The 142636-nt window shown below is 34.5% G+C and overlaps 15 protein-coding genes and 1 pseudogene across 15 annotated transcripts; 10 read left to right on the forward strand and 6 right to left on the reverse strand.

Moving 5' to 3' along the window:
- Positions 1 to 15082: 15082 nt before the first annotated feature.
- On the forward strand, positions 15083 to 15481 carry LOC21407057 (nuclear transcription factor Y subunit C-3). Its single transcript, XM_010090835.1, has one exon. It carries the CDS (start codon positions 15083 to 15085, stop codon positions 15479 to 15481), a length of 399 nt encoding a protein of 132 aa, XP_010089137.1.
- Positions 15482 to 25013: 9532 nt separating this feature from the next.
- On the forward strand, positions 25014 to 28773 carry LOC112094533 (remorin-like). Its single transcript, XM_024175639.1, has 5 exons — positions 25014 to 25610; positions 26943 to 26987; positions 27266 to 27353; positions 27560 to 27641; positions 28396 to 28773. Exons 1-5 carry the CDS (start codon positions 25373 to 25375, stop codon positions 28594 to 28596), a joined length of 654 nt encoding a protein of 217 aa, XP_024031407.1. The 5' UTR covers positions 25014 to 25372; the 3' UTR covers positions 28597 to 28773.
- A 1223-nt stretch (positions 28774 to 29996) lies between these two features.
- Positions 29997 to 32198, forward strand: LOC21407059 (LIM domain-containing protein WLIM2b). The gene is made up of 5 exons (XM_024175752.1): positions 29997 to 30213; positions 30511 to 30607; positions 30738 to 30763; positions 30881 to 30970; positions 31672 to 32198. Exons 1-5 carry the CDS (start codon positions 30079 to 30081, stop codon positions 31936 to 31938), a joined length of 615 nt encoding a protein of 204 aa, XP_024031520.1. The 5' UTR covers positions 29997 to 30078; the 3' UTR covers positions 31939 to 32198.
- Positions 32199 to 36098: 3900 nt separating this feature from the next.
- On the forward strand, positions 36099 to 41460 carry LOC21407060. Its single transcript, XM_024175718.1, has 14 exons — positions 36099 to 36622; positions 37542 to 38253; positions 38341 to 38473; positions 38564 to 38657; positions 38746 to 38844; positions 38962 to 39261; positions 39372 to 39479; positions 39580 to 39651; positions 39810 to 39896; positions 40019 to 40090; positions 40183 to 40272; positions 40443 to 40550; positions 41066 to 41134; positions 41313 to 41460. Exons 1-14 carry the CDS (start codon positions 36332 to 36334, stop codon positions 41385 to 41387), a joined length of 2310 nt encoding a protein of 769 aa, XP_024031486.1. The 5' UTR covers positions 36099 to 36331; the 3' UTR covers positions 41388 to 41460.
- Positions 41461 to 42877: 1417 nt separating this feature from the next.
- On the forward strand, positions 42878 to 47203 carry LOC112094552 (tetraspanin-10). The gene is made up of 11 exons (XM_024175744.1): positions 42878 to 43225; positions 44095 to 44207; positions 44320 to 44374; positions 44462 to 44517; positions 45258 to 45305; positions 45573 to 45621; positions 45725 to 45808; positions 45911 to 45978; positions 46202 to 46327; positions 46426 to 46501; positions 46707 to 47203. Exons 1-11 carry the CDS (start codon positions 43172 to 43174, stop codon positions 46770 to 46772), a joined length of 795 nt encoding a protein of 264 aa, XP_024031512.1. The 5' UTR covers positions 42878 to 43171; the 3' UTR covers positions 46773 to 47203.
- An 18821-nt stretch (positions 47204 to 66024) lies between these two features.
- On the forward strand, positions 66025 to 70685 carry LOC21407061 (probable DEAD-box ATP-dependent RNA helicase 48). The gene is made up of 10 exons (XM_010090839.2): positions 66025 to 67069; positions 67161 to 67267; positions 67653 to 67708; positions 67796 to 68020; positions 68115 to 68321; positions 68425 to 68511; positions 68697 to 68792; positions 68864 to 69079; positions 69324 to 69506; positions 70029 to 70685. Exons 1-10 carry the CDS (start codon positions 66120 to 66122, stop codon positions 70257 to 70259), a joined length of 2358 nt encoding a protein of 785 aa, XP_010089141.1. The 5' UTR covers positions 66025 to 66119; the 3' UTR covers positions 70260 to 70685.
- Positions 70686 to 76858: 6173 nt separating this feature from the next.
- Positions 76859 to 78193, forward strand: LOC21407062 (F-box/LRR-repeat protein At3g48880). The gene is made up of 2 exons (XM_024175952.1): positions 76859 to 77142; positions 77722 to 78193. Exons 1-2 carry the CDS (start codon positions 76859 to 76861, stop codon positions 78191 to 78193), a joined length of 756 nt encoding a protein of 251 aa, XP_024031720.1.
- A 6528-nt stretch (positions 78194 to 84721) lies between these two features.
- LOC21407063 (F-box/LRR-repeat protein At3g48880) lies at positions 84722 to 85882 on the forward strand. Its single transcript, XM_024175963.1, has 3 exons — positions 84722 to 84962; positions 85079 to 85227; positions 85397 to 85882. The coding sequence occupies exons 1-3, from the start codon at positions 84722 to 84724 to the stop codon at positions 85880 to 85882; spliced, it is 876 nt and encodes a 291-aa protein (XP_024031731.1).
- Positions 85883 to 89837: 3955 nt separating this feature from the next.
- On the forward strand, positions 89838 to 90413 carry LOC21407064 (F-box/LRR-repeat protein At3g48880). Its single transcript, XM_010090842.2, has 2 exons — positions 89838 to 90199; positions 90296 to 90413. The coding sequence occupies exons 1-2, from the start codon at positions 89838 to 89840 to the stop codon at positions 90411 to 90413; spliced, it is 480 nt and encodes a 159-aa protein (XP_010089144.2).
- Positions 90414 to 90432: 19 nt separating this feature from the next.
- Positions 90433 to 90837, forward strand: LOC21407065 (F-box/LRR-repeat protein At3g48880). Its single transcript, XM_010090843.1, has one exon. It carries the CDS (start codon positions 90433 to 90435, stop codon positions 90835 to 90837), a length of 405 nt encoding a protein of 134 aa, XP_010089145.1.
- A 6997-nt stretch (positions 90838 to 97834) lies between these two features.
- Positions 97835 to 101089, reverse strand: LOC21407067. Its single transcript, XM_010090845.2, has 10 exons — positions 100932 to 101089; positions 100674 to 100785; positions 99980 to 100107; positions 99468 to 99607; positions 99269 to 99337; positions 98876 to 99011; positions 98710 to 98772; positions 98564 to 98607; positions 98022 to 98123; positions 97835 to 97942 (listed from the first exon to the last, which is right to left on the reverse strand). The coding sequence occupies exons 1-9, from the start codon at positions 101014 to 101016 to the stop codon at positions 98037 to 98039; spliced, it is 864 nt and encodes a 287-aa protein (XP_010089147.1). The 5' UTR covers positions 101017 to 101089; the 3' UTR covers positions 97835 to 97942; positions 98022 to 98036.
- Positions 101090 to 121656: 20567 nt separating this feature from the next.
- LOC21407070 (elicitor-responsive protein 3) lies at positions 121657 to 123641 on the reverse strand. Its single transcript, XM_010090848.2, has 5 exons — positions 123216 to 123641; positions 122691 to 122756; positions 122427 to 122550; positions 122012 to 122126; positions 121657 to 121902 (listed from the first exon to the last, which is right to left on the reverse strand). Exons 1-5 carry the CDS (start codon positions 123280 to 123282, stop codon positions 121828 to 121830), a joined length of 447 nt encoding a protein of 148 aa, XP_010089150.1. The 5' UTR covers positions 123283 to 123641; the 3' UTR covers positions 121657 to 121827.
- A 3732-nt stretch (positions 123642 to 127373) lies between these two features.
- LOC112094475 (thaumatin-like protein 1) lies at positions 127374 to 128449 on the reverse strand. Its single transcript, XM_024175413.1, has one exon. It carries the CDS (start codon positions 128361 to 128363, stop codon positions 127623 to 127625), a length of 741 nt encoding a protein of 246 aa, XP_024031181.1. The 5' UTR covers positions 128364 to 128449; the 3' UTR covers positions 127374 to 127622.
- Positions 128450 to 132401: 3952 nt separating this feature from the next.
- LOC112094477 (thaumatin-like protein 1) lies at positions 132402 to 133489 on the reverse strand. Its single transcript, XM_024175421.1, has one exon. The coding sequence runs from the start codon at positions 133418 to 133420 to the stop codon at positions 132695 to 132697; it is 726 nt and encodes a 241-aa protein (XP_024031189.1). The 5' UTR covers positions 133421 to 133489; the 3' UTR covers positions 132402 to 132694.
- A 1854-nt stretch (positions 133490 to 135343) lies between these two features.
- On the reverse strand, positions 135344 to 136323 carry LOC112094603 (annotated as a pseudogene).
- A 3298-nt stretch (positions 136324 to 139621) lies between these two features.
- On the reverse strand, positions 139622 to 140610 carry LOC112094480 (thaumatin-like protein). Its single transcript, XM_024175440.1, is given in 1 exon segment — positions 139622 to 140610. A coding segment is annotated over 1 exon segment (681 nt). The 5' UTR covers positions 140457 to 140610; the 3' UTR covers positions 139622 to 139775.
- Between the last annotated feature and the right edge of the window lie 2026 nt (positions 140611 to 142636).

A 142636-nucleotide genomic window follows, 5' to 3' on the forward strand; every position in this document is an offset into this window, starting at 1 on the left:
CAAATGGTACACTTTTTAATCCTCAGAGATTTATAATTGAAAAAAAGAACTATATACATGGAAATACTATTTATATTCAATACCTTAACCAAGCTAAGCAAAAGCAAGTTAGCTACAAAACATGAAAACCCAAATGAAGAAAACAACTACTTATAACTAAATTGTGTATGTTTGGAAGTGAAAATATATTGCTTTGCAGCACAACAATCCAAAAATTAAGAAACCAATGGTGGTGTTGGGATTTGGAGTTGTGGTATGTGGTGCGTATTGTAACAATTATTAATCGTTTAAGTTGTGGAGTCCGACATTATATGAAAAAAAGTTATATGTTGTGCATATTGTTGTACCTAAAATGAATTGAAACAAAAACTTATTGATGACCGATATGTACAAGGAATCTTATTAATCTTATAAATAATATATCAAAGTTGGCGCCTGAGAAGCTCTATATCAAAATCCTAATCACTGCTTGCCACTTTCATGGTAGACCATTTAGTTGGAGACGATTTCTTATAAGGAAGTTTGTGTGATGCCATGCTCACAAGAAAAAATGAACTATTAATATGTTTCTGTTTTCAGTGTCAAATCCATCAAAAATGGTTTGTTCTATTTTTTTTTATTATTATTTATGTGATTTTTATCAGATTCAATGGTTAGAATTGTATGAATGATACTACTATAGAATAACTCAAAATCTTTTTTTTTTTTTTAAATAGAATCCTTAGATAAGTGTAGCTAGAAGACCCCACAATGGAACTATTGGTTCTAGGGAGGGATTAATCTATTGTTCAACCTATAGCCAATTATAAATCAGTTTTGACCTGAAAAAATATTGTTATTATAAAAGTCCTAATTAATTTATTAAATAAAGTAAAGTCGGTACACATTGGGGACCGAAATATGCAGGATCTTTGGTAGAAGCCGTAGTGTACCAAACAAGTAATTCCAAAGACACTTTGGTGAAAGGAAATTGTCACTGCAAAGAGCATAAGGGCGAGCGGTACCGTTCGTTTGGCATTTTGCACAGTCAAATAAATATTTTACAAATCTGTTATTTTTGTTGAAACGCAATATTCAATGGAATATATATGGGGAGAGATTAGAATCTTATAGTTATAGATCTTGAAAGAACATTTGGGCCCATTTAGTCCGTAGAAAGTTAGGAACAAAATTTAAATTTTTATAAAAAAAAATAATGTAATAAAAAAGTTTAAATTATTATTAAATTTATAAAACAAACTTTAATTAAATACTAATTATCATCATTATTAGGAACACAATCACTACATTTTATAGGATGTACTTAATACATCAGAATTGTCACATAACAGTTTTATTATATTATCGGATAACATTTTTGTTATGCTATAAACACAATGATATAATATATAGGAAAATAGTAGAAAATATGCCAATATGAAAAGCTTAAGAAAGTATATAGGCCAATTTTTAGTTATAAAAATTAATAGGTCATAATTTGTTAAGTTATGGTTCATAATCAGATAAGTTATAGACAAACTTGTCAAGTTATGGTTCATAGCCAGACAAGTTATGGACAAAAATCGTGAATTATGGACAATAACTTGTCAAGTTATGGTTCATAACCATACAAGTTATGGACGAAAACAGTAATTTAGCCTATTTATTAACTTATGTAAACTATTAACCTGTTAATTTTAATTCATCTTTTGGCATATTTCCTTCTTTCTCCCTAATATATATCACCAGAAGGCTGACATGGGGAAGAATTATTCATCTTCATATGAATGAAAAACAGTACCCCAATCAATCACGTGCATGCTACTAAAGCAATTAATGCCACTTTGTTTATTCACGGTGAAATATATATATACACTTTCCTTTTACTATATAGTACTTTTTGTTAGTAGTTTTAACGGATTATTCTCATGTCCTTTACTAGCAAGGGAGAATCAGATTCATATAACAAAGAATATATATATATATATATATATATATATAATATCAGAACCATATATGTGAAATATGTAAGATACAACTGCCGTTTGGTAATCATTTGCAAGAAAAAAAAGACTGCCGTTTGGTATTGTAGCTTAGCAAAGAAATTAGAAACTTGCTCTATTACGCTACATATAAATTGTAAAAGAAATACAATAACCAGTTGAGAGAATTGCAGAAAGCTTCATTCCTAAGGTATATAAATTTATTTTTTAAGCTTGTCAATATCCATTCACATTCTTCCAAAACGCCAACTAATTATATATACGTTCGCTTATATAAAAGAAAAAAAAAATAGTATAATGTCGTATTGATGTTGGAACAGCTACATATGTAATAATATTCAATTTGAAGGCATTGGTTAACTATTTATAATAGTTTATTGAACATATATTACTTTAAATGTATGTGCGTACTTACTACCTATATACATGGAAATACTATTTATATTCAATATCTTAATTAAGCTAAGCAAAAGCAAGTTAGCTACAAAACATGAAAACCCAAATGAAGAAAACAACTACTTATAACTAAATTGTGTATGTTTGGAAGTGAAAATATATTGCTTTGAAGCACAACAATCCAAAAAATAAGAAACGAATGGTGGTGTTGGGATTTGGAGTTGTGGTATGTGGTGCGTATTGTAACAATTATCAATCGTTTAAGCTGTGAAATCAGGACGTTTGGTTGGAGAATTCAAATTATGATTTGAATCATAGTTCATGATTCGTTATAGTATTTTCTCTGACAAAAAATACACGTAAATCAAAAATGATTTTAATCACGTGATTCTAATTCATGAACCAAACGTCTCCAAATAAAAAAATTTATATGTGATGGCTCATAAATAAAGACGTCATCTTTACATAATATAAGGCTTTTTCGGTAAAAATTTAAGAGTAAAACCGTACTAACTTAGGTTCAAAATGAAAATATCAAATGTCGGCTGTTACATATATAATTATATATGGAATAAGAGATATACAAAATTGAGGTAGTCGCTTTCAGCAGTGTGGCTTCTTTACTTGGCTTTAAAGATGGCTCATGTGTAGGGCGTGAGGTGAGCTTATTTTATAACTATGGTGAAACACATATACATACATGCATACATATAAATACAGTCCACGTGAGTGAGTCTAATGCGTGAATCTTCAAACACTACCAGACATCACCATACAAACCCATTTGGTACACGTATATTTCACAATTAGTGACACTATCAAACTAGCGTATAGACATTTTTTTTTTCTTTTTTGATAAATTTTCCTTCCTTGAACTTCAACGACCATTCTAACTGCCCTTGCATTGGGGCCACATCCAGCACTACCAAGTATAGGAACTTGTAGGGACATAAAGACCCCACATTTTAGGGGACGTTTGTTTCCTATATTCGTCTCTGATTCTGAATCATGATTCATGATTTTTTACAGTGTTTTCTCTCACAAAAAATACACGTAAAACAAAAATTGTTCTAAATAAATACATAAACTAAACGTCCTCTTAATTTGTGGACATGATCATTTTATAAGTTTTTATTTTACTTTTTCTTCACTGAAAACAAGAGACATTATTCGTATCATACCACCTCATCAATTCATAGAACGGAAATAATATGACCTAATTTCATATAAAAGCTAGGTCTAGTTTTCGCTCATACATTTTATTTTCACTCTATTTAAGCAAAAAACTACATTAAGTTAATTACACAAAATTGAGTAGAAATTAACAAAACTCAATTCATTTTTTAAGTATTATTCATTGATACAGTACCATGAAATAAGTAGTAATTAAATCGGTAAGAACTTTATTTTCACTTTTTTCTTTTCCATTCACTTACTCTTTTAAGTGGGGAAAAGATTTATAAGTTGTTATGTACAACGCACTGAATATAGTTGAAAAAAAGGTTTGGACCCCCCGAGGAGATGGTGCATTTTGACAAACGCACTTGATGGCATAGATTGGTGTGGCAAAATTCATGTGTCACATAAATCAAACTCACAAAACCCCATTGCAGTGGGTGAGAACAGGCTAGCCAGGGGTCCATGACGATATCATAATGCAAAAAGCTTTCAATGCAAAGGGCCATTGTGCCACTTTTTTTTTTCTTTTTTCTTTTTCTTTCTTTCTTTTTTTTTTGTTTGATGAATATTGTGTTGTGTCCTTCTTATCTCTACACTGTGTAAATGTCCCATTTATTATTGTTAACTTATGAAATTTCTATACTTTAATTGTTTCTCACTCTTTTATGATGTCCAAAAATTCATGTTCCAATGTCCCAGCAAGGGAAGAGAGAGAGAGCATATTCCAATGCACTTAAGTTCTGTAACATTTTCATTAATGTGTACAATGTAGTAATAATATTAAAAACCATACCCACCACGCTAGCTGTTTGTGTTCCTATAAATAGAAATATGTGGGGATTCTCTTGCACGAATTGCTCTTAAAAGGACTTTATGGGCAAAATATCCGAATGAAGAAAGTAGTGATAGTTAGAGAAACTAATAGATAGATGTACAAACGGTGAATGAGTGAAATTATATAGCCATCAGAAAGTACTTGACATATCATTTATGCACCTCACATGTGTGCAGACTCTGTAATAAGATGTACGAAGATTTAAATAAGGGTAATTCTAATCATAATTCTAAAATTAATATAATGATTTATGATTTTAGATTCAAATCATAATTCAAAATCAGGGGTTTAAATCACCTTGAATCAAGATGATGGTGGTTTTAGAATCATGAGTGATTCTGGTTTAAAACATCACATCAGAGTCTGAATCGTCCAAATCAAACACTTATTCTGAATCATGATTCAGAATCACTGTAAACAAATGTTGATTCTGAACCAGGATCCAAAATCATAATTCTGGATCCATCTATCAAACAAATCCTTAGTAGTAATTTGATACTCTTATAAAGGTCTTAAAATTCCAACAACAAATTTCAGGAAATTTCCAAAAAAAAAAACTATGGAGTATGGAGTAAGCCAAAGTGATGAATTGAGTCACTTTTCGTTTTATTGATAGATCTTGAGATTTTTATAAAGAACAAAAGGGATGGAGGGTGTGATGACACCAATAATCACTTTTTATTTAGGAGAAAAAAAAAACTAATATCAGTCTTACACTTGAAATTGAATAGAGAAAAACGAAAATTTAAAAAAAAAAAAAAAAAAAGTTGAAAATGTTAGTGGGTAAGGGGGATGAGGTTGGAGGAAGGCAATTCCATGTACAATCATCATCATAGAAGTAAAAAGTGAGAACCATAAAAGATGTTGAAGCTGATGATGGTGTTATTTACAAAGGGGATATGGTTATCATGTAGTGGCTAAATATGGTCCCCTTCCAACTTTTTACACATTCCCCAATTTATTCATGAGAATTGAGAGGGACCCTTAATCCACTTGGTTCATGGTCATGATCCCAAAATTTTTGCAGTTTTATTTACCAAATAATGTTATTTCATTGGTTATGATAATAATTCATTTGTTCACAAATCCTAAGTTTTGTGTTTAAACACGACAAAATTATTGCATTGTGTCTCTTTTGGGGGAGTTATTATTGAGCTATCATAGGTCTTAAGGATCAAGCATGAGAATAAGGAGTACTATTAATACAACCTTTTAGCTTCTCTAATATCCTACTATTATGTAGTACTAGCTGAAAAAATTACAATCAGTATATATAGAATAAGTGTACTGAAAATTCAAAAAAAATAATAATAATAAATGTACTGAAGGGTGCTTCACTATGAACAAGTATAGAACATACACATTAAATTAGTTTAGATAAGTGGAGTTAGAACATTTTATCAGTTATAAATAAATTTTTTTTTATTAATTGATATATGACTTTAAATTTTAATTATTGAGTGGTAGTACAGTTAAATATTTTTATTATAAAGTGATGGGAATAAAATTGAAGTTTTAAAAACTAGTTTAAACATAAACACTATATAATAAAATATGGGTCTAATTTAAATCGCAACTCAAACTTTTTGTTACAGTGTTTTTTCTCACAAAAATTCAAATTCAATTTTTTTTTTTTACAGTATTTTCTCTCACATAAAAAAACATTTGAGTTGTGAAAAAAAAAAACACACACACACACCTTAAGTTACTTCGCTTTGTCACCGACTATTTAAACAGGATTACATACAAGTTTAAGATAAGTCGAGAGAAAATTAGAAGCATATTAATCTAATTTGTGTAGAATTCAACATCTAACCAGTCAAGTAATTTTTCCCTAATTTAACAACTCTAGTCAATTAGTATAGATCTGGTCATTAGATATGTAGGTCTCGAGTGTACTGTTACACCTTATTTTTTTCGTGTTTCCATCTTTTTATTAAGACATAAAGTCTAATGACGATGGACCATACACCAAGATATTGAAGTTAATTAATTGGGAGGAATAATATTTAGGTAAACCTAATTCAACAACCTGATGCATTGGACGTAGAGCTTGTGTTAAATGACCTCAAACCTCATTCATTATTAATTAACACATATGTAATAATAGCTTATTTAATAATCATAGGCTCATAATTATAATACTAAGGGTTTTTTTTTTTTTTTGTGTCTCTGAAATACATAACCTAGGAAATTAAGCCATTACATAGTTTGCTTAAGTTCAGCAAACTAATTTATGGTCATTACTTCACTAGTATACTTATGTTTTGATGTAACGTTGTCTAACCCAATGATCATTAACACTAGTTACACCCATATGAGTCTAATTAATTTATTCATAAATAAACATAATGTTGACCGATTAAGATATAAGTAGAATTAAAACCTAAATCCCAAGAGCATACTTCCAACATGTGTTATGTTAAATATAAATTTCTGGACTAGGCATGATTTGTTACAAAACACGAGCAATGTTGAGCACCATCTCTGGTGATCATTTTGTATTTTTAACCCGTGATTAATATAGATTTTTAAGACGTTTATACAATTTTACGTGAAAGGTTTTGACTCTCTATAGAAAGTACTCATTTGATAATATTTAACATTCTTCATGAAAGAAACCATTTAAGAAAAAATAAATATATAATAATTTCGTCTTCTCCCCTTACAATAATTAATTAATTCAATTTTTTTTTTCGTTAAAAAGCTTTGATCTGTTGAAGTAGCTATCCTATCTTGTTGCTTTTAGGGGTCACATGAAGCTTCTTAAGATTTTCACTTTATGTCTTTATTTCTCCTCTCATGTGACAAACAACAGATATAAAGTCATTATCTATGGTGTCATATCTTGTTAGCTAGCTTGTTGAATTAAAAAGATCATGACAAAGAGGCACAACTTAATCTTTTTCTCTTTTTATTTTACTTTTAGCCTTATTAGATACCATGATTTTCGGTTCCTTTCTTTCTCTTTTGTTATAGAAAAGACTTGGTTGATTCGCACCACATAAAAAGCATACATTACACACACACACACACATATATATACATATATATTTGTAGAGAATGTGAGATGAATAATGAGCTTCTCTGCACACATGAGAGGCAATAGAAAGTGCTCACGTGAAGATGGTCTAAAATTCTAAATATCCCATCATATCTTCTCCACATACAAGAGCACATCATTAAAAGGGTTCGAAGAAAAACTTTCCAAGAAGGGTTTTCATTGTATTCCATGATTTTGCTCTGGCCCCATTTTGTTTCCTTTGAAGCCGAAAAAGAAAGTATAAGCTCAGAAGAAGAGATGCAAAACATAAGCTTCTTCAGCTGGAAAAGGCCATATATATCACATATACACATAAATACATGTTAAAAGAAAAACACACATCTACATTCACGTAGTAGAAAAAATAAATTAAAATACAAAATAACAAAAAAATAAAAAAAAACATATAAGACAAAGATTTACTTGGTTCAGGAGAAGAAGAAAAAATTCACTAACAGTTTTAGAATTACGCACTCAACAAACTTTCTCACTTTCTTTCTCTACCAAAAACCTCTTACACCATTTGCTCATTTCTCTCCTCACTTTTCTACTTTTCTCTCTTTCTCTCAAAAAGAGACACTCTCTCTCTGCACTTTTCTCCGAGGACACGTAAAATTTTACACAAAACACTTAATTATAAACTCCTGACCCTTACCCAAAAAATAGAAAACGGTAACTTACCCAAAAAAACACAAAATATTAACTTTCCCAAACCAATTTGAGTCATTTACCTAACTATCTCTACCTTGACTCAAATTCTCTCAACTCACACATTTGGGTATCCAATCTTGACAACCATCATTTCACCGATGATGCAAACTTCAACAAGAATAAACATGTGTCAAGTTCAAACTTTCATCAAACTTGACACGAGGAACCTGTTGGGAATAGTGTCCTAGAAGCATGAGATGTAATAGGATATTTATTATTTATTTAATAAAATAGTTTATTCATTATTTTATGTGCATATATTTATGAATATTTTATGAATATCAATAAAAATTCCATGATTATTTATGTAACCTTAAACATTGTATATAAGTGTTATATACGAGAGGATAATGTTTAAGGATAATAATCAAAAAGCAATGTTCATAATGAATTTAATTAAAGTTTGGAATCTTTAATTAAAACATTATTAATACATGTCATTCCCATTTAGAATGGAACGGTGTTATCCACACTGTTAATATGGTGAGATATTGAATGAGTGTATTTCGCATAATGAGATTATGTGGAATAAGGACACAGACACAATATGAATTTCTAATAATTCCGTTAAGTATAGAAATTCTAATTGAGTCTACCGATGGTCATATATAGGATGATCTTAATCCTGAGTTCTTAACAGACTCCTATTTATGGATTTGTGCCTTTTGATTTACTCGGTACGGATTCTGATATCCTGAATCCTATTCCTTGTATTTTGGAGACATGATGAAGTAGGTAGCCGGGAATGTTATTACACGAGATGGAATCCATTCCTTCTTAACAAAGAAGTAGATAAATAATTCTCTTGAGGGTTGATTCGGTACTTGGACCAGTAGGAGCTCCGATTCAAGGATAAAGAAGTAATTAGAGAGGTTAACGGATTTTACCTTGCTCTAATTATGAATTATTTATGGAGGATTGATCTATATGCAATGACTATATCAAATGGACACTTCACAGTTTAGAAGTAATTTATATCTATAATTTCGAGAATGCAATTCTAAGTTTATAGTGGAGTAACTATTCGAATTAATAGAATTAATTAATTAATTAAAGTGTTTAATTGATTATTAATTTTATTGGAGCTCGGGATTATAGGTCCATTAGTCCCCACGTCGTCCTAGTAATTCTGCCAGACACAGAGGGCAAAATGGGAATTTTAGAATTACGGAATTCTAAAATTAAATACTCGAAAAAAATAATTAATTGAGAATTAATTATTATGTAAATAATGTGATTATTTAAATTTGAATTTGAACACATCTAGATTTATCCATTTAAACTTATTTGATAAGTTGTTCAATTTAGAATTCAAATTAATTTAAGTTTGACTTAAATTGGAATTTGAATTTGAGTCAAAATTGGACTACAGGATAAATGATGATTTTCTCTTCCTTCCCTATCTGATATTGGCGCCACACAGGAATGAGAATCCCCTTAGAATGGCCGGCCATATAGGATAGAGGAAAAGAGGAGATTTGGTTTAAAATTAAAATAGGAGATAATTAACAAGCTTTATCTTAGAGATAGAGATTGGATTCCTTCTAGAAGTTTGACTTCTACTCTATAAATATTATTTTTGAGACAATTTTCAGAATGGTTTTTTACCCTGATTTTAGAGGTAGCCGAAATTTCTCTATATAAATTTTGGAAACAATTTTTCAGCCCTAAGAGTTAAGGCTGGCCGAAATTCTCAAGAGAGAGAGGAAGGAAAAAAAATTTTCTCCAAAAATTCCACATCGTGCATGCGTTGGTGTTTGTGGAAATTCGAGTGTTTATTGTAACCCGTTTTGTCTCATGTGTGCCCACACACACGTCTTCGTGGATTCTAGGAATTGACGTGGAAGACATTAGTTTTCTAAACACAAAGATTGGAGCAAGGACTGTTCGTGGTCAAAGAACTCAAGTTATCATCCGAGTCGGCTTCCAGTTATTTTTCCTGATTGAGTTCTTGATATATATAAGTTAATGAGATTAATTTATTCGTGCATAAATTAATATAATCTATAGAGTATCTCAAAAGTTTTATGAAAATTTTTGTTATACACGATCCGCCTCTTCCCCCCCTCACCACGCTTCCGCAGCCGGATTCGATTCGGCAACCAACAGAACCGACTTCTTCTTTTTCTTTAAAGCATCTTCATTGCCATAAGTTTTCACCATCTTATTTTATCACCTTCAACTGTCATCAACATCTTGTTGCACTCTTTTACTCCTGCAACTTCTTTAACAACAGATGAAGACTCTTCATGGCTTGGCTCCACCTTCATAGCTCCACCTACAACCGTAACCTCTCTTAACTTGCATAAAACCACCATTCGCATAGTACTCACAACCCAAAGTGTCTAAAGTCCCCAAAGAAATTGTACTTCTCCTTAGTTGAGAAACATGCCTAACATTTGTCAATGTCCTTACAACTCCATCAAATATCTTCACTTTCACAGTACCTATTCCAACAACTTTAACACTAGAATTATTAGCCATCAACAAAGTACCGGCATCACGGGGCTTATAAGAATCAAATCACTCTTTATGTGGACACATATGAAATGAACATCTAGAATCTAAAATCCAAGAGTCATAATTATATTCATCAGCAATAACAAAATACACATCATCTTCACTGTCATACATGTCGCCAACAACATTTGCAGAATCTAAAGTCTCTTGAGTTTCTTGCTTTCTCTTTTCTTCAACGTGTTTTGTCAGTTCTTCACAATTTCTCCTAATATACCCCATCTTATGATAGTAATAGCACTCAATATCCTTCTTTGGACAGGATTGGGAATGATCATCTCTCTTATCATAACATCTTCCATGTGACTTGCTCCTACCCCTATTCGAATTTGACTGTGTCACTAATACTTGTTCAATATGAGACGTAACGCTAAACTTTTTCATATTTACAGTCTCTAACAGACCAGTCAACGCTGTCTTTCCAACTAACAATGTAGTCACTAAAGTCTCATATGATTTGAGTGCGGGTGGCCAACAAAATTACTGCTTTATCTTACTCATCAATTTTGACCTTTACACTTAATAATTGAGTTATGCACTTATTAAAATTATTCATATGGTCCCTAACATCACTTTCCTCATCCATCTTCAACTCATACAATTGCTTCTTCAAATATAGTCTATTTGTTAGGGATTTCAGCATATAAACTTTTTCTAATTTTTTTCATAACTTATAAGGAGATGTTTTATTTATAACACTATATTTCAATTTACAAGCTAAACTTAAACGAATTGTGCTTACCACTCTCGCTTCTAATTCTTCTCAATCTTCATCTTTCATATGTTCTGGCTTCTTTCCTTCCAGCGCTTTCAGTATTCCTACTGAATTAGAACATCTTCACCGTACTCTGTCATATGTTGAAATTACTCTTCATGTCAAAACCCTCAATCTGCTCAAACTTTATCCCGGACATCATCTTGATGTTTTTTAATCTTCACCACTACTCTGATATCAGTTGTTGAGAAAAAAATACACCCCTACACTCACGTAGCAGAAAAAATAAACTGAAACAAAAAATAACAAAAAAACATATCAGACAAAGATTTACTTGGTTCAAGAGAGAGAAAAAATTCACTAACAGCTTCAGAATTACACACTCAATAAATTTTCTCAATTTTCTCACTTTCTCTCTCTACCCAAAACTCCTTACACCCTTTGTCTATCTCTCTTATCACTTTTCTCTCTTTCTCTCAAAAGGAGTCACTATTTCTCTGTACTTTTTTATGAGCACACATAAAACTTTGCACAAAACACTTATTTATAAACTCTTATGACCCTCGCCCAAAAAATAGAAAACGGTAACTTACCTAAAAAATACAAAATATTAACTTTCTTAAACCAATTTGAGTTACTTACCTAACAATTCATACATATATACATATATAATATTATATAACTATGAAAAAAGGAACCATCACGTGCTAGTGAGTAGTAGTGAGTCTAGTGACAGCCAAATGTGTATAGGTGGCACGTGATGCAAACTAGTAAAGGAATTGGCTAGCTCATTTTGATCTCTCTCTTTAGAGCAGTCTTTGACTAGGTCATGAATGATTAATATATATGCTTAATTTAGGACAAGCATATATCTCTACATATAGAAATGTTTTGGTTTGTAAGAAGACGGAGGAAAAGGAAAAACCAAAAGAATAGAATAGAATATAAAATCTTGAGATCTAAATCAATGAAAGCAACAAGTGCATATGGGGGAGGGATAATATGTCTAGGAGGTGACAGTTCAATCCTTGTGATTGTCAAAAGGAACCAGAAACAAAACAAAAAACAAAACAAAACAAAAAACAAAACAAAACACATAAATAATTTCCAATTAACAAAATAAACAAAATTTTGAATGAAAGCGCTTCCCTAGATTTTATGTTACGTGCTCTGTTTATATTTAGTATTTCAATTTTTGCCCATTAAATAAACTCACATGACATGCATTGAGAATTGAAGGTGGTATTCAAAGATTTGAATACTTCACTATACTTGATTAAATTTAGGAATTAGTTTTGTTTTAAAATTAAAACTTTAGGACAAAAAATTTAAGGATAAAAAAAGAGTCAGGTATGTTTAAAAATAGTCTCTAGAAATGCCACAAGAACGAAGCACATTAAGAATTTTGCCCCTCCAATAAGGACTTAGATTTTTGCCACTTCAGAGGACTGGTAAAAGATAAAGATCCTGTTCATTTCGCTGATTCGAGTTTAGAATTTCAGTTTTCCTATAGTAAAAAGCTCTCACAAACAGTTACATCTAACTTTTTTACTACAGTAAAAAACTCTCACATAAAGTCACATCTCAACTCGAATTAAAAACTCAAATTAATGAACTAAACGATATTTTGTTGATATTTTCCGATCAATCGCTAGGGAGTAATATATTATATTGTTAGTGGTACTTTACCGGATTGTCATATGTGGCCAAGTGTATATGTAAACGTTCCAACACACACAACGCATCTATCCTCGTATGTCTAAAGTTTTATCTCTTATTCTTAATTAATATTTTTTATTACTAATATAATTATTTAACTAAAAAAATATTTATCAAGAATAAACAGAAAAATCCACACTCATACGCTATTTATCTCCTCTCCCTTACCAACTTGGATGAGTTTTCTTTCTTTTTGGGCCAGTGTACATCGTTGGGATGAGTTAACAACTTTGTCTGGGCCTAAAGATAGACATCTCACATAAACAGTCAGAACACATTGCCCAGAAACTTTACACAAATGATGTTTATGGGAATATTTTAATATATAGGATATAGGTGATATTTCAAAATTTCAAAAGATTAGGCTGACAAATATGCCCCTCTGCCAACTCTACTTTTCTTTTTTTTTTCCTTATAAAATTTAGTCAATTATAATAATTTAATCAGTTTTCTTATGCCTCGTTTACTTCGCGGATTCGAGTTTTCAATTCGAGTTGAGATGTAATATTTTTTGAGAGTTTTTTACTGTAGCAGAAAAAGTTAGATGTGACATTTTCTGAGAGCTTTTTACTGTAAAAATTTAAAACTGAAAACTCGAATCGGTGAAATGAATGAGGCCTTCAACGTTCCCCCATCATTTTCTTTGTTTTTTCTTCGACATATTATCATTATCATAATTTTTTTGTTACTTGTAGAAGGTATATATATCGTGTTATCATTATTATCATTTTCTTTGTTACAATCCTATAACTGTATGTAATTAATTATAATCTGAAGATTGAGATATCAGAACATAATACATGTTTGCTTTCGAATAATTTTACTGGTATTTCATACATAATTTTATGGATAAGCTAGATCCCTATCTCAAAAAGTTCCAATAAGATGTAGAAACAATCGTAGTATTATTGTTTTTATAATTTTTTTGTTTTTTACCTTTCCTTTTTGGCGGAGGTCTAAGAGAATTATGTATATGCAATAGAGGTTAGAGCATCAGTTCAAATAAATAATATGGTTAGACCAAATCTCAACGTAACAATATTATTCTTTTTCTAAATACCAAGTCAAATATTAAACTTAATTCTAACACCAATTTGAATAAATATAATACAGTCAAACTATAAGTTGGTCATCATTTTATTTGATTGGGTATATTTGGCAGCCATACCACAAATTAAACATATGTTTATATATATATATATATATATATATGTATCTATCTAAAATTAACCCACCTAGCTTTACGATATAGATGCAACCGTCTAACATGAATATTGTCTATTGAACAAAACTTTTTCTATGTTAATTTAGGCTAAGATATAAGCCAATAGTTGAATAAATACAAGACCGTGGTTTAAATAATTTTATTTGGTTGAATATTTGCATTCCCATACCCTTACTAATTATACATGTGATCGTTAATTTGTCTCCAACGATCATTCTCCATGCACAATAATTGTCAAAATCACTATTACATTTAAAGATGATATCATCTGAAAAGGCACCAGATGATCATTTGCGAGGCAGTTAAGTAGAAAGATACAATATATATATATATATATATATATATGTTACACTAATCAATACCCTTGACTATTTTTTGTTCTCATTATTTGCCAATGTGTATAGAGCTTAATTCTTTACTCTCCTTTATCATTTCAAACCCTAATTTTAAAACCCATCTTAATTCTTAACTCTCTTTTGCTTTCTTTTTTTATTTTTCATAGTCAAATACCTCACAAATTCAACACCATGCATGTAATACATGGAAATTTAGTCATACAAGAAAACAGATTAATATTAACAACTAATAACTGGATTTAGCCGGCTTAAGCAGGCTTGGCCGGCCCTACTATAGCCACTAAAGTCTTATTATAAATACAAGAACAATTTTTCATAACATTACATGTTATAACACAAATATATATAACATTAACAACTGATCAAAAGACTACTTTAGAGAGAGATATTCAAAGTTAATTAATATGAGGCAAGCAGGGATTTATTCAGGTATAAGGTTTGGAGGGGGGAGTGGGGCCCACTCGTTGCCGTTGGCGAGGATCAAGAAGATCATGAAGCGATCATCATCATCTGGGGAGGAAGTGAAGATGATATCTGGGGATGCCCCCGTAGTGTTGGCCAAGGCCTGTGAGCTCTTCATTAATGAACTCACCCGAAAATCTTGGACAATGACCTTGCAAGGCAAGAGGAGGATTGTCCACAAAAACGACGTCGCTTCGGCTGTCGTCTCCACTGATTTGTTTGATTTCTTGGAGGGTTTGGTCTCTGATTGTTGTGATCACTGCGTCCCTGCAGGGGATGATGATCATCAGATTATTATTAATAATGCTCCGGTGGAAGGGGAAACTGTTTTGGAATCTTAGATCATTCTCTCTCTATTTGATCTCTCTCTCTCTCTCTCTCTATATATATATATATATATATATATAGATACACATATATGTATGGCAGTATATGTTAAATCTGCATTACATATAAGAAATTTTAATAAAATAAAGTGAGGAGCTTAGTGTGGAATCGGAGTTTTAAAAGGTGCCATAATTGAGATGTCTTAATTCGTTTTGGTACCGTTTGCGCCTTCTCATTATTTGTTCAAAAAAAAATGACTTATATATCGTTCACGCATGTAGATATAAAGATGCGCGCATGCTGTATTGTGTTAAAGTATTTGATTATGATTTGTTAGTTACTTTTGCATTAATTCATGCATTTTTTTTTAATTTAAAAGTGTCAATTAATTGAGTCAGCAAAGTGTGAGTCAACTCCCACTTAAAAAATGGAAAGAAAAAAAAAAGGAAAGAAAGAAAAAGCTCTGTTTTGCTTTATCGTTAATTAGAACTCATCAAAGTTTTTTGAGGTTTAAATGAGTAATTTGAAGTGAAAACTTTACCATCTATGAATATGAAGGTCTAGGTGAAAGTGTGATTCTCGAGATAATTAACCTTTGAATGATCATGTATGGGGTCCAAATAAAAACTTTCAAGCAAATTATGGGTCCATTTAGTTTACTGATTCAAGTTTTTAATTCAAGTTGAGATGTGACTTTACGTGAGAGTTTGTTACTGTGACAAAAAATTAGATGTGAGTGCTTCTGATAGTTTTTTACTGTAATAAAATTTGAATTCTAAACTCAAATCGGTAAAATAAATCGGGCCTATATCTTAACTTAAATCTTGATCTCATATGATGAATGGATATCCTATCATACTTAGAGATGGAAGATGATGTTGTTCTAATATCTACTGATTTCTTGATTCAATTCAACTAGCACGGTTCTTTGGAATGTGGCCCGAAGCTTGCTGGCTGCTAGTCCAGGCCCAATATTTAATAAGAACAAAACAAACTTGAGTAATCTTTATAAATACTTTTAAATGTATATGGGTTGAAATTTTTATTCTTTACTCTTAATTCATAACTTTTTTAATTAAATAATTATACTAATAAAAAAATATTTATCAAGAGTAAAGAGTAAAGATTCAGACTCATACACTTTCAAGCGTAAATTCTTCATTTTTTCAACAAAAACAAACGCTGCCCAACTCAAACTTTTATTTTGAAGCTCCAAAATATTATCCAATCCTATCGACTTTCATATCCTAATTATCAGTCATCACAAAATATCAATAATCATAATTAACTTGGATGAGACTAGTAGATTAGCATAGATACGGATTCATTAAAATGTATCCAAATCCACCTCAGGGCATTGATATTGTTCACATACAACGTCAATACTAATGCATAAGAAATTAAGGGAAGCTAAAATGTTGAACACAATTAACACACATCTTATAGTTAAAAAAAAAAAAATTACATTCCATATAAGTAAGAAGTTTTTGCATTAATGGTACTCTTTAAAGTCTCACAATAAGCACATACAATCTTCGAAAACACCCCAAAAAAAAAAACAAAAAATCCTCTATACGAAATGCATATATAACTGAATCTAAAATTAGGCTGAGAAGCAGCTAAAAACAATGTTGTCGGTAAGGCCATTACTACCACCAGAGACCAAAAACTTGTTGTCCATCCCAAAAGATTGTGGCCTAGATTTCTTCATCTCCGCATTCTGAATATTGCAGCTCTCAGAATCCGACGTCGTTTTAGGAGTGCTCTTTCCATTGCCTGAAGCTGCTAAATTTCTCTCCATTCTCCGCCTCATAACATACTCTTCGGGAATAAACACATCCATATATTGATAATAATAATAATAATAATAAATATTATAATCCTATTTATTCCCGAATGGAGTGGTAAAAACAATGGGGTAGCAAAGTTGCACAATTTATAAGTACTGAACACAAATGTGGGAAAATGAGATTATATATATAGGGAAGATCAATGAAGAGAAAGGATATATGTATATATACACACACATATATATATATATGTATATGATATATAGATATACCATGGGCGTTTTTGAGTGTACCCCATGTTTTTCTTCAAACAACCAAAAAAAGTGGTGGTACTCTAGTGATTTTGCTGGTAATTAATGAAGTTTCCAAGAAGCGTATATTTGGTTTTCGGAAAAGCTTTGTCGTTTGCTCTGTGCATGTAATTAGTGTAACGGTGCACGTAGAACACGTGTAAAGGTGAACTAGTTTTCTTTTTCCCACTCTAGACGAGTGTTGCACTGAAGTTGAAAGTGAAACAGCAACGTCTTAATTGATCTGTTTCCTGCCACTCTGACCTAATTGTTTGATTTCATTAATATTCTCTTAATTTAATGTTTTTTCTTTTCTTTTCTTTTTGCTTTTTGGGTTTTCTTTTTTTTCTTTTTTCTTTTTTTTTTCTTTTTATTTGATAGCTAAACATCGTAGAAGTGAAAGGTTCATAGCAATATTATTGTACTCGATATCAATTTGATTAAAGGTTAAACCATAACACACCAGAATAATATTTTTTTCAGAATTAATTATTGCACCATTTGCCATTTTTAGAATTATATTAGTGCTTAATATGCACCAAAGCACTAACGAGGAAAAGAAAACAAAATAGAAACTCAAAACGACATACAATATACCAACATTTTATGTGTGTATTATCAAAAATACTATAGTCGTATTTGAAATTAATCTCGTTTTTATATTTCACGATTTTTAAGAAAGATAAAATGAAAACGTTTCTAAAACGGCGTTTAACGCAATAAAGACAAAATAAAAATGAAAACGATTTTTTAGTTTAGTGTAAAATAAGAGAGAAATGAAAATAACTTTTAATCGTTTTTCATTTTTTATTTTTATTTTCTCCTCTCTCGAGCATAGAGAGAGAAAAAGAGACATTAATGGGTTTTTTACACTGAAAATAATTTCTTGATAAAACTACCAAACGCATTTTTAAAAATAATTCTGTCTAAGATTGAAAACGTTTTCATTTTCATTTTCGTGTAAAAAATAAAATCATTTTAAAACGAATTTCAAACGCGCCCTATATATCATGAAGACAAACCACATGACACGTGTCAAAGTGTCCGACAAAGCTTAATTAAGCTTCGAAGATACTCTCTAGTCTTCTCCATATTTAATATTTTAGTGACTTTTTATAGCTCAAGTGAATGGGAACAAATATAGATGACTAAGCATGTGATATCCGGTCCAATTAGGTAAACAATTCAAATAATTTTATGTCTCAAAAGTCCAAAGCATGTCTTTGGTCGGTTAGACTAATTAGATAAAAAGGTCAAGTAATTTAATGAGTTCAAGATAAGATAGTTAATAATTACGGCCATATAGAGTTAACCGTGTAAATCTTCAACTAATATTTTTAAGATCAGACAAAAGGTAGAAAACAAACCAATTATTCATAGAATAATTGCTATTATAACATGATCGTCAATAGAATATTGCTATTATATAACTTAATTCTCAGTTAATTTGGATACATATGCTTTTAGTTTCAAGTAGAGATAAGGAAAAGTTGACCATTTGACTAGCTATGTCGTGGTGCCCTAAAGCCGTGTTTTAAGCCTTCATCACGTTCGAGAAACTTTAGGGTCCGTTCACTTCGTTGATTTGAGTTTATAATTCGAGTCAAAGATGTGATTTTGTGTGAGAGCTTTTTACTGTAGTAAAAAAGTTAGATGTGACTGTTTCTGAGAGCTTTTTACTATAGTAAAACTCGAATTCTAAACTCGAATCAGCGAAATGAATGGGGCCTTAGAAAAGATGTACGGAAGAAAAGAAATTAATTCCCTGATTATTATTAATTAATTTTAATTTTAATATTAATTCTTAGTTAATTTATGCTTAAACCGTGGGTCATGCATATGCTTACGGTGGGCTAGGTCTTTCTTTGTGTAACATTGGTGGGGACATAACACCCCATTTCTTGCCACAAAGTTGAAATTATGAAGTGATTTATGACCAAATTTGCAAAATAGATGTTTTTTTTTTTTTTTCACAATTCTCATAATACGTTACAAGAACAAACACATTGGTAATCCCACCAGAATCTCTATGCCCATAGGATTCAGCCGTGGATCTTAAATGACTCGATATGATAATTATTCATTAAAAAAAAAGAAAATGCTAAAAAAAATCCAATATTCTATTTATTTTCTTTATTTTTAATTTTTTTAGCATGAGATCAAAGAAGTACACATCTTTCTTTTTCACATTCTTCATTATTGAGTCAAAAAGGGAGAAAAAATAACAATTCCATTCCAAAAGGTACTGAACTCAACCAGGGAATCATGCGTAGGAGGACACTTCCTACATTTGCAAAGCGTGTAAGTCAACAGAATATGATCATATTTGTGCAAAAGTAAATAGAAAAATTCCAAAAAAAAAAAAAAACCAATTTTTTGTCATTTATTTCTCTTTTAATTTGCATATATGGCAGCTGACCAACCACTTCAGCCTCTCTTTACTCTACTGCCTTGACGGGGCTCAGGCATATGCCTTTCAATCCAGGGCCACTTAAATATACTTGACTCAAGAAAAGATTCCCTTTTTTTTAAGAAAAAACAAAATTATATGGAGCTCTCTACGTTGCATGCCTATATATAATTAGGGTAATTGGTACAGATTGTCACCAACCTCTTTAGTATGTGATAATTTAGTTTTTGATATTTTTTTTATTAAACGACCCATAACTTTTTTAAACAGGTGATAAGTTCATTATTTTCATCAAGATCTATCCAAATTTTAACGAGAGATGCCCACGTGACTCATTAATTTGGGGTATATGTGTAAAAACACATCCTTGGTTGATTTAGGTGTGGTTTATACGGTATAAGAAAGAGAATTTGGGGCTGAAATTTGGGATAATTGCTCTGTAAGTGTAAAAAAAATCTAGGGTTCTTGAAATTTCTTTAAATTGGGACTGCAATAGAAGAAACCTCATTGTGTGATTGTAAAATTCAGAAACCCACGAAGGTGATGACTTCTTGGACGAACTTCAACTCTGGGCGCATATTTTATGGGTGCCATTTATATGGGGTAAGCTTTGATTTTGGGTTATTCAATTGCTCCTAATTTGAAATTTGTTATTTGTGTTTAAATTTCTTTTTTTCTCTACTCTTTTCTAGCGTGATAGATGTCGGCCTTGTGACTATGTTGTGTGGAAAGACACACCTATGTGTAGAAGATCAAAGATGATCATACATGAGTTGCTGAGAAGGGTTAATGATTTGGAGGCTCATTGAGGAAATAGAGAATACTCACCTTGTTTGTAAGCTGAAATTGTGAAACATTTGTGGGAATGTAATGTAAAATATTTTTTTGAATTTGGCCGGTCTCTTCTGTAACATATTGGGCCATCTAAAATAGATTTTGTGTTGAAGAACCTGAAATGTGTGCTATTAGGGATCAAACTGTTAAATTGGGGACCAACGTGTCACCTACTAAATAGTTTAGGGACCAACGTGAGTTTGCCCTAATTCTTAACCTTAGGGCAATTTCGTCATTCTACCGTAAATAGATGACATGTGGGGGGTTACGTGGGTTTCTCCTGTTAGGATTTAGACGGATATTGACGAAAATGACCAACTTGTCACATGTTTAAAGAGGTTGGGGGTCGTTTAATAAAAAAAAAAGATTAAAGACTAAGTTGTCACCTACTAAAGAGGTTGGAGACCACCCGTACCAATTACCAATATAATTAAAATCACATTAAAATGAAAATGTATATAAAATTTATAAAACTTAACGGTTGAAAATAAAACCTGGTTCAAATCAGAACCCTATCATGTGACAATAAAAACCTCAATTTTTTTTATTCATACTCTTTGCTGGCTGTTTAGATGGAGGTTCTTCAGCCATGATGATGATGTAGATGCTGTAGGACTTTTGCATCATTTTGACAACTAAGAAATGCCCCGTTTCAAGTGTCACTTTGCAGAGCATGTAATAATCAGCTGGCATGCATATGCCATGCCTTCACCATCTCTCGCCTTAAAGCAGAATTTGCATGCGTACCAAAGATCCTCCTTCTGAATATTATTCATGCAATAAGGGTATATATATGCTCAATAAATATGTATTTGTGACAAAAGGGGACCAGTTTTTTTTTTTTTTTTTAATAATGTTGGTCAAGATAAGCAATTCTCTTCAACTGTTTTCTTAACTTGGTTCTTAATGCACTATAGAAGTGTTGTCTTTTTCCAGCCTTGTGGATATTATTATTCCAAAAGAAGAACAACAAATTCTCTGTATAATTTGAAGGCAAGCTATTTAAATATGGCCCTTTTGCTTAATTAACACACATAAATGTAACTTTCAACAATAATTAAACCTTTTAGGAGAACTAATAATCTAAAACAAAAACTCACTCAACACTCCATAACTTTGTAAAACCAATAAATTAGGATTATAAATCTAAGAGAAAACACTAATAGGACGTTTGGTTTATGAATTCAGAATCATGAATCATGATTTTGATTTTTAAAATTTAAATTTTTTATGAGAAAAAAATACTATAAAGAACTTAGAATCATAATTCAGAATTAAAGACGAACTCAAGAAACAAACATCCCATAAGAAATTAAAAAATCCTATATGTGTAGAGCGGAAAAAAGCTTGCAAGGAATTGCAGCTTTTGAAAGCATGTGTGACACAGGCTTGAAAGAAAGAAAAAAAAAAAGCTTATGCCTTTGCCAGTTGCTGTGGTTGCCCAGGCTGGTTCAGTTGCAAATTCTGTAAATATTAGCTCTGAGAGCTAACGGACCATGTGCGCTTACCTGTTATCTGGTTCAGTTGCAAATTCTGTAAAATATTAGCTCTGAGAGCTAACGGGCCATGTGCACTTACCTGTTATTGTGGGCCAGCTTAATACTCGGTCCATTATAAACTTTTGGCAATGCTAAACACACACTGAGTTGCTTATGCTGCGCGTACAATCTGCCACGTGGTTACTTCCCGTGCAGCGAAATGCTGCCTCAAACTTGACAACTGGACACTTCTCAACATTTATGCTCCGTTTGTTTTGACAATTTTAGAGCTCGTTCATTTCGCTGATTTGAGTTTAGAATTCGAGTTGAGATGTGATTTTATGTGAGTATTTTTTACTGTAATAAAAAAGTTAAATATGATTGTTTTTAAGAACTTTTTATTGTAACAAAACTCAAATTTTAAACTCGAATTAATAAAATAAACAAAATTTTAACTTAATTTATAATTATGATTCTTAATTTATTATAATATTTTTATCTTATAAAAATTAGATTTTCAAAAATTAAAATTATAAATTATAATTTTTAACACATGAACTAAACGTCATTTTAATACGCCAGACAAACATCCGTACGTTGTATCGTGAGAAAAGAATCCTTTTTTTTTTTTTTTTTTGCTAAAATCAATGAACAACTAGAGTTGTAACTGAATAATCTTTTGCCCTCTTTTGCGCGCAAGAAGTGGTCCTGAAATACGTTTTCTACTTTTTCTTTTTTCTTTTTCGTTTTCCTAGAAGAAATACGCATTCTAGATTCCTAAATTTGAAGGGGAAAAAATAAATAAATACCTATTCTAAATAAAACTCGTAAAACTCGTAAAATATTGATGATGAAGCAAATAAATAAATAAATGTTTTCATTGTCATTGTAATTGATTACGCGATGACTTTTGCTATTTGGAAAGAGTAAGAAGTAATAAATCAATTATTTGTTGGATCTTGTTATGCCTCGAGGTACTTTATTAGTAGAATACCTTTTCATACCATTCTCCTTATTTGTTTTTAAAAGTATAATATATTCAATTATTTTCTTTTGTTAATGTATTTTTTAATATTAAATTTGATTAAAATCTCGTAAAAAATATAAAAACGTACAAGATTAATGGGATTTAGTACACGTTTTAAAACAAAACCTTACTGGTAGTAAATATTTTTGTACCATTCTTATTTTATGGACTATCAGAACATAGTATGCCCGACCGTTCCATTTCTCACAACAAATTTGATGTAAGGTAAGCAATATCGATCATCTTAGAAAATTAGAAATGTCATTTTTTTTTTGTTACTTTGATATTAATGGAATCCTATATCTTTGAATTTTGATGCCACGGTGGTTCTGATAGTCCTATCAAAAATGATGAAATTTTGTTTGAGGAAATCCAAAAGGACCAAAAAGCTTCAATTCCTATACGTTTCCCCAATCAATTGCCAAAACATATTTCCCTAATCATCCAAATTCCCATGCGTTGTGTCACACGTTTTATGTTCTTATGAAGGGAGCGAGTGTTTTTTTTTTTTTTAATTTTTTGGTAGAAAATTAGAGAAGACATTTATCAATTGCCACGTGGCATGGAATAGTAGTAAGGAAACTTCTCATGGCCACCCTTTGAACACAGAGAACTTTAGAAGAATGGGGTTGTCCTTTGAGTTGTTACTTTTGAGATTAGGTTTGGGACTAGTTGTGATTTTGGATTTTAGGAGACGATTAATTCATGGATTATAATCATAAGATTATAATTATTTTTGATTTACGTGTATTTTTTGTGAGAAAAAATATTATAACGAACCATGAACCATGATTCGAATCGGGACAACCCCTTAGTATAATATCCGAATTTAACGCGTAAAACCTATAGCTATGTAACGCTTATCCACTTTTCATTTTACTACAGTTCGTACAATTTCTCATAGTAACTATAATGTCATTATATATATATTATGTATTTATAGGAAATGTTCTTAGGTCTCCTAGATAAGTAGCATCGTTATCGTTACGTTCGTTCACGTAACACTCATTTTTTATAAGTATAGCATGACTAAATAAATATATTATATACCATCATGTTACGTGTAACTTATTTTGATAATGTATGTTATACTAAGAAAATTATAAATTTATATAAAAAATATTATATTTGTTGTATTGTATGGCTGTCAAATTTAAGACGATGTCTATATATACGTATGTATACATGTAAGGCTTATTTAGTTCACTGATTTAATTTTTTAATTTGAATTGAGATGTAATTTCATATAAAAATTTTTACTGTAACAAAAAAATTAAATGTGATTATTTTTAAAAAATTTTACTCTAAAAATACTCGAATCAATAAAATAAACGGGACAATAATATTTTATAACATGTTAGGCATGCGTGCATACAATTACAACTCCACCTATAATAGGAAAATTTCCTAATTTCAACAAGTCATGACACCAAAGGACAACAATTCAGAGGGGAATGCTCTAGTCCTTGCTGAGCTGGCACCATCCAAGAAGTGCCACGCAGCAGGCGATGATTGGGCCAGCACAAACAAGAAAAAATAAAAAAACCTAATTAGGAGCACTCTTTAAGCAAAGCGAACCCTTTTTATTTCTAATTTGTTTGTCTAATCATATTTAATTAATTATCCTTTCGAGGTCAAAGAATGACTTTAGCTTTATGGGGAACGCCTAAATTAAGAAGGCCCATATATCATATTAAATATATTATATAATATTCATACATGGCAATATATCTTTTGTTGCCTTTTTGTCACAACCAAAAAACCTCCTCTCCTCTCCTTTATTTTATTTTATTTGCCTTACCAACACCACAACCAGCTATTTCCAGCGTACACATTTCTCTCTCTGTTAATATATATTTTTTTTTAAAAATTCTTTTTATTTTCTTGTAATCATCACATCTCCACTATAACTTTTGTCCGAACTCTGAGTTGGGTGGTTAAATTTGGTGAAAAATTTTGTGTTTTTTTTTTTTTGTTGTTTGGTTTTGTTTTTTCTCGTAGAGAAAGTGTTTGTAAGCCAAATTAGTAGTTTCTGTTTGTGCGTCTACAACTGTGGCGAAGCTTAAGGATTACGTTATGGGTGAGGAGGAACCGAAGAAAGCTACTGAAACTGAAACTCCGGATCCTGTGCCTGCAACTCCACCGTTACAGGCAACAGATCATGATGATCAGGACCATAAGGCTGTAGAGAAGAAAGAAGAAGAGAAGGAAGAAAAGAAGGACCAAGAAAAAGAAGGAAAAGAAGAAGAGAAGAAGGATGTTGCTGAGGAGAAGAAGAGTTTGAGCCCAGTTCCTCAAGAGAAGGCTGTTCAAAGTACTATACTCTCTCCTCTCTCTCTCTCTCTCTATATATATATATATATGTATATATGTATTGTGAGTGTTTGGTTTTCATGTTCTCTCTATATATATGTATATATGTATTGTGTGTGTTTGGTTTTCATGTTCTTTTGCCAAAGTGAAGTTTTTTCCTTCTCTTTTTCCTTCTTTTTTCCTTTTGCAGTACAATAATAGGTAGATTTATTTGGCCTGTTCAGTTCTTCAAGGTTAGGAAAATAATTGACTATAAATTTGACTAGTTTTCTTTGGGCGTTTGAATTGTTATTAGTGAAAAACCCAGGAAAAGAATTTTAAAAAAATGTTCATGTGTTGAAGTAGAATGAGTTTGCTGTTCCGATGGAAATTGATTTTTATTTGTTTTTAAAAATATTTCGTTTTTTTTAAGCATGAAAATAAAAACGGTATATAAACAGTATTTATAGTGGGAATAATTTTTATGAAAGAATTAAAAAAATTAAAATTTTTAATGCTTATTAATAATATTATAATATATTAATTAATAATTATAATTATTTTATTATTTATTATACTCAAAACAATTTTTTTAAAAATTAACCATCTAAAAGAATTCTCAAAACAGTCTATTTTTATTTTTATATCGAAAATAAAATATTTTAAAACGTGTCCTTTCTTTCCCTTTTTTTTTATTATTATTGTTATAATTATCATTGTACTTTTTTCGCTGGAATGTTATCATTGTACTTATTTTCATGGGACCTGAGAATATTTTCTTTTTTTTTTAAAAAAAAGAAAAAACATTATGCGATAATAGTATAATACAACATAAAAGGTGCAGACTCATAGTCATGAGTGGAGACCATTAGCCCGAGTAAGAGTCCGTTTCGTAGATTCGCTCTTCTCTCATTCGAATTATATTTATGGTTCATTACAGTATTTTTTTTTATAAAAAATACACATAAATTAAAAATAATTTTAATTATATAGTTTAAATCTATGAATTAAACGTCAAATGAAAAGAACTATTTGGTAAAGAAAAAGACATCTGTGATGAAAAAGGGGGGGAAAAAAAGGTGGGGTCTCAACTCTCATTTCCATGAAACATCAAAATGCTGACTTAATTCTATTAAGGACGCATTAATATTAACACAATAATTCTTTTGTTTTTTGATACATTATACTTTTTTTTTAGAAAAATTTGTTTTCATGTTTGTTATGGCGTTGAAAACAATGCTATTACTTCAAATGAATGCCATTGAACTTCTGCTACATAAAGCATTCAATAATTAATGTTACATTCAATCTGCAATTAATTAACTCGACACTCTGATTCTTAATCTTACCACAGAAATTGCAGATCCGGTTGTTGAGAAAAATCAAGAGGTTGACAGGGGTAAGTATCTAAAATCAATGCTCATGAGTTTTTAATTTGAGCTGAGATGTGATATTTTTTTAGAGTTTTTTACTGTAGTAAAAAAAATTAGATGTGACATTTTCTGAGAATTTTTTACTGTAGAAATTTAAAACTGAAAACTCGAATCGGTGAAATGAACGAGACCAATATTTTACATGAATCACATAAATACAAATTTCCTTTTCATATGTATCATTTGAACACGTAGACAAACAAGTTTCTGCAATTTTTTTCTTTTTTCCTTTTTTCCTTTTTAGATGCTGTGCTTGCCCAAGTTGAAACCGAGAAAAGGCTCGCCTTGATCAAAGCGTGGGAAGAAAGTGAGAAGACAAAATCTGAGAACAAGTAAGAGCCATCTATATTCGCTACCATTCTTTACCATAATGATTTATGAGACGTACCAAACGTCTCCTTAGTGATTTATGAAACTAAAATTCGCGAGAATTTTACGAGATTCGGCTTAAGAATAACTTTTGCAACGACCTACCTGTCTTCGGGTTTTATCATCTTAAAATCATGAGAGTTATAGGCTATTTTGTATTGTTGAACAGGGCATATAAGAAGTTTTCCGCTGTTGGAGCATGGGAGAACAGCAAGAGAGCTGCTGTGGAGGCGGAACTCCGGGCAATCGAGGTAAAAATCTCTCTTGAATTTTCTTAAGTAGACAGTTTTAGGATGCCATTGCAAACTTGCGGTGATAATTTGTTGGAATTATGCTATTTCTGTCCATGAAAAGTTGATAGTTATGAAAAGTTAATTATAATGATGATGATACTAGAGAATTTTTTTAGTGTTCTCTTTCGGTGTTTCTTACTTTTTCAACCGTTATATATGATTAAAATCACACTAAATTAAAAAAATATGCAAAACAGATAAATTTTAATATAGATCTAACGATTGCAGAAAACATGAAACACCGGTGTTTTTAAAAGGAAGAAAAACCCAAAAAGTCCCATAATAATAATAAAAGATATCCACTTATTATTTGTATGACCTAGAGAGTAACAGGAAACTCTTAACATGAAATGCCATTATACTTTATTCTTGGTATTAGCTATAAAACTTTTTAAGTTTTAGAGATGCCAGAAGAATTATATTAAGTGAGACCATATTTGATATATTTTAGAGAACAGACAACTATGTGGTTGAGACGCTTCTTCTTTCACTAAATAAAGGTGAAAACATCAAAAAAAAAAAAAAAAAAAATCTACATGCAGCTGGAAACTTTTTTGATAGAGGGGTATTTTCAGCCTTTAAAAAGCGTTTATCAGTCAAATTACACTTTTTTTTTCAGGAATATGGCCCAAAAACGTTACTGGGAATAAGAAATATGATAAAAGAATTTTTGCGTTTGAACTTGATTACATATGTTTCTCAATTATGGCAGGAAAAGTTGGAAAAGAAGAGAGCAGAATATACAGAGAAAATGAAAAACAAAGTGGCTGAAGTTCACAAGCTAGCTGAAGAAAAAAGGGCATTTGTTGAAGCAAACAAAAGAGAAGAATGCCTTAAGGTGGAGGAGACTGCTGCCAAATTCCGCGCTTCTGGGTTCAAACCGAAGAAATTGCTCCGATGCTTCGGTAGCTAAAAGCTTTATCAAGGAATTAGAAAAAAAATGGAAATAAGTTTCTATGTTTAGTTTGCATTTGAATTTTATTTTGTTTTTGTTTGCAGAAATTTGGTGTTGAATTCCTAGACGTTCTTTAATGTCCTATGATATGATTTTGTTTTTGTGTATAACTATACTAGTTTTATTTGTTAGTACGACCTCAGTTTAATTTTGTGTTGCTTTATTGAAATAACATATCGATATGATATGATAAGTGAAAATGCAAACGAACCGAGGTAAAAGTTAAGAATATGAGCTATTTAGTTTGTTAATTTGAGTTAAAATGTGATTTTATATGAAAGTTTTTTACTATAGTAAAACAGTTAGATGTGATTGTTTTTAAGAATTTTTTATTGTAATAAAATTTAAATTCTAAATTTAAATTCGTGAAATGAAATGATATGTCTTCTCAAGAAGAAAAAAAAAAACAATGATGAAGATGTTATTATTTTCGCCTCGCATCTTATCCTAAGTTTCAACCTGATTGTAGTTAAAGATATATACATATATACTCATTTTTCTATTAGGTATTTTCAAGTGATATAAAGCATGCACCCGACTCTATCTTCTTGAAATATTGAGTACAAATCCTTCATCTAGGTTTTTTTTTTTATTTAAAAAAAAGCAATTTGAATCTTAAAAGGGTTAATATTTCTGTTTGTTTCGCTAGTTTAAATTATAACTTAAGTTTATATTACAGTGTTTTTTCTCATAAAAATTTAAATTTTTTTTCGTTATAATATTTTCTCTCGTATGAATGCACTTTTTAACTCAAGTTATCAATTCGAACGAGCAAAACGAACGGGACTATCACACATGGGATAGGGTGACGTGGTGCTTGACTCTAAGAGGATAGATTTGATCCTTCATCGTTCCCTACCAAGTGAGCTGAAAATTCGATTTCTTTAATACCAACTACCAAGTATACTGGAATAAAGAAAGAAAAAATGGGATATTACTAGGGCGATGTTTTGGAATTGTTTCCTAAATGGTACTTTTGTTTTGTATTTCCTTGTATCAAACTGAATAATAATATGCCAAATTTATTTTTTTTTATGCATCTTATCTGGCTATATATATGGTAATACTATTTCGTGGATTAATGTCGTTCTCCCATTTGTAAACTCCAAATTAGTCCGTTCAGATATCAATCAATGCTATAAATTTGTGTGTAAGTCCCAAAAATTAGGGAAAATCCCACCACGTGTCATCAAAAATACCTTTCACCGCTCATTGATCCATTTCATTTTGGACCTCTAATCAAACCTTTGGTCTTTACAACTTACAAGTGAAATGGTAATTAAGGGTTGGCACCAACTTATTAATTTATAGTGTTCGTTCATAATCATATATCTCAATTTTGGAGATAAGAGAGTAGAAACTCCTTTGAGGTTTCTCACTGAACGTTCATTTTTTCTACAAAGTTATTTTTTCTTATCTTTTGCAGGACAGGAAAGAAAAATGTCGTTCAGTGGGACCCAACAGAAATGCAAGGCTTGTGATAAGACTGTCCATTTCATTGATGCGTTATCAGCCGATGGTGTTGTTTATCACAAGACATGCTTCAAATGCAGTCATTGCAATGGCCTTCTTGTGGTATATATATACTTATAAATATATATATATATATATTGCAAATACATGCGCACATCTTTTATTTTCATGACTCATACTACCGAAATAAATCTTTTGATTCATAAACATAGTAAGTATAAAACTATAATTACAGATATATAATTTAACAGTAATTTTATACTTGACTTTATCGTGAGGTGTAGAGTTCAAATCCTCATATTCGAGTATATATATATATATATATATATATATATATATATAAACGACATTGGAATATTAAAAAGAAATGGATCAATTATAAGAATATCTTTTATGCAGATAAGCAGCTACTCCTCCATGGATGGAGTCTTGTACTGCAAACCTCACTTTGAGCAACTTTTCAAGGAGACCGGAAGTTTCACCAAGAAATTCCAATGTAAATACCCGTTTGACTTTGCTCATAAACACTACTGAATTTTCTTGTGACACCACAAAGTATTTTATTTTTCCTTCATTTTTTTTGCAATATTTTGCTAATTAAATGTTTCTCTATCATGGATAATCAGCTGGAAAGCCACAAAATGATCAGCTGGTAAGTTACATATACATTTCTTGTATTCAAGACTTGGACTATATGTGTTATTTGGTCTATATATTAAATGTGAATTTCATATTTAAATGTGAAATTCCTTTTTTTTCTATTTTTCAGACGAGGGCCCCAAGCAAGCTATCCTCCTTATTCTCTGGAACCCAGGACAAATGTGCAGTTTGCACCAAAACAGTATATCCACTAGAGAAGGTTCGTAATCTCCCCTATGATATCATCCATATGATAAATCATGCCACAACAACGTTTGTGTTAGACTATAGAGTTTTTTTTTTTTTTTTTTTTTTTAAATATAAAATTAGACTATATAGTTAAATACAAATATTATGTAAGCAATGAGTAAATAAGTTGGTCAAAAATTAAAGATGTTCATATAAATTGGGGTTGGGCCTACCCCTTTTTCTCACGGAGTTGGAGGCTTACAGAACCCTCATTTTTTATTATATAAAAAATATTATTTTATCACCTAATAAAATGAACATCACAACTAATAAAATGTGAATCCTCTGCGTAAAACTTATAAATTGGATCCGTTATTTAAATAAAAGTGATCACCATCGCTGGTAATGATAATTTTTGTTCATAATAAGAACAAAAATGTGATCCCTATATTAATCATATGACCTATGATATGATGAGAAATTTAGACCCCATTAATTTCATCAATTTAAGTTTATAATTTGAGTTTTATTACAGTAAAAAGCTCTCAGAAACAATTATATCTAACTTTTTTGTTATAGTAAAAAACTCTCATATAAAATCACATCTCAATTAGAATTAAAAATTCGAATCAGCGAACTAAACGAGTCCTTATTATGATTTTTCCAGAGAGACAAATGAGAAAAAATTGGGAGCAACATTTCTATTTTTATTTTTTATTTTCTTGTTTTAAGGTTACTGTGGAGGGAGAATTCTACCACAAGTCATGTTTTAGGTGTTCTCATGGGGGTTGTTTCCTAACACCCTCATCCTACGCCGCTTTGGAAGGAATTCTTTACTGCAAACACCACTTTGCCCAGTTATTCATGGAGAAGGGAAGCTACAATCATCTCATCAAAACTGCTTCAATCAAGAAGAATGGACAACCACCAATTGGACAGAAACCTGAGACGACACAACGAGGAACCCAAGTAGCAGTAGACCCAGAAAACGACAATTAGGGAAGCATATGCGCCGCAAGAATTATAGTATTAATGTTTTGGTCAATTTGTTTGTTTGGGACTTCAATGAGACTTTTTTTTTTTTTTTAAACAAAAGATTTATTTATTTCTAGTTCGGTTTTTCCAACGTAGAATGCTTTGGTGAACAAAAAAAAAATGTGGGGATTTTCCCACGTAGAATGTTGCTCAATTTGTCGCGAGGAAGGACTTGCTTTTGCATAAATACACTGCTCAAATTACATTGATTTTTGCAGCTTTATTGAAGGGAAGAAAAATTTGATTTCTTTTTTTTTTTCCTCTTCTTTTTTAACATGTGACAATGTGTGCCACGTTAAAAACGACAGCAATATCAGAAACGGGAATGATTTAAAAAAAAAAAAAAAAAAACCAAAATGAACGCCTGATAAAACATCATGTGGAGAATGGCAACACCATAAAAGGGAAATTGATGATCTGAAAAAAAAAAAAAAAAAAGAGGGAGGTTGGGGGTGGACAATAAAATTTAAAAGCCACAAAATAGAAAAAACGACAATAGAAAAAAAACGACATCACATTGAAGACAACAAAAGTACATGAAGGCTGTCATCAGAAAACACACAAACGACTTTAAGAACATCAGAAGTAGGAACCGCAAAATCCACTCTTTTTCTGTTTCAAACAAAGAGAATTGGCATTTGGCCAAGTTGTGAGGAAAGAAATTATGAGCTTGCTCTTTTGTCATTTTTTAGTTAGGTGACTTGAGTGTAGATCTTAAGTTGAGTTTGAGTTATAACTTAAGTTAAAGTTCTAATTTGAGTTTGTGTTTAGCTGTGTACATTTGATATAAGAATCTTTTTGAGTTTGTGTTTGAGTGAGTCAAAACTTAAATTTGTATTTAGATAGCATTTTAATAAAAACTCAATGCTGATGAAAAATTTTAATAGGGTATATGGGTGGGGTTTTATTCGTTTTTTCGTTGTCAACGCATAGAAAAAAAAACCATCGCAATCAAAATTAAAACGAAAAAGTTATAACATTTTTAAGAATAGAACAAATACTGTTTATTAATTTGAGTTCGAGTTTCTGAACTCGAGTTGAAGGAGAAACTTGAACTCGAGTTTTAGTCTCAAACTCGAGTTCAAACTTAAAAGAACATGAACTTAAATAAAGTTGTAATTCGAGTTACTTTTTTGAGTTTTTGACTCAAAAACTCAACTGCCGAACAACCCCTATATTCTTCACAGCCCTTTTCAGAGTAAAAAGGACACGAGAATGATGTGTTGGGATTTATTTTTTGAATTTTGTATTGATTGTTGGGATTTGTTTCCCGAAATTTGTATTGATTCTATTTGTTTTGTGATTGACATTATTTTGAAAATAATTGGCTGATTAATTGAGTTTGAGATTAGATGTGCAGCTGGCAAGATCTTTATGGAAGTTTTCTGAAAGATCTGGAAACTTATTTTAGTTTCTATTTTTGAAAGTCAACTTTTGATCCAAAGATGGTAAGTTGATTTGATTGATATTTGATGGAGATTTCGTAGCTGTATGAACTTCTTTTGTTTTCTAAGAACGTGTCCAGGTTCATATAACAGTTTTGGGAAGGTTTCAGCAGAAAGGAGATTGATATGGACTGGTTTGGAAAAAGTCGACCATGACAGCTATATTGCAGTTATTGTTGCAACAAGGATCTGCAACAGATTTGATTCAGCGAATTATTTTGAAGAGATCGTCAAGCAGTTAACTTTATGCTTATTTATTCAAAGAGTCTCGGTTTATTGTACACCTTTTGATTAGTTTTGCTAGGTTGTGAGAGAGGTGAACACTTGTATTCAAAAGAGATGATTTGAGTATTTTTCAGAAGAAAAAGCTTAGTTGGAGGGATTCCAATATTAAAAAGTCGAAGGGATCTCGTTATTAAAAAGTTGAGGGGATTTCGTTGTTCAAGTCCATTGAGAAATTACAAGTTCATATGCGTCTTCTTAGAGAGGGAGTCTCGGGTAGATTAAGTCCAATTGAATTGTAAAAGAGTTCTTAGTGGATTGTTCATCATCTGGGCGTGGCCCCGCGGAGTAGGTTGTTACCGAACCGCGATACCATTTCTCTCGTGTTCTTTTATTTTACGTTTCTACATTATTTATATTGTCTTATAAAGTATTAAAAGACTAAAACTGGTACCAACAATTGGTATCAGAGCGGGTCACTGACGTGTATTTCGGTGAGGTCCTGGTGAACTAGTTGATTTTTGTAGGAATGTATGTCATGAGAGAAGGAGGATTTGTAAACAAACCACCGTTTCTGGAAGGTGTCAATTACCCCTATTGGAAGGCTCGCATGAAAGCTTTCATTAAAGCTATTGATGAGAAGGCATGGCGATCTGTCTTAACCGGATGGACTCATCTAACAACTAAAGATGATAAAAGGCAATACCGTCCCTAAGCCAGAAGAGGAATGGTCTAACGATGAGGACAAGTTAACAAACAGTAATTCAAAAGCATTGAATGCCATTTTCAATGATGTGGATGTTAATCAATTCAAATTGATTTCCACATGTGATTCCGCTAAAGAAGCGTGAGATATTCTTCGAACTGCACATGAAGGTACGGATATGCATATTTTTTATAAGAAAAAATACTATAACGAATCATGAACAATGATTCGAATCATGACACGAATTGTCATACTAAACACTCTGTATTGTATCTTTCCCATTTTCTCTCTCTTTCTTTTCAGATTCTCTCTCTCTCCCGTCTCTCTCTACAGATTCTCTCTATTCTCTCTCTCTCTCTCTCTCTCTCTCTCAAATCAGATCCAGTGATGACCTGACGACGGCCGCTTTGCGATTCCGACGAGGTTCCTTTGTGATTCCGGCGAGGTTCATTCTCTCTCTCTCTTTCTGAAACAAGATCCGATGAGGTACATTCGCGATCCCAATCTAAAGCGCATGGATCTCGATAGGCGAGATCTCCTCGAGGTAGAACCTTTCTGGCGCGGTGGATATCTGTCACGAACAAGTTGGCTAGAGATTTTGACGCCGTTAGTAATTATAATTTTGAATATGATAAATACTATATTCAAATGTAAATACTTTAGTAGTTAAAATTTGAAATTTGTTATATTTATCGATAAATATGGTATTTACTGATAAATACAGTGTTTAATGGTCACTAGAGTTAGTGGTGAGATTTTTAGATAAATTTGATATTTATTAGTAAATACGGTATTTATTAGTAAATACAGTGTTAAACGGTCACTGGAGTTGGTGGTCGAATTTTTGGATAATTATGATATTTACTCGTAAATACGGTATTTATTGGTAAATATGATATTTACTAGTAAATACAATGTTAAACAGTAGCTAGAATCAGTGCCTGAATTTTCAGATAAATATGATATTTACTGATAAATACAGTGTTAAATGGTCACAGAAGTCGATGGCTAGATTTTCGAGTAAATATGATATTTACGAGTAAATATAATATTTTCTAGTAAATATAATATTTATTGGTACATACGATATTTATCTATAAATACAACGTTAAACAATCGTCGGAGTTGGTGGTCAGCTTTTCGGTTAAACATAGTATTAAATAGTAAATATAGTGTTAAACGGTAGTCGAAAAAAAGCCACCGAAAAACGGTCATCAGTCTTTAAAAAACGATCACAGATTGCCAAAAAACGGTCTTCAGTCGTCAGATTCAGTTGCCAATCCTGACCATAGTGGACTTAACTATAATCTACCTATTTTAAAAAAATATGTTATAATTTACTATTTTTTAAAAATAATATTTAAAAGGGATGAGTAAGATAAAAAATGAGATTTAAGAGTATTTTTAAATTTTTAATAATACTTAAAATTTAAAAGATCAAATTAGATTATAATTTATTATTTAAAAAATAAATTATAATTTATTAATCAATTTACCAATTATACTATTTCTCTCGTTATCTCTTATTTTGTAATAAAAAAAAAACTTTGATAAAAAAACGAGAATCTCATCATTTTAGATAAAAATTTTTCTAAAGCTGAAATGGCATTTGTTGATTGGGACCCAAATCAAGAACACAGTTGTGGCTCTAGTGGTCGCACACAGCTGAAACAATACCAAAGAAACGCCACGTCGAATTCTCTCTGTGGTGAATAGAGTGGTACTTTTCTCTCTCTCTCCCCTATCCCAAAATTCCCAGACCAAGTCGAAGCTCAAACACAGAGAGACAAGCTCAAAAACTCACCAATTCACAAAAGCAAGCTAAACCCACCAATCCAATGCGCTTTTAAGGCCGTCTGATGAGCATAAAACTTGTTACATCGCGGAGAAAATGGACGGTCTTGCTCTCACCGTTGCTCAAAAACTCACCAATTCACAAAAGCAAGCTAAACCCACCAATCCAATGCGCTTTTAAGGCCGTTTGATGAGCATAAAACTTGTTACATCTCCGAGAAAAATGGACGGTCTTGCTCTCACCGTTGCCACTGCCGGTACAGTCTTCTCATCTTCTTTCTGTACGTTTCGGCGGATACCCATTTGCACATTTTCGTTCAAAACGAGAAGAAGAGTGATAAAGACTAGAAATTTTTGTCGAGGGTCCAAAAGATTTGCAGTTTTTGCTTCGAAAGAAGAGCCCAAGCTCGACCCTTTGGACCAAATGGAGCTCCAGTTCGGACGCTTGCTCGGTGAGGACCCAAAACTCACCCTTGCCAAGGTCTCTCTCTCTTTCTCTCTCTCTCTCGTCGTTGGAAAAAGTTCTATTTAGGTTCTAGGAGACATTAATAGTATGTTTTTTTCTCAACAACTTGAGTTGAGAATTGGAGTTTTGAAAGTGAATTTTATGCGAGAGAAATTTTTATAGTAAAAAAGTCGTTGCTATCACCTTAACGACATTTCCAAATCATAATTGTGAAGTGAACACACCAGGGTTGAATGAGAATCAGAGAGATATTACAACATTTATATTTTGATTAGTAGCTGCAAACTTTATTGGCACGTGTCAAGAATTACACGCCCTAATTACCGAACAATCAAAAAGCAAACGAGCAAGAACACACAAGATTTATTGTGGTCCACGGACAATGCGATGTTACGCTCACTTTCTGCCGCTGTAGTAATTTACTATAATAAAAGAAAAAATAAATACAAGAGAAAATTGCACACTCTGTGTTTTCCTGTAACTTCTCTCTTAATACTGGAAATGGAGTCCCTGTCAATGTAAAGAAAACTTGCGAATGATTGTCCCATCCCCGGAATTAACAGCCCATGCATTAAAAAAGTGAGTACTTATACTCTTGTTATTGAACACCCATTATTTAGTATTTACATAGAATAATATTTGGCTCTCATTAAGCTTTTGTAACCATCACCAGAAAATGGTTCTTAAATTTGGAAATGGTGATAGGATCTGTGTAGTTCGTTGATTCGAGTTGAGGCGTGACTTTATGTGAGAGCTTTTTACTGTAGTAAAACAATTAGATGTGACTGTTTCTAAGAGCTTTTTACTGTAGCAAAACTCGAATTCTAAACTTGAATTTTTACTGTAGTGTTCTTGGTGAAGTGATCGCTTTTAGAGTGAGTTTTGGTCTTATTGTTGACACACGATGAGTTATATGTTGTGTTTTGTGTTTCAGATAATGGGTAGGAAAGCAAATCCTGATGCTACTTTTATTGACATAGAGAAGAGTTTTTACAAGAACAAGGGTAAAATGGATGAAGTAAAAGGAGTCCCTATTGATTGGGCTAAAGATGGGCAGTCATCAAGTTCATTGGATGGCCTGAACTTGATTCGGCCTGTTCCAAAGAAAGGATTTGAGTTCAAATCTGATGATAATGATAAGCCAATTGTATCTAAGATTAAAAAGCCGAGTCGGTCAGTTGGGAAGGCTGCAGAAGGCATTAAACATAGTGTTCCTAATGTTATTTTGAGGAAGCCCAATATGGTCAATGAGCCTGATGTTGATGATAAACCATCTAGGTTGAGACTTAGACCAAATTTGTCGTTGAAAATGAGGAACCGGCAAGCAAAGGAGGAATTTAGTGACATGACATTGTTGCGCAAACCTGAACCAATGAGTGTGAATGAAAGTAGTGATGCAAAAGAAGAGCGCAAGGATGATGTGAGTGACGTTACTTTGTTAAACAAGCCCAAAGCAATTGATATCAAGACACAGATTGAAAGTTCCGCAGAGCAGGTTGCTAGTGTAGATTATGTAGAGTCTGATTTAGTTTCTGCAACCGTAACTAATGGCTCAAAACGGTTGTCGGAGTTGACTGGAAGTGCCAATGTAACACCTAGCAATCATGAGGAATCAGTGGAGATTTCATTTACTGAGAAACCTACTCGTAAGGATGAATGTCTTGTCAATACAGCTCTTTATTGTTGCAGAATTTATAAAGCTGGAAATTAATATTATGCTTGGATTTCTTAAGGATTACAGCCAGATGAGCCAAGTGTTGTAAGTTCCGGTGAGGAGAAGATAGAGAAGGGACTTCCTCATACAAGTTCAGTTTTTTCCAGTGCCAACTTGTCCGTGGAAGCTGCACTAGTGGGAAAACCAAAAAGGTGAACAAAGTCATGACTTATGCCCAACATTTCTGTGTTTCCATTATCTGCTTCTACCTTTTTTTGTCTGACAAGTTTGTTTTCTTATAGATTAGACCAATCTGTGAAAGGGACATCAGTTAGTCCTGTAAGTGCAAAGAAACCTATTGGATCTGAGAATGTTCTTGTTAAATCACCTGTGGAGGTCAGTTTATGCGGTTTTATGTCTATTTTTGTGTTTGATTTGAGTCTTTATTGTTGTGCACTGATTCTTGATGCCTATAAATTAATAGGGAATTGAAGATGCTGATTGGACTAGAGCAGAAGGCCTTCTAAAGACAGGAGATAGAGGAGAGGTGGAACTTATAAGCTGTAGCACGAGAGGTTTCGTTGTAAGTATACGCGGCACAGCAATATAATAGGCTTTAATAAACTACTTTCTTTTATGCATTTTTTTCTTGTTGGTTAAAGTCCTTTTACGTTACGAACTAAATTACCTTGTTTTGCAGGTATCTTTTGGTTCTTTAATTGGATTTCTTCCATACAGAAACCTTTCGTCCAAGTGGAAGTTCTTGGCTTTTGAGTCATGGTTAAGAAGGAAGGGTTTAGACCCATCATTATACAGGCAAAATTTAGGAATTATCGGGAATTACGAGGCTGCAACCAATAGTTCTCTTCTTAGATCAAGCATAGATCCGAAAATTGATATAGAAGTTGGAGGAGAAATTTCACCAGATATGAAACTGGAAGATCTTCTCAAGATTTACGAACAAGAGAAAATTAAGTTCTTGTCATCATTTGTTGGCCAGGTCTGCAAACATTGATCTGATACTAGAAGCGAGTTTTGATTTGGTAATGAAATTTTGTTTTAATTTCTTCTTTCTTCTTTCAATGATATAGATAAACTAATGTTTTTCAGAAACTCAAAGTAAATGTACTGTTAGCGAACAGAAAATCTGGAAAGCTTTTAGTCTCACTAAAGCCAAAAGAAAAGGAGGAGTTGATTGAGAAAAAGAGAAGTCTTATGGTGAGAGGCTGTATCCATTTTGTTCTTATTTTGGTCTCTAACTTGGACCATCTGCTTTTCTCATATTTTCAATAACGACCATTTCCATCTCTTATGGCAGGCTAAACTTCAAGTTGGGGATGTTGTCAAGTGCTGCATTAAGAAGATTACTTATTTCGGTATTTTTGTGGAGGTAAGTGAGATTTTCATGAGTTGTACTCTTGTTGACATTTTGCTTGGGAAGTTTTCCTTGCAACTGATGAGTTGTGTAATATGCAGAGCCACAACACGAGATCCTACTTTCGAAAAGACAATATTTTTAATTGACTTTGCTTAACTACGCTGTTGCAGGTTGATGGAGTACCGGCATTAATACATCAGACAGAAGTATCCTGGGATGCCACACTGGATCCCGCGTCATATTTCAAAGTTGGCCAGGTCAGGTTATAAACCAAACTATAATCGAATTGGTGATTTTTCACTCAAGTAGATTATACATTCTCCTAAAACTAATTTTTTCTACGCTTTGTGATTCATTACGAGTATTTTTCTGGTGTCAGATCGTGGAGGCAAAAGTTCACCAACTGGATTTTGCACTTGATCGCATATTTCTATCACTAAAGGAGATTATGGTATCCAATAGCTATTTTATTTCAGATATCGGGGTTTTGATAGAAACCCTTTTTGTTAAATGAATTCTTGATCAATTTGTTTCTTATGGCAGCCTGATCCATTGATAGAGGCCTTGGAATCTGTGGTGGGTGATCATGATCCCTTAGATGGGAGACTTAAAGTGGCTGAAGCAGATACTGAGGTTTCTACATTTTCCCTTAGTAATAAGTAGGAACCTTTACGATGTATTCATCTATTCAAAAGTATAAAGAACATGCGCTTGGGAAAGGAGTCGAATGAGTAATTTTATACTTTTGTTCTGTACATGATTGTCATATCTTGTCCAAATTATTTGACTTTAAATTTGGACAGTGGGCTGATGTGGAATCTCTCATTAAAGAGTTGGAACAAATTGAAGGGATCGAGTCTGTATCGAAAGGCCGCTTTTTCATGAGCCCGGGTTTAGCTCCGACATTTCAGGTATAAATACTTGAGATTCTTATAATCAAGTATTTGCTCTGTCACAGATATCAATCAAAGCTTTAATACTCTGGTCTTTGGCTAAAGAATATTGCAATATGTTTAGTAGTCCTATTATTTATTGATCTTTCTTTTGATTTAGCGAAGAACGGGGTAGGAAGCCCGTTTGACACAGTTTTTGTTTTTGCTTTTAATCAGTCAAGGGTTGGAACCATGCTTTTAAATTAACTTAATGCGTCTTAATGATTTCTAAACTTTCTAATAAGCGATAAAATATTAGAATGAAGTTTACATTGTCTTACTAAAATGCTGTTACAAAGTTTTAAATTCTTTTCAGAATAGCTTTTTTGATTAGTCATATTTTGTGGTTTCAACTGAAAGTTCATCTAGAGAGTCAAAGTTCTTCTGAGAGATCATCCAAATATATCGAGAAGCATTTTTTGGACCCAAAAAGCCGAAAACAGCTTCTAGACACCCGTGCCAAAAATTCAAAATTATTTATCTTCTTCTTGTAGGTTTATATGGCATCCATGTTTGAGAACCAGTACAAGTTACTTGCAAGATCGGGAAACAAAGTACAGGAGGTAAATAAGTCAAGTCCTTACCTGAAAATTTTATGTCTCAACTAAATTCATTTCTTTTTGAGCACTCAAAAAAAGGCTTTTCTTCACTTGTTGTAACCACTCAACTTGTTATTGTTTCTCCCATCATTATATGTCCCTTTATGAAGGAATTAATGTCTAAAGCTTGTATTTTGGGCAGGTAATAGTTCAAACGTCATTGGGTAAAGAAGAGTTGAAATCTACAATTCTAACATGTACCAACAGAGTGGAGTAGTTAGTCTAATTCCATGGGCTTTTCCAGAATATATTACAGTCTGAAAAAACAAAAGAAAGAAAATCATATCAAAAGTGGGAAATGTTTCATTTTCAATTTTCATTTATATATTTTTTTCCAATTATTTCATTCTATAGAGTATAGACAGAATCTGTATATTCTTTTAACCGTTGTGATGAAAATCATACTAACGTATATTAGTATCCATTTGATACACATATTACACAATCTTTTTCTTCATTAGTATGAAAACGTGATTGAACCATTTGCTACTAGTAGGAATTTTTCTTTTTGACAAAATTTACTACTAGATGAAGATTAAAAAAAAAAAAATTTGATAATAAGAAGACGCAAAGAAGTTTTGTAGTTGATCTTCGAAATGAAGAAGCAGCTAATGAAGAATTTATGAGGGAGATTTTACGGTACGTTTAGTTATTAGTTAAGTTTTTTAATGGTTAAATTTGTATATTTTTTAATTTTTATATAATTTTACATAAATTTAATTGATAAAAAATTTAACTTATTGATATATTAACGTACCAAAAGATTCTTAAAAAAAAAGTTGAACTTTCCGTTAAAAGCATTTCTAAGGGGGAAAATCTTCATTAAAAGCATTTCAAGCCTGCTTTAGAAACATGATTAGCTGAAAAGAGAAAAGAAAAAAAAAAAAAGAAGAAGGGAGAGAGAGAGACGACAAAGATACGCTTGACAGAGTGTTGTAATGTTGTCTTTTACAACTTTAGACGCATTATATACTTTTAAATTTTATTTATTTTATTGATTTGAGTTTAGAATTTGAATTTTATTATAATAAATTTTTTTTAAAAATAATCATATCTAAATTTTTTACTACAATAAAATTTTTTTACATAAAATTACATATTAATTTAAATTAAAAAATTAAATTAACGAACTAAACTAACTTTCAGTTAGTTCCAAAGTTAGTGTCGTTTTAACCATACAGGATTACGACCTAAATATTGCACATGCAAAAAAGTAAGATACGGGTGATATAAGAGAAATGCTATAATACTAGAAAAATGGGAGCGTTATTTTTTTTACTCATATTTTATTTTTTATATTTATTATTTGATATCTAATATTTAATGTTTAAATTTTAATTTAAATAATAATATAATATATTAATAAAATTTACATGTGAAATAATAAAAATATAAAATGATTAAAAAAATGACTTAAAAAAAGACCATAACATTTCTTGTAATACTATAATATGTTTTTAAAATTTTTTTTGGAATAAGCATCACTATAATGAGGGGAAAAAAAAAAGAGAAAATCAAAAGGGTACTATTTAGTATTATTATTTTAAGGCCGTTAAGTCCGGGTGTCCGTTATCTGTGCTGTCGTGTCGTGTCCGCTAGATTACAGTGGTGGACTGGAACATGATGAACCATGTGCACGTACTTTCCCATTTGACCAAACTGCCCTCACCACTCGAACTCTATCCCCAGACAAGACAAACAAAAAACAAACCCAACCCTTCTTCTCTCTTCCTTAATAGTAATGAACTAATGAGTAATGGGGCTTTTTTTTTTTTTGTGTTAATCATTTTTATTTTTTTATTATTTTTCCTTTCTTGAAGTACTAGCTGTTTAGTGCCTTCTTTACAAGTTACAATTGCCTCGGAAGAAACTCCACTCACTTTTTTTTCAAATTTGGAGAAACTGAACTAGAAACAGTCTTTTTGTGCACAAGAAACTCTGACAACCTCTCTCTCTCTGTTGCTTTGTTTGAGAGAGAGAGAGAGAGAGAGAGAGAGAGAAATGGGTGTTGGAACAAGCACATTTGTGATCAGATGGATCAACTTTCTCACCATGGTAAATATTTTTTCACTTAAATCCTTTGTGTTCTTTTTTTTTTTTTTGCTCGTTCATTCTTCTTAAAGATGTTTCTTTTGGATATGTTCATGTTTTACATTTTTGCAAAAGACGCTTCTTTTCTTTTTGCTTCATTTTGTATTTTGGGTTCTGTAGTTGGTTTATAACGGAGAAATATGCTAGAATGACTAGTGAAATTGATTAAATAATTTTCTTTATTTTTTATGAAGATCGACCACCCCATCGTTTTTTTTTTTTTTTTTTTTTAAATAATCGTTGTTGGTCGTCCGCAGTCATTTTACAAATAAAATTTTTTAAAAAGTTATTTTACTAATAAAACTTTCCTATTGAGTTATTTTTACAAGGGCCTCGTTTATAATGTCTCTCTTCTTGTTTACTTCATCTGTTGCTTGACATTTTGATTGTATTTTTTTTAGCTCGATTTTTAGAGCTAGGAAATTGGAGTTATAATGGCTAAGGAAAGAAATTTGGTATATGTTCTTTCTGTTGCTTGCTTTAAATTAAATGCTTGTCTGAGCAGCTTTTAGCAATCTCTGCCGTTTTGTCAATTTTGCAAAATTGGTATTGTAGTGTTTTCAGATTTTAAACATCTTTTAGCTTGATGCTTAAAACAATCTTCAGAAAACCTGTTGAAATAAACATTATATTGCCAAACTAGGACGTTTGGTTCATAGATTCAGGACCATACTTGATTTACGTGTATTTTTTTGAGAGAAAATACTGTAGCGAACCGCGAACTATGATTCAAATCATGGCATGAATACACCAACCAAACGCATATTTCTTAATATATAAATCCGAGCAACAATAAGGAAAACTTACTTGCTTTAAATGCGTTGAATGAACAGCTTTTAGCAGTTGGTGTCGTGGTTTTCGGGGTGTGGATGAGCACTCACCACGACGGTTGTCGGAGGTCCCTCACGCTTCCGGTGATATGCCTTGGGGGTGTCATCTTTCTTATGTAAGCCTTGCCTCCATAACTCAACGTTGTTGTATTCTTTTTCGCCTTTAGTTTTTTCCTTTCATTGTTATTCATTCGACATTCGTGTGTGTGGTTTCTTTTGAGTGTTTAGATCTATAATCGGCTTCTTGGGCGCGTGGAAGAACAGCTCCATACTCTTGTGGATTGTATCCTTGCTACATGATATGAAGATTCTATTTGTTTTTAATCCATATTGTTGTGTTCTTACTTCTTCCTTAACTTTTCACGCGCAGTATCTGATCTTGTTGTGCTTCATATTGGTGGCGATTCTGGTATTCACTGTATTGGCGTAAGTATATGCAATACGAGAGGAATCTTAATGCTTTATATTTTTTAAACTATGCTTGCACTTTCTTGACCTCTCTGTATTTAACTGGTTTGTCATTTGAAAAGCTGATAACGTTTTTGCTTCACTTTTGACCATTTGATGGTGTACTGTAGCAAATAGAGTCATTGATTTCCCTTCTACATTCTAATGGCCTGTTTAGTTCGCTGATTCAAGTTAAGATGTGACTTTATGTGAAAGCTTTTTATTGTAGTAAAAAAGTTAGATGTGACTGTTTCTGAGAGCTTTTTATTGTAGTAAAAAAGTTAGATGTGACTGTTTCTGAGAGCTTTTTATTGTAGTAAAAAAGTTAGATGTGACTGTTTCTGAGAGTTTTTACTGTAGTAAAACTCAAATTCTAAACTCGAATCGGTGAAATGAACGGGACCTTCAAATCGAGGTTTTCTTAATTCTCGGTTTGAAAACCTTTCTCATCTGCCTCACAGAGGATATTATACAGATAACGTATTATAGGTATAGCTATATGGTTAGAGTGGAAGTTTAGGCAAAGCAGATTTTTAAAATTGAGATGATGGCTGAAACCGATATGCAAGGCTCAAAAAAGTGGCCATAGCATTTAGCTCTCACTAAGGTTATAGTAAGCAGGGAAATATCGGTTGCAATGTAATGTTATTGAGATTGTATTGTGCTTATTTTATGAGTATCATAAGGAGTGCCTCAAAAAATATCTATTTCACTTGTAGGTTCATTGTAACAAACAATGGTTCCGGTCACAGCGTAGATGGTCTGAGGTAAGAATTCAAGCTGTTTGTCTCTTACCAAATACCAATGTATGATACGGTAAACAGAAGAAATGAGGTAAACAGAAGAAATGAGGCAGAGAAGATAAAGACTAAGTAGCTTTAGATCATCTATCATAGATAAAGCATCATGCTTCAAGCCTATTTTATAGTCGGCCTTTGGCCACTTTAAACTACTAAACAAGAGTCATCTCTTTTCTCTAAATTTTGTGTATATTTGCGGGATGGGAGCTTTAATGTCTGTCTTTGCATGATCAGATACAAGGAGTACCAACTTAAAGATTACAGTTCGTGGTTTCTAAATCAGGTAATGATTTTTTGTTACTAGCCCTGTGTGGTGTTGTTGGAAGGTTATCTTTTACCATGCAATAATTTTGCTTGGTATTGATTCTTCGGTCATCCTGTTTTAGCTGAACAATACACATAACTGGAAGCACTTGAAGAGTTGTCTTGTGAAATCCGCAGACTGCAATAACCTGTCAAAAAAATATAAGGTTTATGTTTTTTTCTCGTCAAAATTGCTATTCTATCTTCCATTTCAGCCTGGCTTGCGTTCTTTTTCATTGTTTTTACGGCATCTTTGTTGTTCATTGCAGACTCTTAAGCAATACAAATCAGCAAAACTGACCCCAATTGAGGCTGGTTGCTGCAGGCCACCGTCTGAGTAAGTAATCCTGACGTTTTCTGTTCTTTGATTCATCGAATGCAAAAGTATAAGTGAAACTGCGAAATGCAAAAGTGCATGTTTTGTGTTTTTTCCCTATATTATTATTATTTCACAGTTGTTTAAGTGTTATGCCAGTGTGCTTTAGATGATATTTAAGACGAGTGAAACTCCAAGTTTCTGACATTATTATTCCCGGCCCGGGATTGAACTTTATGCATAGATGTGGCTATCCTGCTGTAAACGCTTCATACTACGACCTGAGCTTTCATCCAGTTAGTTCTAACAAGGACTGCAAACTCTACAAGAATTCGCGCCAAGTCAAGTGCTACAATTGTGATTCTTGCAAGTAGACATCCACCACCCCATATTATATGCTTTTCCCCCCTTTTTTTTCTTGTTCGTTTCTATCAACACTTTTTCTTTTTTCTTCAACCAATTGAATAGGGCTGGAGTTGCACAATACATGAAAACCGAGTGGAGAGTCGTTGCAATCTTTAATGTTGTTCTCTTTCTTGTCTTGGTAAGGCATCTTCAACAATTTGTCACCATAACCTTGAACACCAAAAAAATAAGTAAATCTTGTAAAGACTTGCCAAATAGTTGCCTACAAAATGGAACTTTAGGTGGTAATTCAAGATCGGCCTTAAATATATGGTAAATGTGTTGCATTGCTTCATTTCTACTAGCTTTCCTCAGCCTCGTTAGTTTTTGTTTTGCAATGCCAGTCGATGATATATTTCGTGGGTTGCTGCGCGAGGCGAAATGCAGCAAGAAGCCAATCCAAAGCTTGAAAAGGGCTATCGCTCATTCCGATTTTTCAAACAATGAAAATTGAAACAAAATTCATTATTCAGCGGTTGTTAGTTTGTGAAGATCGACCAATGCAATCGGTTAAGTTGTTGCTTCTGATTGTTGTATCAACAAGGCAGAAGAAAGATGAGCAAATCTGTTATCATGATGGCGTTTTTGAGTTCGTAGCACTGTGTTGAAGCCACTATTGTAAAAAAGAAATGCTGTTCTTCGAGTATAAATCATTGTTTTCTTCTTCATGTTTGTATTTTTTTTACCCTCTATAGTACTTGGACAATGATGGCAATCTGTATTCTGAGGAAGTGCAAGAGGTAGTTTTGGATAATGAATTGTTAAATACAAAATTTATCATCCCCAACGGGCAACGGTGTAGAGTTCATATATCAGCACTGGACATTTTACGATCTAATGAAAAAGAGAGCCTAAAGGCAAAAGATGTCGTTTTCAAGTTCTCGAAAGAGTTTATCGTTTTCAAGCTGATGTAAGATTCCATGATATATTGTCCTTTCTAACATTATTGAAAAAATGGCTTTTAAAGAATAGTAAATTCGTGAGACGTTGTAGATATTATTCATATGTTGTCATTCTTTGAATTTTGTATTGTCGTTTTCTCACATGTGGTCTTTTATCGTTGTTTGAGGGGCACTGTCGTTTTGAATGTCCTTTGGAGGCGTTGTCGTTTTTCTGTTTCCCTATTTATAGCGCTTTCTAAACTTTGTCGTCGTTTTATCTATCTTGTCGTTTACTGAAGAATAATTTTTTTTTGGTTTGTTTTTTAATGTTATCTTTTCTTCTCGTGTTTTCCTATTAATGTCGTTCTCCTCAAGTCCTCAACTTACTATTGTTGGTAAATTTTATCGTCGTTTGCAGATAAATTTAGTTTTTTTTTTTTCTAAAAATATTTTTTTCAACAGTTTTCGTCGTTTAATGATATGTCATCCTTTTAAAGTTTTGTTGTCATAATGGCGTTGTAATTTTCTGAAGGTGCCGACGCTTATAGAAAATTACAACGCCATTCTGACAACAAAACTTTAAAATGATGATAGATCATGAAACGACGAAAACTGTTAAAAAAAGAAAATATTTTTTGAAAAAAAAAAAAACTCAATTTATCTGCAAACGACGATAAGGTTCGTGTCGTTCATGAAGTTATTGTCATTTATTCGACATCAACATATTATAATTTTTGTTTTTAGGGGATGTACTTTCCAATCTAGCAATCCATATTCAATCATAGTGGAGTTTTAGAGAGCTTATTGTAAGCTTTGCTACACCTGATTATTTTTATTTTAAAAAAAATAAATAAAAGAAAAACAAAGGATTTTTTCTATTTGCCTTAATTATAATCACAAATTTAAACCTCTTTCTTGAAGATCGTGATTATATTTTTCGTTGAACTGATTAGATCTTGATTAAATTTCTCAAGATTTTAATTATATCCTTTCTTTCTTGTAGAACTAATTAGATCTTGGTTAAATTTCTCAACACTCTCTCCTTAAAAGTAATCACAAAATTAATTTTTTTTAATTTATTTCACTGTCTAATCAAACAAACACTAAACTAATTACACAAATTAGTTTCACAAAATTCACCTTTTAACACTAAGGCCTCGTTTATTTCACTGATTTAAATTTTTAGTTTTAAATTTCTACAGTAAAAAGCTCTCAGAAAATGTCACATCTAACTTAAATTCTCAAAAAATGTCACATCTCAACTCGAATTGAAAACTTAAATCCACGAAATCAACAAGCCTAAATTCTCGATTGAATCAAACAAGAAGCATAAGATATCACCCCAAATGCTCATGAACCCAGCAACTAGGGGTGTAAATCGGCTGGGTAGGGTCGGGTTGAGCTGAAAAATTGAGCCTACCCGACCAGTGCGGGTTGAGAAAACTTTGGGCCGTGACACTTTCTTAAATCTACAAACCCGCAACCTTTCGGTGACCTCGGGTAGGGTCGGGTTACTCGGGTTGGTGAAAACTAATTTTAATCTATGACTTCATACCTCTTTTAACAGTCCAAAAGCATAAACAACAAGGAGATGAAATAAAATCTTGAGAAGCAAAATAGTCCATATCAAATAAATAGTTTAATCTAGAATAAACAGTCCATATAAAGATAGTCGCAAAATAGAAAATTTGACAAATTAGTCCACTCCAAACTGTTTAATCTAGAATAATAGCACCTTTAGTCCTAACTTGCCCCTCATGTGTTGCAACAGAATTTGACAAATCTTGAGAAGAAAACATAACAAAAAAAAAAAAATCATTAGAATCAAGTTTAGAACAACAAAATAAACAACAAGGAGATGAAATAAAATTAAAAAAAAAATAAGTAAAACGTAAAAAGATTACCTAACTCAATATCTTCATATTCATTAAATTATTCAACGTCAATTTGGTTGATGTGCTCACGACTATGCAACCAATTTTGTGTACAAATCAATGCCTCCACCATCTTAGGGCTCAATGAACTCCTAAAGGGATCGAGGATGCGGCCTCCGGTACTAAAGCAGATTCTGAGGCTACCGTTGAAACATGAATGGTAAGAATGTCTCTTGCAACTAGTGAGAGAACCTTGTAATTAGTTGCATTTTTCTTCCATCAATCTAAAATATCAAAATTTGACTGAGTTGGATCCTCCATAGGGTCTGTCAAGTATCTGTCCACATCATTTTTGTACTCATTCACATTCGTCTCCTTCATTTTCCTTACAAACTTGCTCCACAAACACCATTTTCCTTCTACTTCCATTTTTGCCTCCGTTGTACTTGTTGTTGCCGCCTCCCCACTACTTTCATTAGCCACAGATTCACCCTTGTCCCCACTAAAGCAAAATATTCCTACATCAAATCATCCATGCCTGCTGTTGCATATACTCCAAGCTCAAAATGAAAAACGCAGAAAGAGATATTAACAATCTAATAAAACTTGTAGACACTCTAAATCCATCAAGTGGTTGTTAAAAATCTAGAGAGCAGTGTCAAGTAATCCTAAACCAAAACGGAAACTTGAAAGTTGAGATGTCAATAGTTTTCGCTTTATGAGGTTGTTAGAGCTAAAAAAAAAATCTTATTTTCTTCACAAGATCCTATAAAAAAAAGTTCCATGTACACCTAAATAAACTGCTCAAAAGTTTATTTGGAAGCCAGAAAGCAGAATCCAACTGTCTTCTTCCCTTGTGACAAAAGAGGCTCAAAGTAGTCCCTAAAGATAAATTCAGAAGTGAAAACAGTACGGAAGACCAGAAGAGAATGGGCATAAATGCTTAAAGCTGTATACTTTATCCAACAAGCCATAGAATCCAGGTAGATTTCATTTTTCCAACTAGTTATTCCAATAGTTATACCAAACAAGAATTCAAACAGGAATACCAAATATCCACAAAGGCGATTGGAACTCATAAAATCCACCAAATCACTTCAAAATTTTGACCTTTTTTTTTTCAGAAGTATATAGAATAAATGGACCAAAATTATTATTAACAAAATGACACTAAGAATTGAACTTGTAGATATAAAGAAAACGAAAAGCAAATAACAAGCAAATCAGATAACATTAGAAACCTAAAACCCAAATGTTAAATTTTGTTTCCAACTGATGTTATTTCCTTGGAAAAATCAGACAAAAAACACAGAAATTACAACTGGAAGAAAAAAACATAGGAGCAAGAAGGAACTTACCTGATGAAGCTGGAAGAAGCAAGAATCAAAGAAGGGCCGCCGTGAGCTCCACCTCTAGGGCAACTGGAACCAAAAATGACATCAAGTGAAAAACAAAAATCAACCAAAAACAAAATCAAACAAACAGACCCATTTTTGTTTGGTTTGCTCTGATTAAGAGATAAATCATAAATCAAAAAACAAAACAAAAAAATCTGGATGAAGAAGAGGAACAGTGGCTTACGATGAACGACGAGGAACGGCAAGTGTGAGGAACGGCGAGGAATAGCGAGGAACGGCGAGGAATGGCGAGAAACGGCGAGTAATTTTGGGATGAGGGATTTAGGGTGAAGGAGGAGGCGAGGCGAGGCGTACGTGAGGCGAGAGGAGAGGAGGGAGGTGAGAGGCGAGGACATCATAGCTGCAAAGGACCAAATTAGAGAAGAGACGAGAGACTGAGGTGAGGACTGAGGAGTGAGGACGAGAGATTTTAGAATTAGGGCTAATGCTTTAAAACGGCCGGGTCGGGGCATTGCGAGTTCAAGCTTGCCCCACCCGCCCCCCAACCCGCACAGTGCGGGTTGGGACCATTTTAATCTGAAAAAAAAGCCTATTTAGTCGGGTCGGACGGGTTTTTCGTGTTCGGGCTTAATTCTTACACCTAACAAACGGCACAACCATATACCTCCGCGCAGCAATATTGTGTTTATCGTAGAATTTTCTCCCACCCTCGGCGATGCTAAGCCACTAACCTCGGCGTCGGTTCCAGAACATTAAAAAGAAAATTTTAAAAAAATTTGCAAAAAAAAGAAAACAAAAATCCAAACAATTCACAAAAATTTCTCCTTGTAGATCTGATGAAGTTTCTTTTAGGATAATCAAGTTGTGATGAGCTGGAACATTTTCTTGTAACAGTTTTTGTTTAAGTTGTTAGACTTTCTGTTGTAATGTTATTCTTGTTATTGATGCACTTCCTAGTTATATAAAAGGAAGTACTCACTGTACAAAGCAAGTAAGAAATACACAATACATATTTTTCATTTCTTTTTCTCTTTCTTCTCTCAAGACAGTTTCAATTTCAATATGGTATCAGAAGTAAAAAAAAGCTTCGCTGAACATTTTCCGATTCGATCTTGCTCGTGGTGATTTTCTTCTCTGATTCGCCCTAGCATTCTCCGATTCGTTGTCTTTCGTGGTGATTTCTTTTCTCTGATTCGCAATTTCTCGTGGTAATCCTCCATGGAAACTTCTAGGTCAGGGAAATCGGCCATTGATGATCCTTCAAATCCTTATTTCTTGCATCACTCTGATAGCCCTGGGCTGGTCCTCGTCTCACAGCCACTCACCAGAGATAACTACGCCTCCTGGAACAGAGCGATGATCATTGCGCTGTCCGTCAAGAACAAGCTTGGATTCATTGACGGATCTATCGAGAAACCAGAAGGTAATGACCTAGTCCTTCTAAATTCATGGATTAGGAACAATAACATTGTAATCTCATAGATTCTGAACTTAGTTTCCAAAGATATTTGTGCTAGCATTATTTTTTCTGAATCTGCTTGAGAAATCTGGATTGATCTCCAGGATCGGTTCCAACAAAGTAATGGACCGAGGATTTTTCAATTACGACGTGATTTAACCAATCATAGTCAAGAACAAAATTCTATCAGTGTTTATTTCACAAAATTGAAAACTTTATGGGAAGAATTAAGCAATTTTAGGCCCCAATGTTCCTGTGGAAAATGCACTTGTGGTGGAGTCAAAGAACTCAATGCCTATTATCAGACGGAATACATCATGGCTTTTCTCATGGGATTGAGTGATTCATTCTCCCAAGTTCGAGGTCAAATTCTGATGCTGGATCCATTACCTCCCATCAACAAAGTTTTCTCCTTGATTTCCCAAGAAGAGCGCCAAAGGAAGATTTCCACTACTTCTAACACTAATAATCTAAATAATGTGGCATTTGCTGTTAAAAATGATAACCAAAAGCGGTTTGGAGGAAACCAAGATTTTTCAGGGTCCTCAAATGGAGCTCAGAAGTATCAGAGGAGGGACATGCCTTTTTGCACCCATTGCAATTACCACGGCCATACCATGGAGAAGTGTTATAAGATTCATGGCTACCCTCCAAGCTTCAAACAACGTCAGAAACCTACTCAAGCATCTGCCAACCAGGTTGCAACGCACCTTGGGACAGCAGATACAACCAGCAAGGCCTCTGCAAACGCTGGAGATTTTCTGAACCATCTCAACAGTAATCAGTGCCAGCAGCTGATGGCTTTGCTCTCGAGCCATTTAACTATTTCTGCCACTCTTGCGGATCAACCGGATTCTGCCAACTCATCTTATCTAGCAGGTACTTGCTTATCAATCTCTCTCAATCCTATTCTTTCTTCTTCAAGATACTGGATTGTAGATTCTGGTGCCTCTAGGCATATTTGCTGTGATACACATGCTTTTGTGGCTCTAAGGCCTATAGCCAATTCTACTGTCACCTTACCGAATTATATGAGTATTGGCGTCCATTTCAGTGGAGATATTAAGTTCAACTCAGGATTAATTCTCAGGGATGTCTTATATGTTCCCCAATTCAAGTTTAATTTGCTTTCAGTCAGTGCCCTTACTTCTAATTCTCAGCTTACAGTCACTTTCTTTCCTGGTCATTTCCTAGTCCAGGATGCCAACAGTCAGACGATGATTGGTAGGGGTAAAAGGATGACAGACCTTTACATTCTTGATTCTACCACCTTGTAGCCTATTTCACCTTCAAATTCCATTCCAGCCAACTCTTACTCAGTAAATTCAGTTTCAACCCGTGTATGGCATCATAGGCTTGGCCACCTATCTCATAAAAGATTGGAGTTGCTTAAAGACAGGCTGAAATGTTTCAAGCTGGACAATTCCACTCCATGCTACATATGTCCTTTAGCTAAGCAAAGACGCTTATCTTTTGTTTCAAATAACAACATGTCTATGTTGCCTTTTGATTTGATTCACTGTGACATTTGGGGGCCGTATCATGTAACTGCTCATTCAGGGCATCAATTTTTTCTTACCTTAGTTGATGATTGTACTAGATTCACTTGGATTTTCTTACTCAAACAGAAATCTGATGTACTCAAACAGAAATCTGATGTGGCTCATGTAATTCCCAGATTTTTTCACATGATTGAGACTCAGTTTGATAAGAAAATAAAACAGTTCAGGTCTGATAATGCTAAGGAATTAGTGTTAGCTGATTTTTTTTTCTGAACAAGGTGTTTTGCATCAATTTTCCTGCATAGACACTCCTCAACAGAATTCTGTAGTAGAAAGGAAGCATCAACACTTACTCAATGTTGCTCGAGCTTTGTTTTTTCAGTCTCGTCTTCCCCTTACTTACTGGACTGAATGTGTCCTCTCTGCCACATACTTAATCAATCGGACACCTTATCCGTTGCTTCAAAATAAGACCCCTTATGAAGCCTTATACAAGTCTCAAGTTGATTACTCTTTTTTTAGAGTGTTTGGTTGCTTGGTCTTTGCATCTACTTTAAAGGCTCATCGCACTAAGTTTCAGCCTAGAGCTAGGCCATGTGTGTTTATTGGCTATCCAACAGGCATTAAAGGATACAGGCTACTAGATATTCAGTCTAAACAAGTTTTTTTTTTTTTTTTCAAGAGATGTTGTTTTTCATGAAGATGTTTTCCCCTTTCATCAATTGCATTCTCTGGACCCTCCTATTGATCCATTCCCTGATTTGGTTGTTCCAAAACCAATTCTTGAGCCTTCATCTTCGCTGGAACATTTCACCTCTCATTCACCAGGACACCTTCCATCTCCTCAAGATTCAATAATGATTTCTCCTAGACGATCTTCCCGAGCCATTAAACCTCCATCTTATCTCCGTGACTATCACTGTCATTTACTCACCAATCTGTCTGCCACTTCTCATTCTCACCGTGAGTATCCCTTATCCAATTATGTCACTTATAATTCTTTTTCACCCTCTTACCAAACTTTTGCCTTGACCGTGTCATCTCTTTTTGAGCCACAATTCTACCATCAAGCTGTTAAATACCCTAAGTGGAGAAAAGCTATGCGAGCTGAATTAGAGGCCATGGAAGCTAACAAGAGGTGGTCTGTAGTTCCTCTACCTCCAGGGAAGCATTCCATCGGTTGTAAATGGATCTATAAGGTCAAATACAAATCTGATGGTTCCATTAAACGTCACAAAGCTAGATTGGTTGCAAAGGGGTATACACAACAAGAGGGTGTGGATTTCCTGGACACATTTTCTCCGGTAGCAAAATTGGTGACTGTTAAAGTCTTATTGGCTCTAGCTGCGAGTTCTTCATGGCATATGGTTCAATTAGATGTCAACAATGCATTCCTTAATGGGGATTTGTTTGAGGAAGTTTACATGGATCTTCCACTTGGATATCGTAGTAAGGGGGAGATCCTTGAGCCGGATAGGAAGCTTGTTTGCAAATTATACAAGTCCATTTATGGACTTAAACAAGCTTCACGCCAGTGGTTCTCCAAGTTTTCTGCCGCACTTCTACACTTTGGTTTTGCTCAATCAAAGTCTGACTATTCCTTGTTCACAAAAGGATCTGGATCTTCCTTCATGGCTTTACTAGTTTATGTGGATGACATTATACTCACAGGGCCATCCATGGAAGTTATCTACTCTCTCAAAATTTTCCTCCATAGCCAATTCAAACTCAAGGACTTAGGAAATTTAAAGTATTTCCTAGGCCTTGAAATTGCACGTTCAACCAAAGGCATAGTGCTTTCGCAACGACAATACACTTTACAGTTACTTGAAGATACTGGATTTCTGGCATCCAAACTTACTTCGGTTCCTATGGATCCTCATGTAAAGCTCTCGGCTATAGATGGAGAACTCTTGACTGATGCTTTTCAGTATCGTCGGCTCATAGGTCGGCTACTTTATCTCACACTCTCCAGCCCTGACATCACCTATGCTGTTCATCGCTTGAGCCAGTTTGTTTCCCAGCCTCGGTCTCCTCATTTACAAGCTATTCATCATCTCATGCGTTATCTGAAAGCTCATCCAGGTCAGGGGTTATTTTTTTCTTCTTCATCTCCTATGCAACTTAAAGCTTTTTCTGATGCTGATTGGGGTTCTTACCCGGACTCTCGCAAGTCAACCACTAGATTTTGTGTGTTCTTAGGGGATTCTTTAGTCTCCTGGAAGACAAAGAAGCAGCCAACCATTTCTCGTTCATCGGCTGAAGCTAAGTACCGAGCCTTGGCTGCCACTACAAGCGAGTTAGTGTGGTTAAAACAGTTGCTCACAGATTTTTCTATTGTTCTCTCATCCTCTGCTCTTCTCTTTTGTGACAACCAGGCTGTAATTCATATTGCTTCTAATCCTACGTTTCATGAACATACTAAACACATCGAGATTGATTGTCATTTTGTTCGTGATCAAGTTACTGTAGGGTTTGTCAAACTTATGCCCATTCAGACACAGCATCAGTTAGCAGATCTTTTTCCCAAAGCTTTACCAGCTATATCTTTCTTCTCTCTCTTGGCCAAGATGGCTGTCAAGGACATTTACAGTCCATCTTGAGGGGGAGTTTTAGGATAATCAAGTTGTGATGAGCTGGAAAATTTTCTTGTAACAGTTTTTGTTTAAGTTGTTAGACTTTCTGTTGTAATGTTATTCTTGTTATTGATGCACTTCCTAGTTATATAAAAGGAAGTACTCACTGTACAAAGCAAGTAAGAAATACACAACACATATTTTTCATTTCTTTTTCTCTTTCTTCTCTCGAGACAGTTTCAGTTTCAATAGTTTCACATAACTAATTACACAAAATAAAAAAAAAACAAATTTGATCTTCATGGATACGCAGATTAATTTCCAAACACAAATTACTTTCACAATACAAAACTCAGATTCCGGCGAAGGCCCACCGGAGAGACCCACGCGGGTTCGGCGTTCACAAATGGTTGTGGGTATCTCGATCTACCACTCTAACTTCCGGGGGGCTGAGAGGGTCGGCGAGTGGAGGCGAAAGGATCAGGAGTGATCCACAGGGAGGCGTAGACATCAGCGAGGCAGGGTCCTAGGCAGAAGAGTAGATTCAGCAGGCGATGACAATGTTGACGGAGCCGTGGATGATGGGCGATGAGAAGGGAGTCGCGGTGTCGAACTAGGCGAGTTTGTGGATGCCGTTGACGGTTTTGAAGGAAATGAGTTCGAGATGAGAAAATGGCCGAGAGTGGAGACGGGCGTCGCCGTCGTTGGTGCTCGGAGAAAGCGTTGGCGGCGGCTGGTGAGAAACTGTGCTGATGGAGGCTTCGGCGATTATGGGGGAGCTCCTAAAAGTGTTAGGATAATAGTGATGGGGTTTGATCATGTTTTAGTATCAATGGTCAGGATTAAAAGTTTTATTAAATTAGTGGCTAAGATTTAGTTGGGTAAAAATTTGATATTTTATAAAATATATAGAGTTGTTTTAATATAAAAAAAGAGAGAGTACAATCAATTGTGAATGGTCTTATTTTAATTTGGTGTTTCCTTATCGTTTCTAACCGTACTATTAAAATTAGGTGACTCTGTAATGTATGTATCGGGGCATAAGTACAATACCTACCATAAAATTTCTTTTTTTTCGTTTTTATTTTTTAAAATTAAAATGTGCATTTTAAATTTGTTTTAAAATTATTTTATTTTTTTATATAAAAATAAAAATAAAAATATTTTTAATCGTAAACATAAATTTTTTTAAAAATATATTTAATAATTTTATTAAGAGATTATTTTTAATATAAAAAAATTATTAATGAAAAAAATGAAAATAAAAAATAAAAAATAATAAAAAATAATTTTTTATTATTTTTCTATTTTATATTAAACTAAATTTTTTTTTTTACTTTTTTTTATCTTTAATTATATTTTAAAATTATTTTTATTTTTTCTTTGTTAAAAAAAAACAAAAATAATTCCAAACACGTCAAAAGCTTTCCTCTTTTTCTCGAGGGCACTTTGTATAAATAGACTAAGTAAAAAGTGTTTTTAAGTAAATAAACCACAAAAAAAATAAATTGGGTAAATAGGCCAACTTCCACATGAGCTATTCCACGTCATCAATTATGCTTTTAGGGGTTTCTTTCTCTCCATCCTCTTCCATTTCGCGCCATTTTCTTCTCCAGCCGCCTTCCATTTCTTCTCTCTTCTTCTCAAGTCATCGTCGTCGCACAACCTCATTAACATTATTATCTTGCCCAATCAGCATTTTTTTCTTGTCCAAAATGAAGTTTGAAGAAGAGCTACTAAGTAAGTTTTTCTTTTTCTATATCTCTCATGGTGTTTTTCGTTGTTGTTCATATGTTTTTAAGATGAGAATGCAGTTAAAAATGTTAAAAATCCATTAAAATAGTAATTTTACATAGTAAAAGTCTAGTTTACATTGTCTAATATGATGAAGATCTGCTAGGTTTAGAAAAAAAAGGTTTGTTCTTGGTCGGTTCGTGGTCTGTTATTGGTATGTTCTTATAACATGGTCGGTTCTTGGTCTGTTCTTATACATGGTCAGTTCGTGGTCTGTTCTTGGTCGGTTCTTAGTCTGTTCTCATTACATGGTCGGTTCGTGGTCTGTTCTTGGTCTATTCTTATTACCTAGTCGGTTCGTGGTATGTTCTTGGTCTGTTCTTATTGTACGGTCGGTTCTTAGTCTGTTCTTATTGCACGGTCGGATTTTAGTCTGTTCTTATTGCACAGTCGGTTCTTGGTATGTTTTTATTATATGGTATGTTCTTGGTCTGTTCTTATTATATGATCTGTTCTTAGTCTGTTCGTGGGATATTTGGTTTGGTTTAATGACATATTATTATCTTGATTAAATTTTTACAGTTCTAAAATCTAAATAATGCCTCAGTGGAGGATTTTTTTTTTTGACATTAGAGGATAATGAGAGGAGAATGAAAGTTGTTGGGTGTGGCATACATATTGTAATTTAATTGGCGTATATATGGATGAGAAGGATACTCTTGAAACCTTCGTTGATAAGATTTGTAGAAAATGTGGAATTGATGGACAAAAACATTCCTTGCAGTTATTGTGGGTACCGAATTTGAAACAGAAATCGTTGCCCGTTGTAATAAAAGACAATGATGATTTGTTATTCTTCATGGATATAGCCCACGAGGTACCGCTACACGTGATAGTGGATGAGAAGTTTATGAATCCAGAAGAACATATTGATGGAGTCAAAATTAAGAGAAATCCTTTGCATGATGATTTTTTTGATCGTGATTTTATGGGTATTGTAGCTACAGATGAGTTTTTGACTCATAATGATATTCCACCACAGTCGCAACCATAACCAGAGTCACAGCCACAGCTAGAGCCACAACCACTTGGCATTTTAAATGAAGTAGAAGTTGCTGCTCCTTTAGTTTGTATCGACCAGATTGAGTTTGGATCATCTCATGGATCTACCTTCAGTGACAGATCTAGTTTAGAAGTTGGTCAGTACTTTATAAGTAAGAATGATTTGAAGGAAAAGCTGCATTTAATAGCTTTAAAGGGGAAGTTTGAGTTTCGAACGTGCTTGTAGTAGAATGTGTGGATATGAAATGTGTGTGGCGAATCCGAGCCTGCAAACTGAGACTATCGAACATGTTTATAATTTGCAAGTATAATGGTGTTCACTCTTACTCGTTAGAAAAGCATTCGGCGAAACATAGGTAAGCAACGTACTCCGTTATTGGAAGTTGCATGAAAAACTGATTTATAGGCGTCAAACAGGGTCCGGTTCCCAAATCAATTCAGAAATATGCCCGTGACGAATTTGGGACGGACTTCAGTTATTACAAAGGATGGAACGTAGTTGAAGGGAAAATTCAGAGGTACGTTGTTAGTTGCCACTGTACATGATAGTGAACGTCATTGTTATCCTATCGCATGGGCCATTGCAGACTCAGAGAATGATACATCCTGGACATGGTTCTTCTCGAACTTGAAGGAAATTATCACTAATTCTGAGGAATTAGTTTTTATTTCTGATAGGAATCAAAGTATAAGTAATGCATTGTCTACAGTTATACATTAGCACATCACGGTTGTTGCATATGGCATGTGTCGCAAAACATCAAGAGTAATTTCAGATGTAGCAGTGTTCTGTCATTGTTTTTTAAAACTGCTAAGACCTACCGCATTGACGAGTTTTCTGTCTTGTTTGATGAGTTGTCTACAAGATATCCTAGTATTGCCAGATACCTACAGGAGCAGGTTCGTTTTGAAATGTGGTCTCGTGCTCATTTTAAAGGAAATCGATATAATATTATGACCACAAACATGTCTGAGTCAGTTAATGCAATGCTCAAAGATGTTCGTGATTACCCTGTCATTGCCCTCTTTAATTTTATACAAGCGAAGATGTCAGAGTGGTTTAATAACAGGCAGACTAAAACATTATTAACGCCAAGTGTGAAAAAAACTATTTGTGAGAGGCACAACAAAGCGGGATTTCTAACGGCCACAAGACTTAATACTGTTGAGTTCCAAGTGATAGGTGGAGAGACCACTGCAATTGTCAACATTGGAGCGAGGAGTTGCACTTGTCGTCTGTTCGACCTTGAGCAGATACCATGCGAGCATGCAATATCATGTTGTAGAGAAGCATGAATATCTCTCTATGATTTATGCTCAAAATACTAATGCTGAGACAATCTATCCTGTGCCAGATACTTCACAATGGGATATTCTGAATGACGTAAGGGAAGTTCACCTTCTTCCACCACGAGTTGTACCAAAAAGGGTAGGCCAAAGTAAAAACGCATTCCGAGCATAGGTGAGTTCACACGAAGGCAGAACCGATGTGCTAGGTGTGGGCAATATGGACACTATCAGAAGAAATGTAAAAACGCACCGATGTACTCATGAAAAAAAAATTTTGGCGTTGCAATGTATTTACACTTATTATATTCAACAGGTTATTTTGCCTTTGGGGATATGCTGCCCAAATTTTTAGACAATGATGTTTTTTTTTTTGGAAAACTTCGAACCAGTCTCGAAGATTGGAGAAACATTTAATTTATAAAAGAGAAAAAAATTGGTAAAAAATAGAAGAACCAAGAACATACCAAAACAGACCAAGAATAGACCAATAACCAACAGAACAGACCAAAAACATACCACCAACCGACTGAACAGACCAATAACATACCAAGAACTGACCACCAGACCAAGAACAGACCAAGAACCAACCACCAGACCAAGAACAGACCAACAACAGACCAAGACCGACCACCAGACTAAGAACAGACCGACCAGACCAAGAACATACCAAGAATCGACCAATAACAAACTCTAATAAAACATTAAAAACATACATATTGATATATTTTTTGATTTTTTGGATATTAATAACCATTGTAATTTATAAAAGAGAAAAAAATTGGTAAAAAATGAAAAAACAAAAAACAGACCAAGAACATCTTTGCTTGTTCTTGGTTTTTTCTTTTTTTACCATTTTTTTTCTCTTTTATAAATTACAATGGTTATTAATACATAAAAATAAAAAAAAATGTAAAAATGTATTTTTTTAATGTTTTATTAGAGTTTGTTCTTGGTCTGTTCAGGATTTTTTCATTTTTTACCAATTTTTTTTTCTCTTTTATAAATTACAATGGTTATTAATACCCAAAAAATAAAAAAAAATGTAAAAATGTATGTTTTTAATGTTTTATTAGAGTTTGTTACTCGTCTGTTCTTGGTTTGTTATTGGTATGTTATTGGTATGTTATTGGTTTTTTCATTTTTTACCAATTTTTTTTTTCTCTTTTATAAATTACAATGGTTATCAATATGTAAGAAATCAAAAAATATGTAAAAATGTATGTTTGTAATGATTTATTAGCTTGGTCGGTTTTTGGTCTGTTTTTGGTATGGTGGTTAGTTCTTGGTCTGGTGGTCGGTTCTTGGTCTGTTCCGTCGGTTAATGGTCTGTTCTTGGTCTGTTTTTGGTCTGGTGGTCGGTTCTTGGTCTGTTCCGTCGGTTAATGGTCTGTTCTTGGTCTGGTGGTCGGTTCTTAGTCTGTTCTTGGCCTGTTCGGTCGATTATTGTTCTAGTCGGTCAGTTCTTAGTCTGTTCGGTCGGTTATTAGTCTGTTCTTGGTCAGGCGGTCGGTTCTAGTCTGTTCGCCGAGTTTTGAGGCATTTTGGATCAAAAAGACAGAGAATGAGGCGATACGGCGTATTCAGATGGCGACGCGGTGCGAAAAAGAGCAAAATTGAGCAAACTTGTACGATGGAACAACAAGAGCTGCGATATGTCGCTTCCTTTGTGCCGATCTGTTGTAGCTGTCAGGCGATATGTCGCCTTTTCTAGGCGATATGTCGCCTGAGTTACCGATTTTACAATGAAACATGCGTTTTGTCATCATATTGATTTTCTATTTTAATTTCAGCGCGTGTTATTCATTACTGTTATCTTTCAATTTAATTTAGTTTTCTTTGATTTTAGTTAATAACCTGTTGAATATAATAAGTGTAAAAACATTGCAACGCCAATAATAAAAATATTGTAACGCCAATAATGTTTTGTATACATTTTACAACAAGCAAAACAACATTTTATATACTACTCACGGGCCTTTTAAGCTTGTACTCGCTCTAAATTCCAACCGTAAGTTCCAACCGGTACGTTTCTACTTGTTCTTTAGCGAGTTCTTCTAACGGGATTCTGCGGACAAGGTATTCGATAAATTTGTATGTGAAAAGTCCATAGTCACCTGTTCTGAGGTTGTGGACCAACCACTTAGGACGAACGATTGGCCACGCACAGTCAAGTTTATCGCCCAGATGGTTAAATAAACCTGTGTACTTCAAGAACTTGGGCATCATGACAGAGATTGGCTCCACGTATCTTTACATCTGTTGATCTCTGTACATCATAACAGCTGAGTCATACACCTTTATGTTAATTTCAGATAAATCAACATAAAACGCAACCCAATGCTTATGCTCAATGTTAAGAGGCATAGTGAAGCCTTGTGCGCCATCCCATTTCTTTCCAATTATGCGCTTTTTTTCACATACATATTCATCCAGGTCGTTGTCAAAGGTATACGCTGCCAATTGTGATTTGTTGGCGATGAATCACCCTCTTAATTTCTGGCAAAATACATCATCTAGGATGATGATATCGTTAATGAACTCTCTTTCGTTGGCCCGTGACCTTCTCATAGATAAAAGACCCAATGTCTTGTCAATTTGCTGTAAGTCATAAAAAATAAATTCAGTGTAATAATAATAGTATAAAAAATAAGACTATAAATTTAAAAAATATGTTGTGATTACTTACTTCATTGAACATCCATTCACCTGGCTTCAAGATGATTCGGAAGAAGTCATTCTTTCAATCATCAAAATCGCACTCTATCAGCTCAGAGTCTGTACTAGTATCAGCGAACCACTTTTTGAAGGCATTGACAGCATCTGTATAGGTCCACATCTTCTTCATCACCTTATGCAGGGGATCTGTGTAAGTCGACTCAAAATACTTGCTGGGCCTTTTAAGTCGCTTTTCATTCTTGCATTCATCCTCAGGCTCTGGCTGAACCTGTTGCTCAAGTTGTTCTCAGGCTCTCGCTGAACCTGTGGCTCAAGTTGTTCCTTAGGCTGTGACTGTAACTGTTATTTTGCTAGATATGCTATATTGTCCTTTATTTCTCTAACAGATTGGTCTAGTGAGTCTAACCTCTTGTTGATGGCTTCAAAATGTCTACTATTGTACTCTACCATCCTCTGATAGAGTATGTCAAGTATGTAATAAATAGACATACCATCATGCGGACGAGGTTGTTGTTGTTGTTGTTGTTGGGGGAAGTTGTTGGAGACAAGAATATTGTTTGGGAGGCTTCGGTTGCTGGACATGGACCATTCTTGCACCATAGTCCAAAAACGATGCAAGCTGGTCAATCCCTGCATCTTCTTGGTCGGCATAAGGCAGATACAACCTCATGCACATACTATTCATTTCCTCCTCAGTGGGATAAAGAATTGGTACGATCATTCCCTGTATATTAAAACAACATACATTCAATGATTATTTAGGTGAAAACATATTGTAAAAAAAATAAATGTGCCTACTTTGTAAAAAAATACCTATAAACACATTGTATTTAAACCCTTACCTCGCCACTTTGCATGAGGTCGTCTATCTGTCCAACCTCGACCAATGAAACCCGGCGTGCCTCCCATTTGAGGATTCTGGGAAGACATCCATCAACCATCTTTGCAAATGTGGCGTCGATGGTTGGAAAAGTTTCGAAAGCCCAAACCTGCGTTAAATAAATTTTTTTAAGTCTAGTAAAATAAAAAATTATGTATTATTTAATATAAGGACATGATTAAAAATTATGCATATAACTGTACGACATACCTGGAAGGCCCAAGGAAACCCGCATATTGAGTAGGTTTCCTTGATGCTCTTATTATGTCCTTTTCGAACCCATTTCTGGAATTTCTCTTTCAAGTTCTTCCTCAAAGACCGTATAGTGCATTCAAAAGACACCATGCCCCATGGATAGCTGTTAAAGAAATTTAAATCGTCGACGTACGACAGCCAATCCAGTGGGACGGTCTTCTTCTCGTCCCTAGATAGTAATACTTGTGCTAAAAAGTAAATGATAGTGATCTTTACTTTATCGCTACCTTTTATCTTGTTCTCTGTGAGCAATTTCTTTTAATCAGCAACAAGTACTACGTGGGCCTTAAAATGCTCCAACAATCTTATATTCTTCGAAGCTTTCAACACCACGTTCGGCTCTGGGATTTCCCCACAGTTCAATCCAGTGATTAAAGCGAATTCCCTCATTCCGAACCTAGTTGGTTTTCCATTAACCATGAACCACAACTCATGTTTCTATTCTGTTTCTATCTGCCTCAAAAGCAGATAGTATGTCAACACTCCAAAATAGATCATATTTTGAGACATCGAAATCAAATGTCCTAAGGCAGATTCCTTGAAAATTGGCATTTCCGTTTCATGGTCTAAATTCTGCCTTATTACTTCCAGGGCCTCGATCTTTAACTTTATAGTGACTTTCACTGGGAAGTACTCCTGTATAGGATCCATGATCATCCTTAGCTGTTCAATCCCAGGAAGTTCATCTGTGTTGTACTTCGGGAGATCATACTGAAAAAAAGAAAAAAAACATCGGTTAGAACCGACCAAGACGACAGAACCGACTAGAATATACCAAGAACTGATCTCGAACCGACTATAACCAATCGAACCGACCTAGAATCGATCCAGAACAGACAGTCCATGACCTAGAACTGACTGAACAACTTAGAACAGACCAAACCGAATAGAACCGACCGAATCACCCAAAATTTGACCAAACCGGACCGAACCGACCCCAAATTCGACAAGAACTGACTGAACCGACCATGACCTGATCGAACCAACCAAGACCCGACCGAACCGACCAAGAAACGACCTTCCCACTAGAACCAACCTAAAAAATGACAAGAACCGACCCTTCCAAGAACCGACCTTAAACCGACATAGAACCGGCTTGAAACCGACTACGAACAGACCACATAACAACCAAAACCGACAAAGAACCGACTATGAACAAACCAACACTAATGTATGCAATTCTTGTTTTCTTATATTAAGTTTTTGTTCTTGCAAAAATGTATGAAAAAAAGTAAAACAAGAATAAAACCTTAATTTTAATGTTACTTGAGCAGATTCTGTTGCCTCGTCGACAAGTGTTCGGAAAATGGTCGTCTTAGTTGAGGAAGAAGAGCAATTTTGTGATGCCATTTCAGTCGTGGAAGTCGCCGGTTTTTAGTCAGTTTTTGGTGAGGGAGGGTGGTCAATTTTTAGTGAGAAGGTGGTCGGTTTTGGTGAATGAGGGGTCGGTTTTTGGTGAGAAGGGTGGTCGAGTGAGCACGATGGTCGGTTTTTGGTGAGAAGGGGGTCGGTTTTTGGTGAGAGGTGGTCGGTCGTCGGCAAGAGAGGGTCAGTTTCGTCGGGGAAAGAGGGTCAGTTTTTTCGGCGAGAGAATGTCGGTGAGAGAGGGTCGGTCGACGAGAGAGGATCGGCTAACGAGAGAACGTAGGCGAGAGAGAAACCGGTGAGAGGAACTCGGCGGTGAAGGTCGGTCGTGAGGGTTGGTGACAGATCGAAGAGAAAAACCGGCGATTGAAACTCGGTGGTGAGGGTCGGTGAGAGATCGGAGAGAAAAACCGATGAGAGAATTGAGGAAGTCGGTCGGTCGTGAGGTAGAGTTCGGTTTGTGAGGGAGAGTTTTTTTAAAATAACCCATACACATGGACTGAATAAGACCAATTTTTTGACACGTAAAATACACGTCAAAATTTTTTTGTTATAAAAAATTATTTTTTATTATTTTTATATTTTATATTAAACTAAAAAATTATTTTTATTTTTATTTTTTTATCTTTAATTATATTTTAAAATTATTTTTATTTTTTCTTTCTTAAAAAAAAAAAACGAAAACAAAAATAATTCTAAGCACTCAGAAGCTTTCCTCTTTTTCTCCATCCTTAAACCCTAAACCCTCACTGAAGTCTGAATTCTCAACTGAACTTCCCAACGCCCGACTTCTCTGCAACCCCAAAATCAAATCTTCCCCTTCCAAAATCACCATCATAAAAAACATGTCCTCGTCAATCCTACTCAAGCGCCGCAACCACCTCCCGAAGCTTCTCTCCACCCTCGTCCTGACCCGCCCCATGGGCGGCGGGCCCCGCACTTTCCCCGGCGGCCTAAACAAGTGGCAATGGAAGCGCATGCACGAGAAGCGGGCCAGAGACAAAGAAAGATCCCTCCTTCGCCAAGAGATGGAGCTCTACCAGGCCCGCATCCGCTCCCAAATCCGCGCCAATGTCGCCGGAAAACCCGACCCATTTACCGGTACTGGAACCGGTCCGATGAGCCCCGAGTCCCACGTGAAGGCCCTAGCCGATCGGTTCATGAAGGAAGGGGCTGAGGATTTGTGGAACGAGCGCGACGGTCCGATCAAATCCCCGCCTCCGCCGAAGCCGAACGAGCCGCGGAGATCGGTCCCTAAAGCTGAATCTTCGTTTGATTTGAGGAATGCGTTTTTGGAAGGGTGTAATTCGGCTTCGAATCGGGGGATTGGAAATGTGAATACGAGCAATTTGAGTGGGAATCGTGTTAGGGCTAGGCATTACTCGGTGCAGAGCTGGAGGAATGGGAGAAATGAGGGTTCTGCTTTAGCGGCGAACCGCGAAAGCTCAAAGCTTGAGAGGAATTCGAGTAATCCTTCGGCAAGTAGGAAAATTTCGGGCAAGAAGCAGAGGAGATACTTCAGACATGGCGATTCTTCGAGCGATTTTGACTCCGAATCCGATTCCGAGGACATTAACTCGCCTACGTACGATGTGAAGAAGATGGGAAGCAGGGCTTCTTTGGGGAAGTATGATGTGAAAATAATCAAAAGGAGAATACCCCTGAATTCGTTGGAGAAAGAAATCGATTTTTCGGAGCAGATTGAGTCGATTAGGTTTGAAATCAATAGGAAGAAATTGCTTCAAGGGGAAGAGGATGAGGATAAGGAGGAGGAATCCGTTCTTAGTGAGAAAAGGTATGTTATTTGTATGTCAATGAAGTTAGGTAAAGTGACTATTATTATGTATGCAAAGCATTTTTAGTAAGTGTGTTTTTTGTTTTCACAGATTTGATGAATTTGATATATCTCCATTGACGATCAAGGCACTCAAATCTGCTGGTTATGTTCGCATGACTCGAGTACAGGAGGCCGCCCTTTCTGTTGTTCTAGATGGTATTTCATAGCCACTTTTTTTTTTTTTTTTTGGTGGTTTTGAAGTATGTTATATAGTCACTTGTCTACTTTATGTGTATTACATTTGAGCCTCACATTATAAAATGTGAATACAGTTGGGAGGTTTTAGCCTTTATAGGATTGTTAGGTTGATACATGAAACTGAAGCCTTTGCTCCACATTATACAAACTATGTAATTGGGCCAAACAGATGTGAAATCCATATGGGTGCAACAAGGTTTAAGTGATGTTTTCACTATGTGAATTTCGTTGTGGCTCCTGTGTGAAGATATCCCGTTGATAGATTTTTGTGGGGAGAAATAAAGTAGTGTTTTTATTTTATTTTATTTTTAATTTTTTATGGTTTTCCTTCTAAATGGAGCAGGAAACGATGCTTTGGTCAAAGCTAAAGCTGGAACCGGAAAAACTGTGTCTTTTTTGGTACGTTCCATTTTCCTTGTTTTTCTTTAAAATTGTATCTGAAACAATTTACGTTGTTTTTTGGGCGGCATTACTAAATACAAGCAGCTTCCTGCTATTGAAACAGTTCTGAAGGCAATGAGTGACAACTCCCTTCAGCGGGTGCCTACTATTTTTGTTCTTATTCTCTGCCCCACTAGAGAACTTGCAAGTCAGATAGCAGCAGAAACAAATGCTTTGCTGAAGTACCATAAGGGAATAGGCGTTCAAACATTGGTTGGAGGTACACGATTCAAAGATGACCAGAAACGCCTTGAATCGAGCCCAAGCCAGGTCCTTTTACCTTTCCGGTTAAAACTGTTGCATAATCATATCATTATCATGTGGTTGTTAAGAGAAAGAAAGTTGTTCTATGGATTTATTGCAGATTGTAGTTGCAACTCCTGGCAGATTGCTGGACCATGTTGAGAATAAATCTGGGTTGTCAGTGCAATTGATGGGCTTGAAAATGCTCATACTTGATGAAGCTGGCCATTTACTAGACCTGGGATTCCGGAAGGACATAGAGAAAATCGTTGATTGTTTGCCTCGTCAGAGGCAGTCCTTGCTCTTTACTGCAACAATTCCTAAAGAGGTTAGACCCTCAATTTTTGGTAATCCAAATATTAAATAAGCAGATACATTTTTCTTTATGGATCCTCTAAGATGTCATATTCTGTATGATTATAAATATGCAGGTTCGCCGAATATCACAGCTTGTTTTGAAAAGGGAGCATGCTTTAATTGATACGGTTGGTCTGGGTTGTGTCGAAACGCTTTCTCAGGTTTATATCTCTAACCATTTAGCAGATCATACATGATAAATGCTATGCACTACAAATCTGGTATATTTAGTTTAGAAGTCTATTCATTTTGATTTATTTTTATGGAGACTAAAACAGCCTATGAATTATCATATCTAAAGCTCGTGGTAGAGGTGGTGATCCCATCTTGCTTTCTCCGGATGCAGGTTAAGCAATCTTATCTTGTTGCACCACACGAATTGCATTTTCAAATGGTGCATCATCTTTTAACGAAGCACATATCAAAAACACCAGACTATAAGGTTAGCTGTTAAAGATCTCAATTTTGTTTGTTTGGTTGCACATGCTTTTGGCCTAACATTTTTCCTTTCAGGTTATTGTTTTCTGCACGACAGCAATGGTAACATCGCTTATGTATCTTCTTCTCCGTGAGATGAAATTGAACGTCAGGGAGATGCATACCAGAAAACCTCAACTCTCTCGAACTCGAATCTCTGAGGAATTCAAGGAATCAAAGAGACTGATTCTTGTTACATCCGATGTTTCATCTCGTGGAATGAACTATCCTGATGTTACCTTAGTCATTCAGGTATTTGGGAAAAGTGGTATAGTGGTGTGGTCACTCTGAAAAAAGAAAAAGCTTAGTAGTTAATATTTTTTTTATTAGCATGTGTTTATACGTGGAAATTTTATAGTCTGACTTGCCTCTTGCATAGCAAATTCTTCTAGTGCATGCAAATGCTTGATTATTCAGAAGGGTTTCTGCTTGTGCCTATATTACTTTTTATTAGTTCTCTGTTCTATCTAATTCGTTCAGTTATGACATTTTCTAGGTGGGTATTCCTTTGTCCCGGAATCAGTATATACATCGTCTTGGAAGAACAGGAAGGGAAGGAAAAGAAGGTGAAGGCATGTTGATACTTGCACCATGGGAGGAATATTTCCTGGGCGAATTGAAAGATATCCCACTTGAAAATTTTACTTTACCGCATTTGGATGCAAATGCAAAACTTAAGGTTATTGGCAGCCTCATCTCTGCAGTTGATTTTCTTCCTTTATGCTAGTTATGTTGTGAGAAAGAAACCAAGTAAAATATAAAACCCAACAGGGATAAGAAGCTCCAAAGTCTGAGCAGAATTGTGGGGGGGAAAAACACGTTTATTTGCATTCGCTAGTCGTCCTCAAAGTCTTGCTCTCGTGTCATACTACAATATTGAAATTAATCATTGATATACAAATAACCTTTTAGCGCGTTTGGTTCATCCATTCAAATCAGTGATTTTGATTCTGAATTTAAATTTTATGAGAGAACCCATTGGTGGGAACTTTTTTTATTCTCTTCTTCTTCTTCTTCTTCTTCTTTTTTTTTTTTTTTTTTTTTTTTTTTTTTTTTTTTTTTTTTTGTGAGAGAGCAAAATCAGAATCATGGGTTCAAGTCTTAGAACCAAACGGGCCCTTTGTTTTTTAATTTTTCTTGTTTACATGCTATCACAATCTTGTACATATTTCTCACTTTTGTGCTGGGATTTGGCTTGTAGATGGAAGACTCCATGGCCAAGGTTGATGGTAGTGTCAAAGAATCAGCATATCACGCTTGGCTTGGCTATTATAACTCGATAAAGGAAATTGGCAGGGATAAAACTACACTCGTCGAGGCGGCCAACAAATTTTCTGAATCAATTGGTCTGCAAAAGCCTCCTGCTCTCTTTAGAAAGACGGCGGTGAAGATGGGGTTAAGAGATATACCTGGCATAAGAATACACAAGTAGAACTTATTGGAACTCGGATGTAGAACTTATCTGCAAGTCAGCAGAAACAAGAGAGGCAAGAAGCCTCACTTTCGTTTCAAATCAGCATCAGCTTATTTATCTTCGATACAAAAATATCCATCTTCGTCCACTAGGTCTAGTTTGGATCTTCATTCTTCTGGCCTCAGATTCAGCAATTCTGCGGGTCGTTTCGTTTTTGGTTATTTGCTTTTTATTTGTTTTCCTCTCGAGTCATTCATCATATTAGGTTGCCTCATGCAAGCTTATGATATTCTCGGGTAGGTGCCCTGGACGAAGGAATTGTATGTAGAAGCCCCCTGTAAGATTGGCTTATGAAGGTTGACCAGATAATGCCATGTTGTACAGTCCATCAATTGTAACCTTTTTAGTTAAATTTAAATGTTTTCTTAATTTTATTTTCTTGCAAATTTGTACAACTTATAAACTTCGTGTTTCAATCATATAGCAAGATTTTCTTGAGAAGTTATAACGGTTAGTTACCAAAGAGGATTGTTCCTAATGTATAAATTAAAAGTGGGAAAATGAGACAAGGACCTGTATTTTTTAGAGTGCATGAGTCTAGATTTTTATTACTTATTTTTTATTAGCATCTTTTTAGTTAAATAATTATAGTAGTTAAAAGGGTATTAATTAAGAGTAAGAGGTAAAAATCAAGATTTATGCACTTGTTAAGGATAAGTTTAGTAATTCCTTCATTAGAGGGGAGATTTTTTCGGTAGGCTGTGGTACTGATAGGATCAGTTTTCTGATAGTAAAATATGATCAAAATAAAATCAGACAAAAAAAGTATGCAAAACATATAGTTTTTGATACATTATTGATGGTTGAAAAATAAAGAACTATCGATAGTTCTAGTTTTTTGATTCTACCGGAAAAACTCCCTTATGAGTACTTTTTCTTTCTTTCAGTATGAGAAACTTTACTGTTGCATCGAGTATGCAAGGGTTGGAAATTTCTTTGGAGACTGTTTGGTTGGAGAGAAAATTCTGAATCAAAGACAATTATAACATTTCTCGGTGACGAGTTGATAGATCTCTAGGAAGGTCGAAATGGATGTAGAACAGTTGGTCCAAGCTATTATTAGTCTATTGGTTCACAGTTTGAACCACACAACTTTTTTACTATAATATTTTTTCTGCTGTTTAAACATAATAATTCTATGCATTTGCATTTCTGTGTTTGAATGTGCGAAGATTTTCTAGTAATTTCGTTATTCATTAAGTGTATTATTTCAAAAAAAAAAAAAATTAGTATTTCATTTTGTCATTTGTGCAAAATACTGGCGCATAGATTTAAATTTGGGCCAGAGTTCATAACTGTCCAAACCTTTTTGTTCATGTGCCAAGTTTTTTTAATCATTAGATCTGCGTATTTTTTAACTTTTACGTGATTTTATGTAAATCTAACGGACATAAAACTTGACCTACCAGTATGTTAACGTACCGAAAAAGGTTCATTTAAAGTTATATATATATTTAAAAAATATATTCTTTACCTTCTAACTTATAAATGAAAAGTTACAAAAAAAAAAAAAAAAAAAAAAAAACTCACCAGCTTGACTTTAATTAATTCTCAAAATAATAGAGAATCAGAATTGGTAACGGCTATTTCCTCTTTTTTCCTTATTTGATTTGTCCAGTTTTGCATATTTTTGTGTGATTAAAATACATGCCATGTCAGTAAATACAGTGAAAAAATTGGTAAGGAAAATCCAGTAATAAATTATGGTAGATTTTGCATACTCAAGGGTTACATTCCCTTCACCACTTTATGCAAAAAATCCGACATTACTTCTTAAAAAATACTACCTTCTTAGTTTGACTCATAATACCAAATTAGTCTTCCATTCATTTTTCTCATTTCTTTTTTTCCCTTTAAAAAAATAAATAAAAAATGTTATACTTATCAAATCTTATTTGCCAGCAATATCTAGTCTACATTTTTAGTGACCAAAGAATTAAAAATTATAGATGTTTTTGAAGAGGAGTGAAGAAAAGTTAATGTCTCGTTCATTTTACCGATTTGAATTTTTAATTTTAAGTTTTTATAGTTAAAAATTTTCAAAAAATATCATATTTAACCTTTTTTTTTTACAGTTAAAAACTTTAAAAAAATGCCACATCTCAATTTAAATTAAAAACTTAAATCTGTAAAATAAATGAGACTTAAAAACATTTTTTAATAACGTATTATCAGTTAAAACGAATAATAAAAAAAAAAAAAGTGGTTGGTGACAAACAACTTGAAGAAAGTCACGAAACTGCTGCTAGTGGTATTTGTCCACGTCAGCAGAGTAGGACTATCCTTGACAAGTGTCAAAGTTCAAGGCTTATTAGCATATGAACATGCCGTTACATATAAGGTAAGGAGTTTATAGTAATTTTGCCCTCTGCCTTTACTATAAAAACTGATGAAATTTGGTAAATCGATGCACTACATTTCACAAAAATAATTCTTTTTAAGAGATTTTAGAGCAAACCCACATAATCGAAGAATACATTGCATTCTGAGGTGGTAAATTCTTTGTTCTCATAATGTCAAGTTTTTTCATGTTGGTTTCGTTCATTTTCTCGTATGCATTAGAATTTTCTCATTAGAAATGGTATTTTTCTTTTTTTTTTTTTTCCAGTATGGAAAGTACTAGAAAACAGCAAAAATGGCCTTGTGACTAAAGTGCCACATGAAAGGTGCTAACATGTCCGTTTCTCATTAGAAATGCCACTTTTTTTTCTTTTTTCTCTCTTTTTTTTTTCCCTGTATGGAAAGTACTAGAAAACAACAAAAATGGCCCTGTGACTAAAGTGCCACTTTTATACTTTTTGATGTACTCTAGCTATAGAATTTTCTCATTAGAAATGGTATTTTTTTTTTCTTTTTTCTTTCTCTCTTTTTTTTTTTTCCTGTATGGAAAGTACTAGAAAAAAACAAAAATGGCACTGTGACTAAAGTGCCACATGAAAGGTGCTAACATGTCCGTTTCCACTTTTATACTTTTTGATGTACTCTAGCTATAGAATTTTCTCATTAGAAATGGTATTTTTTTTCTTTCTTTTTTTTTTCCTCTATGGAAAGTACTAGAAAACAACAAAAATGGCCCTGTGACTAAAGTGCCACACGAAAGGTGCTAACATGTCCATTTCCACTTTTATACTTTTTGATGTACTCTAGCTATAGAATTTTCTCATTAGAAATGGTATTTTTTTTTCTTTTTTCTCTCTTTTTTTTTTCCTGTATGGAAAGTACTAGAAAACAACAAAAATGGCCCTGTGACTAAAGTGCCACTTTTATACTTTTTGATGTACTCTAGCTATAGAATTTTCTCATTAGAAATGGTATTTTTTTTTCTTTTTTCTCTCTTTTTTTTTTTTCCTGTATGGAAAGTACTAGAAAACAACAAAAATGGCACTGTGACTAAAGTGCCACATGAAAGGTGCTAACATGTCCGTTTCCACTTTTATACTTTTTGATGTACTCTAGCTATAGAATTTTCTCATTAGAAATGGTATTTTTTTTCTTTCTTTTTTTTTTTCCTCTATGGAAAGTACTAGAAAACAACAAAAATGGCCCTGTGACTAAAGTGCCACATGAAAAGTGCTAACATGTCCGTTTCCACTTTTATACTTTTTGATGTACTCTAGCTATAGATTTTTCTTTTCCAAAATGCAAGTTTGAAAATTACAAATCTTCGTAGGAAATTTGTTTGATAATCTCTGTGAAAAACCTCAAAGTTTTGCAAGTTCGATTGCATAAAAAAGAGGTTTGTAGTTCTATAATATCATTTGTTCAATCGCGGTACAATATTTTTTTTCAACAAATGAACTTCACATAAGTCGGTTTGGAGAATAGATTATAGATTGGAGGCTTCATTCGTTCTTTGTTTTCTTTCTTTTATACTTGTGAGGATAATCTCTTCAATTGTTTTATGGTTTTATTTTCAATAAAGTTTCATTGTTTCCTCCAGAGAGGAAAAAAAAAGGAGAGTCGAAAAGAAAATGAAGAAGCAATTTTCACATGGGAGAAAACCAAAAATCTGCTTTTTGAGGTTGTTTGTTAGTTCTTATGGTGATGTCTCATGGAAAGACACTTGTTTTCTTCAGAAAAATTTTGAGTTCAGAATGATCCAAAGTCAAATACATGTTAATTTTATTTCATCTTTTAAGCTTTGGGATGCTTTCATAGATTGAAAGTAGGGAATCATATGATTTGGAGCATGAACCTAATAAGCAGGGAATATATATAAATCCCACCCGATTTAGTTTTCTCAATAATGATTTATTGACTATTATTTGTTGGAAGTAATCGAGTAATTTGTAGTTGAATTATTCTGTTCATATTCAAATGTAGGGACTTTAATTTCTAGAGTTATTTCTCAAATATAAGCGATGTTTTCGTAAGTTGCATTTACTGTTCTGAATATTGGCAATCTTATTCATGCATAGATTTCTTTTTTTCTTTTTTTTTTCTTTTCTGGGTTATGTAATATTCGTATGTTCGAATATTCGACAGTTTATATCTGCAGATCTAGCAGTTTTTATCAATGAGGTAAACTCTTCCAATTCGTATATAAAGTTAGAATTCTTGAGGATCTTCATTTAGGGTTATCGCACTTTCTCATTGTTGTTTAGTTGATAAAAGCTTATCCTGTGAAATTAGCGCTAGCTGTTTCATGCATAACACCTTAAATGTGCCAAGGTTTTCTAGCAGAATGATTTTGAAGCAACTTTAATCAATGAATCCAAACTCTTCCTATACTTCCATAGAAACTTTTGCGAAGCTTCATTTACGGTTATTGCGCTTTCTCGACATCATTTAGTTGATATGAAAGCTTCTCGAATGGAATTACTACTAGTTGTTTTATGCATTGCGTCTTGCTTGTAGAACGAAAATGCCAAGTTTTTTAGCAGAATGTTTTTGATTTGTACTATTTGTACACTCAAATATTTAGCAGTTTATATCTTTATTGCATCTTTAATTAATGAATCCAAATCTTCCAATGATTATTATAGAACTTTCGCGAGGTTTCTTTTACGGTTATCGTACATTCTCAATCTCTTTTTTTTTTTTTGGCTAATCATTCTCAATGTCATTTACTTCATAAAAGTTTCTCCTATGGAATTACTGCTAGTTATTTCATAAAATCTTGTTTATAGAAAGAAAATTCCGAGGTCTTTTTGTAGAATATTTTTAATCTATACTATTTTGTTCTCTCAAATATTTGGCGGTTTATATATTTAAAGTAGCTTTAATCAATGAATCAAACTCTTCCAATAATTTTATAGGGTTTTCGCTTCTTTTACGATTATCGCACATTTTCAATGTTATTTAGTTAATAATAACTAGCTTTTCCTTATAAATTATCCTAGATGTTTCGTGCATAACATCTTTTCTTTTTTGTGCTGCTTGTATTATGTTATTTTTCTTGTTTCTACGAGCGATCTTCATGATATTTTGAAGTGGACAGAATTTTTCTTTTTCTAAGCTACTTTTATTCGTAGTTTTTGCAATCTCTTCAATTTTACGTGTTTTGAGCGCTGAATTACCAAAAACAAAAAAAAAAAAACCTATTTCATGCAGGATAGGCGTGTTACATGCGGGTTTTAGCTTTTAAGGACTAGGGGATTAAATAAACCTTAATCTTTTAACAGTAATTAGATTCTGCTCTAGATCAGTCGTAGCTAATAATGTTTCTTGACTTATAATCTTTATATAAAAGTCGTCTATTAGTACTTACATATAGTGAATTTTCATGGCTTTTATTTATCGTTTGTCAGTTTACATGGATAGGTAGCAAACTGTACGTATATACCTTAATATGTCAAAATTATTTGAGCAGTAGTACTCTTATGTTGCTCGTATATGATGGATCTTAAATGTTTACTATTTTTTACTATATTAAAATTTAGGAAAAGATTATTTAGGACCATTTTAATCCACATGCTCTACTCTCTCATCTTATTTTTTTTTTCTTTTTTTTTTTAAGCAAAAGAAAGAGAGGGATTCTGAAATATTGTTTTTCTTTGTTTTTTTTTTTTCCCCTTTTTTTTCTTTCTTGTATTCCTTAATTTAGAGTATTTCATACCTTTTGTAAATAATATTTGAAGCAACGTTGAAGAGTGTGCTTTTAAGATAGAGTTTATACATTTTCAAAATAATATTATTCTCCCCGACGTGTTTATCTAGAATGAAGTCGTTTGCCCCTATACTATAGTTTATTCATTTTGTTGAATTATAATCTATTGATTTTCTTTAAAGTATATTGAGTTTCGCCAATCAGTCCATTTTTATCGTGATTTCCATATGCTTCATGTCACAATCACTAATATTAATCAAAATTCCTCCAACCATTAATCTTCTATATATTTTTTTTTTTCAATTATCTTCTAATCCACCGTTAATGGTGATATGGTACAACATATATAGTGATAAATTAATTTACTGCTTACTAGGTTTCCACTTTGTCACGTTGTAGATAAACAAGACCCTCTTTCTTGAAGATGATGAACAAGAAACCCTCTAGAGTCACAACCATTCATGACCTACCCACTGAGATCCTTCTAAAGATATTTATGTCTCTGAGCATGGTGGACTTGGTTACCGGCGCCTCTCAGGTATGCAGCCAGTGGCGCTCAACTTGCCGTGATCCGGTTTTTTGGAGCACGGTCGATCTAAATCAGATCCATTCTCGCCGTTCTGCCACCACCGCTCCTGTAGATCGACGTGTTTGGACGGTCGAGCGGTGTAGCTTGATCCTCATGATGATTTTAAACAAGGCTCTGAATCTCGGTGGTGAAAACCTGAATACCTTGTTTTTCCATTTGTTCATGTTGTTAAGGTCTGATTTTTTGTTGTGTGCCGCCAAAAGGTATTACTTTCTTCACTCGTCAAACTTTTTTTTTCATATCATATATTATAGACGATAACCTTGCATTATTAAGGATAATTGTCACATCCCGACTAAATTGGCACTCACAAGAAAACCTTTATACTTGTCAAGCTTTACTAACATATTTCAACTTTGCATAGAAACATTTGTCGTGTTTGGAGTTGATTTTATTTTTATTTTTCACCTTTTTCGAGAAAGAAAAAATGAAAATGAGAGAGAAACTGTATTTGGCACAATTAAAGACAAAAAATGAAAATAAAAATGATTTTTTAGTTTAGTGTAAAATGAGAGAGAAATGAAAAACGACTTTTAGTCATTTTTCATTTTTTGTTTGGTTTTCTCCTCTCTCAAGCACGCAGACAGAGAGAGGGACATTAATAAATTTTTTTATACTGAAAATAATCTCTTGATAAAACTACCAAACGCATTTTTAAAATGATTTATGTCTGAGATTGAAAACATTTTCATTTATATTTTTATACAAAAAACAAAATCATTTTACAACGAGTTTCAAACGCATCCATTATCTTGTACTAAAACCTAGATTCCTACTTGCAGGAGCCCCAACCTCCGACGACTTATCTTACCCGCACGACATCAAATAGACGGGGAAGGATTCGAAGAGGCCATCAAGCATTGGAAGCACCTCGAGTCTCTAACCCTCCCATGCTCTTATTATCCGGCTAACATGATCGGAGCTATCGGTACTCATTGCAAGAACTTTGTTGAGCTCCGGCTCATCTGCCCTGTGGACTATGATCTTGCAAACGACATCGTCACGCTTCTCCCGCAGCTCAAGTTCCTAATTGTGCCGTGCTCGAAAATTTCAAGGCAAGCCCTGGTACATTTGCTCTTGGACACCAATTTGGAGGTGCTGAATTTGTCTTATTCCACCCTGGTGGACGACTATATTTTTTATGAGATTGACGACGACATTTTCGATCCTTTTGCTATTGAGAGGGAAATATATCCACTTGCCTCGCAACTCAGGATGTTTGTTCCTTGGGCAAGAGTTGCGTACCATTGGTAGGTGCAGTTGTGGATTTCTTGATGAAGAGAAAAACCTTCTCTTGAAGTTTGATGTAATGTCATGCATGGATTAATTTTGTCATAGCTGAGCAATAAATTGGAAATGATCTATGAAGATATACTATGAATAAAATTTCTTTTTCTATTTTTATAAATCTCTGTCGAGGCTTTAATTTGTTTGTTCCGTTTAAATTGGAAATCTGAGCAAATTTCAACTCTTTTTTGCACCTATCTAGATTCTGATAAACCAAGATATAAGCTTCCAGTCAATTAAGGGCTTTATTTGTTTCTTATGAAAGTAATGAAGAATTACAAATCCATAACGTTCTATCTATAATATTGAGGCCTATAATTCAAATTCTCCAAAACCCAAGTTCAAATCAGAGTTGCTGGAAAAGAGAGATAAGACAGTCCTTGTGAGAATTATAAGCAATGGCTATTTTCTTCACGTGTAAATGTTTTTCTCCTTGATTGAATAAACATGGCAAAAGTTGGTAATTAAACCTTTTTACAAAAGGGGTTAATATTTGATATCCAGTCATAAATTTTGTAGATTTCTCATATTGATAACACTTTTACTTTAAGCACATTGGTCCTGGATTTACATTTAATGCTCCAAGTTAATTTTCTGAAATCCTAAGCCTAGACATAAAACAAAAATAAATTAGAAAAAAACAACAAATAACAAATTTTGGTAAAGAAACGTGAAAGGATCAGGTTAGTTTTTTGTTGTTGCTAGAGAAAATTCAGTGATTTGTTATTTTCTCTTCATAAATTCGCGTATGTAACTTGTTGTAGAATAAGAATAGATTAGATTTTGAACCTAGCTAGATCTTTGCTTTTGTAAAGGCTTCACTAACAAAAGATTTAAAAGAAAATCAAGAAGAACACCTGATTTTTGAGATTGTGTGTAATGTTAAATTGTAGGGCGAGATCTCATGGAAATGCACCTGTTTTCGTTGGAAAATTAGCCTTACAATGATATAATGTCAGGAACAGGTTTTCTTGGATCTTTTTAGAAGTTTGGAAGGTTTTCTTGGATTAGAAATTGGAAATGGAGCGCATATATATATATATTAAGTCGTTCAACAGAGTTTGATTCCGCTTATTCACATTCGTTTGATTCATATCTGGCTTTTGTTTATTGACGGCTATATGCAGGAATGGAATGAGTCATCTGTAGTGGAAACTCTGAGGTTACTTCTTAATCCATGTACGGATTTATGGTTTAATAATAGATTCGTTTCTTTTGTTGGATTGTAAAATGTCAGTTGGAGAAGTTAATCTTTGGTTGCCTATGAAAAGAGAAGTTCAAGGTCTTCTAACAGAATGTGTTCGATATTCATAAATTTAAATATTATTCTGTAGTTTAATTAGGTTTTATCATGGATGTTCGATATTCATATGTTCGAATATTTGGTACTTTATATTAATGAATCCAACTCTTCCAATTATTTTTGTAGGACTTCCGCCGCGACGTGTCGGTCGCTTACAAAAATGAAATGTTGTCAATGTCATTTAGTTGTCTGATGCAATTATTGCTGGATGTTTCATGCATAACACCCTTTTTTCACGTGCCACTCGCGCACCTTATATTCTGTTTCTTGCCCCTTGGTAGTTCTCTAATTTTGATATTTGAAGAGGAAATACAGCCTGTTTATATTACTATCAGGAGCAAAAAGCTTTACAACCTAGTAAAATTTCAACCAAATTAAGATGTGCATAATGGCCTTAATGTTCTGACTTCTTACCAATTGTTGTTGTTACTTAATATGCAGGAAAAACAGGAATGCAGGCATGTATCTTTAATCTTTCTTAATTACTAGCTATTTGTATTCTTAGTATGAAGTCTCTTTAGTCTATTTTGGATGAATAGTTTTTAGCTTTCAAGGACTAGGAAGTTAAATAACTTTGACCTTTTTAATGCTTAATAGTTTCTGCTCGAGTTCAGTCATAGCTAGTAATTGTTCTTTATTTTGTGGTGTTTGTGTAAAGATGTCTTTTACTAGTTACTACTTTTTTTTTTTTTTTTTTTTATGAGAAATACTTGGTGAGTTAAGTTAACTCTTGATATCCTTATGATTTTTCTTTCCTGTGTGGAAACTTTTAAAAAAGACTGTTCTATGTCTGCATCTATATCTTTGTCGTGTTACGGAACACGGAAGATTACATTTCTGACTCGCTCTCATGTCCAGCTCAAAAAATAATTCCAAAATCGAACTTCTTTTTCCCTTTTCCTTCTTGCATTCCTTGTTATTTCCTACCTGTTATGAAACTAAGATTTTTGAAGTACATTAAAGAATAACCTTCGAAGTTCCTAAGATGTAATTTATGCATTCTTAAACTTATTAGCAGGTTTGTTTTTTTATTTTATTTTTGGGTCTAGTTTTGAATTTATAGATCTTATTGAAGAGCAACATATACTTTATTTTAAAATTTTAAGGTTCTCCAATTCCAACCTATTTTTGAAGATGCTAGGTCCGTTTTTATCCTGGTGTCACAAGCGGTGTTGCAACACTTTACTGTAACATTGTTTTTAACAGTAAATCTGAAATTAAACCAGCAAGGCAAAATGCAGGAAAATAATGCAGGAATGTAAAGAACACCAGAAAAATGATATCGCAGTTCGGTGCGCACACCTACTTTGTGGGGCCACGCCCAGACAGTGATCAATCCACTAAGTTCAAAAGATTACAAAGGACCGAACGGTCTTACACACTCAACGACTCCCTCCTTGATGATGTTGCTGTTGCCTAGAATTTCCTTAGAAAGCTTGATCAGCTAGCACCACTCGACTTGACAGTTTCCACCTGAAACCAAAGAAATCTTCTCCTGAAGAACCAATTCAAAAGTGTCTCACAATCCGTCGCAACACATCAAGCGACTCTTAACATTACAATCTCATACTCACATGAACACACGCAGCTTTTTCATTTTCAGCACTCTTTTTTTTTTACACAAAATACATTCAGCCCAATACAATAAAATCTCACACCATTGCTGCCGTTCAATCTAATACAAAAAAAAAACCTCCAGCCTAAAGAATTTCCATCCATTAATTCCCAAAGTCCACTCTTCAATCTCAGCAATCAACTCCTCTGATTTTCAACCCTTAAACCAAACAACCAGACTTTCCTTAAAAGGCTCACCTATTTATTGTGCCAGCCAAGCTTCCAGTCAATTTGCAACCAATTTGCCAAATATAGTTTTCAACCAATTTGCCAAAAATAAGCCAATACAAAAATGCACTAACAATCTCCCCCTTTGGCTATTTTTGGCAAAACTAACAAAAAAAACTTATTACAAGATAAAAGATAAAAAACCAACTAAGGGGGTTAATTGAATTAAGAGTTCTCCCCCTTTTTGACAAAAGACAACCAAAGTTAAAAAATAATACTAATAGAAAAACCTTTTAGAAGCTGTTGCTCCCCCTGAGTCCTCTACGAGTCTTACTCCCCCTAAATGTAACACTCTCTTAAACTTGATATTATCATCTGTCAAATGCTTGGACCAGCCACCATTACTACACACACAACCATTAGTACATGCTTCTAAAGAAGTATAAGTCCTATGACACTTTAAATCATATTTCCTTACCCAAACACGTCTAGGAAATTTATTTTGCACATCAATCCTTGTTTTAGGTGTCCTTCTTGAGTTTGTGGAATTTGGTGGATTCGTGAGCATACCTCTCTTCAAAGCATTCAAATACTTATAGCATCTTGGTCTTATATGGCCAGCTAAACCGCAGTAATGACATATGGGAACAAATCTTTTATGTCGAGGGGGTGAAATAATAACCTTCTTACTGAGGGTTGTCCGAGGTTCAGAAGCGGTGTCTCCTTCACAAATACTGTCTTGAACGTTGAACATTCACCGGTGTAGCCAAGTCCATGACGATCACAACTTGATTTTCCTATAGAGAGAATATGATCCAATTTGGTGGTGCCAGAATTCATCATCTTCAAATTTTTCTGAGTGCTCTCCAGTTCAGCCCTTGTGTTCTGCAGCTTTTTCTCATTTTCAGTAGCTTGAAATTCATAGTTAACGGCAGCCCTCTTAAGCTCATCCTTCTCTTTAACAAGCTCATCAACTCGTTCCCGTAGAGACTTATTCATTTCACACACTTTAACCCATTTGCTGAACATAGTCTTATAGGATTCTTGTATGGCATCAATAGTCAACTCCTCACCATCACTGTTACTTTCAGAATCTGAAAAATCTCATCCGTTTTCACTGTTCACAGAATATGTTACAGGCAGTGTTACAACACTGTCTGTGACACATTTTGTAACACTGTCTACAGAAACACTTTGATCAGTATAAACATTGAAAGCAACATAGTTACTCACATGGTCTTCATCCTCCTGACTGCCTTCAGAGTCTTCATCACTCCACGTTGCATTAAACGACTTCTTCTTCTTCTTGAGGGTATTGGTGCATTCGGATTGAATATGTCATATCCGTCGCACTCTCGGCATTGAATACCTCTGTTTTTTGTCTTCAATTCTGTGTTATTTGCTGCAGATTTACTCTTTTGAAAGTTGCTGAAATTGCAATTTCTTGAATTCTCATTCTTCCTATTGACCTTCTCCATTACCTTGTTGAATTTTTTTGACAACTTTGTTATGGACTGGGCCAAGTCTTCTTCATCATCATAATCAGCTTTGGCTTAAAAAGCAATACTTTTCTCCTTCTTTCCTTCCTTATTTTCATCCAAATTCATCTCAAAAGTGCGCAAAGAACCCATTAGCTCATCAAGTTTCATTGTTTGGATATCCTTGGCTTCATTAATAGCTGTCACCTTATAAGCACGCCGCCGTGGAAGAGACCTCAAGACCTTCCTCACAAGCTTCTCCTCTGATATTTTCTCTCCAAGGGCAACTGCCTCATTAGCAATATCACATAATTTTGAATTGAAATCAGAAATTGTTTCATCTTCAAGCATGCGTAAGTTTTCAAACCTAGTAGTGAGAATTTAAAGTTTTGATAGTCTCATGGCTGCCGTGCCCTCATGCGCCGTTTATAGAATTTCTCAAGCCTCCTTAGCCGTCTCACATGTAGAAATGAGCTTGAATTGATTGGCATCCACTCCGTTGAAGATGGCATTAAGAGCTCTTGAATTGCTATTCGCCAATCGATGTTCTTCAGTAGACCATTTCTCTTCGGGTTTCATTGCTTCTTCTCCAGCATCATTTTTGGTAACGGGGTGTGTCCAACCAATCAACACAGCACGCCACGCTTTCTCATCAAGTGCTTTGATGAACGCCTTCATACGAGCTTTCTAATAAAAGTAATTGCAGCCATCGAGGAGAGGAGGACGTGAAACCGAACTACCTTCTCTCAAAAAATCTATCCCTGCTATAACAAACCAACTCCCCAAATCTCACCAAACAAAAAGGTTAGTGAACCGCTCTGATACCAATTGTTAGGTCCGTTTTTATCCTGGTGTCACAAGTGGTGTTGCAGCACTTTACTGTAACACTGTTTTTAACAGTAAATCTGAAATTAAACCAGCAAGGCAAAATGCAGGAATGTAAAGAACACCAGAAAAATGATATTGCAGTTCGGTGCGCACACCTACTCTGCGGGGCCACACCCAGACAGTGATTAATCCACTAAGTTCAAAAGATTACAAAGGACCGAACGGTCTTACACACTTAACGACTCCCTCCTTGATGATGTTGCCGTTGCCTAGAATCTCCTTAGAAAGCTTGATCAGCGAGCACCACTCAACTTGACGGTTTCCTCCTGAAACCAAAGAAATCTTCTCCCGAAGAACCAATTTAAAAGTGTTCTCACAATCCGTCGCAACACATCAAGCGACTCTTAACATTACAATCTCATACTCACATGAACACACGCAGCTTTTTCATTTTCAGCACTCTTTTTTTACACAGAATACATTCAGTCCAATACAATAAAATCTCACACCATTGCTGCCGTTCAATCTAATACAAAAAAAAACCTCCAGCCTAAAGAATTTCCATCCATTAATTCCCAAAGTCCACTCTTCAATCTCAGCAATCAACTCCTCTGATTTTCAGCCCTTAAACTAGACAACTAGACTTTCCTTAAAAGGCTCACCTATTTGTTGTGCCAGCCAATTTTCCAGCCAATTTGCAACCAATTTACCAAATATAGTTTTCAACCAATTTGCCAAAAAAAAAAGCCAATACAAAAATGCACTAACAGAATATATTGCCATGTCTCAACTGACATACATTGACAATCATGAACCATCCAATCAATCTGCTATTCATGATGCTTCATATTTTCCTCATATTCCTTTTTTGTTCTTCACTCTTTGTATTTTGTTCTAAATTGTATGGAAGGTGTACAAGTCTTTATTTGCATTTCATTTTACCAAGTCAGTTAAGTCCGATTCAAAGTTTTGATCACTATTGACTTGCATGATTTAATTAATTCATAGATCATGGTTTAAGCCTTAATGGAGAAATGATATATAATAGTGATGTTCCGGTGCTCACAGTGTTTTCCATATCTGTAGGCGCAATCTATTTCGAAGATGATGAAGAAAAACAGCCGTGGATCCACCAGATCATGGAGTGAACTTCCTTATGATGTCCTTGTAAACGTATTCATGTCACTCAACATTATTGACTTGGCTGCCGGTGTCTCCGGCGTGTGTCGCTCATGGCGCGCTGCGTGTTCTGACCCCATGCTATGGCGAGAAACCGACTTCAATACTATGAATGAATCTGATCTGATCAACATTCCCAGAGGTATTGGTGCTTGGTCTGACCAGGGTATCAAGCACTTGAGGATCCTAAAGAATACTTTGGATCTCAGTTTCGGGAGTGTGACTTGCCTTACGTTCCATTATATTGGGTACTCTTAACGAATGAGTACCTCCTCTGTGTAGTACGAAGGTATTGCTTTTCACTTCCCAAACTTCACATTAGCCAGTCTCACATAGCTTTAGAAGCCAGATTTTGGTTCTTGGGAATAGCAGTTGTTAAAAAGGTCTTCCACGAGAAGTCAAAAGGCTCGTTTGCCAGAGTTTTTGCTTTTGTATTTTATCTGTAGAAGAAAAGAAGTAAAATTCATAGTTTTACAGTAAGTGTTTGCAAGTAAAATTCATCAAAAAGCTCTTTCGAAAAAGGTCATCCGAACAGTAACACGAGATGTAGAGCTTTTATTTCTCTTCTTCTGTTATGTACATATATGTTTAACTGGAAAGAGAAATCGCTGCAGGACCCCAAATCTCAAACAACTAGTCCTCTCTGCATGGAGTCAATTAGCCATTGCCGGATTCGAAGAGGCTGTCAAGCACTGGAAAGACCTCGAATCTTTGACTGTAGTATGGACTACTTTTCCATGTACTATGTTGAAATCCATTGGAACTCACTGCAAGAACTTCTCTAAGCTTGCTATTGTGTCCCTTTTCAACCTTGAATTTGCGGTGGCCATAGTTCGGTATATTCCGCAACTTAAGGTCTTCAGCCTTCTAAAATCGATATTTTGCAAGGAAGCTCTAACCTTTTTGATGAAGAACCTAAAGCATCTAGAGGTGCTGGATCTATCTCATAACTTCCAGGAGGAAAGGGTTTGGCATGGCAACATTCGGTTCGTGATATATGTAGATCCCGACAATGAAATCAACAAAAATGGCTCAAGGTCTGTGCCTGCAAGCTTCCGCTTGCTGATGGGGAAATCATGCAATTAGTTGGCGTGTGAATGAAATGAAATGAAATGCCTTCTCTTGCAGTCTGATTTATATGCATTAACAATATCATGTTCTCTTAAGCGTAGCTCAAACTTTAAGTTGGAGAACTCTGTAAATATTATTCAGGAATAAATTTCAACTTTCATGAAAAGTTTTTCCATTTTATTTCTGTTTAATTTCCATTTAAGTCTTTGTTTATTTGCTAGCTGAGAAAGTACTGAAGAAAGTCAAGAAACTAGCTAATATCCGGCAGTAGGCTATAAGTACCAGAAAATATTAATTAATTGGCATGTTTATTACGTCGTATTAGCATGTGTTAATAAAGAATTAAAAGCCTAATTTATGCTATGCCGGAGCAATAAGAAAATGAGAAGAAAAACAAAATTATAGTATAAATATTTACAATGGTTCACTCTTAATGTAAGAATTACGTTTACTTGTCGCTATAGACACTATAACCTGAGAAAGAATTAGTACAAACTACAATCTACCAAAAATGCACGTCTCGGTCTTTGTTTTTCACTACCCAAAACGGTTGCCCTAAAATTCCTTATGTATAACCGGAATTAGGGCACACTAAACATACGCCCTAAAATAGCCTGCCGATTTTACTGCGAACGATGAACTGTGATCGGCGGGGAACAATGTAAATTCATTAGGCTTCTAATATCAGAGGAGAAAAAAAATCAGGCTCCTAATAACTTCCTTAGTTCTACTAATCTAATCAAGTTTGTTTTATCTCATTTTCCAGTTGTATTTTATGTCAAAAAAATAAAAACCAAAACTTTTTAATTTTCCGGTATTTGCATTTAAAATATAACGGTCACAAAAGCAACTCAAAAACCAAATTAGAAAAATTTAAATTCGGGAACGGCTAATTAAAAACGAGAGAAATATGAAAATCTCTCTCTCTCTTCTATAAACATAGCAAGTTATTAAAGGCTATATATATAAAAAGATGGTTAAATTGATAATATCCAGCAATACCTTCATTGTAGATTTTGCATATAGAACACTTAATTACCTCTCTTCTACTTTAAGACATTGGCCCTGGATTATGATTCAATGCTCCAGGCTCCAAACCCTAGACAGAAAAAAAAATATAATTTTTCTTGCTTTGTTTTCTTTTTAATATGTATTGCGAATGACAGATATAAAGAACATGCGTTACATATATATATATATATATTTATATATGGTATAAGGACTTGATTGTAATTATGCAAGTTTGACAGCTATATAAGAAATAGTACTGAACTTTGAATGAGCACTTAATTTCTATTTAAGATTACAGAGAAGACAGAACTTTAGCAACATTCAGAGATCAGAGGTAAAATAATTTTTCTCTCTCAGAATAAGATTTCCATTTCATTTTTCCTCTTTGTTTCATTGATCTTTTTTTCTTATACGCATTAGATTTTTCTCATTAGAGAGAAATTTTCCTTCTTTTTTTATTTTCAATTTTTTTTTAATGGAAAGTATTTAGAAAACAACAAAAGTTGTCAGTGACTTCAGTGCCGCATGAAAGGTGGCTCAGTACAGGTCTGTTTCTACATAGTTGTATTCTTGTTGATGTACTCTAGGTAGATTTTCTTTTTTTATTTTCAATTTTTTTTTTAATGGAAAGTATTTAGAAAACAACAAAAGTTGTCAGTGACTTCAGTGCCGCATGAAAGGTGGCTCAGTACAAGTCTGTTTCTACATAGTTGTATTCTTGTTGATGTACTCTAGGTAGATTTTCTATTTCAAAACTCAAGCTTGAAAGTTTCAAGTTTTTTTATAAGAACTTTTAGTGGATCGACTATCTTGTGTGAAAAAAACCAGGAAATTTTGCTACTTTGATTGCATAAAAGAGGTTTGTTTCTTGTTGTTGAACAAGGAAAGTTCTATATTTATTTTTTATTTGGTATAGTTTTTGCTTTTGCTTTCGCATAAGCCCGAAGTGATTGTGAACCTGAGGTTTTATTCTTGTAAACGCTTGAGAGAAACTAAAAGTCTGATTTTTGAGATTGGTAGTTTGATCTTATATATGGTGAAGTCTGATCATGCTTTCTTTGAAAATTTTTTCACAATGATCAAAAAGTGTTGCAGGTCTTAAAGCTTTCTTAAATTAAAAGAGCATGAAAAGAAGCATATAGATCTCAAAGTTTTCTTTATGATTTCAGATAAATTTTAGTTTTCTCTCTCCTTTTTTTCTTTGCCGATATATGTTGGATTAATAAGCATAAATTATTCTTATATTCTTGAACTTACCCGGTAAATTTGCGGTGTAGAAATATGCATTATGGCATTAGTGTATGATTCTCTTATTCTTTTAATTTGTATCTTCTGCAATCATATGTATGTAAAAATTTTCTTATTACTTTTCTACTTCATGAATTAATAGTTGCTGCTCTCTTTATCTCTAACTATTCTGAGTGAGTAACCGATTCATGCAGGATAGTCGTGTACGTATCGGATTTTAGTTTCTAGAATCAGGGTATTGAGTTTCCTCGTTACTTTCTACTTCAATTAATAGTTTCTGCTATCGCTTTTATCTTTATCGATTTTGCGTGAACAACCGCCAATTCGTGCAGGACAATGCACATAGCGAGTTTAGGTTCTAGAGGCTGCGCATTTTTAAGTTTTTATTTTTTTTTACTTTTATTAATAGTTTTGGTATCTCTTTATTTTTCCCCATGTTACGTGAGTAACCTATCCATGCAAGATAATGTACGTGGTGAGTTTAACCTTCTAGGGATAGGGGATTAAGCTTTCGTATTACTTTTCTACTTTTATTAATCGTTTATGCTATCTCTTTATCTTTACTTATTTTCCGTGAATAACTATAATTCATGATGGACAATGTTCTTAGAGGGTTTTAGCTTCTAGGGTTTAGGGTATTAAGTTTCCTTTGCTTTTTCTATATCAATTAATAGTTTTTGCTATATCTTTATCTTTACTTATTTTGCGTCAATAACCGATTCATGCAGGATAAAGTGCGTTAAGGGGTTTTAGCTTCTAGGGGTTGGGGTATTAAGGGCTTGTTTGGGGAGTTTTTACTTCTATTTTTACTTAGAAGAAGAAGAGTCATAAGAGCCCTAGCCTTTTAAATTCTCATTTAGCTGATATACTTTAGAAGATCCTTTATGACATAAACAAGATTTTTTTTTCTTCCTTTAGTAAAACTTTTACTAAACACGCCTTAATTAAATAAGGCTTTTTATAACTTTCAATTTTTTAACAGTTAGTGCACTCTGCAGTACCATTACAATAGTGGCTAAGTAATTAACAATAATTAATTTGACTTGTGATCTTTATTTAAAGTTGTCTATTATAATCCATTTTGCAGAGAGATATTGCACGACTCTCTTATTTTCATTTTTGTTCACTTTGAGCCCTATACATAGTTAGCAAACTCCCATGTACCTTAGGAAATCTGAGTTGTTTGAACAGTCATTTTATGTTTCATGTGCATGATGGATTCTAACATATAGCAATTCTGGTTTATAGAATTTAAGACCATTTTTCTTCCTGATGTTTTACATTTTTCTTGCTTAGAATATAAACTTTTTTTTGCTCAGAGAGTTGACTTTATGAGACTACTTTTTGATGTTCAACTTGAATTTTCTTGAATAGAGAGTCACTAAAACTTCTAACTGATATTTTATGTACGATTAAACACTCAATAAGTTGAATGTTATGCATCGCAGTTTTCTAAACCAAAGCCTTTTAAGACAGTTCATACATTCTTAAAGTTTCCTTGCTGTTGATCATATTGGCCAAAAATATTATGCGACTTACGTATTACAAACAAATATCTTTATTTATTTGTATTTATACTTTACTCAGTAATCATTTTATTTGGGGTTGTTTGTGTTTAGCCCTTCACGATTTATAAATATCGCGAATATTGCCTGCCAACTGTGTTAAATTTTCTATTTCGGCATGTTGTAGGCGTAATCTGCTTTGAAAGATGAATAAGAAAGTCTCAAGATCCACCAGCTGGAGTGACCTGCCTCATGACATACTTGTAAGGATATTCATGTCTCTCAACCTTCTGGACTTGGTTACTGGTGCGTTCCGAACCTGCAGGACATGGCGCGCAGCCTGTTCGGACCCCTCATTGTGGAAGAAGCTAGATTTGAATTCGGTGCAATTGAACATGCTCAGCATTGCCCGCCGTCCTTTTTCCATGGCCGACAATAGATCATGCAGGATGTTGCTGCTAGTCTTGTGTGGTGCTTTGAATCTTAGCCGCGGAAATTTGACTTGTTTGATGTTAATTAATTTCTATGTGGACGTAGACGGCAGGGAGTTAATCTATGCCGCTCAAAGGTAATACTTATTCACTAACGTGTTTTATTACTTGGAAGGAGAAATTAAACCATCTTGCTAGGCAGGGACTAAAGTCTGGACTAATTCTACTTGCAGGAGCCCTAAACTCAAGAGCCTAGTCCTACCACCATGGAGTCCGTTAGACATGTTTGCATTCGAAGAGGCGATAAAGTACTGGAAGGAGCTCGAATCCGTGACTGCTTTGTATATATAATTTTCGTTGCGAGGGAATTATGACTTCCATTGGTGCTAACTGCAAAAATTTTTCTGAAATAAAAATCCTGTGCTCTTTTGATCTTGATTTCGCCGATGCCATCGTTACAAATGCCCCGAACCTCAAGTTCTTGAGCCTTCGTTGCACCGTGGCGTGCAAGGAGGCTCTGTTGTATGCGCTGAAGAGCTTGGAGCACTTGGAGGTTCTGAATTTGACTCATCTCCGCGTGGCGGATAAGGCTGGGCATGAGCGTCACCCTGCAGGTGGCTTGTTGTTCCGAGAAGTTGACAACGAACTCATCGAAAACGCCTCGCGGCTCAAGAAGTTTATAACTTGCACGGATAGGAGCTGCCCTAAGTGCAATGGCGGCACGATTGCTGACGAAGAGTTCATGAGGGGGAATCAGTTTGATGAGGAACAGTGACGAAATTACAGGTGGTTATTTGTACAGATGCAGGTGGTTATAATCAGTTTGATCAGATGCAGGTGGTTATTTGTGCCCTTTTTTAAACAATGCTGAAAATACAATAAGTTTGAAAGTGTATGAGCACATGTTATGTCATGAATAAATTTGAACTTCCTCGGAGAATTTCCTTTTCTTTTTGCAGCTATTTTCTATTTATTATCCAGCACATATATATACATATATATATATATATTTGTATATACACGTATATATTGGCATGTGCATTTTTTTATTTTCCCCAGACTCAATGCTTGCGTTTGATTAGAAAGAAGCCATTTGAGGACTGTCTTTGATCAACCAACTTAGACCTAAATCTGTTGAATTTTGACTTTCTGAAAATTATTTTTTTTTGTCCTTTTTCTTGAGAAGACAGACCCAAATGACGTCTCCTATAACCAAAAATCTATTTGTCTTAAAAATATATTTTACAACATATTATCTAAACAGTGACTTAGAGGCTAATACTTCTCTTCTTTTGTCGTATAAAAGCAATAGGAAACTCTCCCAAACAAGCCCTTGTTTAACATTTTTCATGACATTTTGATCCATTTCCAAGGCCAACGAAATAAAGAAGCACGGACAGTTTCTTGTCATTTTAATATTAGTTATACCTAATTATCTTTTAGGATTTTGTGCTTTTCGTGTTTTCCCTGTTCCCTACTCTTTACACATCTTATATATCTACAATTTCTTGCTTCACTAGTTTTTAAATTCCCTCGATAAATGTATCTTATATATCTGCAATTTCTTGCTTCACTAGTTTTTAAATTCCCTCGATAAATGTTGAAGTGTTTTTGCTTTTAACTTGAGACTTTCAGTTTATATCTTGAGTTCATTTCAGACAATATTTGCCAACTCTGGAAAGCGTTTCTCAGTGTCTCTTGCAATTTTTGGCAAACTTATAGCAGCCCACAAAAACTTTTTGTCTTCTTTTTGGGAGCTTTCAACGGTAGGAGTACTTACTCTACCCACAGTGCATGTTTCTAATATTAGATACGGTCAAAATCCCGTTATAATGAAAAAAATATGTAAATCTACTAAAATTTAATGCAAATCAGAGAGTTCAAAATATAGCAAAACGAGTGAGGGTATTTTTATAATATAATAAAGAGATTAAGATGAGAAGGAGAAAGTTGTATGAATGACTCGACAATTTTTTATTAAGATGACAATATATACACAAATCATTATCAATGCAGACAAGGAAAAGAATAATTCTTCTATCACTAGTTTCCTAAAGCATAAAAGATGCTGCTAGTAATTACAAATAAAGAGAAATATTTACATTCCCATAATTCACAAAATCGATTATTGTCGACTACTTTCCTTATTATATAATACCGTAGAATTCTCTTTTCTTTCTTTCTTTTTTTTTTTTTTCCTTCTTTTATCACGTCTTCAACAGTTAAGGAATCCAACATGCGTTCCACAAAGTGAATAGGAAAGGTCAAGTGGTCACTGTGTCACCACAACTTCAAGTACTGCCACAATTATTTTTCTACCAATTTCAAGTTATGAAAGCGAGAGCAACTTTAAGCATCAAAATATTACTATTCCTAGATACTGACATCCGATTTCTTTCGTATAAGATCTAAATATTGACCAAGATTTATCGCCCATATCTCTCAAAACACGCATAATGACAATATTAAAATCTGATTATCTAATAAACTTGTGAGTGTAATCAAGAGATAAAACACTTGGCATGATAGGAAGAAAATTATTATTTCTAAACAATTGGCAAGTTGTGTATGATCATGAGCCGCTCATCAAGTGATGTGTCATGTTAGAAACTCAAGGAGTTGTAGCAATCAAATAAAGAAGAATTATCACTCAGTTGTGTACAAAACAGTTGTAATCTGAAACCCAACCAAGTTAGCACATATCACTATCAGATCATGTGGTTTGGTCCATATTTTAGAAACCGAACCAAACGATCAAAGACACATTATATTAGAACCATACCTTAGGCATTATAGCCTAAAATGTCCCAAGTTGCTACTAGCCCTTACCTTTCTATATAGCTAATGCTAATCTAAATGTGTATAGCTAAGAGCTACTCTATGATATGTGAGATAAGATTTAAGACTATTGGTTAAAGTTTTATATAGTCAATGATGATGACTAGTTTGCCAAGACCTTATAATATGGCCATATAATAACACAATAATATAATGTGTCATAAAAATAAAAGAACTTTATCGCATAGTCTAATTGATTACCCTTGCTAGTGTAAAGTAAGACAGGGTTCCATTGAAGATTTCTTCAAACATGGTATGTCCTTTCTGTTAATAACAACCTTAAAGAGAGAGAGATAGTTTAGGTTACATGGCATGACAATGTATTATTGATCGATATGAGTTGAGCTATGTTCTTATTTACTTGTCCATTACTACTTATCGCTATGTTATTTAAAATTTAAGAACATGATCACATAATTAGGAATGAAATACTAAAATACTTAAACAATTAAATTATGTGTCAAAGTTTATAAATTGGGAAGACAACTATAATAAGACAGAAAATAGAAACGATAGATTTGAACTCTAAATACAGTTGCGCCCGAGGAAATTAGCACCCACTTGTACTCTCTTTTAACACCTATTTTGGTATTCTCTTTCAATTTTGCTATAAATATGACCACAACACTAGGAGAGAAACTAATTTTGATGGAATAAAAATATACATATTATGTTCCCTATTAATTAGTTCCTTGGATAGCATTTAATTTTACCCATTCCTCTGAAATTTCGTACCATGTGCTGAACTACGGAAATGCCAGACTGAAAATCTTTGTAAAGTGAAACGAAATTAAAGCCGTGACGACCCCGAGAGGACGATTTGAAAACCTTAACAAATAGTAACAACATTTAAGACAAAGGTTGGTCAATAGGAGACAAGGACATGGCATAATTTTACAGGAGTCGGTGAAGACTGCTGACATTTCCAATTAAATGCTTAAGATATAATCAATAATGCTTAAGATATGTGACATCATTTTATTTATTTTCTTAGAATGATATATATAGGAATTGTCTCTGGTCAGACACTGAAAAGTACCTGACCGGAACGGTAATTGTATAATTCTACATAAATTGTATATATTTACATGTAAATCGTGTATATTTATATGTAAAGTCGTGTATGTTAAGTTATAAAAAATGACAATATATATTAATCCTCAAAATATGTATTTTTTATAGCAATTAGTGAACACATAGCATGAAAATATGTATATTGGCTGATTTGTTGTATTTCATGTTAAATATACACGAATTACATGTAAATATACACAATTTACATGTAAATATACATGATTTATGTAGAAATATATAACTGCCGTTCCGGTCAGGCACTTTTCAAATGTCTGACCGGAGATCTTACCTATATATATATATATGTATATATATATATATATAATTATGTACATGAGGTTATTGCTTATGCATTGGAATCACTTTTTGTCAAACACGCCACAGTTAAGTTGCAAACTTCAAAACCTCATAATTGATTATATTATCCACCCCCTAGATTATTTTATTTATCTTAGCTTAAAGCTTGGTGATTCAACCTTAGTTTAAATACATTATTATTATGTTACCAATGAGGATGAAATCAGTCTGTGGGCATCGCAGAGACTGCTGATATCATTCATTTTTCTCCCCATTTTTTTAATTTAAAAATACAACAGAAACTGAACTTTGTTTAATATGTATAATTCTTCCAACCACCTAATCAGACGCTAAAATTTTGCCCCTTTTTATTCATAATTCACTCCCTTTTTCTTTGCTATGGCCCATGTTACTTGTCACTTGAAGGATGATATTGTTAATGTTTATGTCTACATAGTACAGCACTTTCATTAATTACCCAGATAACCTTCTTGGAAAGATCTTGGTTATCCAATGCCAATATATAAGCTTGTTAGAGAAATAATTATATGCTCAAGACCTTGGAAGCAAGAGGACGTTATGCCCCAAGAGAACTAGTAAATATCATCATTTATATTGAATACTATAGGGCATGTTCTTTTGTCTAAAAAACTCAAAAAAAGACAACTTGAGTTCCAACTTTATTCAAGTTCACGTTCTTTTAAGTTTTAACTTTATTCAACTTTACTCAACTTTATTTAAGTTACAACTTCAACTCAAGTTATAACTCAAAAATTACACTCAAGTTACACTCCAAAAGAACAACCCCTATATTATTCTTCGGTTAAAGACATAGTTAGCGATAAATTCACACTCTTTATTTTCAATATTGAATTCAGTATTGAATCGCCAACCCCAGTTTAAAAAAAAAAAATATATATATATATATATATATATTATGATAGAATGTGATTAAGGCAAAAATCGTCAACAAGGAGCAGTTCGCATAATGAATAAGTGAATAAGACTATTTATGCATAAAACCACCCGATCAAAGCCAACGTGTATGCCACTTGTAACAGAAAATCATGCACCACGTGGTCCTCAAGGTAACTCAAGTCTCCACCAATAATTTTAGCGTCAAGTTTAAATTATGGAAGCAAATGAGCATTAGAGAGATCCAATTAAGGAAAAGTCGACGCTCACAACCGTCAGAAACTTTTTTTTTTTTTTTTTTTAATATTGCACTCAAGTGTGTAGAAAATCACCATATTAGCCTTCCCCTCACCAAAGCCTCAAGTGCTGCTATCAAGTAAAAGAAGTACAAAACATGTCTTTGTAAAGTGTAAAACCAAAATTCCCATTTGATTAATGCCTTTAGTTGTCTTCACTTTTATCTTATCATCCAAAAGGACTCCAAACTTGAATAATGATCTGCAACACAAATCAAGCTTTTCGTTAGTACTATGAAAAGATGAGAAAATGCATGATAAACAATAAGGGAGACGACAAGGAGCATTTGGATAGTGAAAATGACATTATAGCAAAATAATTTCTTTGCAATGAAAGGGCATTTTTGTCATTTCACAATATCAATTCTTTAGTCTGGCTCTATTCTCCACCACAGCCTTGTCTGATTTGCGTATTAAAAGACTTCAAACTTCCTTGCATATCAGAAACAAACTCAATTTTCTAATCTTCTTCATCTCTCTCTCTCTCTCTCTCTCTCTTTCTTATCAAGAATTCCTGAAAACTTCAAGAACTCATATGGGGATTCAAAATCCCAAGTTTCCTTGCGTGTTCTTGATAATCATACTCATGATCAGCCAGTTCTCAAGTTGCCGCCACATCAACAGATTTATCACAAGCACTGAAGAAGCCAAGAAAACAGCCAAAACCACTAAGCTCTATTCCCGGTTTTCATGGCATTCATCTGCACAACCTCCAGAGGAATCCAGAGGACACCAGATCGACCCGAGATACGGCGCTTCGCTACGAGCAGTTCCTGGGGGACCAAACCCGCTCCACAATTGAAAATTCATCTTGCAGGTCTTGTGAGTGTTTGAGTAGTACACAAAAATTTTTGCAGTTTCTTAGTGTATATTCCTTTTTTTTATTATTATTATTTTTGTTTTCTCTTGGAAGGATGTAATATATACACAGTTGAAAAGAATGCAAATCTGGTAGTTTCTCAAATTTGTAATAGATAGCATGGCACCATCAAGCTCACATGCTTGCAATAATGTCTTGGAGATCAATTTGATCATGTAGATGGCAACGATTAATTTATATTGTTTTCCTCTCTCTCTCTCTCTCTAATATATTTTCCCACCAGGGCTAAGCAATGAATATCCTGGTTAATAGCTTAAATTATGTACTAATTTTGTGGAGAAAAAAAAAATGCTTCACCCGTGCTACGCAGGATAACTAATAGAAGATGGATCCCACATATTCTATTAGTTTGTAGTGTTCAACATTACCGGTACTCGTAGCGTATTATTTTATACAAATTAAGGAAGTAAGAAAAGTTTAGACAAAAAATGGTTAGAACCTAAGTATGTAGAGAGGTCATGCAACTGCCAGCTCCAGAAGGTAAAAAGGATTAAAAGTACAAGAGATGACCAATTAAATAATGGTAAGATGTAGAGTAGATGTGTACCTATGGAAGAACTGTGCTGCTTTTTATTTATTTATTTATTTTTATAATTACACAAGTCCAATGAAAGCACATTAATGAATTCCCAACAAATTTTGGCTACATTATTTTATTGCTAACAAATGGTTGGGTGGAAAATAGTAGGAATACAGAATATAAATCATATTTTATTAGCAGTTTCTGTACGTGTTGGTTTTCCTCTTAGAAGTCAAGCTATCTTTTTGGAAGGTATCGGAAATGTAACTTTCTTGTTAGAAAAAACAAATATCAAAGTAAACGGTTTCGTTATACGTGTCTATTATACTATTATAATTATATGTAGAATATATTAATATGTTTGCCTCATTTAAAAATCCAAGCAATTCAATCTGACATTAACAACTTCTTGATGATAATTATCCTCCCTAATGATCTAGTTAAGCCCATAATCATGAAAAAAAAGGAGTGAATTTTTTTAAGAGACAGCCCTTCCCTACATGGATTTTTAAGAAAAGAAGGTTCATGGTGGATGATACTGAGGGCCCGTTCACTTCGCTGATTCGAGTTTGTAATTCGAGTTGACATGTGATTTTGTGTGAGAGCTTTTTACTGTAGCAAAAAAGTTAGATGTGACTGTTTCTGAGAGCTTTTTACTGTAGCAAAACTCGAATTATAAACTCGAATCGGCGAAATGAACGGGAAACTAATACATTAGATATTATTAAGACCAAGGGAAAAAAGTTTTATTGCACATTTTCTGATTAAGACATGGAAAACAATGTTCCAACCACAGACATAATGATTCTGTTTCAGCTATATTAATTAAGCACACTATGTTTGGACTTAAAATATTTTTCACTTCCCCCTTTGAGATTCTTCAACACATCAGGGATATTTATAATAATATGCAAATGTGTCAAAGCATAAATATTAAATAATTGAAGGGATGGGAATTATGGGGAAGAGTGCAACAGGAAAAAACAGTTAAGACCTGCTTGCTTATGTCTTCAATAGTAGAAAAGACTTGAGCAAGATTCAAGAATTCATCATAAAAACCCTGCAAGAAATTTATGATATGTTCAAAATTTGTCAATCTTTTAGGCAAGTTAAAGATGGTATGAGTGCAGAAAACAAACCACAAAGAGTCCTCTCTACATAAGCTCGGTGCCGATTGGATCGACCAAAAAATGAACCGAAAGTGTTCTTCTAATGATTGGCTCAAACTTAGTCCTCCACATCTGTGTTACAAATAGGTTTCGAAGATAATTCAGACGCCTACTCTTAAATGAGGACAACATAGAGTTGCAAAGATTTTTAAGTCTCAGAAGTTCATGATCTTTTATATTCCAAAAGTTTTCGAATTCTGAAAGAGTAGTTTAATAACACAGAGAAACAAATAGAACCACAATGATAAAAAAAACCATGTCAAAACAATATAATAATAGCTTATGCCTTTAGCTATAAGCTGCTAAATAGCAAAGGCAAAAGAAAGACGTCAGAGATTTTTAACTTTCTAAATGAGTTCATTGAAATGCTTTTATCTAATGGTCATATCACCTAAAGGTTTTTTAACACAATGAAAGGGTGTCAAAAAAAGACACAAGAACAAATTCATGTTCATGATGAAATACAATGATAAATGCATAAATAAGTGAAAATAGCATATTTTGCTCCTTACATCTTTGTATTCTGAGCTTCCCTCAAATATCTCAAGAGCCTCAGCTACAAACACACCAGTAAATAGCAGTCAATAAAATGAAGGTGGTAATGGTACATAATCAGAGTTATACAAGTTATTTGAGAGTGCAAAAGATGATAGCTCACGAGATCGAAACCGAATCACCATTGCATGCGTATACTCCTTGGTTTTAAGGTTAAAATTCCGACCTGACAATGCCACAAGTAAGATTTTTCTTTGACATGACAGAACTAAAGAAAAATATGTAAGGAGGGAAAAGAGCAAATATGTCAATTTTGAGCTCAAACAAACCTTGAGTAGATTGGGCAATTAAGGATGGAAATCCAATTGTCAAGCTTTGCAGAGAAGCCAATGCGTCTTCTATAGCCCCAATTGCATCATCAACAAACGAAATCAGAAGCACAAATTCAACACCATTGTTGAACTCCTGTTTCCAAGAGCGAGTAATTGGAACCTCTTCAGAAGTTACTTTTAAATACTACTATTGCATATTGTAGAAGATATGACAAGTTTAGATTGTGCGATTCTAGGAGTTTGAATTCAGGATCTCGTGCTTTGACAAAGCTTAAATTGTCGTGAGGCGGGCCAATAACAGTTTTATATTCTAACAAAATGAAACATAACTAGAAGATCTAAAAAGAATCTAAGAACTTAAACATAAAGGATCATATGTCCTGTTCCAACCTCTCCTTTCCGAAATATAGGAAGGATATCGTCTTCTACTTCGGATTCATAGTCCAAATTAAGCAATCCCTGATAACAAACAACAATATCTGATCCAATTAGCTTCACAAAAGCTAATCTAGTTATATATTTAAGAGCATAACTACAAGAAAGGAAGCGTAAGGAACAGAGTGGTCGGTGTTTACATGTCAGGGCATACATGGCAGTAAGGCGACACATGCTCTTTGAGAACTCCCAAGTAGAAAGGCTTCTCGTAGAACTTCTCAAGCTCCTCCTTCCGTTGGAAACGCATGTACACAGCGTGTGTGTAATTCTCGTCGTTTCGATTTGAGATACGTCCTGAACCAGCAAGGCATGAACAATTGGGCAATGTCATAATTGTTGGGTGTGTGAAGCCTAATTTAGACCTTCGTAGTTAAAGATAAACACAATGAGTATCGACATGTGATTAAGGATAAACACAATGAGTACGAGAGGCATGAAGCGCGTGATTCCCTTGTAATATTTTTTAATCATAATGAAAACTGAAAACGCTAACAGTTGGAAAGATACGCAACTCTCATATTAAGCATGAACTTCTATAACTCTTACATATGTGCTTCATTCCCTTTTTTTTTTTTTTTTATTTCTCTTGTCAGTAATGGATTAGGGCCTCTAATACATAACAATAATATATGGGGTCAATTTATATATATCTAAAATCAAGATTACCTAATGATATTGAGAGAATGCCACCCATTTGATACTGGGTTGTGTAGAGATAATCCAGCATATTATTTTCCTCTTCTTCAGATAAATCCACCTTTGCTTTTAGCAGACATATATGCTCCACAACTTTTCTGTTACAAATTTTAAACACATAATTAAATCTACAAGTCAACTGTATCATTTAAAAACTAAGGAGACGTTTAGTTCATAGATTAGAATCATGTGATTAGAATAATTTTTGATTTACGTGTATTTTTTGTAAGAAAAAACACTGTAGCGAATTATGAACCATGATTCAAATCATCGTTTGAATCTTCCAACCAAACGTCCTGAGATGAACAACGCGCATTTGATGTAATTTTGAAAGTGAACTTATGCCAGACACATAATTAAATCTACAAGTCAACTGTATCATTTAAAAACTAAGGAGACGTTTAATTCATAAATTAAAATCACGTGATTAGAATAATTTTTGATTTACGTGTATTTTTTATAAGAAGAAACACTGTAGCGAATTATGAACCATGATTCAAATCATCGTTTGAATCTTCCAACCAAACGTCTTGAGATGAACAACGCGCATTTGATGTAATTTTGAAAGTGAACTTATGCCATTATATTTATGCAACTAAAATAAAGTTTTGAATTGGGCCAAAAATAAAAGAACTAACGGTTTGGTAACACATGATACTAAAACCTTTTCTTCTCCAGATTTGTGCTCGAGCTCTGCTCCACAGAAGCTGAAACTGTCATACCCCATCTTTTATTTCTACCGAACCGCGTTTTCAGAACTCCATTCAACTGAGAAACTGAAAATAAAATTTTTTTTAGAAAATGCATGGATTGTCACAATAAAAGCATTACTGAGATCCACAATAATTGTAGAAAAAAAAAATTATAGGAGAGGAAAGAAAAATTGAACTTTTTTTTGTCAGTGATGAGTGAGGTTGATTACCATTGACCCCAAGAGGGCGTGAGATTATGGGATTTTGAAGGCGATAAATGGGAGAGGAAGTGAGGTTATGGGCTTGAATGAGCATTGTGGCAGTGACAATTGGTCAGATTTTCTTTTCTTTCTTTCTTTCTTTTTATAATTCCTTTGGTTTGTGTTTGTTTTTGAGTTTGATATCTTTAAATCTTGTTCTGTACAAAATGGGTGGACAAGGAAAAACGACATTTTAAATTAGTAAGTTAAACCTGGCGCCTTTGTTTATCTTAAATTACCAGATTAGCCCTCTTCAGTTTTGAGTACACACAAGACTTGCAACAAGCGTCAATCCCAAACCGTAGCAAATAATGATAATATTAATAATAACAATAATTCATAATAATAATAATAATAATAATAAGAGAGTTTTTTTTATTGGACCATAAATAATAAACTATCGATAATTATTTATTTTCAACTATTAAATTTATATAAAAAATTATCTATTTCACATATTATTTTTAATATAATGAATTTTAATTAAATTTAACAATTAAAAATTAGTCTTATTAAAAAGTCCTTAATAATATCTCAAAATGTCTCGAGGTGATGAGAATCCCACTAAATCAATGTGTAAATCCTTTGAGGACACGCTACTTGAAGGTATTGTTATGTCATGTTTAGTTCGTTAATTTGAGTTTTTAATTTAAGTTGAGATGTGATTTTATGTGAATCTTTTACTATAACAAAAAAAAAGTTAAATGTGACTGTTTTTAAAATTTTTTTACTATAACAAAATTTAAATTCTAAACTCGAATCGGTGAAATGAACGAAGCCTTAATTAACTTTCTCAAAAGAAAATAAAATATTAGAGGAGAAAATTGATTTGACCGAACCCACTACTAGTAAAGCCAGAGATTTGTGTGCTACTCCTTAGCTCAAAGTCCCACATGTTTATATAATGAGAGGTAGTAATGATGATGAGTCTATAAAAGGACTCGTTCCTATTCTTTGAATCTTCATTGAAAACTGACATAGATCTTGTTATTCATAAATAGTGAGGTGGTTTTTTTGTGTCATATAGTTTTTTAAGGATATTTAGGTGCAGTTGCGGCATTTTCATTGAAAAAATGAGGTTAGCGTAAAGAAGGCGATTAATGACTCGACCACTTTCAGACAATTAATTGTTATACTTGTAATTTGGAGGTATATTATTTACATTTCTGGGTTTTGTCTACAGAGTTTCATAGTTTTCTTTTCTAGCAATAATACCGTTGGAGGAATCAATTGCTCTTGGAGCTTACCTGGTAGTCATTCTAGAAAAACAAAAGGATAAAAAATGTTGAAAAAAACAGAATTAAAAGCAACCATGTAATTGTATCTCTACTTTAATTGAGATGAATGTACCTATCAATGAACCAATAAAAACGTTTTATTTTTTCAATTATCAGTTAATGCATCAAACTAAATAACTTCAAAAAAAAAAAAAAATTTCTCTCAAGCTTTAAAATTACAAATTATTTTTGCACTCGTTGTCCACCAATCCTATACAAGTCAAACTTTTACACTTTGTTTTTAATTTGTTTTTTTTTACTTAAGAATTTTAAAATTTTAAATTACACAAAGCTCATTTTTCATCACATCAAGCTTTTCAATTCACCCCAAATAATCTCGGAAAAAAAAATCTAATCAAAGTATGTAAAATGACCGAATCTAATATAAATTGATGGAGAGTATGCTAATAAAAGCATTTTTTTTAATACGCTACACTAAAATTTTAGGAAAACAACCTTATTTTCACCGTTTGTCAAGAAATTGAAAAAAAAAAAAAGGAAATATAGTAATATTAGTAAAAATGTTGGCTCAGTAGAGGGTTGTTGCCGTGGGCTTGGCGGATCTAGCCACCATTCGGTGTCCGCCCGCGTTGAGGGGCCCTACCGTGATGGTGAGGGTTCGTGCTGCTGGTAATGGGTGAGATGGGGCGGATCTAAGACGTTCGAGGATTTTTCTGTGGAGGGGCTTTTGGAGCTCTCTAGTGGTTAGGAGGTCAGAGTTGGGTGGCTGGAGCCCGTGGGAGGTTGGCGTGGAGGGACTTCGGCTTCATGGATCATTATGGCAGTGACGTTCAGATTTTGTGTTTTCTGTTATTGTTGTGCTCTGTGTTTAGTGTAAAAAAGGTGATGGTCTCCCCACCGACCCTCTGTATTGTGTTTAGTGTTTTTATATTGTGTTTGTGTGATGGGTTTGGCCTAGAGGATGGTTTTTCCATGCCTCTAGTGTTGTTCGGTGGTGTCTTGCGTCAAAAATGGGTCAAGGTGAGGTGTTTTGTGGTTGTTAGGATCACTGACATTAAGAATTTAGCTCCATTCAGAATTAGAGTTTCGTTTAGCTATATCGATCAATACACGAACTCTCAAGTGGATTCTTCGAGTCTGCTTGTATGCCCCATTTTTTGTTCTTGGACTTTTGGTTATACCTTGGCCGTTTTCAGCTCGTTTAAATAAAGTTATATTCCTCCTTTGGAGGCCTTAGTTACCCAAACAAAAAAAAAAAAAAACTTATGAACACGTGGCAGCAGAGTGGCTCAATGAGCTTACGACTCGGTTCTCTTAGTTCGTTTACTCGAGACTTGTAGGAAGAGAGACAAACAAAATAGGACTACCAAAGTTCGAAGCCCCACTGACACAGACCTAGAGAGAGAAAATCTTGATCACAGGATAAACCGTCGGGTTCCGGTGATTCTCGCCGGAGACGGGCGACATGGTTGCCAATGACTCGTCGGACTGGCTTCCCTCCGGGTGGACCGTACAATTCAAAGTTCTCAAGTCCGGTCGTAAAGTCGGGGTATTTCGTTTCTTTCTCCTAGGGTTTCTCCTTTCCTTTCGGGCGTTGAGCTCGTAGTTTCGATTGCTCAGCTGAAATTGTTCTGTGCTTTTTACGAATTCGTTATTGAATTTGAGATTCCGTGGCTTTGATCGCCGAATAGCTAAGCTATATGATTAACAAGCTCCTTTGTTTTTTCCTGGTTTTATGTTGATATTGAGATGCAATTGTTGTCAAATTTGTGGAAGAAGATTTTTTATGTTATTGCTTTTCATTTGGAGTTATAGTATGTTGCTGATTCAAAATTGGAAAATTTCACTTAAAATGCGTTTAATGATCTTAATTCATTTGCCAAATATGGAAGACTTGTAGATAAAATGGGGAGGTTTTTCTTTTCTTTTCTTTTCTTTTCTGGAATTCGGAATCTTGACAATCTGTATCATTTTCATTTTTTATTCCGCGTACTGTTCTACATTAGTTTTAGCAATACTCATGGGTGGTGACCATATGCACAAATGATGTAATAAACTAATTTAGATTATTAATGGGGGTTTAATGTTTTTAAGTTTGTATTGTTAAGATTGAATAGCGGTACAGTATAGGGGTACAGTATATTTAATGTTAATCGAAAGTAAAAATCTCCACGTTATTTGCTTGGAAGTCTTGGGGAAAAGGAAATGATGAACTAATTGTCATTTTTGGCAATAGGGAAACCAGATTTAGTTTTACAATCACCTCTCCTATCTATGTTATGTTGTCTATGTGATGTACCTTTCGTGGGTTTCACATTTGTTTCTTGTATTTTTTGAAGCCTCGGTTTGTTTATTCTTGGAAGTTTCAGAATTGAGAAAGACAATAGCCTAATTATGGTTATTGGAGCTCTTAGAAACTAAGTTAGAAACTTGTAGGAGCATGGAAAAGGAGGATAGTTACTCATGAAAGAAGAGCAGAAAACAACTTAAGAATGAAAGCATAATTTACTTATTTGGCTTTTATAGATTTATACAAACACGGAGACTGGGAAGATTGTTCTCTCCAAGCATGAAGTTTTCCAACTTATTAGCGCGGGAAGCAGTTGTTCCACTCAGCCCCAGACGTCTAACACGCATGTTAGCTTGCAAGCAGAAAGGACTCCTTTGCAAGTGAGTCATATTAGCATCTTTGGTATTTTGCTACTGTCATTTGTGTGATCCATTTATTAGTGACCACAATCCTCTTTGTCGACAGCCTGTTAATGAGAAAGATCTGCTTCCAGAATGGTTACCTAAAGGTTGGAAGGTTGAGGTGAGAACTCGAAAGAGCGGTACACTCGCTGGAAAAGAGTACAAGGTAAAGAATATCTTATTTAACATTCTATTTCAGATGTATATATTGTAAACATTTTACATTTCCCATTCTTATTACAATTTTTTAAGTCGGTTCATGCGTAGATCCTTGCCTGACTGAAATTTTGTTATAGAGTTACATTGACCCGTTGAATGGGAGCAAATTCTATTCCAAACTGGAGGTTCTTCGATATCTCAAAACTGTTAGACACAAGAGCCGCATAGCCAGAGATGTCAAATCGGCAAAGGGCAGGAATTGCATATCCAAAAAGAAGACTAGCATCAGCACATTCTCTGCAGACAAAGTTTGTTTCACTTAACATTTTAATGTTGTTTTCTTCTTATATTATTGTTCCTCATCGCTTTTTTTTTTTCGCCCTCTTGGGAAATATAAAAACTTGATCTGCAGTCAAAGAACCCAAGGAACATCCCTAACTTACGTTTCATATTTGTAATTTTTACCTCATAACTTTGCTTCATCTCTTTGATTGGTTGAAATTTTCTGTCTTCTTGTGGAAGTTTGATCTTTATTTGATGAATGGATGAATTTAAAACTTTCCTATTAGGATTGCTTAAAATCCCACCAGGCCTCAAAGATAACGTACATTCCTTCTTTCATTGTATCCATTTAAGTTTTTTAGGGAAAACCCTTAAAATAAAAGTTTCAGACTTAGAACTAGCCGAATAAGTACTTCACAAAGCAAAGTCTATATCTATATCTATATATATATTGTGGGAAATAACCGCATTATCTTTAAAATTATCTTCTAGAAACAAGCATTATCTCCTAAGGATTATGATCGGCTAGGACTAGGGATCATGTGCTTATCTATTTCCTAGATTCTAGGTGATCGGCTAACAATAGAATTAGGGATAAGTTCTTTTCTCCAATGAGTTTATCTAACTCGTCTATATATAGCCCTTTAGTGGCTTGTGTAAATTATTGGAATTAATAAAATATTTTTTCCTATTCTTTTCCAGATGGTATCAGAGCCATAGGGCTTTTTTTCTAGAAATAAATCCTTCTTTTCCTCGGCCTTCATAGTCGAATTTCTCTGATTTTTTTCCCTCGGCCTTCATAGTTGAATTTCTCTGAATTGCCTTCATCGCAGTTCCCTTTTTTCCCATCACAGTTTTTTCTTCCGCAATTTTTTTTCCTGAATTTGCCTTTTCTTTGCGGATTACCCGCTTTCATGTTTCTTGTTTTGCGGATTACCTTCTTTCTTGTGATCCCACATCTGAATAAATTTAGAGATGTCAGAAACAACCTTTTCAACTCCCTTGGTTCAAGCAACCCAACAACGTGAGGAAGAACAGATTCAGCGTTCTTCAGGCAATTTCCAGAATATACAGACAGCCTATAGACTCAATGGCATAAACTACTTGAAGTGGTCCCAATTGGTTTGGACTTTTCTAAAGGGAAAAGAAAAATTAAGTCACTTACTTAGGATTGGACCGAAGGAAGGAGATGCTGGATTCAAAGCCTGGGATGAAGAGGATTCCATGATCATGTCTTCGTTGTGGAATTCCATGACACCCGAAATCAGCGACACTGATAAGCCACCGGTGCATTTCACTTACGTGAGGAGGAATAAAAGGCAAGGGCAATGGGAACTCTGTGGCAGGGCTGCCTAATGTAGAGTGAATAGGATGTAGGAATAACTGTTTTTAGGCAGGAAATAAGGGAGATAAAAGGAGTGGAAGTGAACGGGGAGGGCAGAGAATTGTTTTGTGAGGAATTTGGAGAGTTCAGGTCTCTCGAATACTTGATTGTGAGAAGTGTGTTCGGAAAGAATCTTGCCTCATTCTTCCGATTGTTTGTTCAATTCAATAATACTTGCATAATAAAACCATTACTTTCAATTCTATATCAAATTGGTATCAGAGCAACAATCTTGCGTGAATCGGGATGGCTGCCAGGAAAATGGAGGAAAGATTGGGTACTGTGGAAGAGCAGTTGAGTGTTGTTTGGGAGGGGATTTCGAAGGAAATGGAAGGAGTTAAGGACGATTTGCAGAAGATTCCTGCATTAGAGAAGAACGTGGCGTTAATCCTAGGAAAATTGGACTCGTTAATGCATAATTAGGGAGGAGAGGGTTCGGAGAACAGGGAGATTAGGGCGGAGAATGGAAGCGGAGGCGGATCGGCGTACGAGCATCGGGAAGGAGATTTTCGGTTGGGAGGAATGACAAGGCGGATAGAAATGCCGATTTTTGAAGGCACAAATCCAGATGGCTGGATTTTTCGTGCCGAGCAATTTTTTGCCCTAAATCGCATGGGAGAGGAGGAGAAATTGGAGGCGGCGGCAATCAGTTTGGATGGCGAGTCACTGGCCTGGTTCCAATGGAGGGACGGGCGCTGACCTATGCGCGATTGGCTGGAGCTCATAAAATTGTTGCTCAACCGTTTTTGACCGTCGCAGGAGGGATCGAACTGTGAGAAGTTCCTCGCTCTCCGGCAAGAGGGAACAGTGCGCGCGTATATCTGGGATTTTGAGATGCTGGCCGCGCCTTTGGCGGAGATTCCAACGGCAATCCTTGAGGGCAACTTCATCAACGACCTTAAACCGGAGATTCGGGCGAAAATTCGCCTGCTACAGCCGAGTGGGTTGAACCGGATTATCGAACTAGCGCAGAGAGTAGAGGATTGGAATTTGGCCTTGAAAGTGGCTAAGGGAACGACAACCAGCCCATCAATCAAGAAATATTCTCAAGACTGCCATGACAAACGACAAGTCGTATGGCCCTACCCCAAACGACAAGTCGTTTCCTCCAACAGGTATGCCTTCTGTTAGGCGTTTTTTTGAAGTTGAAATCCAGAAAAGACGAGAAAAAGGCCTCTGTTTTAAATGTGATGAAAAATATTTCTTTGGGCATGTTTGTAAGAATAAGGAATTACATATTTTGATTTTGGAAGAAGAAGAGGAAGTTAGTCAAAATGAAGAGGAAGAAATTAAGGTAGTGAGTGAGGAGGAGGTAGTGGAACTATCCTTGAACTCGGTGGTGGGAATTACCACTCCGAGAACCATAAAGATAAGAGGGAAGGTTGGAAGTCAGGAGGTGGTGGTGCTCATCGATTCGGGAGCCACTCACAATTTTATTTCCATGGAATTGGTAAGAAAATTAGGCTTGCCATTGATTACAACACAGGAGTATGGGGTGGTTATGGGGACATGAAAGGCAGTGAAGGGAAGTGGGGTTTGCAGGGGATTAGTGTTGGGGTTGCAAGGTGTGGAGGTGGTTGAGGATTTTCTGCCTCTTGAGCTGGGTAGTTCGGATGTCATACTGGGAATGCAATGGCTAGAATCCCTTGGCAATATGACAGTTAATTGGCAAACTTTAACAATGAAATTTAAGGTGGGGGAAATGCTGATTACTTTACAGGGGGATTCGAGTTTAAGCAGGACATTAGTTTCCTTGAAAAGGCTCAAGAAAGCAGGAGAGGGGATTTTGGTGGAGTTGGGTTGTGTACAGGTATTGGAGGAAGGAAAGCAAACGCAAATTCCAGAGGAGATTTCACAAGTACTTCAGCGGTTTGCTACTGTTTTTGAGAAACCGCAGGGATTACTGCCTACTCGGGCTCGTGATCATGCGATTGTGCTTCAAGAAGGAACGTCTCCAATTAGAGTACGACCTTATCGTTATCCACATGTGCAGAAAGATGAGATTGAGCGCATGGTTAATGAAATGTTTTAACCCAGTGCCAGTCCTTATTCAAGTCTGGTGCTTTTGGTCAAGAAAAAAGACGGGAGTTGGCATTTCTGTGTGGACTATCGAGCTTTGAATCGCGCTACCGTTCCTAACTGGTTCCCTATTCCGGTGATAGGCGAATTATTGGATGAGTTGCATGGGGCGAAGATTTTTTCAAAGTTGGATCTTCGTTCTGGATATCACCAAATTAGAGTGCGCGCCGAAGATGTGCCCAAAACAGCCTTTAGAACCCATGAGGGGCATTATGAGTTTTTGGTGATGCCGTTTGGTTTGACAAGCGCACCTGCCACTTTTCAGGCTCTAATGAATGAGGTGTTTAAGTGCTTTCTGCGGAAGTTCGTGTTGGTGTTTTTTGACGACATTTTGATTTATAGTGCGTCATTAGGAGAGCATGTGGAGCATTTGTTTCAGGTCTTTGAGTTGTTGCGGCAACATAGTTTGAAGGTTAATGACAAAATGTTGTTTTGGACAGTCTTCATTGGAGTATTCGGGGCACATTATTTCAACGGAGGGAGTGGCGGCTGATGAGCGGAAGATTGAAGCGATGCTGAAATGGCCAGCACCCAAAACATTGCGGGAGTTGTGGGGTTTCTTGGGCTCACTGGTTATTACCGCAAGTTTGTCAAGAACTAAGGGATTTTGGCAAGTCCTTTGACTGATCAACTTAAAAAAGACCAGTTTGGGTGGAATTAGGCGGTGGAAGAGTCGTTTGTGGCCTTGAAGAAGGCTTTGATTTCAGTTCCAGTGTTGGCTTTACCGGATTTTTCTTAGTCCTTTGTGGTTGAGACGGATGCTTCCGGACATGGGTTAGGAGCAAGGTTAATGTAGAGTGGTCGACCAATTGCCTTTTACAGCCATGTATTGTCCTCTCGGGGCAAGGCACGTTCTATTTATGAGCGTGAGTTTATGGCAATCGTCTTAGCAATGCAAAAGTGGCGACCTTATTTGTTGGGAAGGGGTTTTCTCCTTCGAACTGACCAACAGAGTTTGAAATTTCTATTAGAGCAGCGGTTGGTAAAGTACTGAGCATCAAAAGTGGATTACTAAACTACTGGGGTATGACTTTGACATCCAATATTGGCCAGGATTGGAAAACAAGGCCGCTGATGCGCTTTTTCGCATGGAAAGGGTGCCCTCTTTATGCACGTTATCATATGTATAGGGCTTGGATTATGAGGAGTTACAGTAGCAAGTGCTATTGGATTCTCAGCTGCCCGGGGTTTATCAGGCCTTGCTACACGTTGCCACTAGCTACCCTAGTTTTTCTTTGGAGTAGGGCCGGCTCTTTTACAAAGGACGGCTAGTACTTGCCAAGTCTTCTCCGTTTGTTGCCACCCTATTAAAGGAGGCGCATGATGGCCCTGTTGACGGGCATTCGGGGGTTTTCAAAACCTATTGCCGCCTAGCCTCAACTTGGTATTGGGTGGGCATGTTTAAGGATATTAAGGAGTATGTTGGTTGCTGGTCGGTTTGTCAGCGAAACAAGCATTCCAACCTGTTGCCCGCGGGGCTTTTGCAACCTCTACCAGTTCCGGATTAGATTTGGGAAGATTTGTCCATGGATTTTATTGAAGGTCTTCCCAAGTCTGAAGGGTATGATACTATCATGGTAGTGGTGGATAGATTGAGTAAGTATGCTCATTTCTTGGCACTTCGCCACCCTTTTACAGCTCCGGCCGTGGCTCATCTGTTTATGCAGGAGGTGGTTCGCTTGCATGGGATTCCCCGTTCCATTGTGTCTGACTGCGACAAGGTTTTCTTAAGCAGTTTCTGGACTGAGTTGTTTCGTTTATACACGGGACATCACTCAAGCGGAGTACCGCATATCACCCTCAAACGGACGGACAGTCGGAAGTGGTCAACCGATGTGTAGAGACGTATTTGCGTTGTTTTACGTCTGACAAACCTCGCCAATGGATGCGTTGGTTGGCTTAGGCTGAGTACTGGTATAACACATCGTACCATTATGCAGCTCATACTACAACCTTTCGCGTGGTGTATGGCCGAGATCCTCCACCATTGTTTCAGTTTGGCTCTGGTAAGATGGCTGTGGCTTCGATCGAATGTCAGTTGGAGGACAGAGATGCTGCTTTGGATGAATTGAAGTTGCACTTGTTACGGGCACAGGACAAAATGAAGAGTGTGGCCGATGTATAGAGGCGGGATGTTGAATTCATGGAGGGTGACTTGGTGTATCTAAAGCTGCGTCATTACCGGCAACAGTCGTTGTCTCATCACAGAAATGAGAAGTTGGCTCCCCGCTTCTTTGGTCCTTAAGCGGTGGTACAGCGGATTGGTAAGGTTGCTTACCGTTTGCGGCTGCCTGATTTAGCCCAAATTCACCCGGTTTTTCATGTTTCCCAACTCAAGCGTTGTTTGGGACCTACTGAGCCCTCTCAGGAGCTCCCTACTTAGCTTACCGCAGACATGGAAATGTTGATGGAACCAGCGGCGGTTTTAGGCGTTCGCCAACCTTTAGGGGGCAGTGGGGGTGATGTGGACGTGTTGATTCATTGGCAGGGAATGCCCGCCTTTGATGCCACATGGGAATCCTTTTCGACTATTCAACATCATTTTCCCTCTTTTCACCTTGAGGACAAGGTGCAAGTTTGGGCGGCGGGTAATGATAAGCCACCGGTGCATTTCGCTTATGTGAGGAGGAATAAAAGGCAAGGGCAAAATGGGAACTCTGTGGCAGGGCTGCCTAATGTAGAGTGAATAGGATGTAGGAATAACTATTTTTAGGCGGAAAATAAGGGAGATATAAAGGAGTGGAAGTGAATGGGGAGGGCAGAGAATTGTTTTGTGAGGAATTTGGAGAGTTCAGGTCTCTCGAATACCTGATTGTGACAAGTGTGTTCGGAAAGAATCTTGCCTCATTCTTCTGATTGTTTGTTCAATTTATTAATACTTGCATAATAAAACCTTTACTTTCGATTCTGTATCAGACACATTCATGTTTATGCCAACCGCAAAGGAGATTTGGGATGCTGCACATGGAACCTACTCTAAGGTCCGTGATGCGGCTTTGATTTACGAGATTAAGATCAAAACAGCGGCAGCCAAACAGGGAAGTAAAATTGTAAGAGAATACGCTAATTTTCTTCAAAACCAGTGGCAAGAACTGGAATATTAGAGGGTAATTGACTTGAAGTACAGTGACTGTGCAGGAGCAGTGAAAAGATTCATAGAAAGAGATCGAGTTTTTGACTTTCTTGCAGTTTAAACCTGGAATTTGATCTTATACGAATCCAAATCCTAGGGAAGTTGGAAATCCCGTCCTTGGAAGAGGCAATAGCTTTAATCCGGGCTGAGGAAAGTCGAAGAGGAGTGATGCTTGAACCCGAAGCAGTTGATGGATCTGCACTCGCAACCTCTACTAACAAACATCGGGGTCTCATCTTGGAACAACCACCAAAAGCTGAACCTGGAAAAACATAGGATAAAAAGGGAGCAAATCGAGAAGATCTCTGGTGTACCTACTATAATAAAAAGCCACGACATACAAGAGAGCGCTGTTTGATTTACGAGATTAAGATCAAAACAGCGGCAGCCAAACAGGGAAGTAAAATTGTAAGAGAATACGCTAATTTTCTTCAAAACCAGTGGCAAGAACTGGAATATTAGAGGGTAATTGACTTGAAGTACAGTGACTGTGCAGGAGCAGTGAAAAGATTCATAGAAAGAGATCGAGTTTTTGACTTTCTTGCAGTTTAAACCTGGAATTTGATCTTATACGAATCCAAATCCTAGGGAAGTTGGAAATCCCGTCCTTGGAAGAGGCAATAGCTTTAATCCGGGCTGAGGAAAGTCGAAGAGGAGTGATGCTTGAACCCGAAGCAGTTGATGGATCTGCACTCGCAACCTCTACTAACAAACATCGGGGTCTCATCTTGGAACAACCACCAAAAGCTGAACCTGGAAAAACATAGGATAAAAAGGGAGCAAATCGAGAAGATCTCTGGTGTACCTACTATAATAAAAAGCCACGACATACAAGAGAGCGCTGTTGGAAATTACATGGAAAACCTTCAACAACTAGTCGTGAATGGGGAAATAAGGGAGGACAGCAGCAATGACAACAAGGTCAAGCATATAAGACCTCCCAAGCAAGTCAAGATCAAGCTCAAACTTAAGACTATAGCGGGTTGAATAATGAAGAGATAGAAAAATTGAGGAACTTGCTGGGAACCCTTGAGAAACCATCCTCCAACACTTTCTCTTTGGCACTCTCGGGTAAGCACTCATTCTCTTGTGGACTAAATGCTTCAGATAAATTGTTTGTGAATTCATGGATTTTAGACTCGGGAGCTACGGATCATATGACACATGCCTCAAACCAATTTAAAACTTACACCCTATGTCTGCCGATGGAACCACAACCACAGTAGACGGGGTAGGGGATGTCCATATCGCACCTAGTCTTATCCTAAAAAATGTTTTACATGTCCCTTCTTATTGTGAGTTTTAGGATCAGGATTCGGGAAAGAAGATTGGACGTACTGAGGAAAATGATGGGACTCTATTACCTTGAGATGTCGAATTTTTCACATATGATCAGGAAGAGCCTAACATCCTCATTTTTTTCTTCCTCCAAAAGGGATCTCATTTGGTTGCACCACTACCGCCTTGGCCATCTTCTTTTGCAGTTTTAAAAATTATGTTTCCTTCTTTATTTAGGGGATTAGATATTAGGGGATTTCATTGTGACATTTGTGAGTATGCAAAACACACTCATGTTTCCTTTCCTATTAGTCATAAAAGATGTTCTTCTCCATTCTATCTAATCCACAGTGATATTTGGGGCCCTTCCACTACTCCAAATATCTCCGGTTCACGTTGGTTTGTGTCCTTGATCGATTATTGTACTAGAGTTACCTGGATCTTTTTGCTCAAAAATAAATCCGATGTGAGTAACATCTTTCCCAATTTCCACTTGATGATTCAAAATCAGTTTGGTACTAAAATAAAGAGATTTAGGTCTGACAATGCAAAAGACTACTTTAATTAGTTATTGTCTCCTTTTTTTCTAAAAAGAAGGAATCATCCATGAGTCATCTTGCGTAAAAACTCCACAACAAAACGGGGTTGCAGAAAGAAAAAATGGTCACCTCCTAAACACTATCCGGGCACTCTTGTTTCAACAAAACGTACCAAAACACTATTGGGGGGAAGCCGTTCTTACCGCTGCCTATGTCATAAACTGAATTCCTTCAAGGGTTTTAGGGTCAAAAAGTCCAATGGAAGCTCTTTCTAAATTCTATCCTGACATCAATACAACCAACAACCTTACACCTAGAATTTTTGGGTGCACTTCATTTGTTTATGTCCACAGCAACAATCTAGGAAAATTGGATCCTAGAGCTGTCAAATATGTCTTTGTAGGATACTCTTCCACACAAAAAGGGTACAAATGCTATTATCCATCCACCAAAAAGCTCTTTGTCTCGGCCGATGTCACATTTGCAGAAGAGAAACCATATTTTGCTCAACCTTATCTTTAGGGGGAGCCTTCTATTATAGAAGATAAGGATTCTTTCCTTCTTGATCTACCATCCTTTTCTTCATCATCCCATCCTCCCACTCGTAAACCTGTGGAATCCGCAGCACCCTCAAAACCTGCCACAGCCGCCCCTGTACCATTTGTGTCTCCTATATAGGATAAGACTCTTGATCATATATGCTTTGAAAAAGGAAAGACGTACTCAAGGAAACGGGGCCCAGCCTAATCTACACAAGTCCAAATCTCCAACCTGACTCTTGAGAATAAGGTAACAGTTTCTGAACCTACTTTGCATTTACTGGTAGAACACCCATCTTCATCTCCTGACCTTCAAACACTTAACCATGAATTGCCTATAGCTATAAGGAAAGGAACCCGCGAATGTACCAAGAGGCCATTATACCCACTATCTCATTTTGTATCCTTTGAGAGGTTTTCACCATCACATAAAAGCTTTCTTACGAGTCTAAATGAAATTGCTATTCCAAACACTTTGTCTGAGGCATTATCTAAGAAAAAATAACGAAAAGCTATGGGAGTGGAAATGGATGCTCTGGAAAAAAACGAAACATGGGAGATAGTGGACCTTCCGAGGGGAAAGAAAGCTGTGGGGTGCAAATGGGTCTTTTCTCTAAAATTCAAAGCAGATGGGTCCATTAGAGCGCTACAAAGCAAGACTAGTTGCCAAAGGGTACACTCAGACATATAGGGTGGATTATCAAGAGACTTTTGCGCCAGTCTCAAAAATGAACACAATGGATCTTATTGTCATTGGCAGCCAATTATAACTGGGACCTACAATAGTAAGACGTGAAGAATGCATTCCTTCACAGGGACTTGGAAGAGGAAATTTATATGACCATTATGGGTTCGGAGGAGTTGAAAAAGATAAAGTATGCAAGTTAAAGAAAGTATTGTACGGTTTAAAACAGGCACTCCGTGCTTGGTTTGGAAGATTCACCAAAGTGTGCTAGCCACCGGATATAAGCAAAGTCAGGGAGACCACACCCTCTTCATCAAACACTTGGATTCAGGGGGAGTCACAGTCTTGATAGTCTATGTGGACGACATTATTGTAATAGGAAACGATGAGAGGGAGAAACAAGCCTTGGAGCAGTGCCTGATCAAAGAGTTCGAGTTAAGGAATTGGGAAGGTTGAAATACTCTCTTGGGATTGAGGTGGCACATTCAAGACAGGGCATCTTCATTTCACAGCATAAATATGTCATGGATCTTCTCAGAGAAACAGGAATGCACGCTAGTAAACCAGCCGCAACTCCTATAGAGGCAAACCATAAACTTGGAGAAGCCACAAGTGACCAAACAGTAGATAGAGAAATGTACCAAAGACTAGTTGGGAAACTCATTTATCTTGCACACATCCGGCCAGACATAGCATATTCCGTAAGCATCATCAGCCAATTCATGCATAATCTCAAGGAGGTCCATCTACAAGCAGCCTACCGAGTGCTTCATTACCTAAAGGCTAACCCAGGAAAGGGAATAATGTTCAAGAGGAACTCCAAACTTGTCCTTGAGGCTTCCACGGATGTAGATTATGCAGGATCTCCCATTGATCGAAGGTCTATCTCCGGATATTGTACATTCCTTGGAGGCAACTTGGTGACATGTGGAAGTAAGAAACAAAATGTTGTAGCTCGATCAAGTGCAGAAGCTGAGTTTAGGGCGATGGCACAGGGAGTCCACGAATTGTTAGGTTGAAGATCATATTGGAGGACTTGAAGATTAAATGGAGTGGGCCGATGAGACTCTACTGCGATAATAAATCAGCAATCAACATTGCACATAATCCAGTGCAACACGACCGAACAAAACATGTCGAGGTGGACCGACACTTCATCAAGGAGAAGCTAGATAGTGGATTGATCTGCACACCATTTGTTCCCACAAGAGATCAACTAGCCGATATCTTCACCAAGCTGGGAATGAGAGACACATATTCACCAGCTTGAGGGGGAGTGTGGGAAATAACCGCATTATCTTATAGAAGCAAGCATTATCTCCTGAGGATTATGACCGGCTAGGGCTAGGGATCATGTGATTATCTATTTCCTAGATTCTAGGTGATTGGCTAACAACAGAATTAGTGATAAGTTCTTTTCTCTAATGAGTTTATCTAACTCGTGTGTATATATAGCCCTTTAGTGGCTTGTGTAAATTATTGGAATTAATAAAATATTTTTTCCTCATTCTTTTCCCCACACACACACATATATATAGACTTTGCTTCGTGAAGTAATTATTGGGCTAGTTCTATATATATAAATAAAAGTTTCAGACTTAGAACTAGCCGAATAATTACTTCACTTCACGAAGCAAAGTCTATATATATATATATATATATATATATGTATATAAGGTATCTCATTTCAATTTTAAGATAAGTATTTTAGATGAGTAAAAACACTGTCTGCAAGAAACCAGAAGGCAGAAGAAGTTAATAACATAAATGTTTTGTGTTATAGCATTCTGCAACTATGAATTGCAGGTAATTGTTACCCAAACTTGCAGCTCTGACCATACAAGTTTAATCTAGGTTGTGGTTCAGAAGTGTAAAGCTGAAGATTTACCATCAGGGTGGATAAAAGAGACCAGAATAAAACGGAGTTCAAAGCGAATTAGAAAAGATCCGGTATGAGTTTTCGTATATAATATTTATGTTTGACCTAGTTCATCTGAGCTCCTTCCCCCACCTTGCCCGTTCCCTTTTCTCACCAATACACGTGGATGTTCTGCATCACAAAGCCTATGTCTTTCTTTGATCATTTTTTAATCAATTACAATACGTTAATTGAGAATTGTACTTATATAATGAGTTTTCAGTTTTACAAGGATCCGGTTAGTGGATATGTATTTCGCTCCAAAAGGGATGCACTGCGCTATATAGAAACTGGAGAGATTAGTAGAAGTGCAATTAGACCAAAGGAATCAGGCAGCAATGCTCCAGAGTTGGTGAAGGATGAAATAGCAGTAAGTTGAACCTTTCTTGGTTTGTGAGTGATGTGTCATTTTCATTGTTGAAATTATCTTCTGCAGCCATTTTAATGTTAATATATTTGATGTTATGTGCTATATTTTGCTGTATTAGTTGAACAATATATTATATGTTTCGGGGCGTATTACACACCAAGAGGGACTGCTTAGTTATGTGATATAGTACCTTCTTTTTTTTTATTTTTTTTATTTTTAGGGATTATGCTGTAATATACTCGATCTAAGGTTTGTAGCCTGGCGTATTAAAGTGTAACTAAGTCATGCAATCAAATTTTCATGATTTTGAAAAACCTTCTAACCAAGGAATAGGACTGAGATAAATTAACTTATGACTTGGGGAAATATGCAAAATGATTTTGATATATTACTAAGGCAACAATGTGATTAAAAGTTTATAGGCAGCCATTACATTAAGGATACTTCTTGAAAGGCTATAAGGGTTTGAAAAACAAAACTTGTTCTACGTGCATGAAAGTAATTCTACTACTACTAAATTTGATTTGTGACATTTGTCTTCCTGAGATTGTGTGAGCAACTTGCTTTTAATAAACAGAATAGATGACATGCTTAACCTAGTCAATCAATAAAGGTTAATTCCTCGTAAACCTCTTTAATTACATTTACCTTGTTCTCACTCATAATAATCCCATTTATTGATGGAATCTCGTCTGATTATTCTCATTCCGACTATTCATTTTGCAGTTTTGTTTCTAAATTTAATTTTTCCGTTGTCTTAAAAAAAAGAAAGAAGGAAAAAAAAAAACAAGTTAGTCATTAAATTCCTTCATGAAGGAAAATTATGAACCTGCCGAATAAAGACATATTTCTTATACAGTGCAGCATCAAGGTGGCAGAATCTTCTGTATGAATTTATTTCTATGTTTATTTGATCATAATCCATTAAACTTGTATAATTGTGTTTAATGTAAAATTGAATGTTGAATCTCATTTTCTTCATTACTTTATGTCTGTTTAGCCATCATCTGCAGCAAAAAGGCAGAAATTACAGCACCCAGCAAGCAAGCGACAGCTTTTTACAGGTGAGATCAATGGATGATTTCATGATACATTATTTTCAAAATTAGGGTTGAGCTAAAAAACCATTTAATTACAAAGACTGCTCAAACCGCACCACACCGTGCAATGTGGGTGTTATTTATTATTTATTTATTTAGTTATTTTTATGTATTTATAGTTTGGTTAGGGGTCTTAGTAAGTATGGTGGGTTTGAACAATTTCAAAACGGTAATTTCTTGCGACTATTTTTGCCATTATCTTGTATGATTTTTTTTTCCCTCTTATAAGATAAAAACTAGACAGAGATCTTATATGGAAAAAATTCATGCACTTATATGCAGAAACTTGTCAACATTTTTATGATTGTATTTTATTGTCAAAATGATGAGTATTTTTTTTTTTATTATATACTAAAAGTAAATTATTCAAACAAATGTGCTAAGTTATTTGCTTGGTCAAAAATTGTCAAGGCTTAAGGTGTAAACCACACAACTCACACTGCACCGCAACACATAATATTGGTATGGTTTGGTGTGTTTACGTATTTAATTTTTGTTGACTGTGGTTAACAGAATTACTTCACCACACTTTATGATTTGGTGAAAATTTTTGGGGAATAACTGCCCCAACCACAACGTGGTCACCCCTATTCAAAATAAAGATTGACCAATGATATTGAAGGGTAGCCAAAATTGATAAGATGTTATTTTGAATCCTTCTTCCTGTCTTGGAAATTGCCGCTGCAGGTAAGACAGAATCTCAACTGAGCGATTCAGAACTGTCAAAAACCGACTCAAAAATATTGAGTGCCAAGAGGGTGTCCCCTGAAGCCAGGGTCATTTATGCCTCCGGAGATGAGACAGTCCAAGGGAAGCATCCATTGAATAATGTAATTCAAGAGTGTGTTGAACCCGAGGAAAAGTGCAGTCCAAACAATTCTACCTCTCAAAAACGTGAAGGCTCCAAGAGAGGTAGAGACCAAAGTTTACCACTTTCTGATGCTGGACTATCTGAGAAAAGTAGAGAAAAAAAAGATTTAGCTGAAAATGGTACTGTCTCAACTCCTATACACGACGACGAGAACTTTCTCGAGACTGCAACAGAAAAGAGCAGCAATGGGGACACACGGGTTTCTAGAAATTCCAAGGTCAATAAAGTTCTGGATGGTCCTGAGAAAAGTAGAGGAGAAAAAGATTTAGCCAAAATTGATCCTGTCTCGACTGCTACACTCAACACCCTGCATGATAAGAATTTTCTCGAGACTGCAACGGAAAAGAGCAGTACTGGGGACAATCGGGTTAATTCTAGAAAATCCAAGGACAAGAAAGTTCATGACATGCCTCCTCGATCTTCAAAAAGGCTTGCTGGGAACAAACCTGATCTCACGGTGAACTTGGAACTGGGTGAACGGGCTCTCATAGCTGCAATTAGAAAATCCAGAAAGACTGAAGCCACTCAAAATTCAGTTTTGACTTCAGATGGTTTGGTGGACAGCCCATTCGTGCAGCGTGAAATCACATCAGAAATAGAGCTTGTGGATAATAATGCTTCTACTAACACAAAGAATCCATTGGAAGAAGATCCATCAAATAAGAGCACTGTACCGCCTGATGACCAAGTGGCTCAAGAGGAACTACATCAGAAGCTGGAAACTGAAAAAGTGGATGACAATCCAGCACCACAACTCAGCTTTCTGTTTGGCTCAGACCCATGCCTGGAATTTGCATTCAAGACTCTCATAGGTGAATTACCACTGGATGGTACTTCCGTCAATGGACCTATTTTAACTCGTGAAGCTGGTACATTGCAACATGAGAACTTGCTTGAGAGTGGAATGAAAAATAGCAGCACTGGAAAAAGTCAATTTAGCAAAACTAAATCAAAGAACAAGAAAGAGCTCAACTTGCCTCGTCGGTCGTCAAAGCGACTTGCTGGGGTTGAACCTGAGCTGGTGGCAAGCTCTGTGGCTAGTGAACGAGCTCTTCAAGATGTAAGTATAAATCCTAATGATAAAGGCACAATTTCAGGTACAAATTTGCTGGATAAAGCAAAGCAGCCACTTAGGGCTGGGCCAAAAATAGAGCTCACCAACCGGTCATCTACTAAAACAGACGCTTCAGTTCCAGAGCCATCGGATAAGAGGAAGAATTCTTTGGAGGATCTTGTGGCAGCACCTCAGGAGCAACCACGAATGCATGAAACTGAAAGGGCAGAACTTAAGAAGCCAGAATCAACTCAACGAATGTATGAAACTGAAAATTCAGGTCCACAACTTCATGAATCTAGAAAGGAAGAACTTGGGTCGCCAGAACCAGACACGCCCTTCTCAATTGCGGATTATTGGTCCGACCCTTGCCTAGATTTTGCATTCAAGACCCTTACAGGTGTAATACCGATAGAGGATACTCTTGCACAGGGTTGCTTTCAGGAACAAGTTGATGTACCTGACAACTGCAAGAATGGAAATGGGGCCCTGCCAGATTTTGGCTCATCTAGCTTGTTTGAAACCGACATATCATCCCAGTTTGATACACTAGAAAAGTCTTCCTCAAGCCAGCAGTTCGCGGGAACTTCTGCATCCCTACCTCCCCAAAACTTGAGTTTCTCAAGTTGCAATGGGATTCATTCCCAACAACAGCCGCCTTTGGAAGCCAATAAGGACTTGCACCAAAAGGTAAAGTCGTAATAGAAAAGGGGTTAATTTTTTTTTCTTTTTTTTTTTTTTTTGGGGGAAATAGGTTACTTTTGGAAAAACAACTTTTGTGCCTTTTGTGATATAGTCATGAACGCCAACTCACTGTAAGACTTGCCGTTGTAGAACTTTTTCTACCTTGATGCTCTGTGTTGATTGTTGCTGTAGTCCAAGAAAACATAAAAACTCCCAAAAATAGTCTCGCAGATTGTTAAACTTCTCATATTCTGTGGTATCTTATTGAGAATTGAATTAGTCTTATGTTGATTATTATTCAATTGAATATTTCAAGTGCGCTTTGGTGAATTGTTAAAAGGTCTCTTCAATGTCTTAAAATGCTTTGAGAATTTCAAGTGCGCTTTGGTGAATTGTTAAAAGGTCTCTTCAATGTCTTAAAATGCTTTGGTCTCATCAATCTTGGTTAGATTTCTTAGAAATTCTATGTTATAATTTTGCCTTTGTTTTTTTCCTACTTTGGGCTGTTACAACTTTTCTGCTAGTTGAAACGATTTTCACCGTTAGGTGCAAATAGGATTTCCAACAACCATTCAATACAACACATTGAAATGCATAAAACGACACTGAATATATTGTTTTAGAACATATCCATCTAAACCATATCAAAGAAAATGAACTAATGAAGGACATAACATCCAAACCAAATCGAAGAAAATGAACCAATGAAGGCAAACATCCAAACCGAAGAAAATCAACATTTTCATTTGAACAATTTTCCATGTAAACATATCATGAGGTCTTGTCAACCAAAGATCACATTTATTTCCACTGCAAGAACTCGGTACATATCACAACATGATGGCTGATCAAAACCATCCATTCAATACGCAGAAGAAGACTCCTTCCATCCGCCGAAGCGCTCCTCTTCAACGCCGTAGCCAATGTCAGAGCTTACCTAAGATACCGTGCAAATAGATGCTTTCAGGAACACAATCTTACCCAAAACACACTCCCATCTCATGAAAAACATTGGACTAGTAAAGTAACCAAGGATGAAAAGTTACCTCAGGCTTAAAAGTGAGGCCAATTCTAATCTCTCCACGATATTCTTGGTCCTTGACCACGTTATATGTTGTTGTTGGGATGCTTCCTTCCAGGAGTAGAGGCTCTAGGGAGATTCTGCAGGCATTGACAACACCAAAAGTAGACTTTAAATCAAGTTGGTTTTAAATTTGAAGTTGCCAAGAAACTCGGAAAATGCTACAAACTAGCTAATAAGAAAAGTAGAACTCGAAACTTTCTACGGTAAGTTATAATTAGTGCATGATTCTGAACGCCAGATATTATAAAAATCACATCAAATGTATGTAGAACTCATAAAATCTGATATAAATACAACAATTCGAGGGGTGTTTTTCAATACCCTACGGTAAGAATCTCAAACTTCTAAGGAGCTCGGTAATGAGAGCATGTACTTACGTTATTTCTCCCACAAAGTCATCCTGCGAAATATCACTGTCCATTATTCTCAATCCGAGTTCTGAAACTCCTTCAGAAACGTTAAATACAAAGGTCTCATTCCACTCCGGATCTGACCCTTTTCCTGGATAGAAAATTTGTATAAAACTTGCTTAGAATATAAAGGCAATACTAATCAGTGTTAATATCAATGGATGTGTATATTATTACTAGGAACTATATTTACCAAGGCCCTAATTACTTGAACGAAATTGTACTAATTACCTGATGCAATACTGCTTTTCTGCTCCTGAGTGCGGTAAGTAAGTATGACATAAGGATCCATATTATCTGTACAAATTTTAGCACATGTCAATATATATCAAGAACCCAAAATCAGATTCATTTTCTCTTTATCTATGATTTAATGATCTCTCTGAAAAAAGGGCTTAGCTTTTCATACTAAGCTAGATTACAATTCTGTTTTCTTAAGACGCATTTCCTGATGCTTGTCACTAAGATCATATATAATATAATCATGGAAAAATAACAATATGGTTTCGTATAGCCATTAAAATAATCGTCATATTAATTAACACGCCATTATCACGTAAACTAGATCAAGCTCTTTTTCACTCGGATTTATTTGAACAAAACAAAGTAACAATCTCTTCTCAGCCAAAAAAAAAAAAAAAAAAACACCAGATCTTGAAAACATAAAAGATCAGGAAAAAAAAGGACCCAAAAAATACAAGATCGAGAACATAATCAGAATAATGAATTTAAGACAGAATGTGACAAGAAACTTACTAAGAAAATCAGTGTTCTCAAGACCCTTAGCACTAACAAGAAGAACTTCAAGCGTTCCTTGAAGCATCTTTTTTTTTTTTTTGGCTGAAAAAAACAAGAGAGAATATTCAAAGACCACAATTGAGATTCCAAACGGCAGAACAGGAAATCGGGTCCTCTTTCTTCTTTTTTATTGGATCAACAATATTCTTTGGCAAATTTTTAACTGTGCAAGGAAAACAAGATGTCGGAGAATTTGATTTTATTGCTCATATCATTGTACGCTGTTACGTTTACGCGTGAATTACCTAACCGATCCGAACAATTAAAAAAAAAATGTAGCAAAACCTGTCCAGTTATGACATCCGGATTTTACGCGGGTTTTTCCTTTTTCTTTTTTTCTAATCGAAAGTCAATATGAATTTGGTGCACATGAAATGCACTTTTTTTTTCTTCTTTTTTTTTTTGCTTAAGAAAAAATTCATGTTTAAGGGTATAAAATAGATGAGTGCTCCTTAATAAAGCATCCTAAGTTGAAAGTCAACAAACTATATTTTTTTTCAAAAAAAAAAAAACAACAAAATATGTTTTGAAAAAAATGTCTCGTTGATGTTTGAGTAATCTACTGGATTACCACCAGAGTAATATACCATATTAATTTTTGAAATCAATACATATCACCAATCGTCAATTAGCTAAGAGTAATCTAGTAAATTGTTATCCGGAATTCACAAAATTTACTGACTAAATCAATAAAAAAAACAACAAATTTCTGATGGATCACCGGTCACTGGCCAGAATTGGTGGTCATTGACAGGGAAGAACAAATTAAATCTCAGAGCACATAGTGAAATATATATATATATATATATATTTCTGGTCAGTCAATCATTAAAAAATTGTTAAATTTTAGAAATTTTTTTGTCAATTTTAGTGTTATGGATCAAACTATCCAAAAATAATAATATTCTAAAATAAAAAATTTAGAGACTAAACTGAGAAAATACTCCTCGTTTAGGAGTTAATAATGTTAATAACCCTCATTTTTTCCATCGAGTAACATGATAGTGAATTAATTTTAATTTGATGGCCCTTTTTTAAAAAGAAATTATTTATTAATTCGAAAATATACCATTTTAACTTTACATGAATTGTGTTCAGAAGTATACCGCTTTTTGGGCCCACATTTGTTTCCTTCTTTCTTTTTTATTTTTTCATTTCTTTAATTTCCTCTTTTGCTGAGGTCTGTAGTTACTGTACTACCTTTAGCTTAGCTTGGTTAGTACATGAGAATAAAGATGATTATGAGGTACTTCTAAAGCTAAAGTTATTGATAATTAACACCACTTTTTCTTTACTTTGACCCAACTTTTGCTGATCTTTATCATCTTCAAAGTCAAACAGCAAGTTCCAGTGCATTGAATATGGAAGAGAAGAGAAGCTCAGACACGTATTGATCATGATGTTTGTTCCAATAATTTTTAATTTTAAATTATAATTTTTAATTCTTTATAATATTTTTTTTATAAAAAATATAAATTTTAAAAATTAAAATCATAAATTATAATTTTAAATTCATTAACTAAATGTTTGTCCACTAATTCATATCAAATTATGTACCGTTTACAGGATATTTACTTTTTGCTTTCAAAAAGAGAAGTAAAAACTTTGATTTTTCACTTTGATAGGTCAAAATGATTTTAAATTTTTTTGATGAGTAATAAAAATTGTTAAAATAAAGTTTTATAATGTGTAACTGAAACAGATATATAAGTATTTGTATCAAAATCTAATTCATAAGAGCAGTTTTTATAAAGATAAAATGTCTCTTTATGACAGATCATTATTGGTTGTGTCCTTTATTATATATATTTTGTGACATCATCTAATTTTGAAAATTTAATCTTATTCTAAATATTAAATTATTAAATAATTAAATGAGTTGTCAAAATATGAATCATGGTACTGTTTTATTTCACAAAAATATTAAATTTATATTTAAACTTTCCGATTTAAACCTATAAACTAAACCGCGTGCTAAGTGTTTATTATCATGCACATCTGCAGCGTGTATGTAATATTCGGGTTTCGAATGCGACATTACGCCGTATTCTCATGCATACATTAACCGATATTTCGTTTTTGCATTTTCTTTTTGAATGCTAACCATACAAACGTGTACGTATCTGCAATGTGAGAATGAGCAAATAAAAGTTAATTACTCGTTAGAGAAGGTATTATGTCTACTATATATATATATATACACATATGGATTAGGTTATATTAATTGCGGTTAATTAACAAACTGGAAAACCGGTGTATGTGTTTATATAATGTCAGATTTTTTTTTCTTGATCCTTTTCTTGTGTTTATGCCCTAAACGAACTTGGTTTTTGCTATTAATTAGTGTCACGCCCTCCAAACGGGGCGGGTGACGTAGAGCTTGATTAGAGATTAATAAAACAGATTTCCAACCGGGCTCCACATTTAACTGCATTAAAATATAAATATTTTACTACAGAATCCCGGAGCCTCTGACACACATGGCTCTACCCCACACCACAGGACATACAGTATCGTACATACATGTTCATGTAAATAATCATTACAACATACATCAACCACAGTCTAGTAAATCTAAATATTACATAAGAAATCATTCATTAACATTTTGAAATCGTTAATACGACCCCACGAACTACTCAAGCTGTGGGCCCCATGACTGGACAAGCCATGAGGTTCCATGACTAAACAAGCCATGGTTTTCAAAGCATTTTCTTTCACAAATCAATCCCTTTCTTTAAAACATTTTCAAGACCAAAATCCTTTTTGAAAACAGGCTCACAAGGAAAAGGGATAGAAATCCTACCTCGTACTATCAAACCTGGGACTAGCGTCGCCTTTTCCGGCTTCCGCTTCCTCAAGTCCCTTCAGTCTGAATCCTCAGCGATCACTGATGCAAGACAACACTTTAGGATTAATTCTCATTCCTAAAGCAATCCAAATCTCAATTTCCAACCAAGATTTCCTATTAGTGTGCCCTAATCCATTTTCATGTTTCAAATTATCATTCCAAGGGTTTACAATCCCAAATCAAGGATTAAATATGCTAATCCAGTCATCTCAAGTCCCCAAATAAAGCTAATTTAGGTTATCCCCAAAAACATGGGTCAAAACAGCAATTTCAGGCCAAACAGGGTCAAACCCCGTGTCAACCGGTCGACCGGTGACAGAGCAGTACAACACTACCGGTCGACCGGTAGTGTGCACACCGGTCGACCGGTCAGCCTGCAATTCGGTCGACCGCATAGGTCGACCGGTTTCCATGTGATCCGGTTGACCGCACAGGTCGATCGGTGGAATCAGCTGCGCGAGAGAAGCTCGCGGAAATCAGTCCAAAACCTGTAAATCTAGTCCCAAATCGAGATATTTCAAAGGAAAACCACTAGATCTGGGTTCCATGTCCTAAAACAAGTCCAAAGAACCCAAGATCTCCAATTTCTACTCTAGTTTTACTCAAAAACCATCAAAATCCGGTTTGAACCAAAAATAAGTTTTGAAATTCAAAAACTCGAGATTCAAGAGAGGTTCTTTCAGTAATCTTACCTCGAATCCTTCTCTTGACGTTGAAAACTTCTTTAAATCTTTTATTGGTTCAAGATCCGTTTGATTTGGAACACAAATGAGAGAGAGAGAATGAGAGAGAGAGCACGGGAGTGAAGAGAGAGAGAGGGAGTGAATGCACGGGAAGGAAAGAAAAGAAAGAAAAGAAAAGAAAAGAAAAGAAAAAGAAAGAAAAGAAAAGGAAAAAAAAAAGGGACAAGTGTCACATTTCAAAATAACAGTTTAGAAATGTGCCTATACACACTTTTAAAAAAATATAAATACTGAGGGTATTTAAATATCTTAGAATTATTCAAACTCACACGTGTCAGAAATATTTATTAATTAAACTCAATTAATAATCTAAATTAGACACACTAATAATCTCAATTATCTTAATTAACCTCAATTAATTCTTCAGTATTACAATTAGTCCGGCCGTTTCACTCTCGGAGTTGTTGTTGTTTTTTTTTTTTTTTTTTTTTTTTTTATAACAGAAGTTGATCTATTTTTTAAGCGAACATATAGTTCTTAGATTTGAATCGCTCTAAATATCCATGCACAATAAATCATACATAACAACATACAGTGTAATATATTTAATATACGCACTTTATTCAAGACATACATGTCTGTAATGTACGCGTATATATGAGTACAACAGCTGTTACCTAAACCGTAAACGTGGAAAAGTAGTAACTGATGCTATATATACGTATTGTACAACACGCATATGATTCTTAACATGGCAAAATATATTATGATCAGATCTCATATATATATTCGGCCATGACCAGAAACCCATCTAAGGATCTCTATAAGTATTTAAATTACTTGATCTACCATCTCCATTAAAGGAAAATGGTCAGAATCAGATGTTAATGACCCCTTAGGACAAAACACAACCCTGTAATTAGTCCCACCAGGGCAGGTGAACGTGCTTGTAGGATCATCTTGTGGATAACTGTAAGCATCAGGACACCTTTGCTTGAAGAACTTCGAGAAAGTGGTGGGCCCACAGGTACCATATCCATTTGTGCAACAATATTCATTGGTCTTGAAAACCGTGCAGGGGTTTTGACATCCACCCGGGGTCCTCAGTTCATTAGGACACTGACCGTTGATGTCTGCGGTGCACCGAATCGCCTTGCACCCGCCACTAGTAGGGCTAAAGTCCATAGGAATGTTGAATCCATCAACTAGGGAGATGTCAATGAAATCAAGGTTGTTGTACTGGTTGAGGGCGTATTCGGCCAAGGTGTTTGGAGGGGTTCCCCAGCCTTGGCACTGCAGGAGGCCGCAGTCCCCGGTCTGGCAGCGGCCGCGGCCTGCAGCGTCAAAGTTGCAGTTGGTTCGGCCCCATATGCGGGCCATGGATGTGCCTGCGGGGACGTTGAGAGTCCAGGTTTGGCCTCTGTCAAGGCGGCGGCCCCCACCTGGGCTGGCGGGCGCCCCGACCGGGGAAGAGCATTCGTTACGGATTGTGAAGGTGGCTGCATTGGAAGTGAAAAAAAAGTGGGTGAGAAAGATGAGGAAGAGCATTGAGAGGTTGGCTAAGGAGCCCATTATTTCCTTTTTCTTGTTTGTTGCTTTTATTTTGGGCCTCTAATTATCTAGCAGATGAACGTGGAAGTTTATAAAGAAGCAGGAAAAGCTCTTGGATTTATGTATATAATGACAATATGGGTGCTTTTCTTTTTCAGGCTTTTTTTATTGATTAATCGTGTCAATTGATCATAGAGGCGGCTTTTTTTATTGATTAATCGTGTCAATTGATTATTGATTAATCCAGTGAATCGTGTCAATTCTTTTTCAAGATTTATTTAGTTTATTTAATTTATTGATTTAAATTTTTAATTTAAATTGTGATGTAATTTTATGTAAATTTTTTTAAAAAATAATTAAAAAATTAAATATAATTATTTTTAAAAAAATTTTATCCTAATAAAATTTAAATTTTAAGTTTGAATTAATAAAGTGAAGGAGACCTTAGATAAATCAGCGCTAATTATGTAAATAAAATAAAAAAAGAAAGTTCATGAGTGTCAGGACCACGTTAAAAAGAAGAAAAAAATAGTGTAGTTTAGAGAAGCATTGCTAAACAGCCACGCAACTCGAGTGAACGTGCGGCAGACCCGCATGAGTCGGGTTTAAAGTTATCTGCAAATAAAAAATGCGAAAAGCACCATTAATGTTATACATTATAATTAATAGAAAATAAGTCCCATTTATGATTTATGAGTTTTATATAGTTTCACTTTTTATTATTATGTTGTGATAAATAGGTTGGCAGCTCTAGGATTACTTTAAGAAATAAGTGAAGAATTTAAGACGATGTATTATAAAAAGTAAGGTAATTTTGATAAATATCTTTTAAAATAGTATCATTAAGAATTTTTAGATCTTATTAATAGCTTATTGAATTGTACTTTTTTAGAGTAAGTAATTTGTTAGATTATTATTGATAATTTAACAAATATCATTGACAGCGGGTCTTCAGTTGCCGATAGTGCGTATAATTTAACATATTATTATCTAAAATTTAATAAATTATTATCTATAATTTATTATTATCAAAGTTGTAGCATATTATCACAATAAAAAAATAAAACTCTAAAAAGATGTGTTTAAGAGTCAATTTTTATAATTTTCTCTAAAAAGTATGAAAGCAATTGTGATCAGTTTATACAAACTTTTAGTTCACACCAAAATAAATTTTCTATATATGGATAAGCTTAATTCCCGTGAAGAAAATCAAAAAATATATAAATAGGAAAGTTAAAAAGGAGTTATCTTTAAAAATTATTTAAGTCTCGTTTATTTTATTAATTTAAATTTTATTATAATAAAATTTTTTTTAAAATAATTATATTTAATTTTTTATTACAGTAAAAAATTATCACATAAAATTATATCTTAATTCGTATTAAAAATCTGAAGCAACACACTAAATGAGTACTTATTTAATAATTGATGTTTAAAATAAAAGCGCATGACAAAAGAGGGGCCCACTACACACACTAAAAAAACAACAAACAGCTAAATTAGGAAAAGAGATATGCTCAGAAGATCCGCTCTATCATGGTGGCGGCTTTTGGTTAGTATATTGAACATAATTATTGCAAGTGTAGAATTTTTTAGTAAAGAGGGAACAGAGGCGGCTAATTTAGTACAGGATTTAAATTTTTAATTTGAATTAAGATATAATTTTATATTATAATTTTATATTATGATAAAAAAATAAACTGCCAAGGCAATAATGTGTGGGTGGGTTCAATGTAAAGGATCTTTTTATAGTATTCTTTATAACTCACAATTCTAAACTTTAAATTTAGTTAAAATCACACAAAAATAGTATATCCGCGTAATTAACAAAATTTGATATATATATTTATATATATAAATCTTTAACAATTGAAAAATAAAACTCTATCAATACATATTTTAACATTTTTAATACTTTTTTTTAATATTTGGGATTCTTATCATGTATATAAATCATATATTGTTCTTTCTTCTCCTTGCACTATTTACTTTTTTTATAATTAGTTTTAAAAAGGGTATACAAGGTATAACGGAAAAAAAAAGGCTTTTATTTTCTCTTACACTCCATGGCCCTGCATGCTCAGGTAATAAGTGTCCGAGCTTTTAGCTGATCATGTTTTTTCTTATCGTTTGGAGGAGTTATATATAATATTAATGTATGTATTATCTATGAGCTGGTTTTTGATGATTTAACTATTCATCCCATGTGTCAAGTTAATGAAATTCCGATGCTTCGAAAAACGAGCAAAAGGTTGGTGCAAGGCGGCTAGCTAATAAAGAAATACTAGACAATAAGATGGATTATTATTATTATTGATGTCTTTTAAATTTTAAAAATTCTCACTTTATTTATTAAATTTTAAATTATTTTTATTTAACTATTTTTGTTAAAAATAAATTAAAAAAAGTATTACAATTATGTGGTCTTTTTATTTAAATTTTTATTAAAAATAAAGAGTAAAAACTACATGATCACACTAAAACTCTTATTTTTCCATAATTTCAAAAGAAATTCTTATAAAGGTTTAAATGAGATAAATTTAAAATTTAAGAATTCTCAGAGTTCAAAAAATAAAGTGAAAAGATCTTAAAATAAAAATGCAGTAGTGAGATTAATCCTAATAAGATTGAATTACGGGTATTGGAGAAAGTTAGAAGCACCCCAGCAGTACTATTTAGTCTGCCACGGACATGAAGGCCTGAAATTAAATTTATCAGGTACATCTCTCCTAATCAACAAGGCTAACTATCTTTACTAGTCATAATTGGATAAAATGATTATTTGTTAGGCTTAGATCGATGTGATAATACGTATGGCGTCACTTCGCATGAAAGTTGAAAAATAATGATGAGTGATTTCCTATCCTATCCAGTATTAGGCCCGTTCACTTTACTAATTTAAATTGAGATGCGATTTTATGTGAGAATTTTTTATTATAATAAAAAAATTAAATATAATTATTTATAAGAATTTTTTACTGTAAAAAAATTTAAATTCTAAACTCAAATATATAAAATGAACAGCCATATGTTTTTACTTGATTTCAAAATCAATAAAGAGAACCCCACTAGTATTAGAGAACCAAGGTAGCTAGGAAATAACTATGATTACACTCCCTCCCTTGATATTATCGCGTTTTAAAGTTATATTGTCAAAATTTATTTGTATAATTTTAGGGTCCGTTTAATTTGTCGATTTAAATTTTTTATTTGAGTTGAGATGTAAATTTATGTGAAAATTTTTTATTATAATAAAAAAATTAGATCTGACTGTTTTTAAAATTTTTTTACTGTAACAAAACTCGAATTGATGAAATGAATAGCGACTCAGTATCAATAATTATTTAATTATATGAATGGACACGTGGTCCGGCCAGGACACATTTGCTTAAAGAACCTCAAACTGGAAAAACCATCGCGTGTGTCCTATATAATATGTCCTTGTGTCTATACCCTAAGTACTGAACGTGGTTTTTTCTATTAATTAGTCTATTTTACTCTGTAAATGTTGAATTTTTTTTTTAAGCTACTTTTTAAGCAAGCATATCCTTCTTAGATTTGAATCGCTCAAAAAAATCCATGCACACGAAATCATACACAATAACATACATAATGTGATATATTTAACACTAATTTTAGAGTAGTTTAATTCGTCGATTTAAATTTTTTATTTGAGTTGAGATGTAAATTTATGTAAAATTTTATTATTATAATAAAAAAATTAGATACGATTATTTTTAAAATTTTTTTACTGTAACAAAACTCGAATTGATGAAATGAATAGAGACTCAGTATCAATAATTATTTAATTATATGAATGGACACGTGGCCCGGCCAGGACACATTTGCTTAAAGAACCTCAAACTGGAAAAACCATCGCGTGTGTGTCCTATATAATGTCCTTCTTGTGTCTATACCCTAAGTACTGAACGTGGTTTTTTCTATTAATTAGTCTATTTTACTCTGTAAATGTTGAATTCTTTTTTTTAAGCTACTTTTTAAGCAAACATATCCTTCTTAGATTTGAATCGCTCAAAAAAATCCATGCACACGAAATCATACACAATAACATACATAATGTGATATATTTAACACACGTACACTTTATTCAAGACATTTCATGCATGTATGTAATGTCTATATATATGTGTACAACAGCAGGTACGTACCATACTCAACGGTACACCCGAGAGTAGTATATGAGGTACGTAATATTGTATGGTACGCATATATATATATATATATAACTACAAACATAGCAAAGAAAGGATTAATATATATGATCAGGTCTCATATATACTCGAGAGAAACCCATCCAAGGATCTCTCCGTTTAATATTTCTACTTACTCCCTCACACCATTTCCGTTAAAGGAAAATAATTAGGAGATGTCAATGACCCCCTAGGGCAAAACACAACCCTGTAATTAGTCCCACCAGGGCAAGTGAACGTGCTTGTAGGATCATCTTGCGGATAACTGTAAGCATCAGGACACCTTTGCTTGAAGAACTTCGAGAAAGTGGTGGGCCCACAGGTACCATATCCATTTGTGCAACAATATTCATTGGTCTTGAAAACCGTGCAGGGGTTTTGACATCCACCTGGGGTCCTCAGTTCATTAGGACACTGACCGTTGATGTCTGCGGTGCACCGAATCGACTTGCACCCGCCACTAGTAGGGCTAAAGTCCATAGGAATGTTGAATCCATCAACTAGGGAGATGTCATAGAAATCGAGGTTGTTGTACTGGTTGAGGGCGTATTCCGCCAAGGTGTTTGGAGGGGTTCCCCAGCCTTGGCACTGCAGGAGGCCGCAGTCCCCGGTCTGGCAGCGGCCGCGGCCTGCAGCGTCAAAGTTGCAGTTGGTTCGGCCCCATATGCGGGCCATGGATGTGCCTGCGGGGACGTTGAGAGTCCAGGTTTGGCCACTGTCAAGGCGGCGGCCCCCACCTGGGCTGGCGGCCGCCCCGACGGGGTAAGAGCATTCGTTACGGATTGTGAAGGTGGCTGCATTGGAAGTGAAAAAAAAGTGGGTGAGAAAGATGAGGAAGAGCATTGAGAGGTTGGCTAAGGAGCCCATGAATATTTCTTTTTCCTTTTTTAGGTCCTTGGGTTTTAGTTTGTGCGAATAGTTGTCTGGGAAATATATGCATGCATGGTAGTTTATAAAGAAGCAGAAAAAGGTCTTGGATTTCTGTATGCAATGACAAGTACATGCCCTTTTTTTTAGGCTTTTTCATTAATTATTAGTTTGTAACGTGTGATCCGTACTTATTGCTGTTTTTGAGACATATAAAGAGTTTATAATTTATCAAATAATGATAAATTTATTTATATAATTATTTAAGAATTTTTAAATTTATATTAAAAAACTATGTGAAAAAATTACCGTTGACACATTAATAAAAAATTATTTTAACTAACAAAAAAATAAAATAAAAACACGTGTGATGAAAATTGCTCTCATAAGTGTAAAGTGAGAAGGATTGTATTTTTAAAAAACACATAAAAATAAAAATTTAAAAGAAATTCAAAAAAAAAAAAGATAGAAAAAGTAAAAAAAAATAATAATAATAAGTGAAGTAGCAGCCTTATAGAAAATGACTTTGGCTCTTTTTTATGTGCTGTCAGATTAATTATATCAATTGATCATAGAGGCGGCTGATTGCCTAATATAAAAAAGCGAAAACTCATTATGTAGATAAAGTGAAAAGTGTGAGGTGAGTGTCAGGTCCACGTTAAAGCCAAAAAAAAAAAAAAAAAAAAAAAATTTATTTTGAAAAAAGATTTTTGTGAAAGTGGGGTGTGGGACTATACAAGTTGGGTTGTTTAGAGTTCATTGAATAAATATCTTAACTCAAATAGTCACATCTTGTATTTGAAAAAATAGAAAAATGCTGAGAAGAAGTATCAATGTTGAACACTACAATTAAAAAAAAAATGGATATTATCTATTGGTCTTATTATATAATGTATTACACCGAAAAATAAGAGAAGAATTGAAGATAATGTATTAAACAAAAGCACAAGAAGTCATGGAGAGCGAGTTTGATCAATCTATAAAAGCGTTTAATAAGGTAGGCTCCGTTCATTTCGCCGATTCGAGTTTAGAATTCGAGTTTTGTTACAGTAAAAAGCTCTCAGAAACAGTCACATCTAACTTTTTTGCTACAGTAAAAAGCTCTCACACAAAATCACATCTCAACTCGAATTACAAACTCGAATCAGCGAAGTGAACGGCCCCTTAGAATTCATATAAAAGTAAAATGTATATATATCTGAATAAACTTCCTGTGAAGAAAATCAAAGAATAAAAATTATGAAAGTGTCATCTTTAAAAATTATTTATCATATAAAATTCCTCATTTGATGATCGATAAAATTCAAAGCAAGTGCACATGCAATGGACGAGAAGGGGACAAAATTGGAGCCCACTACACGCAAGAAAATTAACAATAATCAGCTAAGGGAAAAGAGATATGCTCAGAATCTACTCTATCTTAACAAGGATTTATTGATTTTTATCATATTGTTTTTCAATTTGTCCATCCTTGCCATTACCTGGTCAAAAAGTATACGAAAGTTTATATAAGATAAGGTTATGATATTTTTGAGATAGTATTCAATTAAATATCACATGCCCATCAACAGAAAAGTGTACCAAAAAAATATCTCAAATTAGCAAAAACCATCATCATGATGATCACATCTAGCGCATGCTTGATCCGACCATCTTGATCATATTGGTAGAACTATCAAACGATGAAGTACTCATGTTAGGGCAAACCACTACTCTATAATTAGTCCTACCTAAGGCAAGCAAACATGTTGATGCTGAAGTCGTGGTCCTCGTGGATAACTATGACATTATTCATTTTATTAATTTAAATTTTTAATTTTTAATTTTTATAATTAAAATTTTTTAAAAAATATTATATTTAATTTTTTATATTACAGTTAAAATTTTTTAAAAAATATTAAATTTTAACTCGAATTAAAAAATTTATGACCTTGAAAAATAAGTGGTCCCACATGTCCCGGGTCTATTCGTGCAGCAATGTTCGGGGGTCTTGAAACCGTGCATGGACCTTGACACTCACCTGGGACCCGCAATTTATTGGGACTGTTTCCGAGGATGTTTGCCGTACATCTTATTGCTCGAGTGTTACAACTTGCAGAGTTAATTGGGCTAAAATCCATGGTAATGTTGATTAGCAAAAAACAATAATATATATATATATATATATATATATATATCCATGGGAATGTTGAAGCTATGAATAAGTGACATTTCAATGAAATCCAAGTTCTGCCACTGGTTGAGGGCGAATTCCACTAGTGTGTTGGGAGGCACACCGTAGCCCGTGCACTCAAGGACCCCACCACAATCTCCGGTCTATGATTCTTTTATGTTGCTGAGACATTTTTTCCGTGTTGAAAGATATAATAATTTGTAAAAATTTACATTAAAATTTAAAAACTAAAACGATAAAGTTATAAATTTTAATTTTAATTTGTAAAATTTTAAATTTTATGATGAATTATTCGAGTTTACAAGTTCTAATGTAAATTATCTTAAAATTCAAATTTCATAAATTATCATAATTTTTACAATTTTATCGTTTGAGTTTGTAAATTTTAACGTAAAATTTCACAAATTATCATATCTCTCGGTACGGTGCCGAGAATATTCCTCCTGACAGTGTAAAAGAATCTCCAATCCGATAATAACCGCGACCTTACCAATCAAAGTTGCAATTAGTCCGTGTTTAGATGTGTGCCTCTTTCGTGCTTGGGGCAACGTAGAGGGACCAACTCTGCTTTGAGTCAAGGCGGCGGCCCCCACCAAGGCTAGTCGCCGCCTAGACTTATGTAAGGGCACTGGTTCTGGATGTCGAAGGTGGCGGCATGGGTGGAGGTGAGGAAGAGGGTTAAGAAGAGGAGGGAGGAGATTGAGAAGTTGGGAAAGCAAATGATCATCATTGCAAGTAATGTGGATTACCTAATTGGAAATTTATTGAATGCCACGGATATAGTGCCTAGGCTACATCTACATAGGTGGGAAATGTTACTTTTGATGTATGTAACGACAATTCTTTTTGCATGTGATAATGAAGATGGAGGCGGCTTTTGGTTAATATATTTTGTACATAATCATTCAAGTCTACAGTTTTTTTAGTAATGAAAGAGGCAGGCGGCTAATTTGGCACATAGTAATCTTAATGGAGATTCGTGTTTGTAGTGGGGGAAAAAAAAAGAAAAAATTTCACCGTAATGGAGATTCTTTTTGCATGTATAGGGTCTTTTTATGGGTAGGTATTCTTTGTAATCTATGTTTTTAAACACTATATTTTATTAAAATCACCTCTAAATAAATAAACATATATAAGTAGAATTATTTTTAAGTTAAGTGAAGACTAGCAAGTAAATTGAATTTGAAAGGTTTAAAAGAACAATTTATTAATAATTATATAAATAAGCTTAAACATCAAATTGATTTTTATTGAATGGAGGTATCATGTAATGATATAAATATGTATGATGACGTAGTGATGGATCCAGGTTTTTAAATCAGTGGGAAAGATGAAATTTATGGATCAAAATATTAGGGGAAAAAACAAAGAATAGAAAGAGATTGAGAGATGGTCGTTTCAGCAGGAAAAATAAAAAGAGTTGGAAGAATTTTTTTTTTAAGAGAATGAGGTAAATAACAGATTTATAGTAAATAATTAAAGTAAATAGTAAATTTTAAAACTATTTGAAATAGTTTACCGTGTATATTTTTTTTTGTGACTAGTAAAAAGATTTTTTCTCCACGTAAATTTTTTTATGACAGAAAAAAAGATTTTTTCTAAGTAATAAAGATTTTTCACCACATAAATTATGTTTTACAAGTTGTAAATAAAAAATTTACATAATAAGCTGTTTAAATAATTTTAAAATTTACTATTTATTTGGTTTTTTTTTTTTTTTTTTTTTTTTTTTTTCCTTTCGCTTTGCTATACAAATGAGAAACTCGATCCAATTTCGAAGGTGAGTCCAATCAAAGCCCAAAAGATAGGCTCTCTTGAAACAAGCCCAAGATTTCAAAGACCATACCGGTATAAAATGCTTACATAAGACTTGATATAAGACCCATTAGTGGGGCACGTCCTAAAAATGTTGATATACGACTCGATATGTGTGTGTGTATATATATATATATATAAAGTTTCTTATTCTTCAATAAGGGCACGTGCTCCCACTGGGCATTAGCTGCATAGCATCCAGTTCAATCGAATAATTTCTTGCGGTTAATTTGAAGTCTTTGCCGGGAATTGCCAGTACATTAATATCTTTCCATTATTAAAAGATCATAAATAACTAAATTTGTGCAACGTTGTTGCAAACAAACTATATATATACTTTTCTACTGAAAAAAAAACTATAATATACGTTTTCTGTTTAAAATTCCATTGCAAGATCTTATGAGAATTTGATAGGTCGATCAAATTTATAAGTTCTATATTATAAAAATAAACAATACATATTTTGTTTCTTTTGGAAAACCCAATCCAAATATTAGAGCAAAACAAGCAAAAGCTTAAAAATACTTGGTGCACTATATAAATACGACTCTTTAACTGTTGAAAACTTGAACAGCCAATTCAGAATCTTATATACGTACGACGTATATGTACTCATATTTCCTTTCAATTATATCTTAAGTATTTAAAATTTGGATAATTAGAAGTCTTGAATATATTTTGTAGCTTGTAATGGAAAAGCTTGGTCTTGATCCGTGAGTCAAACTTAAACTATTGCTGACTCCGTAAATTACGGACGGTTTTTAGCACACAGTTTCTACATATACGTCTTAGCATAGAAATTTTGACCGGCTTATTTCCAACTCTTAATATCAGAAATTCATTTGAGCCGCCATAGGTGATCTTGATCCATTTATATCATATTCAATTTTCTTTATCTTCCGTTTGTTTTACCATTCGAATCACAACAAAATCTTTTGCTACATTATTTTTCCTTACAAAAATTTAAATTTAATTATTATTATTATTATTATTATTTTTATTATTATTTTTTTGCGTTTTTCTTACATAACTTCACTTTTTCAACTTAAATTTTCAACTCGAACAAGTGAAACGAACAGAGTTCAACATTAACTTCAACCCTATCTATTTACAATGTACGTAGTGACTGAACTCTGGGGAGTGAAAAATAAAGCATTGTAAGACGACTTTGTAAGTGCATGGCAAATCTTCTGTATATATATATATGAATGACGCGATAATAGATAATGGAAGAACGCATAAGGTCCTGATGAAGAATGCACATGACTATCATATTGCTTAAGGGAGCGCCATATATAGTAATATAAGGAAGATAGGTTTTATTAATGGAAAAAAAAAACATAATTAATAACAATATCTATCTAATGGTTAAACGTCATAACTTCGGCGTCTTCATCAAGATTTTCTCGGTGTTTTCTAGTTTGTTCAATTTTATTTTCGTTTTCGTTTGCTTCGTTAGAGGTTACTTTCAGAAAATTTTGTCATTTTTTTCTTTTATTTTAATGTTTAGTCGGTGCTAAGTAACCTGATTTGATGTGCTAGTTCTTCTTTGACGTTGATTATCTCTTTCTTAAAGAAAAAAAAAAGACTATTATTAAAGTTAGACTATTATATATGAATAGAAATAATGATCAAGTACGGAATTTCTGTGCATTTTCGAGCCTATAAATAGTAATGAATGTGTCACTGAGGAAAAATATATAGTACATTTGTTTCCTTTAATTTGAGAAATTTTCTATCTTAATATTTCTTGTGTTGAGCGACAATTAATAGTCCTTTCTGGTATAGGAACCTCGATTTTTGAGAGCCGGCCGTTCAAAGAATGAAATCAAATGAAATGAGCATTGTTATTGAGCATCGATAATGCTCAGCATCACTAATTAATAGAAGGTGATCAGTCCCATAAATTAATAAATACGTAATTGAACCCACCTTATATTAGTAGTCGTGTTTATCACCAATGGTGTTTTTAAGCATTTTTCAAATACTAGTTGTCGCCTAACTTGTCAGGATCATGAAGACAACGATTTTTCCACTTCCAACATAAACTAATAATCGATATATTTACGTTTCTATAAGATAGGATTTTATATATTATGAAGTTAATAGCCGAACAATCCATAAATGGAAAGATTATCTATGAGCTTGATAGGATTACATATATGTATACATTAAACGTTGTGGTCATAGTGATCATCCCATTAGAAAGAAGATCGAGCCACCAACATCCTTATTTTTCCATCCTTATTTTCCCATGATTTTAATACATAACTATTACAATCTTTCGTAACTGACCGTTACATATGCTCCAGATTCTAGTTTTATTTATGCTGAGAAGTCAAAATACTTATAAATTATATATGCGCTTCAAGGACAAAACACGACCTTGTAGTTGGTCCCACCAGGGCACGTAAAAGTGCTAGTTTGATCATCCTTCGGATAACTATAAGCATCAGGACACCTATCCTTGAAATACTTAGAGAAGTTGGTGGGCTCACAGTTGCCGGAATTGCAACAATACTGATCCGTCTTAAAGACAGTACAAGGGTTATTGCAGCCGCCGGGTGCTTTTAACTCACTGGGACACTGCCCATTGATGTCGGCGGTGCACCGGATCCCGCGGCTGCACCCGCCGGGCGTGGGGCTGAACTCCATCGGGACATTGATCCCGTCGACGAGCGAGATGTCGAAGAAATCGAGGTTGTTGAACTGGTTCAGCGCGTATTCCGCCAGGGTGTTGGGTGGCTGGCCGTAGGCTTTGCATTCTAAGACCCCACCGCAGTCCCCCGTCTGGCAGCTGCCTCGTCCGGCGCCGTCGAAGTTGCAGTTGGTTCAGGCCCAAATGCGAGCGGCTTTTGTGCCTGGGCTCACGTTGATGGTCCAGGTCTCTCCGCGGTTGAGCCGCCTGCCGCCGCCAGGCACGGCGGCACCCCAGACGGTGTAACCGCAGTTGTTCCGAATTTCAAAGCTGGCCGCATTGGACAAAGGAAAGATGAGGGCTATTAAGAGGAAGGGGATAATGGAGAGGGTTTTGAAAAGACTTGTCATGATATATCAGGAATAATAGAGCAGTTATAAATGTGAAGATGGCTTTAGATAGATTGTTTTGCTTTTGGTTTCAAGTGATGCACTATTGGTTATAGGACAATGGGCTTTATATAGAACTTGGTTTATCAAGGTAAATTACCAAAAAAAAAAAAAAATTATATATATCAATGTATGGCTCTAAGTAAAGTGAAACAATTCTCCTGTAGTTGGAAATGGCTGCATGAAAATTCGTCGAGATTGTCTATATCGCTATTGATCAGGATATATATACACTAATACACGTATAATATGTGTGTGTATATATCGACAATATCATGCATCGTTGCTTTTGATCTGCTTAATTAAGGGAACACGTTAACATACAATTTTTTTTTTTTACCATACAAAATTTTTTAATTAATGAGCAATTGGCATCTAGGAAAAACAGATAATAATTAGCTTTTGTTACGTATCTGATGGTCAAGAAAATGTTGATATGAAGATGATTCTTATTGATGGAAATGACCGGTATCCGAAAGAAGGAAAAGTCTCATGAATTTGTCACGTTGTGGTTTTTGTCCACGTATATAGCTTAGCAACTTTTTATTTGTTTATTTCACAACTCAAGTTGAGAATTTGAGTTGTGCATGTGAGAGAAAAATAATATAACAAAAAAATTACATTTAAATTTTTATGAGATGAAACACTGTAATAATAAAATTTGAGTTGTAAAAAAAACAAACCTTTTATTTCTTGACAATATCCACCCTCACAATTAATTACTTTCTATCCACTTTGTTATATTTTTCAAACAAGACAGGATCAATCCTATCCTAGTATTAATTCGTGGTAACAGTCATATATACTATTATATAAAATACCTTTTTTATTATCACGTAAGTTGTCTCCTAAGTTCAAGTATCCTCCTGCATTATTCTCTCTTGCTTAGAAAAAAATCCTCTCCAGAAGGCCCTCATGGGCCCTCATGGGGACTTGAACTTGGGACTCCTGATACCAACTGATGTAAAATTAACGCAACCATTCTTCTCAAAAGTTACAAATAGTGAGAGAAGCACAATTAAATCCTTCAAACATCATCCATAACTAGACTCGGAAATCCACTCCAAATACTACAAGTTCTATAGTAGAGATAATACCAAAATAATGATAAAAATATCTTAGAGGAAACCATGGAGAACCATTCATCTTTTGGACTTTTCAAACGTGCAGTGTTTGGTATGGGAAGTAACGAATTAATACTAGTGCCTACTTTTATTATGAGGTCTATTAATCATATGCACTTTTAAAGGCACCGGCCTCTCACGAAATCACAATCATATAGAGAAATCAAATAAGCAAATTAGTTTCCTTCAAATATCAAATTCACTATCTCGATCGAACCCAAAACACACAATTATGCCTAATAATAAAGAGACCCATTATCAAGCTAACTAATTTAGTATCATTGTACATGTACAATAATATGACATATATATATATATATAATCTCTTCAATCAGGACTGAAGACAACGTTATAGTCAGTCCAACCAAATCATGTAAAACTGCTAGTTTAATCATCTTTCGGATAACTATAAGCATCAGAGCACCTATCCTTGAAAAACTTGGAAAAGTTGGTGCGCCCACAGTTGCCGGAATTGCAACAATAGTGATTGGTCTTAAAGACCGTACAAGTGCTATTGCACCCACCGGATGTCCGACTATCCACCAACGGGTCTCTGGTCGGCCTATCATAACCTGACAAGTTATGATCCATGAACTAACAGCATACACCAACCACCGGTGGTCTCCGGTCGGCTGGCCATAACCTGACATATTACGTCGGCCACCGGCGTGTTTCTGACCAGCCACCGACCATAACCTATTAGGTTATGATCCATAACCTGACATATTACATTAGCACGAGCTATAGTTTATCAGGTTATAATCCATAACCTGACACATTATATATGCCAATCGCCGGTGTCAGTCATAGACTATCAAGTTATGATCTATAACCTGACAGATTACGCCGATTGTCGACCTCCGGTCACCAGCGTCAGTCATAGTATGCTTCATAACCTTACAACTTATGTTTTATAATCTGTCATTTTATGAGATTATGATCCCTAACCAGTCAATTTATGATCCATAAACTGTCAGATTATGTTCATAACCTACCAAATTATTAAGCATAATCTGC

The sequence above is a fragment of the Morus notabilis genome, unplaced genomic scaffold (genome assembly GCF_000414095.1).
Source record: "Morus notabilis unplaced genomic scaffold, ASM41409v2 Scaffold297, whole genome shotgun sequence".
NCBI classification, from domain to species: domain Eukaryota; kingdom Viridiplantae; phylum Streptophyta; class Magnoliopsida; order Rosales; family Moraceae; genus Morus; species Morus notabilis.

What these genes read in the sequence shown, in the direction of transcription:
- LOC112094533 (XM_024175639.1), top strand. Translation starts at nt 25,373, where the DNA reads ATGGGTGAGGAGGAACCGAAGAAAGCTACTGAAACTGAAACTCCGGAT. An exon ending in TCAAGAGAAGGCTGTTCAAA is followed by an intron (nt 25,611 to 26,942) that starts GTACTATACTCT and finishes ATCTTACCACAG; the next exon opens with AAATTGCAGATCCGGTTGTT. An exon ending in AAATCAAGAGGTTGACAGGG is followed by an intron (nt 26,988 to 27,265) that starts GTAAGTATCTAA and finishes TTTCCTTTTTAG; the next exon opens with ATGCTGTGCTTGCCCAAGTT.
- LOC21407065 (XM_010090843.1), top strand. Translation starts at nt 90,433, where the DNA reads ATGACTTCCATTGGTGCTAACTGCAAAAATTTTTCTGAAATAAAAATC.
- LOC21407064 (XM_010090842.2), top strand. Translation starts at nt 89,838, where the DNA reads ATGAATAAGAAAGTCTCAAGATCCACCAGCTGGAGTGACCTGCCTCAT. An exon ending in TTAATCTATGCCGCTCAAAG is followed by an intron (nt 90,200 to 90,295) that starts GTAATACTTATT and finishes TTCTACTTGCAG; the next exon opens with GAGCCCTAAACTCAAGAGCC.
- LOC112094475 (XM_024175413.1), bottom strand. Translation starts at nt 128,363, where the DNA reads ATGGGCTCCTTAGCCAACCTCTCAATGCTCTTCCTCATCTTTCTCACC.
- LOC21407063 (XM_024175963.1), top strand. Translation starts at nt 84,722, where the DNA reads ATGATGAAGAAAAACAGCCGTGGATCCACCAGATCATGGAGTGAACTT. An exon ending in TGGTGCTTGGTCTGACCAGG is followed by an intron (nt 84,963 to 85,078) that starts GTATCAAGCACT and finishes TCCTCTGTGTAG; the next exon opens with TACGAAGGTATTGCTTTTCA. An exon ending in TTGCCAGAGTTTTTGCTTTT is followed by an intron (nt 85,228 to 85,396) that starts GTATTTTATCTG and finishes TTAACTGGAAAG; the next exon opens with AGAAATCGCTGCAGGACCCC.
- LOC21407057 (XM_010090835.1), top strand. Translation starts at nt 15,083, where the DNA reads ATGAGGCAAGCAGGGATTTATTCAGGTATAAGGTTTGGAGGGGGGAGT.
- LOC112094477 (XM_024175421.1), bottom strand. Translation starts at nt 133,420, where the DNA reads ATGGGCTCCTTAGCCAACCTCTCAATGCTCTTCCTCATCTTTCTCACC.
- LOC21407067 (XM_010090845.2), bottom strand. Translation starts at nt 101,016, where the DNA reads ATGCTCATTCAAGCCCATAACCTCACTTCCTCTCCCATTTATCGCCTT. An exon ending in ATGTGTCGCCTTACTGCCAT is followed by an intron (nt 99,338 to 99,467) that starts GTATGCCCTGAC and finishes GTTTGTTATCAG; the next exon opens with GGATTGCTTAATTTGGACTA. An exon ending in GGTGATTCGGTTTCGATCTC is followed by an intron (nt 98,608 to 98,709) that starts GTGAGCTATCAT and finishes GTGTGTTTGTAG; the next exon opens with CTGAGGCTCTTGAGATATTT.
- LOC21407059 (XM_024175752.1), top strand. Translation starts at nt 30,079, where the DNA reads ATGTCGTTCAGTGGGACCCAACAGAAATGCAAGGCTTGTGATAAGACT. An exon ending in TTTCACCAAGAAATTCCAAT is followed by an intron (nt 30,608 to 30,737) that starts GTAAATACCCGT and finishes ATGGATAATCAG; the next exon opens with CTGGAAAGCCACAAAATGAT. An exon ending in CAGTATATCCACTAGAGAAG is followed by an intron (nt 30,971 to 31,671) that starts GTTCGTAATCTC and finishes TCTTGTTTTAAG; the next exon opens with GTTACTGTGGAGGGAGAATT.
- LOC21407062 (XM_024175952.1), top strand. Translation starts at nt 76,859, where the DNA reads ATGGTGGACTTGGTTACCGGCGCCTCTCAGGTATGCAGCCAGTGGCGC. An exon ending in TTGTTGTGTGCCGCCAAAAG is followed by an intron (nt 77,143 to 77,721) that starts GTATTACTTTCT and finishes TCCTACTTGCAG; the next exon opens with GAGCCCCAACCTCCGACGAC.
- LOC21407070 (XM_010090848.2), bottom strand. Translation starts at nt 123,282, where the DNA reads ATGCTTCAAGGAACGCTTGAAGTTCTTCTTGTTAGTGCTAAGGGTCTT. An exon ending in GACTTTGTGGGAGAAATAAC is followed by an intron (nt 122,127 to 122,426) that starts GTAAGTACATGC and finishes CAATGCCTGCAG; the next exon opens with AATCTCCCTAGAGCCTCTAC. An exon ending in GCCTCACTTTTAAGCCTGAG is followed by an intron (nt 121,903 to 122,011) that starts GTAACTTTTCAT and finishes ACGGTATCTTAG; the next exon opens with GTAAGCTCTGACATTGGCTA.
- LOC21407060 (XM_024175718.1), top strand. Translation starts at nt 36,332, where the DNA reads ATGAGCATAAAACTTGTTACATCTCCGAGAAAAATGGACGGTCTTGCT. An exon ending in ATTTCGGTATTTTTGTGGAG is followed by an intron (nt 39,652 to 39,809) that starts GTAAGTGAGATT and finishes ACGCTGTTGCAG; the next exon opens with GTTGATGGAGTACCGGCATT. An exon ending in CATATTTCAAAGTTGGCCAG is followed by an intron (nt 39,897 to 40,018) that starts GTCAGGTTATAA and finishes TTCTGGTGTCAG; the next exon opens with ATCGTGGAGGCAAAAGTTCA.
- LOC21407061 (XM_010090839.2), top strand. Translation starts at nt 66,120, where the DNA reads ATGTCCTCGTCAATCCTACTCAAGCGCCGCAACCACCTCCCGAAGCTT. An exon ending in CCTTTCTGTTGTTCTAGATG is followed by an intron (nt 67,268 to 67,652) that starts GTATTTCATAGC and finishes TAAATGGAGCAG; the next exon opens with GAAACGATGCTTTGGTCAAA. An exon ending in CTGCAACAATTCCTAAAGAG is followed by an intron (nt 68,322 to 68,424) that starts GTTAGACCCTCA and finishes ATAAATATGCAG; the next exon opens with GTTCGCCGAATATCACAGCT.
- LOC112094552 (XM_024175744.1), top strand. Translation starts at nt 43,172, where the DNA reads ATGGGTGTTGGAACAAGCACATTTGTGATCAGATGGATCAACTTTCTC. An exon ending in CTGGTATTCACTGTATTGGC is followed by an intron (nt 44,518 to 45,257) that starts GTAAGTATATGC and finishes TTTCACTTGTAG; the next exon opens with GTTCATTGTAACAAACAATG. An exon ending in CACAGCGTAGATGGTCTGAG is followed by an intron (nt 45,306 to 45,572) that starts GTAAGAATTCAA and finishes TTGCATGATCAG; the next exon opens with ATACAAGGAGTACCAACTTA.